Source organism: Falco biarmicus, chromosome 4, assembly GCF_023638135.1.
Source record: "Falco biarmicus isolate bFalBia1 chromosome 4, bFalBia1.pri, whole genome shotgun sequence".
Taxonomy (NCBI): domain Eukaryota; kingdom Metazoa; phylum Chordata; class Aves; order Falconiformes; family Falconidae; genus Falco; species Falco biarmicus.
This window is the reverse complement of record NC_079291.1, coordinates 18,684,155-18,808,330: the sequence shown is the minus strand read 5'-3', so window position 1 is coordinate 18,808,330 and position 124,176 is coordinate 18,684,155. Positions and strand designations below refer to the sequence as shown.

The following is a 124,176-nucleotide window of genomic DNA, read 5'->3' as shown; positions in this document are numbered from 1 at the left end:
CCTTACAGGCATATCCACTGATAAGAAAGCTAATAAGCTTTCTCTTTTCTAGCTACCTGAGAATTAAAATGGAGCAGGCTGAGAGGGAAATACAGAACTACTCGCTTTCACTGGCAAATCACCTGTAAAGAACATGGTAGTTTAAGGCCCTGCTGGGCTGTAATAGGTGGCTGGCGGACAGACTGCAACATGGAAGTGGACGTGTAATGAATTCCTCTGGGCTATGCAGTTGCAACAGTTGACTTCTGCAATCATGTCCCTTAAGACCAGTATCTGGTTTCTAACAGGAGTGTGAAGATGGTTTTATTGACAAATCCTAAAAACGCTTGTAACTGTGTGCAATGTTACTAGCAGTGGTAATCCAGTTGGTGACACATGTCTAAGGAATAATTTCTTGAAATTGTTACATGAAAATGTGATTCATCTGCAAATGTTTTTGCCCTGATTACATATAAATTTTCCCTCTTACGTGTGAGGTGCTTCAAAAGAGACAGGTAAGATAATGTCTTGGTATCTTATTGTTCAAGGAAAATCAAACAGTAAATATGCTGCCGAAACAGCTGCAGGGATAGAAAAGTTTTAGGTAAGCAGTAACTTTCTGGGACAGGACTTGGATGGACACTTCTTTATCCTGTAAAAATGCAGACCGCTGTGTTATATATGGTCTCAGGTCAGACCCCTGATTTGATCTCAGGCGTGGACTATGGTTGTATAGAATAACTTTTTGCTTACAGATTTAGCATTAAGTTTTATTTGGAAATTTTTTTGTGTGCTGTTAATTCTTCCTAGGCAAAGGTTCAATTTAGACTTATTTTTTCAGTAATTTCTTAACCTGTGTTAAACATTATAAAAATTATCCAAACAATGAAATGTCTATAAATTAAAATGTCTATAAATTGTTTTGTTGTGGTATGCTAAAGAAACAGAATTTCAAATATTTGATTTAAAGCAAATTGCTAAAATGGCCATGGGAAATCTAGAAAAAAACATGTACCATCATGATTTGTGTTTTAGAGGAGCATTGTCTTAGTAAAAACTACTATTTCCATTTTGCAAATTCCTTGTCTTTTAGAATTTCAAATAATTCTAAGACGCTACCAAGAAAAATCAAGAGACAAATCAGCATTGCTGCAAAGGAAGATCTCTTTTGGAGAGCAGGGAATAATAGAAAATCTACTAATATAATTGATTTTTAACTTTCAAAAAGCCTTTGACCTTACTGCCCACAAGAGGCTACTGAGGACATCAGTGCTGTGACCAACCTCTGCTTTCATCTGTAGCATTCTTCATCCATGTGACACCCCATTCACATTAAGGGACGTAGCAGTCAGCCCACATGAAAGAGCCTGCAGCCAGTTCCTGCACAGACACTGGTAGGGTAATATATGATAAAGTGACAATCTAAAATAGCATGCATCACTCTAAATGTTTCCTTGTTTACTGTTAGTTGCTTGACTTTCTTCTGAGGTTGTAAGTCCTTTGGAGCAGAGCATTCTCCACAGTGCCTAGCTGCGGACGGAGCAACCAGCGCCCATTGTGCTTTACAGACACCTATGACGTGAGGTCGGTGCATAACTGCCTGCAGAATTGGGGCTGATCTGTGCATTACATCCTGGCACAGCCCATGCTGCCCCACAGTTCTGGGTCCCATAACCATAGAAATAATCAGTCCTTAAGAATCTCTCATAATTTACAGGGGGAACGGAGTAACTTCTCCCCCATCTAGGAACTGCCCAAGTGCAGTCTGAAAAGATGCCTGTTTCATTCTCTAATACTCAAAGTTGAGGCATTGCCTATAAGGGTATCATCCCTTCCACCTCCAGAAAGCAGCGACGGGCTCATCTGGATCAATGGCAATGTAAAATTTACTGTGAGTGGGAAGATCGCTCCTTCCTATAGTCCAAGTTTTTCTCTGACTGTGTCCAGGATTAGAAGCTTAGGAAAGAAAACAAGCAACTAGATGGTAGCCAGGATTCTTCATGCTCAAAGAAAAAGTTATTCTGAAACCTGATACGTTGATGATTTACATTACAGGGCTCTGTCAGATATTTTAACAGTGCTTTATCTTATCTTGTGTAAAGTTTGTGCCAGTATCTCTAATTTCAGCTTAGACAACACAGGGATACAGGCATCTCCTGGCATATACTCAGATAACTAGCACCTGTGCAGGAAGCGTGACATGCTCCAGATACCTCAGATTTATATTCACTTGAAGTGCAGTTGATCTGTGTATGTGTTCTGGCCAGTTATCAGGACAGGCACCATTTGATCTGCACTGTTGCGCATCCAGTGAGGTTGCTAGCTCTCCAGGAATCCCAGATATGAGGCCAAGTTCCTGTTTTTTCTGTTTGAACAAAATGTAGGGAGTGAGGGCAAGAAAGGACACGTATGGAAAGAATTAAGATATATAACTGAATACCCAGCTCTTTATTACAGAAGGGATTGCTCTTCCACCAACCACTTACGGGGCTGTTAGTCTCCCAGTGCCTCCCCAGCTCCTGGGACATGGCGTAAGGAAACGGCAAGAGCAGAGCAAAGCAGCACTGCTAGTTCCAAGCCTTCTTTGCCGTGCTGGGACCACAGCATGTCCCAGCACCACTGCCTTCTTCAGAGGCATCTGAGGCACAAGAGATGGAATTAGGAGTGGGGTTATGGCAGAAGTGTCTGGGTGGGAATAGGGTAGGGAGAGCACAGTGATGAAAATGCTTGGAATTGGCAAGGCAGCTCCTTCCTGCTTGTAACTCTGGTGTAGCCATTACCTCCTGGCAGTATCCCTCCCAGCACTTCTCTCTCCCCGGCTACCGTATACCCTGTGTGTCACTGCTACGCAGGTTGAAAATAGCCACGAAAATAATTCACAGATTGTTGGGAGAGCATGCAAGGCCGAGAAAGTGCCTTCATGAGGGGGAACAAGAAAAACTTTTAAAAACGCCAGTCTAGTGATTATGAAATGTCTAATCATTTTTCAGCCTCTGCTTTATAGCTTTACATATACAGTTTATTATTACTTACAACAGAAATGACCAAATGCTTGCTAAGTGTTATCCAGTCCGTAGAAAAGAAACTATTGCACTTCAGAAGAATTTGTCATTTTTGAGGTTCCAGTCCTACAGGTTTGCAAATGTCACTGCACATGACTGGAGACTTGCAGACTCGTAACTAATAACTACACATGAGCAACCCCAGGAAACTCAATGCATCCACTTGTGCACAAGTATTTACAGAAACAAGATCCAAATGTTCTAGAAATCTATATATTTTGTATATTTATAATCTGTTCGGTCTGAGCCAGTGACATGTCTGTTGTGATGACACATTTATTTTCAAGTGGAAATAAGCTAGTTTAGGTTTTGCTTCCAAATGCTTGCAAGTAGTTTGTTTCCAAGTGCTTCTCTATGCTTGTATTTTTAGGTGTCATCCTCACATCTCTGCTCTGGAAAACATAACTTTGTGAGCCTGAAATGCTGTTCTTGTAGCTGTAAGATTTTATAATAGCATTATATTTATCTCTGTCCATTAAAAACCTCAGGGTTATTTAAAGAAAGTTTTTACAAGTTCTTGAATATCATAAGGAGAGTCTTGAGTCTCAGTTTAAAGTCTTGAATGCTTATTGCTCGTATACATGGAGCTTTACACTGTGTTCTGAGAATCTGTAGTAACATCTCATTTACAATAGCAAGATAAAGTAAAATAACCTAGGAGTTTTATTTTGCCTGTAGTTCTTGATGCCGTGACTTTTGATTGTTCTAAACATTGCGGAGGGTGATTTCAGCCTATATGTTACATAAGCATAGGGACTGAACATAGCTAAAATTTAATTTGAGCCATGCCATGAAGTAGTTGCAGGAGGAGGAAGGTCCCAATTTCCTCCTAGTGACACTTCAAAGAGAAGTCTTGGTCGTGTAAATCTGGATGCTCCAGTTCCAGCAAGGGTAGGAATCATATGTGTGCATATAATCAGCCTGCTGCCTACCGAGTATGTAGAGCTTTCCCAGCAGCATGGTGGGTTACACGGCTCCTCCAAAACCTGAGGAGGATCGTGGGACTTCATTCATCATTTGTAAAAACCATGTTCTATAAGCTGTCGTGAGGTTCATCATGCAGAGTCAGTCGCTCTGGTCAGTCTTGTTCCCTACAGTCATTTTGTAACAATGTAGGGCTGTTTTTATATTTACACACAGTCTGCTGTCTCAGTATGTGTTCATGAGTACCTTTTGGACTGCTCAGCCAGCTACTTGTGCAAATATGCCAGGTATTTTTTTCAATTTGCTGACGCAGACATCGTTCTTGCTGAGCCTTATATGGTTCTTAACCAACACTTCATTTTCCTTTAAGGATTAAAACAGCCTTTTGCGAAAAGGGAGCTTCTTGACACCCATCCAGGATCTAGGTGTTCCTGTAATACAAACTGTCTTTAAAAGGAGTATTTCATCCACTTCCATTCCATTTCCTTTCTTGCATCTTTCATTATAGTTGTATGAACTTGAAGTGTACTTCATTAGTTTGTTTTAATGAGAGTCTGTGGCAAGACATGGGCTTCCTGCAAGATTCCATGGTCTTAGTGCATGCAAGCCCTCAAGCCACGTAACACACAGGGTATTGCATGTCAGGCTCCATTTCAAACACCTGCATCATCACGCAACCTACAGACAGCTCTTAAACACAATTAAATATCCTGAATAATTCCTGAGTCAGACTCCCGTCCCCTTATTTTGCCAGGTTGCTCTGTCAACATCATGTTGGTGTCCAGGGTGTTTCTCTGACTTTCTACAAAGTGATCAGTATTCAGCAAACACCGTCTTAAGGTGTCGAAAGGGGAACAGGACAGCCACAGACATCAGGGAGTTTCATCTCATTCTTCGGTGGAAATGTGATTATGATTTTCTTTTAGACCTACACAGCAGTGGAGACGTGGGAACGGAGCCCTTGCATGTCAACTGTGAGATGCGATGCCATCTCATGCTTGGGAAAATATATGGCACATGCTTAGGGGTGCTTATATATGCAGCTACCTAACCAGATGTCAAAGCAATGAGTAATAAGGAGAGTCAGCAAGCTACTAATCAGCTATTAATTGTGTGCTTCAGTAATTAGCTTCTGCTGAAAACCAGTTTTCCACGGGCCACAATTTTAAGATGGAAATAGAGAGCGAGTTAAATGACAAACATATAAACATGCTGTGGTTAACCTTGCCAGTCAGTAGATGGCTGTATTGCTTCTAGCCATCTTCAGGGAACAAAGCTGTGTTTCCATAGGCAAGGAGGAGAGCGCCCTTCCCCAGGGATATAAGGACAGTGCATGCAGACTTTTTCACTTTATTGTTTTAAAATGGTTCAATTTGCACACAATATTGTTCTTCTGTTTAATTTTATGTAATTGTTTGTGAGTTGCAGAAAATCTTTTTAATGCTCTGGTTGAGCAGTCTATCTGTTGCTGTTTTATACAACTTAGCCAAAGTAATTATCATCAGTTCTTGACATCACCTTAATTTCACAGCAACAGGTTGCAAAATCACAAATAAGCCACTATGGAGGAACTGGGTATTTCCACTGTCTAACGTGGGCTGTGAGCTTCCGCAGCTGTGTTGTGGGCTCGGATCTGGTGCTTATTCATGGTTCTTGTTCCTTCTCACCTGGTGGCCTAGCAATAGTATGTGTGAATGGTCTCCTGTCAGTTGAAAACATTCCGGCACTCACATCACCAAAAATTACAATTGCTTCATTGATTAGCCTCAGCAATGAGAATGAATAAGCACAGAGTTTGAGCTACTCTTTCCTTCCAAAAAAACCAGTCACACCAAATTGGAATTGCAGGAGACTGCCAGGGCATCAGGAGGAAGCTTGCAGTGTTAAACTCGCTCTATTCTGCAGATAAAAACAACGTTTCAGTTACCCAGAAAATCTATTAATGAGTTTTCTCATGCATTAAATGACCACACAAAACCCTTCTCCCCTCTGCCCTAAAAACACAAGCCAATATGATGCCAGAAGAGCTCAGTGGTGGAGGAATTTGCAACAGACACAAGGAGATTGTATTGGCTGCAACAGACAGAAATGAGAAAAAAGAGACAAATTATTCTTTGGCAGTTGTGGGCAAGTACATGAAAATAAGCAGCTGATGTAAAAAGCTCAGGGACAAAAAAACCAAACACTTTGAGATGCAGGTGTATTTATGTTCAAGAGGTGGTGATAATTAACGGAGTTCTTGGAGTGCTGTCATGGCACAAGGAAAGCAGCCTGTAGGCAGGATCCGCAGTCCCCTGAAAGCACTGGAAGTGTTTTAATGGGTTTCAATAGCCCATAGAGCAATGGAGCTGCCAAATGTCATGCCTTTCACTCAGGCTAGCGGGTACCTTCTCACGCTAGCCAGGCTCTCAGCTGGGTTCTCAGGCACTCAGGCTGGTGGTGAGAAAATGTGGCAGTCGTTTGGTTTGCACTTCTGCCTTGGGGCCCCCGTGGCTCTCCCTGAGGCATGGAATCATGTACTGTGTAACTGGGTTATGCCTCTAAGCAATGGACCTGATCCAGGCTGAGGGAACTGGGGTGAAGGTTCCCAAGCTGACATAGCTGCAACAAGTGATGGCAGGATCCCCTCCAACATTTTATTCCATAGGTAAAGTAACTTCTACCTGTAGAAATTCCAAGAGTCTGAGCATCCGCTGCTTTCCTTACCCAGCAATGTCTTACTCATCTTTCTGCCACTGGAATCATCTGCATCTGATGTCTCTCTGCATCCCTACCGATGGTACTGTCAGCCTTGGTGACCACCTCTGCCCATCCCATAGCACTCTCCAGCACTGCACTACCCCACACCTCTGCTCTGCCATGGCTTAGAGTAACATGTGTTGCTTGCTAGTCTGAAAATCATTTGCAAGCATGAGCAAAATTGCACACAGGGAGTGGGGCACCTTTCAGAAGCATTGTTTCAATCCCGGTCTGGGAAAACATGATGAGGAGAATAATAATAACAAAATCAAAGAAATAGCAGTAGCTGAGGCACGTCAAATGTTTCAGCTCATGAAAAATGCCTACAGTCAAGGAATGACTGCACAGCATGTGGAAATGAATGACCAAGGTCTGGAACAAGGTAGGATTTATATTGCCATAGGTTTCCTACGGGATGGCAAAAAGCAACAAACAACTTGAAACAGCAGGGGAATTTACCTAGAAAATGCTGCCTTACAGAGCAAATGAGAACATGGAACGTTAAAAATTCACACTCAGTGAGGGGTCAAGAGAGATATTTAACCTTTCTTGGACTACACATGTATGAAAAGCTGTGTTAGATGGTTACAAGCTTTAATCAGATGGTTAAAAGCTTTGCAGAAAGCTAACCCATTTTGCTGTTTAAGATGTTCTGAGACTTCCATGGAGACTTATATGATGCCACTTCTATATAGTGACCTAGATTTTAAAAACAGTTGGGAAGCAGACGTCTGGAAACCTGCTGTGAATTTTAACATTTCCCATACAAAGATCAAGTGTAAACTTGCAGTTTAATTTCACTTAGGAAAGACTAAAATGCTTTTAGGTCTTCTCAGTTACACAATTAGGATCATCTTGTTTGGGAGACGACCATGACATGGCAACAGAGCCATCCTTTCCCAGCCAGATTCCTGTCTTAAAGGACATTCAGGTAAGCACTGGTGTAAAGTCATTGCTATCTAATAACCGTGTAGTCATGTGCATGCCATATCTTACTATGCTTATTAATAAATGGGGGTCAGAGTCACAAAATTCCCCGGTACCATTAGTGCCTGCCGGCTGAGTTATCACAGTGACTGGCAAATGAAGCGGTGAAGAGAATGAATTACTTTGCCAAGATGAAGCACTCGGAATAAAACAGACATGTAATGATCAGGATGAAGCGATTCGGAGAACGGCTTCCCTTCTTCTCAGATGAACAGGCTTCAGTCAGCAGGTTTGTCTGCCCAGCTATATTCTCTGGAACTCACTCAACCATCCAAAGCATGGACTATGTGAAGTGGCATTTCTAGAGTTCAGCAGGCAGGCTGCCAAAAGAATCTCCTCTATTCCTATTTTAACATGAATTTCTATGAGTTGGGAAAACAGAATTAAGCAGTTGTATGAAAGGGAATCACTGGCAGAAAATATTTGGCGGGGGGGTGGGGGCGGGGGGGGGGAAGGAAACTGAAATGTCTCCTTTTGGCTTTTAAATAGGAAAAATATCCCAGAGCCTCATAGGCTCAGGGATCCAAAGGTCAGTAGAAACAATAAGTAGTAAGCCTTAAAAAAATAAATAATCTAGTAGGGGGAAAAAAAGGGAAATTTGTAAAAATAAGCAAAAGCAAGTTAAAGGGTAATTAGTGAGATAAATAATACTGATTTCCAAAAAAATACTTCAGCTGACAGGAAAGGGACACAAATATGTTTTTAGTGGAATCCTCCCAAAGATAACTAAAAATTGGTCCATGGGAGCCTAATTGGCTCGATTGTCACATCTATTTAAATAGGAGTTCTGAGATTATGAAAACACTTGTGTGACACTGCTGAAAGTGCTCATTAAAATAAAGCAGGCATTTCTGCAGGCTGTGAAGAAGACTTTCCTAGGAAAAGGTTTGATTAGAGTTTGTTCTTGAAAACCTCTCTGCACAGCTTTTGGAGACCAGTGTACACATGGAACCAGAGGAAAGTAGAATTAACTGTGCACTTTTCTCCCACGATTTCATCAAAACCTTAGTGAATCACAGTCTCTTTATAAAATCAATGCTCATTCTAATCCCTTGCAATTCTTGCAAGTGCAATCTCTGTTACACAAACACGGATGACTCCAGACTCAAAAATTATGTCTTGAGAAATAGCAACTAGATCATGTTTCACCAGGACAAATAAAGACCAGAAAAGATAAAATACTATAAAAGTAAGTTATCCATTTTAGCAGACATCAGATATAATCTGTGTTGTGGTAGTAACACTGAATGAAGTCAGGACTAATCTTAAAGTGATTATTGTTGTGCAGAATGATACAATAGCAGACGTGTGCTGTGAATCAGAATGTACCAGATGCTTGTTCAGATGAATCTTTGCAAACAAGAAGTCTAGTGAAATAAAATTTACAGCTTCAGCTTCTCAGAAGAACATGCTTTGAACTACTGCCCATAAATATTTGGTTGTTACTCTTGCGACTCTTCATATTTCCCGGCTGCAGTCCTGTTAGTATGAGATGATGTTCCTCCAGTCTATTGAAGTCCAGCATCAGGGGGGACCTCCACCTCTTTTATGCTGGCCCAATGGCAGAACACCATGGTTTTGGATGAGGCAAGCATCAAGGGCAGTTGAGTGGCAACTGGAAGGACCAGGTGGAAACCCCTGGCAAAGAGAGGCCTGCAGCAGTGCAGCAGACACACAGAGCCTGAGCAAAAGGCAAGCAAAAGCTAGGGGTGGACAGAAGACCAGTGCTGCCACACCTGATGCTTTAGCATCGCCTAGAGTAACATCCAGTAATCTTCATTTAACTGTTTTTTTCTTACAACTACAACACATTGCACTTTTGCCAAAGCCTCAAACTACACTTTTGCAGTGGAGTATTTAAACCTCACAGAAGCCGAGGTGGTACTGCTGGCAGCAGAATGGGGTTTGTACCTGATTTTTTTTAAACTGCAAATTTAACTAAACTTTTGTTGGTGTGTATATTGTAATTTCCAAAACTGACTAGTTATTGCCTATCATATATTCTAAGTAACTCAGGTGGTAAATATGTATAGCCACTTAAGCATCTCATAGCTTGCAAAGTTGTCTTCCCAACAATTTATAGTTCATGCCCTCCACAAACATAAGAAGAGTCAATCCCCAGAAGTTAAACGAACTACATCCTCTGTGAATATACCAGCCCCCAGCCATCTGCAGAAGGCCTGAGAAAATAGAGCGAGTAGTATAACCCAGAAGGTCAATAAACTGATTCTTTCAGACCTGCACTGTTTTGGAGCTGGAGATAAAAGCCAGGATGAGGCTGTTTCTCTGTCTGTAGCTGCACATTCATAAACTGCCTAAAGACAATTCAGGGGTATGTAAAGTCTTCAGCTTTTTGCACTTATTTGATATTTCCTAATTACAATTCCCCTCAGTAACAGGCTGATTGAAATCCCTATGATCCCTGTTGTAGTTGTTTTGCAGGCTTCCTTTATCTACATAAACATTTCCTGTTCTGCTTTCTCATCCTCCCCCAGTGTCCCATAACGGCTTCCTATCATCATTTTTTTACCATTTCTTTCACTTGAGTCCAAATTGTTTTTCGCTGGTGACAGCTCTGTCTGTGCTGTGGTATTTCTTGCTTTAGAAATGTGTCACAGCTTCTCACCAAGTGAAGAGGTTTTCTGTGTGCTGCTAAATGCTTTAGATAAAATGTGTAGCATGATGTTTTAAAATTCTTGACTGCATCTTAATTTGACTAGAGTTGGGTGCATCTAGTTCATCATAATGTTATGATGGCACCACTCTCTTCTGCATGCTCATGACATACAGAGGGTTTTTGTTGCACAACAGATCCTCTCAAAACTAAAATTAACTCTCTTTAACCACTACTTTTTCCCAGAAAACTCCTACGATAGTCCAACCCTCTTGCAGGAGCCAGTCCAACAGTACGAGTTCTACATCCTACCCTTTTGTAATCTGTTTCTGGAATTTGTTTTTACAGCTAGGTAGGTTATTATTTGTAGAACACCATAGGTGTGCTTTTGATACCATTTAGGTGCTGTAATTCTCTGCACTTTATATTTTACGGCTATAATGGTTTACTATGGAGCTTGCAGTCTTACTGAGAAAGTTGCAAACCACACTGCAAAAACCAAGGGAAAGACGGAGGGTGTGCAGCACCAGTATGGAAGTTTGTTCATTAATGTCAAGTCAAAGTCAAGCCAAAAGAGAGGAATCTTAAGGAGGATCTTAAGTCTTTGCTATGTGGAATAAGGGAGTCAGTGCATCCTGAGGAAGGCCTGGGAAGTCTGAGCGATGTTTGTCCTCACCCTCACTGTTGTGCTCTGACCCAAAAACTTGCTTCCAGTGACTGCTTCACCCATTCATCTCTGCTCCCTCTCCCTACTGGCCTTAAATCATATTAATCACTTTTACAGCCTTTGCTTCATATTGTCTTCCTTTCTAGCCATAAAATTTATGAGTGTCCCCCAGCTACCACCGTTGGCTCTGTCCTCCTGACCAGCTCCCCCAGCCTCTTGTTTTTTCTGTGCCTTCCATTTTGGTTATCATAGTCATGTGCAGTTAGTCTGCAGCCCATTTTGCTGCCAGTCACCTAAACCTCACCCTCACTGCAGCCCAGGGGATTCTCCCAGTAACACTTCAAGGTGCTTTGGGCTCTCTTTGGTGCTTTTCATTGCAAAAATGTACAAGCCTGGTCTTTTTCCCTTCCCTGAAGGCCTTTCATGAAATACTAGTTTGCATCCTTCTCTGCAATGGTGATGGATTCCACCCTATACACCTGCAGGCACTTCTGTTGGTGGATCTCAGTTCTCAAGTAAGAGTGTTCATCATTAACTCATGTGCATTCCTGTCATAATTGCCATTATTGTGTGTGTTCACCAAATACAAGGCACAGTTTTCTGCGTCACTTTACTAAAACGGGCTGGTTTTACTTCAGATGGGAGAGATGGGATGTGGCTGGTTTTTAGCATGCTGCCTGTCACTTAAGAGGAAGATGTTGTAAAGATGACTTCATCTAGCTCTGAGGATTGTTTTGGTCCATCATCACCTGGAATATCTCTCCTATAGCTGTTGTTTTTGCAGGAATTAGTGGATGTAATATAGTTAAAGTAGTAGATGAGGGAGGTTATTTAGCAGGCAATATATCACTGCTTCTGTTGAATGAAAGCTTAGAATGTAGAGCAGACTGTTTCAGTTGGAAGGGACCTACAATGATCATCTAGTCCAAGTGCCTGACCAATTCAGGGCAGACCAAAAGTTCAAGCATGGTTTTAAGGGCGTTGTCCAAATGCCTCTTAAACACTGACAGGCATGGGACATTGGCCACCTCTCCAGGAAGCCTGTCCCAGGGTCTGACCACCCTCATGCCAAGTCCAAACCTCCCCTGGCAGACGCAGCTTTGAGCTGCTCCCACACGCCCTGGCACTGGGTTCCAGGGAGCAGAGCTCAGCTCATCCCTCTCCACCTCCTCAGGCAGCTGTAGAGAGCAGCGAGGTCGCCCCTCAGCCTCCTTCCCTCCAAACTAGACAAACCCCGTGTCCTCAGCTGCCCCTCAGCCACCACGCCTCCCAGCCCCTTCACCAGCTTGGTTGCCCTCCTCTGGATGCAGCCAAGGACCTTCACAGCCTTTTTAAGTGGTGGGGCCCAGAAGTGCACACAGTGCTCCAGGTGAGGCCACCCCAGCGCTAAATACAGCGGGATAATCACCCCTTTTGGCCGGCTGGTTGTGCTGTGTTTGGTGCACCCCAGGGTGGGGTTTGCCCCCTTGGCTGTCCGGGCACACTGCTGGCTGCTGCTGAGCCTCCTGGAAACCAGCACCCCCAGACCCCTTTCTGCGGGGCTGCTCTCCAGCCACTCCTCTCCCAATTTATACTTATGTCTGACGTTATTCCATCCCAGGTACAGAATCCAGCATTTGTTCTTGTTTGATTTCATGCCATTGATGATTGCCCAATGTTCCAATCTATCTAGATACCTCTGCAAGGCCTCCTGTCCCTTGGGAAAGTCAACAGCATCTCCCACTTTAGTATCATCAGCAAACTCGCTAATGGTGCATTTAACTCCAGCATCCAAATAATTGATAAAAAGATTGAACAGAACTGGCCCTAGAACTGAACCCTGAGGACCACTGCTGGTGACTGCTCTCCAGCCAGATGTAGCCTCATTCACTACAACCCTTTGAATTCTGTCCTTCAGCCACTTAAAGATGGAATAAACAATAAGTATCTTGCAATCCCTTTATTTTTTTTTTAAAGTGAGCAATGATCTTCTGCATTTTTTTCTTTATTTTTCTTTGGCAGACGCATTTCTGTGGCAAATGCATGTTCTTCAAACTCTGTTTCCTCAACTGATCCGAGATTCACTTCAGTCATGAAAATTACATCATCCCCTCTCAGCAAGTACCCTTGGAGTGGTAGGGAGGGAAATACAGTCATTAATGGTGTTGAACCCTGTCCCGTGGAAAGCCGAAAAGAGAAAGATCATTGTTCTGGCTTAAATCAGCTACTGAATGTGGAGTCACTAAGCTGCAGGGAAATATGTTCTGACATGTTCCCATTTGCCTTTGCAGCTCTAGAGATGCATAACTGCATGCTGGACTGGTTAATGCTTCTGAGCTTTATGATCAGTTTAGAAGATAAAGCATTCCCACCTTCCATCTCAGAAATAGTCACAGGGATGAGTGCCACAGTCCCAAGAAGCAGGTTGGATTAAGATGGAAGGAGTGTAAGATGGCTTCATGGGTGTTCAAACACTGATAGAATTAAGTAAGAAAGTTCTACCTGAATGCTGATATTCTTGATACTTTCCCATATATAATCTCTCCTTAGCAACTGATGGAAAGAGGAGAAATTCGTGATTTCCTTGAAGTGCTGTACCATCTGTCAGCCCTACTCGTCTTTTCTTCAAACTTATTCTGAGTTAGCTTCTTTTCTTCTGACGTTCACTGTTCCCAGGCTTGGCTATAGTTGGATGATTGTAACGATCAGTACAGATTACAAGATACGTATAACTGTTTATTTTAAAAATCTGAGGTATCTCATAAAGTAACATCCCATTGATGCAAATATTGACAACTAGCTTTCCACGAGGAGATGTGAGGCAAGGAAGATAACCAAGATGACCCTCTCTGATATTTCTGCAGGGAGTGCAAATAGTTTTCATCTTTAGAATGACTCCACTGATCACAGATAGCTTCTGCGGAAAAGCAGCCAGATCTTAAGTTCATTTGTGTCAAAAGCTGCTGATAAACCTTGCAGACTTTTACCAGAGATAAGAGGATCATGTTGCACAATGGCCATAAAACATGCTAAGAAAGGCTTGGATTCCACTGAAAGGTGTGCTTTACTGAACCTGGATTTTTCATATTTTTCTTGAACTCAAAATATACAGTGATTATACAATGCAATAAATATGATTTTTTAATAATTAAAAGTTATTCTTTTATTGAATAACATCTTGATTATGTCGATGGGAAGAAATTATGCAGCTCTTTAAATCCTGTACCCATTTTATTAATTTCAGCTTTGTATATACTTATTTTTTGGCTTTTTAATTTTCTTTTTGCTGTTGGTAGGACTATTTTAGGGGGTTGATTTTTGGACTTCCCCTCTGCAGTCTCTCTTCAACAGAACACTAACCCTCAAGAGGTTAAATGACAAAAAAGGCACATCCTCATACAATCAGGATGCTAAACCCAGCTGAGCAAAGTGAAGCAGAGTGCAGATGCAAGACTGAAATAAAATATACAGCAAACTCAAAAGGGAAAGAATAAAGAAGTTGGTATGGCAAACAGTGAGAAACTAAATAAACACGCTCAAAACACAGCCCACGAGGGAAGTAAACATGCATCAAATATGAGAAAGGACAAGTCAGGCTCAGGCCATCCCTACTCATTGGCAACACATGAAGAGAATCAGCAAACACAAACTGCACAGCTTTCTCTAAAAAGAAAGGCTTGATTTTCACAAATGGAATTTCCTTCTTCCCATGAAGCAGTAGATGGCTTTGTAAAAGTCAATCTCTCAAAAAAGTCAAGGCGAGTACCAGAATGTGGTTTAGTGTTTTGTCTTCCGAGGAAATGTTTATCCACGCTAACTGGGGGTAACTGGAAAGAAATTGTAGTAAATTATCTGTAGAACTTCAAAATTTATCTATGGCATCGTGTTGTGTACTGGCGGTAAAGCAAAAATAACTTAATGTTGGTGGTTCAGGGGGGAAACAGGAACAGTTAATGCAGTGAGTAGCTACTCACAGCATAATTCCCAATACATGGATATTACACGTGCACCTGGGCAAGACATGCTCATGTATACACACATATGTATGTATGTGCGCACCTCCTCCAGGTAGACACTGAGGCAAGAGGCAGAAAGACTGGAGAAGTGAAGGGCTTAAGCACTCTGAGCCCACGTTCACACGTCAGACCTCTGTCCTAAGCCCACCCACACCGAGCCCTTCTTGTCCACTCTGCAAGTCTTGAAAAATCTGATGAAGAGCCCTGGCATGTGGTAAAAAGCTAGTGGTTTACTAAAGCTCTTAGGGGTTGCTCTGCTTTTTAAATCCTTTGTTAAATGTGCTTGCAGCCCGGAATACATCTTTTTTTATGTTTTGCGAATTTAAATTAAAAAAAAATGAACAAAAATTAAAGGGACCTTGCTGGCAAATTTATATTATCTGTGTTGTTATAATTCTGCTAACAAACACAGAGTTTTTCAGAGGAGAGCAGCCAGGGCTCAGGGCTTAGAACAAAAAAGGAGAAATCAGGGAGCAGGAGGCCACATCCTCTGTCACCAGCCCAGCATCTATTACTAAGATTGTCACCCAGAGGCAGCAGTGACATACTGTGAGCTCAGGAAGATCTCATATATCACATAGATGGAACTAACAAAGTTTAAAAAGATGTGTCATTTTAAAGGGTAATGAATAAAGATATATGTGCCTTGTTCCATATTCCAGAAATGAACAGATATTCCCAACAGGGAACTGAATGAACCTATCACTTCACATCACTTTCAATTCTTCTTCCATAATTTTCACAGCCAGAATAACTTAATGGGAAAGCGACACAGGTCACCAACTGTCGCACAAAGCTGAATGTCAGATGGTGAGAAAATCGTCAGTGGCTGTAACGTTATCAAGAGAATCAGAGGCTTGCACTTCCCTGAAGCAAATGCTATCTGCAACCAGCTCGCACAGCATCTGAACTAGGGAACTGCTAATGCAAACAAGGCAAAGCGAAATGAAGTTCAAGTAAAGACCTATTGCCAAGGGGTGGAGAGGTTTAAGCACAACAGACACCTCAGCTTGACAACGTAGATTCTGCAAAGACTCAAACAGAAAGGGGCAATTACTGCCTTATGTTCCAGTTCTAATCTTAAATTATAGGATAGTTTCCTAATGAGGGGGAACATTGCCGGAGACACCTGTGGTGGATGGAAGGGAACACTGCTGTAATTACAGATCCTTGCACATCACTGACAGAAGTTCCCAAACTCCAAGGGGAAACACCTTCATAATGTTTGTTTTTGCAGAATCAAATAACATTCTTAATTTGCAATGGAATGGAAACATTCAAGTATGTGAGCTTTTAAACCAGATGGCAGCCCTATGTGATGCATATTAGGAGCTAGACTAAGTTGGCAGAGATGAGCTAGTGTGCTAGGATCCTAACTCAGACTGGTGGTACAGTAGTGATGGTCAACTAGAGAAATGCAAGATATGGCAGTGGTGACTGAGGGAGAGAAAACAAAGACAACAAGGAGACAAGTCACAGGCAGAGCATCTGATATGGCAAAGTCAGAACAAACTTGTTCCCTTTCAAGATTACTGCTAGCAGCAAGGGCGACGAATGTTTCATTACAACAGTACTTTCATTACATTCATTACTTTGTTATTACACAGAGCATGTTATTGGAAAGACTGAGAAAACCATTCTAGATTTAACAGGGATTTTTTTGCCATTGTGAGCTATACAGTCAGAGACAGTGGTTTACAACATGTGGTCTACAGACTCCAAGGGTTCTGCAGATGACTTCCAAGGGCTGCAGAAGAGGTAACTAAGGAACAAGCTGTTGTCTTGTCCCTATCCAAGGGTCTTCATCTCTCCTGCAAAGTTTTTAGGGATCTACAAGTGAAGAAAGCTCAAAACCACTGCTTTTACACTATTACTAGTACGTGAAAAGAAGTGGATGGTATTTTTCCAATTAGTACTTCCATGGATGACTCAGCTCATAGTAGCATGATACTTAACTATATTTTCAGAGTAGCTCTGCTTCAGCCAGTACACAGTAGAAGAGCTGGTCATGTAATGAGCAACTGTTCAGTGATTTGTGTTCTCCTGGTTGTTTAATGGGGCTTCAGATTTTACTGTGCTGTATTCTTTTATTTCACCCCAAAGGAAGAATTTTTTGTTCCCCAAGATACTTATTTATTTGCATTTAACATTATTGGATCTGAGTACTTTACAAATATTATTTTTTTTTAATAAAACTGAGGTAAGGGGATGAAAAATTGGGGAAAAGATAAATTAATTTTGACATCCAATTTGAGATATTGAAACCTAATCCTTTTAAGCGCCTGACTTTTTTTGTATCCGCAAAAAGCATAGGCCCCATTGACTTTAGCTCTGGCTCTGAACACTCAGCACTTTCTCCCATCAAGCATCACATTGATCACCAGGGAAATGAGGAGCTTCCAGGTAACCAAATGCAAAACTTGCCTGGTGTTCAAGGAGTTCTGGAGCAGTGGGACAGAGTCCAAGGCAGCATTTAAATCCCAGGGGCCATTTAACCGTACCAGATGTTCTCCTTGCCTTCAGCTTTAAGTCCTGTACCTCTGATTGAGCCAGTCCTCACCTCCACCCCATAAACTTCCCACTGAGCCCTAATCTCCTTGCTCAGGAAATCCTAGGCCCTAGCAAATCCAAGATAAGTGGACTGCAGGCATCAGCCACATGCACAGCTTGTTGCCTGGACCAGTGGCGTTACTCTCTCCCTGACTTGGCATCACTGTCCCCACTGCTTTTCTCCCTTTCTCCCGTGCCACCTCAGGCAGGTTCAGCCCCAAGCTCTGCTCGGGGCCATTTCCCAGGCCCCCCAGCCCTGATGCTGCCTTCCCAGCTCCCTTCCAACTTCTGCCTTGCAGTTTGCTTCAGCGTCAGCGTTCTCCTCCCATCTCTGCTGCCAGTTTAAACCTCTCACCCTTCCTCCTGCCACCTCTGGGACCAGTTTCCACCATTCTGGGGGTCCTTCTCCCCAACAGCTTCCCCTTTCCACTGTAATGCCAGCCAGGGGATGCTGGCTGGAAACCAGGCTGTGCCCCCCAGCTCAGTTCGGATATCAGTATCAAGCGTGACCTGCCACAGAGCCTCGTAACAACTGTACGGGGGGAAAAATGATCTTAAGTTTGGACTGGGGTGTGCTCAAGGCAGACAAAATTATCAGGGAAGTTAGCTGCTCAGATTGTAAAGGTTTCTGTTGAACATGTGTGAGCTGCAGACTTTCAAAGCCCTCTCTCTGCCTGAGTTAGCTGTGGCTGGATTTGCTGAAGGAGTGTAAGAGAGAGCCCTTTCAGAAAGACCCCTTCTCCCTCCTCCCCCCACACCTCCTGACTGCAACGGCCAAATCCTCACCCCAAACCCCTTTGCCCTGAGCAAGATACACGTTTTCTTTTATCCTGTGTCTGAAAAGTACAGCTGCGTGTACGTAGGTGTACCTAATACAGCCAGACGGCACTGAACGGCTCTGTTCTAGGAGCTGAATTCCGAGAAGTTACAACCAGCTGGAAACAGGGCTTTGTAATGAGATGTGCAGACATCTGTAATAATACCTGGAGCCACCCCTCACCTACAGTAACTCATTTCATTTGGAGAAATCTGTACAAAAACTGTTTTGGTGAAGCCTACAGCAAACAGGCTTTTGTTTTATCCTCCTCCTCCCCATGTTAATTGTGACAGATACAGCCTGACATCACTGTAATCTGGGAACCAGATAGTTAGGAATTACAGCCACACCAGCACCTAGCTTTCATCTGACTTCTTTTTGCTCTTTGATCTCTCTAGCTGGCTAATTAAGAAGCTTGAGCCAGCACCTTGCTGAAATAGGTTGTGCCTTTTTCCATACCTGTGACCCTCAGAAAAAGCATCCAGTGTACTCATGTTCAGTCAGAAATATATTACTTGTGAGTCTTTCAGCTCTGTTTATTTAGTGACCCTATAAATGTGTGCTGTGTTCTACTATGGACCCACCCACCTCTTTCTGTGTTTCCTATTTTAAGATGAATTAAAGGGGAAAAAAATACAAGCCTTGACATCACGTTTTGCAAAGGAAGCAAATGCACTCCTCCCTAAAGTCTAAATGAATGGCCTTTTAAGGTGACTGCTGAATTAAATTCCTGAATGATGAAATCAACAGGCATGAGAAGGTTCTCACTTCCGAAAAAGAAAAAAGCTGCAGGAAAAAAAAAAAACCCAAAACCACCCAGTAGTGTGCCTGCAATGCTGAGAGCTGAATAGGAGCTGTTTACACTGACTCGGTAAAGACACTTTACTCAGCTTTGGTAGTAATGCAGCTTCACAGGCTAAAGGGAAATGGGGATATACGTATTCTGAGCCTGCTAAGCTTCTCTAATGTATGACATGTGCATTTAGGTGAAGTCCTGAAGTACCTCACTAAGAATAAAGATGATTGAAACCCCAAGCACATCTTTCTGTTTATCATACGTTACTGACATACTCTAAGCAGTACTGCATGCAGCTAACATCAGTCTTTATATATCTAATATGCCTGTAAGGTATACAGCTAAAACCCAGTTTCTGTGGAGACCTAAAATACCCTTAAAACCGAGTAAAAATAATCTCATTAGGGGAATGGGGCATGTCTGGACATTCTCAGGATAGAAGCTCTACCCAAGCACAGCCTGTTGCTCTACCCTTGCAGGGGGAGCTCACGGTGAATCAAACCACCATGACACACAGAAATTAAACAATCTGTCTGTAGTCTTGAAAAAACAAGCCAGAAACCTCCGTGAAAGCAGTAAATTCCCTAGAGCTCAGGAGGTCACTAGTTGTTGATTAACACTACCTAAGCACTTTCCTATCACTTTTCACAGGGATATCACAGAAAAATGAGAACAGAATGGACATGAAGTCTAGTTCCAGGTTTTTTCCTCTGCTTGCATCTGCTACCCCAGTGTGTAACTCCAAAACCTGGGTCTCCACCAGACTTTCTTCCATAATGTCTTCCATTGTTGGGACTTCCCTTGTGGCTGGATTGTCAATAGCAATATAGGCTGTAGGGCAGGAGAGGTACTGTTAGGCATAGTTGGGTTTTATTTATTTGTTATTTCTACATCCATCAGACTTGCTTTAAGTCTTTTAACTTTATCACACAGTGATAAAACACTAATGTCTTATCTTAATTATTGTCAGTGGTGCTACAGGCGATGGTGCTACACAAGAGATAACTGAATGTTAGGGGAACGTGGCTATTTAGACAAGCCTACATCTGCAGGAAGGAAGGGAATGTGACACCTCTGGAAGGATTTAGTTTTAAGATAAATGAAGCAGAAAGCAGTGATTTTCCTTTTTTGAACGTAACTCTTCCTACTATCACAGATTTACAGGTGGTACATTAATCACTTGGACAGTTCAAGAGAGAGCTGAATGATGGTTTGAAGACGTTCCATAGGTTAGTCACTGTAGTGGACTAGAAGGATGTTAGGGCCAGATTATCACAGCAGACGGGAACACCGCAGTCTAAGCTACTTTCTGTGTCATGATCTGGAACTAACCCTGAACTGGATGTGTCAGCAGGAGATGTGACAGTACTACACTCTTTCAACTTCTCCTGTCTTCTTTGCTCTCTATCTGCTAAAAGAGTGAATTCTGAGGTTTGGACCCTACATCTATTTTATCCATAGCAACCGCAACACTTCCCTCAGATTTGCTAAAACACAAGTCTAATTTAGAACAAGGAAGATGGATCTTTCCCCTGAGACTCTACTTCTGAGCTTGACTGAAATTTAGAAGTAAGCATCTTTGTCAGCATCAGGGCTTCCTGGTGGCCCTTCCCATCTTAGAGCCTTCAAACTCTGGTTTAGCAATCCATGACCTTTGCAAGCAATCACTGGGAAAGCGCTGAAGAAAAATTGTTGAGTGATGACTCACTCTACCACAGTGTGATTGCTTTATCATTTTCTAGTGCTGCTGATGGGAAGATATTTTCTATTGTGAGAGGCTTGTTTTCCTGCTCCATAGGAACAATGATCAGTAAGGATTTCCTGAGGAGTAACTTCTCCTTAAGAGTGTGAGATTTCTTGTCTCTTAGCTGCTGGAAGGCTAATTGAATTACCCATCACCCAGTTACTTATTACCTTCCTGTTCCCTCTTGCCTTTTCAACACCTGCTTTAACGCAGAGTGCTCCTCACAGGACACCGGCACTGGGACACAGGGTGTGAGTAATGAAAACCCTTCATCAATCAGCGGTGGAGGAGGAAACGCTTAGGACCGGGCTAGAGCAATCAGGAGACAGCACGGGGGATTGCACATGGAAGGGAGGAATGCTACAGCGTTCAATCCTGGGTCTCCTGGCCTTCGGTGTGAACTCCAGCTTGGAACGGCCACAGCCTATGATGAGGGTCACAGCAGAGGACTTCTTTCTTCTCTGATCAGAAACAGCACTTGGGGCTTCTTAAGAAAGCAAAGGCGCAACAGCAGTCAAGGTTTATCTGCTCGGGCAGGAGGCCCAAAGCCACTACATTCTTCTCCTTTTATTTACAGCCTTCGGCAAGGACCCCTCTCCTCTGATGGTCACAGATCGTAATGTTCCTCTGCAAGCCCAGCTGGCTGTTGGGGGCGGCTTACAGGCAGAGCTGCACCTGCTAGACCAGATGCTAAGGAAAAAGGCACGTTCTGACACATACGGGGAGATTGTCTAATCATGAACGGACTGCATGGCCAAAAGAATTTGTTAGGACCATCCTGTGTGACCTCCTGCATTGCCCATCTGTTGGCTCCTGGTTGGGTGACAGAAAGTTTTTTAAGATTATCTCAAACTGACAGAAATTACTCTGACCCGATGGTGAGTATGGGTAAATATGTGTGTGTGCCTTTAGGCTGGTGGGGTAGAAGAGATGTCAGTCACACTGCATAGCTCGCTATTGTCCCTTTCTCTGCTCCCAGGAGGCTGGGAGAAGCAGCTGTATTGCAGAGATGCCAACCATCAGCAAAATACAGCAATTGTTTTATGAGTTTAATGCTCTTTATCTCCTAATTTATTTACTAGGGGCATGTGTAATGCTCAGTGACAGCCAGTTTGCTGAGGAGAAAAGTCTTAAAAACACCCCTCCATTTGCTAATAACGTGTTATTTCTTACTAAATTCTTATTAAATAAAATGGTTATGTTTTAGCAAATTAAAGATTTATTTAAACAAACAAACAAACAAACAAACAACTGAGAGTGAAGAGTGATGTACCTCCTCAGCTGATGCTGAGAGAAGATCGCAGCAGGTAATGGGAAGCAGGTCAGCCAGGTCCCATCTTCTTTTCCTAATTACTTGCCCCAGCAAGGATGGGGACCCCATTTTCCTGGGATCACAAGGTCCCTGCCCCAAAGGCTCACACGGTGAATGGTCACTTTGTTAAACCGTATCTGAAGTAGTTCAGCCTGATCTCCACGCAAATGTGAGAAAACTGCTGGCTTAATATTTGCTAGCCCAGGTACTGCTCTCTCCTTCGTGTTTACGTACAGGGATCTGTAATGGCCGGGACCTCACGATGAGCACTGCCAATCTCTGTACCAAGTACAATTAATTGCAGGATAGAGGCCAGCTGTGGAGCTGATAAGAGGGATCTAGAAAAGCAACAGAGGCCAGACGGCATTAAATAAATGGTGGTGAGAAAGCCTGCGTTAATAGCTCTAATGTAGCTGTGTTTCCTGAAAAGAGGACAAGAAATTCCCTAGCGTAGGCATACTTCTTGTTGGCCAAAAAGCTTTCTGAATTCCTCAATAATCAGGCAGGAAGTGGTAAAATCTGTCAGACAAAATGACCAATATGTTATTTTTTTTCCAATATCAAAAATACATTTTAGGCCATTACTATTAGAGAAAAACATTTTGTGGCTAATCAGATTTATTTTTTCAGCCACATTAAATTTGCCAGTGATGTACAGCAAATGGAATTTCTGTACATAAAAATGTATTTTAAGATCTTTGTTTCCATCCAGATCAGTACGTTGCATTTTAGGTGTGTTATTCATAAGCAGTCACTGCTCTTTCAAGGATTTTCACAAATAGAAATTATGTTTTAGTATTTTCCCAGTCAAGTAATCGGAGAGAAAAGCAGAATTACAATAACCGCGGGGCTTGTGCTGCCTGTAAACAGCTGGAGTTTTTATCACAAACTGACAGAAAACATATAAGGTAATTCCTGATTTCATTTTGTCAGTTTGTGTGATTACTTTTGTTTAGTTTCCTCCATGTCTGAAGTCAAAGTGTTGAGTTTGTATCACAACAGGTCTACAGTCTTGCACCTAGGTTGTTTTGGCTGGCCATTCTGAGAACCTCCTACCAAGATTTCCTATTGTCTCCATTTTAGAGGAGCTCCGTCTTTTCTCCAGTCAGTGGAAGTTAGTAAGACCCACCCGGTGCTGCTGTGTGAGTTCAGTCAGCAAAGTTTAACACTGCGATTCCTTCCAGCTTCTTTGCTTGTAGATAAAGAGGAAGGAGGATGCTAGCTTAAGAAGTTTTCCCCATTGTGCCCCAGAGGTTAGGCACCCTGCCATATACAGATGTTATCAGAAATGGAATCGTTTTATAAATAAACTGTGAATTAACAGCAGTCTGGATAAATGTATGCTTTGGTTCAAGACCGATGTATTCCATTCTTTGAGAACATTCTCTAAATAAACTGAATGTTTTCATTTTGTACTTTGTTATGATTTATCACATTATGGTTTATTTAAGTCTTTCAATGCTCTCTCTTCCATTTGCTGAACTTTAGATATGGAATTAAAATACCCTTGACTGCACAGTCTTCCCTCTATGTTCGAAGGAGAAGCCATGTAGCTATCACAGTGGATTAAGACACCCTACATTAAAAACCTGTGTCACTTTTGCAACTGTGTGCATTTATGCAACAAGACATCAGTAGCTAATGGGTCCATCTAAGACACTGAGTTGAACAGACACTTTTTTCATAGGCGTGGTAGTTATGAATACTCTGAAAAAGGCTTCTTTGCCAATTGTAGCCCAAGAAAATCAAATACTGTTCTCTTGCAAAAAAATGCTCTGCAAGTATTCAGCCATCTTATTGCATTATATGCCATTACAAAAAACAGTGACTTGTTTATTCATTGGAAGCCACATGCACATACACTAGATCTTTTGAAGGTCCATCAATGCTGCTTTAGCCTGCTTTCTGTCAAAGGCATAGGCTCAACCTAAGAACCTTTCTAAAGGGCTACTTCTCCATTTAACTGCTATGGGCAGCCCTAGCAGTAACAGATCCATAATCATAAAAATTCAATGTTCCCCAATTCTTTTGTATAGAATTCCAACAGCCACCTTTGCTCTCTGGACTCAGCCACAACAGAGTTATGGGGTGAACCACCCATCCGCAGGGAAAGGATTTCTTTTGGGGGACATCCCCCAAAACATCAGGACCCAACTCTTCAATGCATCCAAACCAGCTTTTTTGAGAAGTAGGGTTTTCCAGGAAAGAATATTAATGGTGTTGAGGTATATTCACAATAAACACCTTCAGCTGTTACCAAACATATCAGCTTCCATTTGGTATTTAGTTGTGCCTTAAACCATTTATTTACTGTCTAGTTATGAATCATATAACTATATATTGCTGCCAAGTGGATTCCATTACCATAGGGATATTTGCAGACTTTTTACATAGTTGAGATAAATTCAATAAACTAGAAAAACATCAAGAAATAAATTGATATAAAATGGGAGATCACTGGCTTGCAAACTGGAATGAAATACACTGAATTTTTGGACCAGCTAGTCAACAGAACAGTAACTGCATGAGCTGCATAATAATACACTACAGGTAGAATACTGCTGTGTTTCTTTTTGCAATAAAGTAGTCAAAACACATTTTAAAGAAGGGTAACGCAGCCAAATATTTGCTTCCTGCACAACTGAACCCTCTTTCAATAACATTCAATTATTTAGCTAGATATTTCAAGGAAATAAAGAATACACAGCAACTAGTCTGTAACTGTCATGTCCAATAGACTACTTCTATGACAGTGTCTTTGCTGAAGATGACTAATATCTGAAAGCGGGCATGGGCATTACAAATACTAGTATATTCATAAAACATGAAGTCATGCAAGTAGGCATTCCAGGTATAAGAGAAAAAGTGGTTTTATTTAGTGTATTATATAACAGCAGTGATGCCCTGCACTCTGTAGAGCAGAAGATTAACTATCAAAAAGTACTATCAATGTATAACCAAACAGTCTATGCTTACCATATATTTGACCATGTTTTTTACAGAACATTGAGCATTACATTAGAATTAGGGGGAAAAAATGAAGAGGTGTTGGCAAGGAACTTAGAAACATCCTGAGTAGGAAGAGTTCACACTGCCAGTTAATCCAAGAAGGACACTTAATAACCCCATGATCCAGAAGTTGTTTCATAAAACATATCTATGATATCATGTAAACAACCCCCCACCCCAATTTTTCTACACTAATGCAGATTATGTGGTGTTTTGCATGGAAATGTACATGCTGAAAGGAGTGAACCTGAAGTTTGGCTCTGTAACAAGCACGTAGATTCTTCAAAGACTCTCTAACTTTATGTTATTACAACCATGTAAGAACTTTTCATATCTAGAAGACCAAGGATATGTTTTGGGTTATGCTAATGGATCTACTTTGAAACAAGCTCTTGAAATACTTTTGGCTTATATAGTGGATTCATCATCAAAAGGACCATTATCTTCCATTATGAATCCCAAATGTCTGCATAACCGATTCTTTCAGAAGTGTGTTCTGTTTCTAGTATTGCTCAGTCATCATAGCAAAATCACTAAGTACTGTTCTCCTTATGTAAAAGAGAAGTTCAGGATGATGTAACTCAGAATACAAATACAAATAAGTAATCTGAATTAAGTTTCAGCATTTTCCTTGATCTACATTTCAGTTTGGTTTTTTTTCCACATTATATAATGTACCTATAATTTAGCTCACTGGACTGAACTACAATGTGTTCTGAGTATTTCTATACTGTTACATTCCTATCTCAGCTGTTTGTGGTTTTCCCACAAAACATAGTTTTGAGAATTTTTTTCTGGCAATAGACAGGTTTGACTGCAGGAGATTGTAGAACCCTTAAAACCAATTGCAAAATTCCCGGTCATCGGTGGCAGTAGGCTTCTGTGGGTCGCATGTGTAAACAGACATGAATCATTACACACGGTTTAAGAAGAAAATAGGCTTTGCTTTTTATTTATTGATAACTGTTTAAGATCACCTTTTGTTGCAAGGGACAAGTGAGTAGCTCTATTGGATTAACTGAAGATACATGCATAGGTGTGGTCAGCTTAATGACTGCTGCTAGATAAACTGTCACCACAGCCCAAAACACAGGTACAAATAAGCCATCCTTTGACAAAAGCAGGAGATAAAGCCAAACAGTGAACTGTAAAGATTGTATTAATTGATTCTAGCCTGAGGCTTCAGCAACTGGTTTTAAGCTGGAAGCTAAAGGTCAAAAGCACTTGGAATATCTGAAATTGAAAAGTGCAACTGAATATCTGAAAATTGTATTTCAGAAAGCATAGGGTTGATGTTCTGGTGCTGAGACATCAATAAATTTGTTCATGCAAAACAGCTGGTCAGAAAAAAACGGGAGGGATGTTCTGACTACCTTGGGTGAGTTACATGTGTAGGTGTGGTAGATTAGACAGGTGTGGAGGTTCAAGTCCTCTGCTCTGCGAAGTGCTGAACTCCTGATGGTCCTGATAAGCAACTCATTTTGCTTAATTGATGCATTTAGGTGCGAGATGCAGCCTCAAAGTATGGACCTGGGAGCCAAGAAATGTGTAGTTCAGAAGAATAAGTGCGGTAGTGGACTGGGGACCTGCGTACCCAGAGGGAACAGGGCCCAGGCTGGTTTGACCTGCAGTATGAAGGGAGAGACCCATCGCTTTGGAATGAGTTTGGAGAGGACTCCGGATTGCAGGTAGCCCAGTAACCGTGCCAGAAGCCAGCATCACATTTTCACAGCTAAAGGTAACAGAACAAAGTGATTAAAACGCCAGTATGTAGCACAAATCTGCAACACTTCAGTTGTTCAACATGTGTACCCAAGGCCTGGATATGGCATACTGCTACCTCAAGTCTAACGTCAAGTACTAGACATATGATCACTTCAGTGTTTGCAAGGTCAAAGCCCGATTCAATATTCCTATGATGATGTAGATGTCCTTTAATTGAAAGGGGGCAACTGGAAAACACAAGCTGGACTGCTGGGACCACAGTGGCACAGGGTACACAGTACTTCTTTCCTATCAGAACAATTTGTTTTCATTCTGTAATATTTTACTGTTATTTTATTCTATAATATTTTACTTCTAGAATGGAAAAAAACTGTCTAGCATTTATGCAGGAAATTAATTATAAGCTCATTAATTCATTTTAAGAAAAATTGGTTTTCCTTTGGAAGGCATAACTCCTTTCCTTAAATCAATAAAAAAGTAATAAAATGCCACATTGCATTATACGTCTAAGTATTTTTTTCCCTAATTTAATATGCAAAGTATGACGGTAGTACCTTATGCTATGCAAGGAAGCACTTGCTAATGTAAAAAGGCAGTAAGCCCAGCTCTCCAAAGGCCTCACTCTCACAGCAGTGGCAGCGTGAGCAGACACTTTACGCCCATCGGACTCTGCTCAGACACAATGGTTCATCAGTATATGTTCGGCTACAGCCCTGGTTATTAATGATTACACATCTGGGTATATAGAAAGGATTTACTGAGACCTGCCCAACCCTTGGTGGGGTTTACTTATTAACAAATAAACAAACGGAGAACTGGAATTACAAGACACAGGCTGCACACAATCGCCTTGCTCCCGGTCATCTGAGCAATCGCTGCTACTGCCCGCAAGCGGAGGGGTGGCAGGGTGAGAGGAGGCTTTGCTTAAGACTCCGACTCCCTGGCGTAGGAAACGTATCTTTCAATCTGTCAGCTCACTGGCTTGTATCTGTGAATGGTGTACAAACAACGTATTAGATGGTGCGTTTTTCAAAGAGTTTAACATTACTGGAAATCTGCTGCATTTCCCCAAGCCACAAGTCCTTCACAAGGGTGAAGGAAACTGCCACGAAGGTTATATCTCACCTTACTTAAGGAAGTAATTGTTACTGGTATGAGTACATGACTAAGGGCTGGGCTGCCTTCCTTCTTCTGCTGATCTATATTCCCCGCTACACAACTATAACGGCACAAAGCAACCATTTTCTACCTTAAACAATAAGTGCATGTGTGTGCCTCTCACAAGGATCACATCATTGGGTTGTAATCCATCAAAGCCTCTTTCTTTAGATAATTGAAGTAATGGATGTATACCAGGACGATACAGTAAACACACTACAAAACAAGAGATGCTGTATTTTTCCCATAGCAATTGTTCAATAGAAGCCTGTGTTCATAACTTTCACAGCATTTTATAAGCCTTTGCTGATGAATATAGCTCTTATTTTTGCACAGCACTCTTTTAAACAGCAAATAGCAAGACTTAAAAGGGGGCCAGGAGGTATACATTTTTTGTTGCATCGTTTGCATATTTGTAGAAGAGTGTTGTAGGTGGCAGCCAAAGACAACAGCCGTGATGGCAGCAACAACGATAGTTAGGATAGCTGGTTAGTGTATTGCTCGTGTGAGTTTACAAGGGTTTTCTGTTTCATGACAGCCCTCCCCTGAACAGAGAGAAGTACCATAAATACAGGCCTGATTCTGGAAACCTTTATTAAAAGAAGGGGCCCTACTGGCTCGGTATGTCTCAAAATAGGGAAGGGCTGATGAACAAGGCATCAGGGCCCAATTAGATGTCACACCAGATGCCTCATGCTACTGTTCACTTTTGTACTGCCATTGTGTTAGGCCATTTCTTGTGCTAGTGAACAAAGCAAAATGGCAGCATTTACAAAAAGATCATCCAATGTAAAGGGCAACAGCTGTCAAAGAGGCAACAAAGTACAAGGACAGGAGACATTTCTGGTCAGTATGACAAGCAGTGGTCAAAGAATGGTCAAGATGCTGGCAGGCATTACTGCAAAGCTGAGATTTAAGGATGGGTTTGAAGGAGGACACTGTGATTATTACTCACTGTTGAGCATCCTCAGCCTCCTACCTTGCAAGAGCCAGATTGTTTACAGGAGTGGGAGTTTAGGACTTCATTTGGTGTAATGAAACTAGTTGTTTTGGTAAGGGATTGCTCGGTATGCAAAGATCTGTTACATTTGCACAGCAGCTCAAAAAGATGCTGCATACATTGGACAGACTGAGCAAGCATGATTCAGCCTGGAGATGCACCACGCACCCTACAAACCCCGGAGGTATTGGAGTTGGCATGCAGGAGCAAGCCAACAGGGTACAAGCTCAGTAATTCCACCACATCCCATGCTGGAGCTCATGCTATGTGCAAATTCACCTAGTGAGTCATGTCTGCTTGCATTAAAAAAAAACCAAACAAAAACAAAATAGTCTTCATATGTCTCACTGGCAAGAAGACACTGAAACTGGCTAGGCTGGTTGGGAACCAACCTGGCAGCAACCCTAGCTGACAGATTTTGTAAATAAGGTGAGTGGGGTTTGTTTCTGTATCTTGACAATAGAAGACACCGATGGGTTCTGAGTTACGGCAGGTAGTGTTCTACATTTAAGTTTAAAAAGCTTTTTATTAATTTCACAAGAAGCAATCACAAAATTGTATTTTCTTTCAAAAGAATCAAATAAATAGAATCTAAGGAGTCTTGAAATTTACTTGTTAAGTTCAGTTTTTTAAAGTTTAGTGACGGATTTAGTGAAGTCTTTTCCTTTTGAAGGAAAAACAGCAGATCACTACAGGAATGCAAAAATTTGGATTTATTATATTGTGCACAGAACAAAGTATTCTTCAAACCTCTGGGACCCATTTGCATTTGCTTTATGTCTTCTCAAAATGAACACAATTTTGCAGAATCTTCCTAACCCTGTAAATTACTGTATGAAAAGAGACACCCCCCCCCCCGCTATTCACAACACAGAAAAATAGGACATTAACCTCACATAAAACCCACTGGCTTGCATCTTGCTTCCTCATCAAGCCTGTGCCAGTTTTGCAGTAATTTCAAAGATGCAAGCTCACTTTTGTTTTTTTCAGTGATCAATCCATGAAGTAAAGGCTTCATTCCCTTTTTGAAGATATCCCCATCAGTTACATACTATTTTCTCAACAACACGTATCCGAAAACCAAGATAAATGTTTCTGAGTAATTTGAAGCCCTTACTACAAGACAGAAAACAAGTATTTTTCGTATTGTTTGTTTTCCCACAATGTATTTTTATGGGAAAGCTGCGGGGACTGTGTTTTGTATTCAGTGAACAACTTCTGTGGTGTAAAATGTCTCTTTTTTGGTATTCAAATAACCACGAAAGCAATGTAACTATATCTCATTGCCATGGACATTACCACCTAAACCAACCAGAATGAAAAAAAAAGGTTATTTCTTACCTCACCCATTGTGAAAGACACAGATTTATGAGATAATATTTGGCAGTCCTGTGACCAATGATAATAAAAATCTCTTTCCCTTGGGCATCCAAGAACCACAGTATATTGTAACACTTCCAGTTCTTAAACAGCGCTGAACCACATTGTGCAGAGCTGCATACCTTCCTGAAAAGATGATGCATTTTCCTTGTCATAAAAAACTATTTCTTTACCAAACGCACCCAAAAGAAGAAAATCAGATGTTAGACAAGACAGAATTGGATGGGAATCAATGAGAGACAAGGACAATCTTAGCGTCTTCATTGTTGCTCCTGTCTGCCTTGCTGTGACTCTACCTACAGAAATATGCAATACTGAAAGTTTCCCTTTTGCTGCTGAAATGAAAATTGCTATTTTCATCTTTCTAGTACCGGGGCACGCTCTTAAAATGTACTCTTCATAACAGCAAAACCAAATGATATAATAAACAATAAATTCATATAACGTTGCCTCTTTGCCAAGTACCTTTCCCTAATAGAAAAATACACCATGGCTTATGTGAAAGAAAAGGCAAGGAACAGGCCACACTCGGAAATCCCTAACAGAAAAGAAAGTATGTAAAGTTTCAAATCGCACATCATAAATACAGGTCTCCAGTACTTCAGCTGGGGCATAAAATAACTCAGAGTTTAAAGGGCTCCAAAGATACCTGCCCCAAACATAAAAAGGAAATACTATGTGGAGAGCTGTATTGGAATCGGAAAAGCAAAAGTTGTTGTTCTGCCTCTCTTGGAGGCCATCCTTTTCCAGTGTCAGCAGACCTCCACCCCGGCTGGCAGCAGCATCCCGAGGAGCCTGTTCAGGGTCTCGGGGCCACACTAGACCTGCCCAAGTGGTCGGGCTCCTCAGCGTGGCTCCCAGGGCCTGTGAGCACCCCTTGGGCTTCCTAGAAGGATTTTACCCGGCGCCTGCCAACGATATTTTATTTTTTATTTTTTAAAAGAGTTCTGGTTCATTTGGGGGGCCATGGGCATCCGATTATCACTTGCTGATGGCAAGAAAGGCCAGGCTTCAGGCCCGTTGGCGGGGAAACGAGCGGCTCGGTAGCGCCTTCAACTCCCCACCGCAAAGCCCACACCTGCCAGGCAGGCCACCCAGAGCCCCTGGGGAGGAGGGCCCCGTTCCCTTCGCCCCGGCAGTGCGGGCCGCCGTGCCCCGCAGCGGGGAGAGGCTCCGCCGGTGAGGCAGCGGTTGTGAATGGGACCCAACCGCCTCGCTCGGGGGCGGGCACGCCGGGGCCACGGAGGGACGGGGGGAAAGCCCGGCGCCGAGCCGCCGCGGCGGGGCCCCCTCAGCCATGCGGGAGGGCGGGCGGAGCCAGGAGGCAAAGGGACAGACGCCTGCCCGCCAGCCGCAGTGCTGCAGCCCGAGCGCTTCCCCTGGGATAAGGGCGTCCCGCCTCGCCCCAGCGACCCCAGCCCAAAGGCGGCCCAGGGGCTGCGGGTGGGGTCCCGCACCCGGCCCCTCTCTCCGGCCCCAGATGCCCCTCTCCTGCCGGCCTCTCCCACGCCAACTGCGTGAGCGGACGGGCGAAGGGAGCGTAAGGCTCTGCAGCGCTCACTGCACTCCGCAAGGCGCGTGCGGCGTAGCGGCGCTCCGAGAATAGCTCCGGAGAAAGGAGGGGGCGTTGTGACGGCCTCGCTCAGCCCGGCCGAGCCGGCGGCCATCTTTGTTGCGGGCAAACCCCGGCGGCCGCTGCGGGGATTTCGCGCTCCTGGGCGTGCCCGGTTTCAAAATGGCTGCCGAGCGGTCCCTTTTTTCTCTGACAGGGAGCGGGAGGAAATAACAGATCCCGGGCTGGGAGGAGTAGGGGTACGGACGTGGGGGCCGCGGCGAGTCCCACGCCGAGCCGAGGGGCCGAGCCGGAAGCCGCCGCCGCTGCTGCGTGCTCGGGGAGGCGGGCAGGGAGCGAGCGTGTGCGGGGCGGAGGCGGCGAAGGCGAAAGAGGAGGAGCAGCAGCAGCAGCAGCAGCAGCAGGCGGCGGCGGCGGGGGGAGCGGAGCCGGGCCGAGCCGCTAAATCCGTCCGGCCGCCAGAGCGGGCGCGCGTAGGCGCTGTGCGGAAGGGCCGCGGCCCCTCGGCGGAATCGGCGTAGGGGGCGTTGGAGAATCGCCGCGGCGGCCGCCGGGTTGGCTGGCGGGAGGCGCGCGGGGAGGAGGGGGCGGCCCGCTCGGTGCCGCCGCGGCTGAGGGAGCAGGCGGGGGGACGGCCAGCCAGCCGGAGCCCAGCGTCAGCAGCGGCAGCGACACCACCGCCGCCGGCCAGCGCCATGGGTGAGTCTCCAGCCCGGGGCCGAGGCGCGGGGGGCCCGTGACAGTCCGAGGCGGGAGCCTGCGGCCGCGGGGTCTCCATGATGGGTGGGCTGAGAGGCAGCCCCGGCGGTGGGGGCAGGCAGCGGGTACCGCCGAGACCCCCATTCCGGCGGCGGGGACCGGCTGCCGGGCGGAGCGGCGGCCCCGCCGCGGGGCCCCCATCCCTCTGGCCGTCCCCCGCCTTCCTCCTCCTTATGCGGCTCCAGCCCCCTTCGCCGCCGCCTTCCCCCCCCCCACCAGTCACTTCCTGCCTCGCCGAAATTGTATAATGCCTGCGCGGAGCTGGGGAGCCAGGCGGCGAAAATGCCGGAGATATTTCTTCTCCCTCGCTTTCTCCCCTTCCCCCCCATCCCTGCATCCCTCCTCCCCTTTTCGCCTTTTGCGCCCAAATTTGGGAGGGAGGAATTTGCTGCAGGAATTAAAGCAGCCTTCAAATATGCGGGAGAGGAGCGGGTGGGACTGAAATCACGGCGCCGGGAGGGGGGAGGAGGAGGAGGAGGAGGAAGGGGGCGCCTGTGCGCGGGTGGGTGCGTGTGTGGCAGCGGGCGAGGGCTGAAGGCACGGCGGAGCGCTCTCCCGCCAGCCGCCTACACGCCTCTCTAGCTTTTTTTTTTTTTAAATTTTTTTATATAAATCTTAAAGCGTTTTTGGAGGGCTTTATGCCGCTCGGGTCTGGCTTTTATTTGCCGCCCGCCGGGGCGTGCGTGGGGGCTGTTGGCCGCCTCCGCGGGGCGCCCGGTCTGCGCTCGCTCGCGCTGCCCCTGCCGCCGCCGGGGGCTCGGCCGTTTTTCCAACAAACCAAAAAAAATATTTAAAACTACAATTTATGAACAGCTTCCCCCCCCTCCCCCGGAAATCTGTATGAAATGCTTTATGAGCGGTTTCAGTGTGAGCCCCTCGCTTAGCCAGCCGGTCTTGCAAAATAAATTGGAGGGGTGCTCAGTGTTTCAGCAGGGTGGCTGGGGAAAGGGGCAATCGTGTATGGAGATTTTTTGATGAGCAACTTAAGGAAAAGCAGCTAAACTTATTTTGGCGTGGAGTTGTCGTCTTCGCGCTGAACCAGTTACGTACAAATGTAATTCTGTGAAAGACAACGTTCAAGAATCTTCTGCGTGCAGTTTGTGTGCCGCCTCCTGCAGATGAAAAATCGTTGAACAGAAGACTGTCAGAAGTAGAAGTATCCATTCACTGAATGTTTTTTTCTTGGCCTTTGGAATCTCCCTCTGACTGATAGTGACTTTAGGTTACGTTCAGTGAAAGAAATGCTTCTGTATGGAGAAATATCTATGATCTGAATTAATATCGTAACCAAAAGAAAAGTCAGCTTGTGTGAAAATGCAGGCTTAGCTCCCAAGAAAGAGGAAAGTTAGAGGGGCCACTGCTGTGTGTCCCAGCTAAAAGGTAGACCATAATTCCTTATGCAAGATTTTTTTTGTAGTAGATTTTCACTAAATGATAACTGATTTTTCTGGCTAGAAATTTCACTGCGATATCAAACTAGTATTATTGTAAAGTATTTCTTCTTTATAATTCTGTCTACATATATTTTGAAGTTCTTGCCTGTTAAAACATTAAGAAATTGGGAAAGATGTATTTTGTGTGGTGTTTAACATCTTCCACTTGATACCTGCTTAGTTTGTAATGCTTGTGTGTTGTTTGCTGTGTGAGATTACTAGCATCTTTGGCTGGTGACTTGTGAACGTAAGAGCATTATTTTGTCCTGGCTTTGGGTGAGTCTGTGTGTGTGGGTTGTGGGTTTTTTTTATTATTTTTTTTTTAAGTTCACATGTGAATAACAAAACCTGATAAATAGAGATTTTACTTTGGAAAGCAGGTTGCAAAAAGCCATTGCTTCAAAGGTCAGTTACTGCCCGTCTGTGTTGAAACTTGAATTGAAATGCAAGACCTGTTCTGTGCTACTGTGGGAGAAAGGGTTACTACTTAGTCATTCTGAAATTGAAGCAAAGACACCTAGAACTGTGCGTATCAGTCTGTGTGCTGATAATAACTCACAGCATTTCCTTCAGTTTACCCACAAGGAGAAGCAACTAGTCTGTTAAAATGGTGCTTCAGATGTATACTTAGTATTACAAACAAATGTCTGTGTATATGGATAAAAACTTGATTGTTTACCTTATGCAGAAATAAAGGATCAGAATTGTTTTCTTTATAAGCTAAAATACAATAGACTTTCTTTTTGCATAAAGATGTCTAAATGTGCACAGTAGCCTTCTTCCCCGCCCCCCCCCCCCCCCCCCTTTAACTGGCTAGCAGCTTAGTGGTACTTTCTTCCATGGGTCAGGCTCATACTTTCAGTACTTTAATTTCTTCAGTTCTTGTAGCTCAGTGCTGCTGTGATGGTGTTTTTAATACTGTCTTAAAATACCCATTAAGACAACAAATAGTTACAAAAGACAATGGCCACAGATTCAAACCCTTGTTTTAAACACGGTCAGTGATGGAAAATGTGCCTTGGAGAAGGTGTAGGAGAGAGGTTTCTACTAAGAACTGTAGTGTGATATACTTTTTTTTTTTTGCTTTAATTTATTGCCAGACTCTTCACTTAACCTGTCTAGACCAGAGATGTGTATGTATGAGCCACGTTCTGTTTTCTGTAAGTTAGTGCTTTAGCTCCTGAAATAAGCTAGTTAATTGCATGTGTGTTCTCTGTAATTAGAATGGCACTTAGTCACCATTTAAGTAGTTTAGTTAAGTCTCGTTTAGTAATTCAGATTTGGGGTAGTGTTAAACTGTAGGCGGTCCCAAACTATTCCTTAGGAGTGTTTGAACGTCTGAAACTGATGTTTATAGAATAGATGTCTTGCAGAGGTGGGGATGGTGGTGTAGGTGAGGTAAAGACATCTCTCAAATGTGAGGGCCAGAGACTTGGTTCACTGAAACCAATGACTTCCTGCTCACCTTGCCAGACTGTGTTTCACATTGTCAGGCAAATTGGAGTTTTCTGCAGCCCTGGTTTAATGGTTGCATTGTGATAGCTCTGTAATGTCATTAGGTAGGTCTTTCCTATTAGTTTGTTTTGGGGTTTTCTTTGTTTGTTTTTTAATAGGAAAGAATCAGAGCAACAGTTATTTACATGACTTGTAGTTTTGTTTTTTGCTTTAGTTCAATGCAGCTGTCCTGCAAAACCAGGTCATTTGCTGCATTGCATGAGCATGGCTGTGAAGGTGCTGTAAATTATGACATTCTTTGTGTTACATTTAAAAATCAAAAAGTAACCAGTAGGTTCTTAAGCACTTCAGAAGACAATATGTATCCACTCTTCTTTTGGCAGAGTTTGAGCTAGAGATATGTAAACACGTGCCTGACTAAACCTTGTTCTGATGTACATTCGGACTTCCTTCCCGTGAAAGCCACATAATCTGCTTTTTGTGCATCAGTGCTGTTCCATGCTTCTAAATGTGCCTCACCCGAACAGCTGCATGCCGGCTTCAGCGTGTGGACTGGTAGTGTTGCTGCACAGAGGGGTGAGCTGCCCGGTCGAGCCCTTCTTAACACCACTTAGGAGGAATCTGTTCTTCAGGGGCTCTAGCTCTCATCTTTTTTTCAAATGGCTCTTTGTGTGGCCGTTTTCATGCCAGATTTCTATCATTTAACACAATGATAGTTCAAAATGCATTTGCAAATACTTTTGGAAACAGTATTACAGAACAATAACACTATGGGTGTTACATTCAGAAGCACTTAAGCAACCAAAATAGAACTGAATTATTTCTTGGTAGCACAGAAGATTTAGAAATTTTTTTTGTCAACACTGAAAATCTTACCTCAACATGTATGCTTTTTAATTGTATTTCTCCCCCTCCCTCCCCCCCGCCCCCCGTGTTACGCTTAATAGTTGTGTGCTTTTTGTTTGGTCATTTTGTGACTTTTTGGTAGTGGTTTTTTTTTTGTGATTTTTGTTTTGTTGGGTTGTTTTTTGGTGTTTTTTTTTTTGTTTTTGACCTGAATGGTAAAAAAAAAGAGGTAAAAAAATGGTAAAAAAAAAAAAAAAAAAAAAAAGAGGGAGGATTGATTAAAACATTAGGGAGATTTTCCCCTCCTTTGACGCACTGTACCTTTAGGGGGATCAATATTAAGATACAGCACCTAGTTTTGGTGTCAGCATTTTTAAAATAGAGCTTTTTAAATGGAAAGGTTGCATCATGCTCACAAAGGATGCAAGACCTGAAGAAAGGAAAAAAAACCAAACCAACCCTGACTTGAGATTCATTTTTCGTTTGACCACAAAAAAGACCAAGGAGTGACAGTGGTCTTAGAAGCATGCTCTGAAAGGGGAGAATATAACGTACTAAGCTTTTTCCAGTGCTTTGGGGTAAAACATGATTGGGATGATGACCAGAAAAAGAGAATGCAAACTAGATACATAAGGTGTGTTCTCTAATGTTGGTGGTGTTGAGCCACCAAGTAGCAGTTTATCAAATTCCAATCAAAGTTGTCTTATTATATGCAGAAATCAGTCTATTGTACAGTAATGTTATTGCAAAGAGACCTTTCAGAGAGTCAGCTAAAGTCATTGATGGCAGAATTTCTGTTGTGACATTTGTCTGACAGAGCTTTGTAGGTCATTGTAGTTGATGCTGAGAAGAAATGTAAGATGGCATGAATATTGGTACTGGTGCCAGTGGGTGTCACTGTAGTAAGAGCAGGCAGATTATTAGAAGAATAATGTATGAAATATTATCTCTTTTTATATTTAATGTTAAAAGACAATTACTGTAATGATTCAAGTTGAACTTCAAATAAAATGAAACTTGACCTAGTAAGGTGGTCAAAATGGCCAAGAATGCTAAAGTCAATGTTAACATACAGCTTAAATCAAACCTTTTCCACTGTTGGCCAGTTGGAGTGGTTTAATCTCATTTATGTGTAGTTTTTTCACTGTCTGTAAGAAATTTTGGTATGCCCAGCACTACCCTCTGCTTTCTTTTTTGTTCTTTCTGAAGAACCTTATCATGCACTTTCATAGTTTATGCTGGTATAAACTGGACCGTAATTGAAAAATACTCTATTGATTATGGTTTTTCTCTTTTCCTTTTGTGTTACCTCCAGTGTTCATATACACTGGTATGATTAGATGAGCTTGCTGATGTAATGGAAGTCTTAACGTTATGGTAGTTTTCAGCTGGATATGCAAGCTAATCTGACTTGTTCCCTAGCTGTACATTTACCAGAACTGACACAAGGGAAGCCTAAGCTCACCCCTGATGGTACAGTGGCTGGGTGAATCTGTTGGCCGGCTGCTTGAAAGGAGGCAGTTCTGCTGCTCTCCCCACCTTTTAATCTGTGCCTCTTTGACCCGACAGCGAGTCAGTTCATGGGACTCAACTCATGGGAACTGACTGGTTTTTTTTTCTTCAAGGGTAGTTTTCTTTCTATCAGTTGAGCTCCCTGAAATTTCATGTCATGGGATCACGGAAGTGTTGGCATGAAAAAAGAAATGCAAGTGAGCTCTAGGCAAGCGATGGAATGTCAACCGACCGTTTTGGCAGTAGTACGTGCAGTCTTGGTTTGGTGCCTGGTTTAGACTGGTGTAACATGGCACTGCTGGAAAGAGAAGTGAGCTTCATTTTCTGTTCCCACCCAAACACTGCACCTTAACGTAGGCTGAAAGTTGTGGTAAGTGTGCCCAAGGCAGCAGAGGTACGTGGTAGTTGATCTAGTTGTACAACTTGTTTGTTTCCACTCTACCAGTGGTTAAGAAAGGGAAAGAGGAAAACCCTATCCTGCTGGAGGAGTTAATGGTAGTGGTTAAGAAGGTAGTACTGTCCCCTCTCTGCTGAGCTGGTGACTTACCTGAAGATAAATGGAAGTGGGCAAAGATAAAATTGTTTTAGCTGCTATCATTTACTCCTTGAGCACTGAATGGGTGAGGTGACTGACTTTTTATTACCTGCTGTTGCATCATTACCTGCAACGTTTATGGTAATACTAATATTAGCAGTAGGGCTTTCTTGAGCGATGTGCAAAACTAAAGCCCTGACTGATGATGGCTGCAGAAATCTGGTAGTGCAGAGCGTCTTTGTCGTCCTCACCAGAAGCTGACTGTGATGGTATCTTAAGTAAGTTGAGGTACTGGTTTTTAGCTGATTTCTTGTCAAAAACAAACAGTCAAGAGGCACTGAAAGCTATTCCTGGAGAAATGTAATTTTTCTGGAAGCTTTCTGACAGTGGTGATTTTTCTGGCTGTGCAATCTTACCGATACTCACTGTAGCTTTTTAAAACAAGAATGCAAGACTCAGAATACTCAATGACTCAAAATTAGAGTTCCAAATGCTGGTTTAAATGTAAATGAATGCTTTCAAGTTTGGGAAGGTGAAAATTTCCAAAGGAGAATGAGGCTAAGAAACCCATCTTCTTACTTCTCCCCTGGCCCCTGCTTCTAGAAACAAACACTTCCTAATTGTTAGTAAAGCTATAACAAACCAAGAGATTCGAGATTAAATTAGTTTCCTCTTGGGAGGCTTTGCCAGATGGTGCAAAATCACAGTCTTGAGTAATCTCTTGATGATGGGTAAAGGGGCGCCATCCTGTTGCCTTGTTCTGTGTTCTTTGTTTTTTAGCACTTAGTTGAGGGAGAACTTAAGAGAAAAATAGTCTGCAGACTGCTGCAGTATTAGTTACTGAAGCTCATGGTCATCTCCTACTGTTCAGCTGTGCCAAGCACTGACCTTCACTGCTCTTAATTGCAATTCCATGGACATCTGCAAACCTCTAAGTTTTCAAAGCAGTGGAAGGAACTTGCAGTTTTCTAAGTGACAAACTCAAGCAATGGGGAACAAGACCTTAAAGAGACTGGGGCAAAAACTAGGCAACATAGTTGTTCAGTCCTTTTTCAGGTGTTGTGCAGTTATGGATTGTCAGTAATGGGAATCTCTTCTTTAATCTCTTAAAGGAAAAATATCTTTGTTAGAAGTTCAAAACAATGTTGAAGACTAGATGCTTGGAAGGAGGAGGTGGTATATGGGTAATGAGCTTCTATCCTATAAAAAATTGCCAAGGAAAGCTGGGAGTTTTTCCTTACCAGCAGTTTAAAATTTAATTAGCAAGTTAAGTTAATTTTTGAGCTGTTCGGTATATGTTACTTTTTATGTATTTAGCAGGGCTTCTGTAAAAGGTCTTCAATATTTTTTGTGTTCTGAATCCTTAACCAGCTGAAATTTTTAGCAGGTGAGTTCGAAATTATGTCAGTATTTTATGCAGACCAAGTTAAGTTATTTGAGTGTTAATACCTTAATAGTGAAGGGATACTGACATCTTGTTTGCCCAGACATATGCGAGAGTTGATTTTGGAGAAGGCTTTGAAAGTGGTGAAGGCACAGCTTCTCCAAAGAAATATTTGATGGATGGCCTTTAGCTTGGTCACTGAGTGAATTTCACTGGGTCCTAGCTTTGTGTCTGGCTTCTTGCCTAGCAATGTGCCTGCAAGGCATCCAATATCCCTGTAGGTAAAGGTGACTCTTCCTTGGTATGTTCAATTCTTTGTTGCTGTGTGTAGCAGCAGTTATCCTGGGTTTCCTGTTCTTTTGAATTGTGTTTCTGGTTGTGAATCTTGGCCATCAAGTACTCCATGTGGCAGCTGGGTATAGAGGGGATTTAACTCCCACTGTAAAATTTATTAGTGCTAACTATGTAGGTTAGCTGCTCTGCTGATATACATGTTGGACCAGGTAATGCATGCTCTTCACAGCCAGCCTTGTTACTAATGCCAAAAACAAAAGTACTTGGGGAGTTGAGAAACCAACAGGTTTGGTGTTATCAAGCTGCTGCTTCAGTCTTCGCAGTCTTCAGTTCTGTCATCCAGGGCAATTAGACCACTGGTGTTGTGAATGCTCTCCAGTGGGTTGCCGTCCACTTGGAAAGATGTATGCAGTAAATGCTGAGTTAAAAATCAATTCCTTGATGTGGAATAAATTAAGTCAAAACTTAGGGTTTCTAACTGCCAACTTACACTACAGATGGTAATTAAACCAATTATATGTTGTAATAGTCTTCATATTACACCTGGATGATACATTTTATTATCAGTGTGGACCATTCTTTTGTATCAGTTGCCATTGCAACCCGCAGGGAAACAATCTTAAGTTTTACTTAGGATCTTCCTTACATGGTAATTATAATGAGAGCTATCTTTCTGTGGTATCTATCTAGCTTAAAAATAAAGAGAACTAAAACCAATGCAGCCAGGCAGCTGTGTTTCAAAACATCTAAGTTTAACACATGAAGAGGTTTTTGTTAGTTGGCATTATTCTTTAAAATAGCACCTGTGTGTCTTTTTGTTTTTTTTTTTTTTTTTTTTTTTTTAAATTTTCTTTGCCCTATTTGAGTTCTTTATATTATTGGTACAGACCTCCTCAGACAATATAGAAATAGTTAAAAAGTAAAATCCTCTAAGTATTAGTAATTTAATAAAATCTTTAAGGACCTCTCCTGGTAGTGTTTGATGAACCTTATAGTAGGAATATTGAAATGTAAAAATACGTGTGATTTCAGAGTATCCTGAAAATTCAGTTTATAATTAAAAATCTGACTTCTGCCTTTTGGTTCATTAAAATGTGCTGCCATGGGGGAAAATGAACACTGTGGAAAATTATACCTAACCAGCTTCAAGTATAAAAAATACAGTATCTTAACTTTGAACTACTACTATGCTTTTTACATAAAAATTAAATGATTAGTTGGTAACAGCTTCTTAATGATGAGATAGTCTAAAGAGATATTTGAATTTTTCTGAAGAAATTGCTTGTCTGAGACAAAAGAATCAGTGCTTTCAGAAGTGCTTGGGGTTTCACTGTTCTGGGGCGGTACAGCACAAAAATACAATAAACCTTAAAGGAAAGGTGACAGGGATGTGTCTTAAAATTTTAGCTCAAAATGGCTTTCTTAGTGAAACCTACAGGGCTTCTGAAGGCTCCTGTAAGCCAGAGCTTGAGCTGTTAAGCATAGAAGCTACTATGGGAATGAATATAAGAGCCTATACGGAAAATCAGATGGTTTCCATGTGGGAATGAGTTGCATCCACTATACAGAAGTTTATAGTAAAAGCTCTTCACCCTAGTTACTTTAAATGAGAATTCCTTATGTTAACACAAGCACCAGAGTTGCAATACTGTAATTTCTCTCATGATTTTAAGGGGAACACACTTCAGGAGTGTGTTGAACACACTTGAGTGTTTCTGAATGAGTGATTCACCTCTCATTAGCATTTCTGCACTACATGTTCAGGAAATCTTACTAGATCTGATTGTAGCCCTTTAGGCTAGAAATATAACAATACTATTTCTTGTATTGCCATCCTTACAGCTGCTTGATGAGGAGAATGGGATCTACTACTGGGGAGTTCACTTCTGTCACTATTCAACATGTAGAACAGAAGGGAGTGCAGAGTGCACACCTGAAAATGCCTTTTGCAGGGTCCCTTGGCTGAAATACTGCCAGCTGGACTGCAGCAATCTGCTCTTCCTGAAAAATTCACTCCTGTGCTTGGGCAGATGGAAGATGCCCTTGCTGTTGCTGCTGCTTCACCCAGAGATGTGGGGTGGGAGAGGGAGGGAATCAGTTTCTCTTTGGGGTTGGATTTTCTTGTTTTTAACTAGGTCTAAACATATAAACCATGACTTATCACCACCTACTGAGTTTTTGTGTTAACTGACCAATCATTATGCAAATTTTGAAGGAAAATGCAATCTTCAGGTGAACCTGAAGAACTGAAAAATGCTCAACAGTAACTTTTTTTTTTAGATTAAAAGGAAATGGCAAAGGAACTAAATGATATATTACAGCGTGATACTTACTGTGTTTTGTTGCTTCTTTCTACTACGTTTTCAGTCCTAAGACTCTTGAAACAGTCTCCAGGTTGAGGCGCTAACCTACTTTGTGGAGAATTTGTGTTTCCTTCAAAGTGACTCTTTTCAAACTCATGGTTTAGTTGACTTTGTAGGAGATTATAGTGTGAGATAAAACTACCTGAATGTTCCCACCATTTAAAAAAAAATCTTTTATTTACATCTCTTTGTGAAACTTCCACAAACTAAATAGACAAAGAGACATGTTAAATACTGAGTACAGATACTTTTTTTGTTTGTTTTGCACCCACCCCCCCCGCCCCACCCTCACCCTGGATGTTTTGTATCCAGGAATCTTTCCCAGCTTTTTTCAAAATATTTTTCCTTTGCATCTTTAATCTTCAACTCTGAGCTCAGTGTTTGTATTGGAATAAACATTCAACCATAGCAAAACCGAGGAGGAGGAGTTAGAAAGGTTGAAAGTGACAGACACACCAAGTGATATGTGGTTGATGCTTGATCTGCTGCTGTTCCTGACACCTTTTCCCTGGCTGCTGTTTTGGTGACCTCTTTCTATAAGCCTTCCTATCTCATGTGCCATTTCTTGCTGTAGTCCTTTTGACCCCTACTTTATGGAGTGGAAGATAATTGGTCACTTAACTGCTAAATGTGATTTCGAGTTGGTAATTTGTTAGGTGCAAGTTGCTATGTGATGGTGGTTTCTGGAGGCAGACCAAGGCTTTTTTAAAAGCCAGAGTAAAGGGGAAAATGCACAGAAAGAACAAGAAGCTTTAAAATTCTATTCCTGTGCTTTTAAATTGTAAAAGCATGTATATTAAAAGATGAACTTTTACATAAAAACTGTCAGTATGTATGGCTGGCCTCAATGTTGTGTAGAGGCATCATGAGTAGAACTTGTAATATTGTATGTTTTAGTTATGCAGTCCTGCTTTTGTAGTTTGACACCCCCGTCCTTCTCTCCCCCATCTATCTATAATGAGTTTTGTTTTTCTAAATAGTTAACTGACTTCATTTTCTTGTAGTTGTCTGCGTTCTTGCACTTGCTTGGCTGCTGTAAGAACTGCAACACTGGCTGTGTTGGCTGTAGCTGCTGCAGTCTGTGCACGGTTTACTCAGGCATGCCCTTGTATACTGTAGGTTGGCTCTGAAGGCTAGCAAATTTATTTTTAACAAGCAAGTTAAGGTTTACTAGTGTGTGTGCTGCATCCCCTTTGGTTTTCTTCAGAGTTTTTTGCCTTCCTTCTGGATGTGCTGCCTGTAGCTCAACAGACGGACTGTGCTGTCTACTCTTTCTGATCTTTACAGTACAGGATCTTTCTTGCAGAATCAGTTTGCTTTTAGACATCACATGTGTTTCAGCACTGTCTTTTAATAAACCAGATGATAGTGTCTGGCACAGGAAAAGAGAGAGTCTAAAGCTCACTCTTCACCTATACTCACACGCTATGCCCAGTGAGATTTTGAGGAACAGTTGAAAGTGCATTCACTGGGTCAGTGATTGAAGTTACTGATTATCAACTTAATCAGCTTGTTCCTAGAGATGGAAAGAGACGCTAATTTCTTAATGGTGGTTATGCATCCAAATAACTATTTGGTTTTTTGATCCTTTGAGAATAGTTTTGGTTTTTTTCTAGTGTAGGCAAGACCCTAAGTTCACATTTGGAAGCCAAATTTTCTTATTTTAAAAGAAGGCTTTTATTAGCTTTGTGCTGTCTGCAGTTGATGCCTATTTGAGGCAATAAAAGTGCCGATTTCCTTTCCATCAGTACTAGACTTCTACCATGCAGATTATAGCAGACATTACTGACCTGGCAGATGTTTTTACTGTACTTTGAATAGTGAAAGGACAAACATACTTGTAGATGTTCAGCATCTTTAAGACATTTAACTCTACAGCTAGAGCTGATGAGTTTCCCCCTTTTTATGTTATTTTTCATACTTTTTAAATAGTTGGGTTTTTTTTAATATGGATTACATATATCTTAATTTTTTTGGGAAAAAAAATTAAGTTAAGCTACCATCTGTATTAACAAGTGCTCAGGGCTTGTGAAAGCATTACTGTGCTAAGTACTGCTACTTAAAACTCCTGTTTTAAAAATGTGGTAACAAAACCTGACAGTTGCAAGACTTGAGCAGTTGCTGACTGCCTCTGGGATGTGGTAGGACAAGACGGGGATGTGTGTTAGCTGTATGTTTTATGTATTGCCTCCATGTTGGCAGTTGGAAAAAATACACTTTGTTAAACTGTAGAAAGCTTTTAAGGATTTTGAAGATGTTGATAGGGTGAATCCCTAGGCCTTTGTGCAGGTTTTGGAGGCTTATGGACACTGATTTGGAGATTTTAACAACTATCACTGTTAGAGAAAAATAAAAAGTTACCATGTCAGGTATATTGGAGAAATGTATACTTACACAGTGTTTCATAAACTAGTCTTTCTATGTAAAACTAGAAACTCTTATTAAACTGATCTTACTCATGGCATGATGGTACGAAATTGTGTGGAAATACTCTGGCTAAAGAGTATACAGAAACTGGCTAAAAGGTTTAAAAAGATGGTTTTAACTTTATTGAAATCAGTCTTAGACCAGGTGTGAATTCTTATGTTTTGGCAGCTTTGACATCATTTCAAACTAAACTTTATGTAAAGGAAACTTGCCCTCTGTCTAGATATTTTACAAGAACAAATTGACTCCACAGCAAATGAAATTTGTAGAAAAAATATATTCAGAATGTGCTTCTTGTTTCAAATGTGTGAAATAAGTGAAAAATTATCACCTTCTGTTTTCATTGTTGATGTCTATCACATGCCTAATGCAATGGGTATTTCTGTCCTTTCTAGGATTGTTTTATGTTGCTTATAGTTGTGGTCAGATTTCAACAATTCCTGGGTTTTCTATGATGCTTCTGGAGACTTCTTAAAATAATGGTTCCTAGGATGTCACTAGGGAAAGAGTATTGCATTTCTTTCTCTTAGAATAAGTTTGACTGAGAAGCTCCAAAGACAACTTTGATTGGAAAGGACAGAAACTCTCCTCATGTAAAACTGCTTTTCTGTTTTGTCTTTTTTTTTTTTTTTTTTCTCCTCTCCAGCTGTCTTTGTGTTAATATTTGCTGCTAGTTTGGCTAGATCATAAATCCTTTGAAGAGTTTTCATAACGTCATGTAACAGACTGCTGGTTACTACCAGTGCACCGTTTATAGTGTGAGCTGAGCTCTCAAGTTGGACAGAATCATTCAGGTTGGAAAAGACCATTGACATCAAGTCCAACCATTAATCCAGCAGCACTGCTAAGTCCACCACTAAACCATGTCCCTAAGTACCACATCTATGTCCTTTAAATGCCTCCAGGGATGATGACTCAACCACCTCCCTGGGCAGCCTGGTTCAATGCTTGACAACCCTTTTGGTGAAGAAATTTTTCCTAATACCCAGTCCAGACCTCCCCTGGCACAACTTGAGGTCATTTTCTCTTGTCCTGTCGCTTGTTACTTGGGAGAAGAGACCGAATGACCACCCCCCCCACCCCCCGGCCTACAGCCTCCCCTCAGGTAGTTGTAGAGAGCAATAGGGTCCCCCCTGAAGGTTCATGTTCTCCAGGCTAAAAAAACCCAGTTCCCTCAGCTGCTCCTCATCAGACTTGTGCTCCAGACCTTTCAGCTTTGTCACCCTTCTTTAGACATGCTCCAGCAGCTCAATGCTGTCTTATAGAGCGAGAGGTATATAGTAGAGGTAAACAATGGCTTTAGCTCACCTTGGATTTGCATCCCCTCTTGATCAGAGGGATAAGGTATGCTGTTTTGTCAGGTAATGGACCTTATGCCAGAGACTCTAATCTTTTGGCCCAGATGGTGGCATCTGAAGAATGGCTTTAGATTTATCATTCCTGGACCCATTCAGCACAGAATAAAGGAGAGATGTGAATTATGGTGCCTGGGTAATAAGAAAGATGATAGAAAACAAGGAAAAGAGGATTTTTTGGTTGTCAGTGTTCTTCCTTAAAGCCCCTTGAAAAGCTGCCGATGGTGCCTCCTTTCTCTCTTTTCACTGATTTGCACGGTTGGAGCAGCATGCTGCTGGCTGTTATTCCATTGGTTTGGTTGATGGATCTAAAAGCACCAGCTCTGCAGCTGGTTTGTATGGGCTTTGACATTTTGCTTGGGGGAGACCTACATTAAAGTAACGTTGAGTGCACAGAGTGGACGCATCAGAAGTTTAGCTAAGGCCAAATTTATATTTCTTTGTATGAGTTGCCTTCATTTGTGCCAAGTTAGAACAGAGATGATGGACAACTACAAGGACTTAAAAACGTTAGAAGACTTGATATAAAATGATAGCTGAAGTGCAGCAGAGGTGAACGTGAAATGATACATATACATGCAGACTGCTTTCTCGCTGTAGGCTCAGCGATAAGCTGTGAATGTCTGTTAAAGCTCAGGAGCAAGGTCTTGAGCCTGCATGCAGTTCACAGTATCGTTAGCTCAGTACTCGGAAGTAGTCAAAAAAGCCAATTGCGTGTTGAGAATCAGTACAAGAAATACCACATGATCAGACTGTGGATCTGTGACTGTTTTGTATCTTGGGAACTGTATACAGCTCTAATTCTGGCCTCTACAGAAGAGTACAGAGCTAGAACACTGTTAAGGAAGAGCAGCACAGATGATCAGAAGCACGAAACTGCTTCTTCTTGACGAAGTATGCTAGATTATTAAGGCTGTTTTCCAGCACAGGTAGCACTGTGCAGCAATTAAGCTAAGAGGTGGTGATTTTCAAATTATAAAGTTCTCCCTTTAACAACATACAGGTAATCAGAGGGAGTCCCTGCTACAGGGGCTTTTGTGGATGCTCTGTTTACATGAGGCTAAAAAGAGTGTATGAGTACATGAAAAAGTAATCAGTCAAATGCTGTTTAAGTGGGAAGATAGCCCCATATTAACAAATGCTTGAGAGGCAGCTTTTTGGTGGCTACAGAGGTGTTTAGTAAAATACTGCTGTCTGTTTACTCAGTTCTTTGTGCTACCTTAGGTATATGGTTTTTGGCTACTGTTGAAGGCAGGATATTGGGTCTGACCTGTGTGGCTGTTCTCACTGGAATATGGCTTTAAAGCAGCACTGTTTAATAATACTGCTTTTGTCTAGGGAACCAGGCCCTCCTGTGCACTTGGTGAACTGATGTCTGTGCTTGACAATGCTACCTTGTTTCAAAGTTGAAAGTAGTGATGTGCAACATGATAAATTATAGTAATATAGTGCTTAATATGGTTGATATCAAAACCTTTAGGCGTTTATACTGCTGTATTAATCTATAATATTGGTTGTATTCAGCCTGTACAGCTTGCTCCAGTTCTGCTGCATGTGCATCTGTCCTCCTCCCAAAGCTACATGGAACAACTTGTGCCACCTTTCTGCAGGGTGCAGAGAGGGACTGGAGCTCCTTGGCAGTGCTTTGCTTTTTTTGTCCTCTCAGAGCGCAGCAGCGAAGTACCCAACATACTACATTTTTGTGGCTCTGGACACTGATAGAATATGAGGGAGACTGTAAAAACAGAATGCTCATATCTCATTAGCTAGAAACTGCCACTTGGAACAATGTACATTTTCTGAATATAGGCTCTGATAGATGTTAGGGGGCAGAAGTATTATTGACTGCTGGCCTAGAACTTGGTATTAAGATTTCCCCCCTTCTATTTTGTATTGGTGTTTTGAAATACTCAAGCATGGGAAGATGCTTAGTGAAAAAAGTAAATTTGAAGGGCCTCTGTGATATGAGTTTGTGGTTATAAAGTATTTCAAGTGCCACATTGGAGAATGAGCATAGGTCTCTTGTCATCCACAGAGTCAGGTGATGCTGAACAGACATCACATTAACTTGTGCCCCCTAATTTATTCTTTATTTTCTGACTGTTCAACTGTTCAGTTATGCCAAAATTTGCAGCAGTGCTCTAATGGTCAGTATTGCAAATGAAGTGAATTGATGCTATTCACTGAAATGTATAAAGTAAGATGGAAATAGAAAATCCTGAGACCCATTTACAATGATGGTGCCTTTGATCTTTGTACCTTTTCTACTCTAAAATAAAAATACTGTGCAGTAGTGTGGTGAAATGAGATTATATGTTCTGGTGAACACCTCTGAAGAAAACAAATACCCTTGAACCTATTACAGGTTCAGATAGTATATGGTAAACAAAAAGCACACTGAGTAACTAGGGTAAAAAGAACTATTAAATAATTACCTGTATTCATCATTAAATGGCATGGAAGTCATGTATAGTATTATCGTGAAATTAAGCTGTCATATGTATAAAACTAAGGTTACATAAAACACTATATACTAAGCATACTAGGTGGAAGGTATTGTGAGTAACCTTGGTCAAATGTAAGTAACTTTTGGTTTTTTTCCTTTTTCTTCTCTCCTCATGCTGTTCGTGTTTCTCTTTCTGGATTGCTGCTGCACTTGTGTGGACTTGTTGCTGCAATGGTTCAAATTCATCATTATACTGGACTACTTCTGGATGTATTCTATTGATACCTTCAATGCTGGAAATGGTGGAAACGTGTTGTTTACAAAGTAGCTGTAAGTATTACTGTGATACAGATGTATTACAGCTATTGTGGAAATAGAAGAAGAATTAGGGTTTTAGTAGGTGAACTGAAACTGAGTTTAGATAGCAGCTGGTTGACAATCAGGAATGGATAAAAGGGGAAGCTATTGTAAGTATTAAAATCATGAGATCTCACCTGGCACAACCATCAATATAGTGGAAGTCAATGCTTTAGCAAAAAAAAAAAAAGTAACTTCTTTTAAAAGCCCTGGCAGGAATATATGAAATTCAATTCCTAGTTTATTTTGGTCTGTTTAGAGGTAGCAAGTTATGAACAAATGCAGCCGCTTAAAAATCAGTATTTTGAAAGCTTCAATTTTAATTGGTGCTGGTACACCAGCATTCTGAATCTGGCATCTGACTTAAGCTTTTTAAAAGGTTCTTTGCTGTGGAGTATAAATGCTGACATTAAATAGAGCGTTAAAACCAAGTGTGACACTTCATACATCTTTCTGGTTCATAGCATTTGTATTTAATTATCTGAAAGTTGGTGTAAATGCTATAGACTGACAGAGCAAACAACCCCAAAATTGTCATCAATTTTTGTTTAGCATTTCATACTCAGTGTTTTTAAAGTTCTTAGTAGTAAAACTATTCTAAATGTGGAGCTTAAAATGAAGGGGAAAGGAAATAAAAATAATTTAAAACAAGATTTAAATGTAAACCATTTTTTTTAAGCAAGAGAAGTGTTACCTAGATTTAATGAGGGGGTGAACTTTTCTGGTAAGCATGACATACATTAAAAGGTATGTAGGCTTTAAAAGATGCATGTAGATGCAAAGTAGAACTATAAGGAGTGTCTGACTATGATTAAATATTTTACATCTGGTAGGATGAATAACAATTTTATATCCTTCATAGTTATTAAGGACCTGCACTGTTAAGGAGCTTTTTAATATCTTAAAGAGCACTCACTTGCATGTCATACAGTATCTCTGAAGCATTGGCTCTTGCTCAGCGTTTTAGACTGTAATAGATTGTAGCTGTAGTAACTGATTTTTTTTTTTTTTTTTTTTAAAATTTCATTAAACCTTTCAGATGAAACTATTGTGGCACCAAGGCTTAATTGAAAAAAAAAAAAAGGCATCTTAAAAAAAGTTTCTTGATGACACAAGGCAAACATTCCTACATTTAGAGAAGTAGTAACATTTGTTGCATTTTGTGTATTTGAACTTGAAACTATAGCACCTATCTTTAGCTGGCTATCGTTACATGTACCTTTTTCATTCTGTATGAAAGCTTGGAAGGAGAATTAATGCAGTGTGTTATCACTAAATGAGAGCTGATGCTAATTTCCAGTAGTATTAGATCTGTCATTTGCAATGTAGTCCTGTTAAGTCTGGACTTTTCAAACTTACATTTGATGATGGTACTGGTATAATATGTCTTTGTAGTGGTGTAGCATTGCTTGTTTGCCAAATGAAGAAATCAGTTGTGACTTAAAACAGTCCATTAATTGTCTAGTGCTGTTGGATTGCAAAGAAGCTAGTTCTTCTTGCATTTAATGCTTTAAAAGTGGTAGTGTTTTTTATATCCTTACAATGAATGTTTGCTTTAATAAAAAAAAAAAAAGAAATTATAGGAGCTGTTACTGTATATAAGTTTATTCTGTCAATTTTAGAAAAATGATCCAAATAAGCATGAGTCCACTGCATACCGAACTGAAATTAACCATACTTTATTCCATACAGAGAAGTTCTGAGGCAGTAGTGCCTCTAGTAGAACAGGGTGAGGGTGTTTTTTGTTTTAATTTTTTTATTTTTTTAAATTATTTTTTAGAATTCTTCTATCCTTTTGAAGATAGTCTTAGGGAGGGGAATTTAAACCTGTAGGCAGCACTTCAGCTCTCTGGATGTACGTAATGCTCTTAAGCTCTGAAATTGAGGTAGTATCAAAACATATCCTCTCAACCATGGATGGACATAAAGCCTAAAGGCTGAAATCATTGCTCCATGAAAAACAGTACCTTGTGTAGCTTTAAATAGATGGTTGTCTCCAACAGTATTTTCTGATTCTCTAAAAGAAATGAACTATCTTGTGTCATAAGACAATCCTCAGGCCTGGTGTGATATCAAACACATTTCTTGGATTCTACTGGAAGACTGGTTTAAAAGTAGCATGGCTGATCTGTGGAGGATCACTGGATCTAGTACAGTAAGGAATAGGCATTTTAGGCACCTTCAACACTTTCATTGATGTGGTGAGAAGAACATCTAACATCCAGAATTCTCCTCCCTTTTCATAGTAGGCAATATTTTTAATAACTTCCTCGCAGTACAAGGCAACTGAAGTTTGGCCTTTATGGACAGTTTGTTGGAAAGCATGCTGCATTAGTGTAGATCTAGATTTAACAATGAAGGCCTCCAATGTGTGACCCAGAAGTAGAGGGGTTCAAGTTAGTCCCTGTCATATTGGGGCAGTACCACCACAACTCTCAGGAGTATAGGAAAGCTACACTTCCACTGCTTGCCTGCATTGTTTCAAATGGGCATCAGAACAAAGTTGATTATGTTTTAATCCGTTTGTGCTTGTACACTCTTGGGCTTGCACAGTCACAGTGTGGTAGTTGTAGCTGCTCAAAATACTGTTAACGTGGCTAATTTTCTGTGCCAGGTAATAAAAAAATAATAATCTTAGTTATTGCTTCAGTTCGTTGCACTGTCTTTGATGTAGACAGCTTAGGTTGTTGAGAGGTTGGGCATATAGCACCTTTCTACAAATGTGAAAATGAAGTGAACATTTGAATAACTAAAAAAAAATAGAAGCTAAGAAGTGACAGGCTTTTAACTTTTTTTTTCTAAATATCTCTTTCCTTTAGCAACAGAAGAACCTTGAAGGATATGTGGGGTTTGCAAATCTTCCAAATCAAGTTTACCGAAAGTCTGTGAAGAGAGGATTTGAATTCACACTCATGGTAGTAGGTAAGTTTCTTTCTTTGTTTTGAATGGTGATCATTAGAAGTATATTGATGTAATTCTTGAAGTTGATGATGATGATGATCTCATGAGAAAACATGGATCTTCTCCCTTTAGACTGGTAAATCTAGAGTGTTTAAAAAGAACGTATTGTCTGATATGCAAATAGATGAAGAGAATAAAGAATGAGAACTGTATAGTTCATACAGTGTAAGAAAAAGGTTTGGTGTGGATCTAGTAAAAATGTGACTTGCAAATACGTAATAGAAGTAATTTGAACTTGGATTTTCATTTGAATAAAAAAATTGAACTGCTTTTACAGTTAAGTGCAACATGGCAAACTGGGATCCAAAAGTAAAGTTGGAATCTTTCCTTGCACATAACCAGGCAGCAGGATCCTGTATATCCTGCACTTCTGTGGCCACAAAACTGTGCTACAAAATCAAAGCTTTAATTTAAACAAACCTTTCTCGTTTGTATGGTTGCAGAGAAAACCAAATGTAAACACTATGTTCCCTATGGACTACAGAGAATGGGAAATTGTAGTTGGTATGGATGAATAATGCCATGCAGAGTAGGTCATTAAGGCTTCAGTGATGACCCAAATTGTAATCTGTCCTTCTAGGACATCAGATTTCCTTTATTCTCCTTCTTTTGAGTACTTGTATGATAACAGACAGTTACTAAAGTTGGGTACATTTGTGTGTAACGGATATTTGTATAGTAGATATGTGACCCAGTTTTGACACGCTAATGGTTAAAATATTAAGTGTTTTATAATAGCCAGCTGTCTTTGACGCCTACCTTTATCTTTTGTAATTTGGCTAGTTTGATAACGCTTTGATGTTTTGTCAGCAATACAATGGATACGTTGTGTGGTCATGAACGTGTAGCATGTAACAATAGTACTATTGGTGGAGTTAGAAATCAAGGTCAAATTGCTGAAAAATCATTGTAGATCACTTGCAATTTTCTTTTGATTACAAAGTGAGTTAGAATTTTAAAATTTAAGGGTGGCTTTTTTCTTTTGGAACTTGATTACATGTTCCTTTTTAATCTAGCATCCAAGTATATAATTTGTTATTTGGTACAAAACAGTTTAGCCTTAAATAAAATTTGGTGTTCTGCGATCTGCAGGAAAAAGGGAGGCGATAGGGAGGTAATAGTCTTCATGAAGTATTATTCCAGAACGGAGTATAATTTGTACTTCTGAGTTTCATTCTTGCAAAAAGCAGGTCACTTAAAGCACACATAGTAGATGTAGTGATGGATTAGAAAGTGGAGAAAGCATGTAAAATTACCTTGGTGTAATTGCACTTAGAAGAACTGCAGAAATTGTGACCATCGAGAAGAGAAGTTGGCCCAAAACCAGATTGAAAATGAGATGTTGATCAGAAAATTTTGTTACTAGTATTACTTTTAATATTTTGGTACTTGAGCAGTAAAACTTACTTGCATGCACATTTGTGCCATTAACTGTAAGTTTACTGGGGGAATTGACAGTAGTTTTCTAAATTAAAAATGCATCTAATTCTTTCCCTCCAACCCCTACTTCAGAAGTGGCTCCATTTCAGCCATTTGGGCAGTGCTCTGTTCTATAATTTGCTCTTTGAGTTAGGATTTAATAAGATTATTTGAGACTTAGAATGCTAGCGAAGTCTTTTCTGTAAATATAGTTGCTCATTTCCAGGTGTTCTGGTGTTTACATTACATGTAACTAAAGGGTGAAGTTTTTATGAACTACACATACATAAATATAAAAAGATTATGTTAAAAATATCCTTTTTATATTTAATGTTTAAGACTCATTAAAAAGTTAACTTTAATAGGAACTGGGGTTAGTCTATAATATTTAGCTGTAATAAGCATTTCAGTGTTTCTATTTAATTAACTGTATTTCTGTTTTAAGTTGTATTGTTTCTTCTGGTAGCACTTATAAACTTTTCTTAAAAAACTGAAGACTGAGAGAGCCTTTTGTTTTCCTTATTGATCAGTTGTCATTGGACATTGATTTGTCTTTAAAATTTTCATGGGACAATGAATTTCATATTAATCATATTCTAAAAGGCTAATGAGTAGTTTGTCACGCTGCTTTTGAAATGGCTTGTTTTGTAGAATAAAAACTAAGTGCCTCCTCTGAGGGTAAGACATGAAGTAGGCAGAAATATGCATTAAAGTGAGCTTCATTCTTGATGCTTTCAAAAGATGACATTTAAATAGTAGTTTAAAGCAAGTAATACTACATCTGAAACATTAAAGCTTAACAGTGGGAAAAAATGTCAAGTTTTCCTCTGTAGGCTGCTTCCTTCTAATCTTGTGTAATCTTTTCAAGTACAAGATAGTTGTTGAAACATGTGAGAACCCGACATAAATATTTGGTCTGTTTTGAAATCCAGAGTATTCTCTGTATTTCTCTGCTGTGTAGTTGAGGAAATACCTGCTTAAGTCAGATGCTTAAGAAAAGAAAACTTTCAGAATTAATACTACCATGGTTAGTAACTCGGTTAAAGAAAATCTTAATTGTGAAATTGTAGTTATGTCTGTTTATTAATATAATTACACTTGCTTAAGTAGTGGGTGTGTGTTTTTTGTTTTAGTGTAATGAGGTATGGAACAAACACAGTTGCTTTTCAGTGTGTCTTTTTTTCTAAATACTGAAACAGGAAATCCCTCTTTTGTTCTTGTATTGAAATTGTGCTGGTAAAATGTGGTTTGAACCAACAAGTTTTAAATTCTTTTCTCCTATAGGCTTTATGTACTTAATTATTTTGGGATGGCTTTTCCTAGAGCTGTATACTTTAAGGTGTTTGAGTTTCATGAGCCTTAGTAGGGTTTGGACTCTTAAATATTATTTACTTTTTTTTTTTTTTTTTTAAATAAAATAGTGTGATTTGCAAAGTGCCGAACACTTACAGTCAAGTGACTTTCCAGGGGACCTTGCTACATAGTTCCTATTTCTTGATTAACTGTTCGGTAGCTTTGACTGCAGAAGCTGTTTTGAAACTTCTCCTGTAGTAAATTGTTTGTTTTCTAATTGATGCTTTAGCCTTGTAGTTCACCTTTAGAGTACAATTTAAAGGAAAATGTCATGCAGTATTGTCATAGTGTTTCATTTGTAATTATATGCACACTCAAATGTTTTGGTTTAAACATGGCTTTTTGGTTTGGATGGAAAGGGCTGTATTTTACAAGACTTGAAGTTATGTTAAAGAAAAAGCACACTCTGATTTTAAAATGCTTTTATTATTCACTGAAGAGAACGTGGACTGTTTTAATACTGGTATCTTCTGGCGGCAGATCGTGTTCTGATTGGAATGACACATTTCACTTTCTGGGGCAGTTTGTTTATCAAGCCAACCAGTGGTACCAAGAGCCTCAGATGCTCACAGCTACTTGTTCTTTGCTAGTCTGATATCCTCCCCCCTAATTTTAAACCCAGGAACAAAATTCTTAAGCACCTGGCAGGATAGGAAGAATAATTAAGTGAAAAATAACCTGTGGATGGGCAGTATAATTTAGTAGGAGCTCTTCAGGGGTGTTCTCAGTTCTTGTTGACCTGCTGTGATTTGAAATTCTTGTAATTGAGGTTTCTGTAGTGTCCTTGCTACCGCAGTATCCGGGTATGTGTTTGGCCTTTGGTGTGACCTTCATATTTGGCTTCTTAGGATCAGTGAAGTAAAAAAACTACTGGAGGGAAAAAAAAGTTAGTTTTGACCTTTCCAGTCAGTTCTTAGCTTCCCTGTGCTGTATTGTTGCATTATCAGTTCTGGAGCTTTTTCTTGTGTATACAGTCAAGGCTGTATGCTGGCATATTTTAGGGGGGGGAAAAAAAAAAAAGCAAGCATATTATGGAAAAGAACTAGCAAAGCCTATTTTTCTTGAGTGAGCCCTGCTCCTTTTCCCTGGTAACTTCACTTCTTCAAAATACCTCAGTTTTTCCAATTCTGTCATGGTCTGAAAACTGTCATGTGTTTTGTGCGACAACCTTGGCTGCAGTCCATTTCCAGGCTGCCTGCCTGGCTGGCACTGTGGTGCCAGGGAGCTAGGGCCAGGCTAGGCAGCGCTCTTCCAGTTCCCAGGGTGCTCTTTCCATAAAGAACAGTAGCAGTCTGGGATCAGCTGTTGGGTGGCAGATTACTCCCTTAGGAAACTAGACCTGAAAAAATAAAATAAAGATTTTAACTTGCAGATGTTCTGTTGACAGGATTATCAGGTTTCAGTGAAGGACAGAAATAGGAAAGGTACTTTGAAGAATTTTGCAATGTTAAAAAAAATTAAATAAATTACTGCCTTTCCTGTACTGGTTCTGCGGATACATGTTCCAGCGGTGATGTCTACAGAGTGTTAAAATTGATAGCTTAATACTTGCATGTACCTGATGAGGATGCCAAAGCAAAATATGTTGAATTTAGGAGAATTGGCAGAGATAAAAATGAAAGAAATAGAAAACTGGTGGAACTCTGAATGGAGCCAGGGTATTCCTAGAGATGATGCATTCCTCTGGAGTAGTCTCTGTTCATGGAGTAACGCCTCACCAATAGCGTATCACTCCTTTTTGTACAAAAAAGTTGATAAAGGTTTTTTGAGAAGGCAGTCTAGATGAACTCTGAAGACCTTTCTGTGGAAAGGAAGTGAGTATCTCTTCAAGATGTGAAAGTTCAGTGATCTGGCAGTGAGTTTACTCGCCAGCAATGCATGATTTTCTACTGAGTTACTTTCGGGTCAGAGCTTGAAGCATAAATTCATGTGACTACTTAGTTTCAATTAAAAGGTCTTCTCTCTTACTTCTTTGTTGGTTGTATGAGTGTTGTTCCCCGCCCCCCTTTCTTTTGTAATGCAGTGAAATACTTTGCAGCCTGCTTGCTCTTCTTGTCTCCTTTGTGGTACTTTCCTGTGCCTTTTTCTAGTGCTGGGGAAAGAAACCTGCAGGAGGTCTGAAACCTGAAGGAGGAAGAGAACCTTTTTTACAGTGTATTATTGCGGAAACTGAAGTGTCTGGGAAAGTCAGTTTATGTACCTATTTGAGCTTATCTAGAAACCATTGCTCTTCAAATACTTTCACAAGTTGCTCATAAGTCTAGTGATTTTTAATCACCCAATATGAAGAAACAAATTTTTTAATCTTAATTTTTGTTAAGCTGGTTTTAAACGTTACCCTTGCTGTGCAGTAGCTCAGACTTGTACTGAATGACGCTTAAAGACTCCAGTGGTGGCCAGAACTGAAGCTGGTATTTAAAATGATTGCTCTTTAATTCTCAATTATTTTTATTCCACCCTTCCACCCCCACCCCCCCTACAACATTTATTGGAATTGTAGTGCTTACTGGACAACTTCTAAAGAGCCTTTGGGTTTTTATTTTCTTTATTAAATGCAGAGCTTCTTGAGTAGATAACATGAAAACCAACTTCAGTATGGTATCTCTTCCTAGATGCTTGCTGTCATACAAATCTTGAATTCTGACAACTAACCTTGATTACTAAGTCGTCTTATATTAAAATATTGTTTTGAAGAATTAGGGAAAGGTTTTGTAAAGCTTTAGTGGTTGTATTTAAACTGAACTTTTTCTTGTGTGGCAGCATTTTGGTCAGAGCCTAATTTCTTTATTAAAATTCTTTGTTTCCTGACAAAGGTTTTTGAGAGAAGAAACTTCTCCTGAAGTGTGTGGATGTGAACCCATAATTTGGCAAAAATCTGCCTGTAGCCTAATTGGCTTTTATTTCTTTAAACAAGTGTTGATTGTTGGAAATGTGTTGTGGTTTTTTTTTTTTTATTTCATATATAATTTCCTCATCAGTCTCATAAAAAAACCTGTATTTTTACTTCTATCTGTATTTAAAATGGTGTCTCTAATAGATAAATTTAGGGAATATAATGGAAACAATCTAATGAGATACTGTGTTCTTTCTGGTGTTTTGTTTTGTTTGTTTTTTTAAGCTTTGTGGAGTTTTTCAGTACTTTCCTACATAATTAATCCTGTCATGGTATTACTTCAGGCTAGTTGTAACTTTTGCTGTGTTTCTCACTATGTAAATATTTTTGCTCTGGGTGGTTTTTCTTATCCTATCTTACCAGTTTTTCATTTTATTTCTAAATCAAAATGTCCTTGCTGATTTTACACATCTGAATATGTACACACATATACACAAACACACAGTTACTCTGTTGGTATTTCATACATTACGGTATGCTTGTTCATTGTGGTGAGGTCAGCATGAGAACCTGGTCCTTGCCCTGTTGGTGATGTGTTTGTAGATTGCAGTTTAACTGAAATGAATGAATCTCATTTTTTATATTAGAGTAAGAATAATTAGTCACGGCAGGATATTCTAGTTACGCTTTTGTAGATGTTCACATGCAATGATGTTTAATATGTGAACATAAACACATCTTACAGAAGGTACCTAAGTGATGGATACTTCTTAAATCAGTTATCAGATGGCAGCACTCACTTTGATTCTACCCTCAAAAGTCAACAGATTGTCCTGAGCTGTCATGGTGCATTGTTAAGGTGTGAGCTGAATGTTGCACATCTTGTAAGTAATGACCTGTTACAAGTACACTGCTACAGTTTCCAGTTCCTTAGCCCTGGATAATCAGGTGCCAGTTTACTGTAGGACTGGTTTTGGGCCATCTTTGCTATGAGCATGGAGCGAGATTCAAAGTAGAAGTCAGGTTTTTGTGTAGATAAATATGCTGTATGAGTTGAAAACAGCTGCTTTCTTCCTGTTGGCTGAAAATGTTAGACTTGCCTGCTGTATCAAGAAATGTGAACAGTTTCATGAATGAATAGGTTAATGTTGTAACCAAAGTGATATTCTTGGATGGAGTATTTGTGGTCTAAATATCCAATTGTAGTAAAGCCACTGTGACCCATTAAACCTGATTCTTCTGATTCACTATGCGTGTTTTTCCCTCTGGCTGATTTTGCAGTAGTCAGTTCAGATCTTCACTGTGAATCTATTTGAAGCTGTTACATTTTGTTCCTTTTCCCAGTGTCTTTATGTAGTGTGGCTATTGCATACAACTCTCATTTTGGGTTTTGGCTGTTTTTCCGTTGGGGTTTTTGGATGTTTTTATGTTGGGCACATTTACTGACAAACTAGACTTTATAACGTACTCTTGTCTAGAATTTCTTTTACTAAAGAGAATGAACATCTTCTAAGATTATTTTCTCACTTCTGTTCTGGTGTGGCAGTCTGGGATTTTTTTTTTTACAGTAATTTACCATAATATAATACTTCAGGCATAGAATATTTAGACTTACCAGTAGTTGGAGTGAGGCTGCTGAAGTTATTTCATCAAATGAGTTTCTCTGAGTTTTGTCAGCCTTCTTTCATCCCAATTTTTCGGTGTGAGTAGTTTTGTTACACATGCCGAAAGCACAAATGTAACAAATCTTACACCCTACCTTGGAACAGTGCTAAGTTTCTGTCAGTGTTGATATCAGCTTTATTAAGTGTGTAATGATGCCATTCAATGTAGTTCCTTCCCTCTAAGCTTGGTGTGGAAGTTTTTTTTGAGGGTTCTGACCTCCTAATTTCACAACCAGTTCTGTCTGTCTATCACTGAAGTTTTGACTTCCGTCATTGAGGCTTTAAGCCAGAAATTACACTGACATCTTATAACCAAAACTACAGGTGTGTCAAAGCTAATGCAAAGTGCATCACTGATACTTCTGTTGATGAAACTTCTGCTGTGAAGGCTAAACAAATGTTTTTCAGGAGGTAGATGATTCTCCAGAAGGGCAGAAATGGGCTGTGATTTAAGGGAATTAAACTCTTGGCCTTCTGCAGAATGAGCAGCAGTGCATCAGAAGGACACAAATGTGTGATGGATAAGGACAGCAAGTATCAGTTTTAACAGCATCTGGCTCTGGTATTTTACTGTTTGGGATGTGTGAAGTGGTGCTGCTTTTCACATAAGGTGACAGCTTGCTTATTTAGAAAGAATCTGAAGCATTCTCAGTGACATCTCTAACTGCAAACAGCAATGCTTTTTGAAATAGCAGTTTTGCAGTTTGAAGTCATTGTTAAATTTTGAATTTATGAGCTAATTCTTAATCTTGTTTCATTTTCTGTTGCTAAGTTGGTGAAAAAATTGTGATTCAGTGGTCTGAAAGCAGTTGTGGGATGTCTGTGAAGCACTTTGCAGTACAGGCTTCTGAGCATTGTGTTAAAATGAACAACTGTGAAACAAACCACTGCTGAAAAATACAATTGTCACATAAGCAGTGGGTGGCACCTGATAAATGGCATGGTGCAACAAAGGGGATTCATTGCACACATGCATTGATTATTATTACTGCCTTGATTCACATTGCCCATGTCGTCTGTCTTTCAAGATAGAAATGCTATACTTTGTTTTCAAAAGCATGGTAAGGGACCGCATGTTTTAGAAGCAAGGGACATTGACCTTCAGTTTGTACCAGTGTTTTGGAACTTGCCGTCCTTGATTTATTCTCATAGACCTGTATTTTTTTTTTTACCTTAAATATTACTTACCAGTGAGATAACAAAATGTTATGTTGTTCTACCGTGACGGAAATGCCAGTTATCAAGGCTCTGGTTGTTGCCAGTCAGACCAACAGTTCACAAAATCAAAGCATTTTAAACTATTGCACCTAACGTAAGTGGATTTGTGTTCTTTTGGAATAATCTGTTTCTTTTGTTACAAATGAGATGTTCTCAGGAATATTCTGAAGTTGTCTCATGAAAGATCTGAAGGCTCACCTGTGATACAGTATTCTGGTAAAGAGCTAGTTGGATCTTTCATTTGTAAATATCTCTGCAAACTCGGTCATGTAAATCTGCAAAACATTTACTTTGTATCTATATTAAACTGTGATCCATTAATTTGCCTTCACATATACATGAATTTTCTAATGAGGAGATACTATTCTGTCCCACACTGCAGAGTTAAAAGGGAGCTCTAGGTTTTCTGAGACTAAACTTCTTATGTTTTATCGTGAAAGTCAGCAATTCTCTTTTACGATCTGTTCTTCCTTGGTTTAAGCTATGAGAAAGTTTATTGTCAGTTTCCAGTTATTTTTGCTTTACTGCTTTCCTTATTAGCTATTTACATCTGCCATTGGTGAAGGGGGGTTGGTTTGTTTTCTTTTTTTCACCCCAGAAAATACTTTAAGTGACAAGTGGCACACTCTGTCAGAGGCCTTTGAGCAATTAATGTAATACCCTGAAGTAAAAATACCCTTATCTTCACATAGGATGGCACAGGTAAACAACAGAAGGAGCTCTTTAAAAGACCTAAAGACAAGCTTGACTCTGAACATCAGTTGTCTTGGGTAACATGTGATGGTGTTTTGCTTAGTGACCTGTGGAGAGGTTAGCAAGATAAAATAGTCTTCCAGTTTTACTTGTAATTATTTTTAGGGGGATTTCCCTTCTGAACTTTTTATGGTTTGGTCACCAGAATTCTAATCTTGTATCTCCAGACTTCTGGCAAAAGACTCACGGAACGTAGAACCCTTTGAGATGCTTGCACAGGTTTGTGCTAACCATTCTTCTGTGCTCCCAGCAACAGAACTGAAGTTGTGGAAAGAAATTAGATCATCTCTTTGCAGACATTTAGTGTACGGCCACTCCTTGCTCTGAAAATGCCAAAGGCAATTTGGTTAGTATGAGTCTTTTTGATGCAGAAAGAAATAGTGTTAAACAAAATCTGAACTCCCTTGTTTCCATGTACTCTTGAAGCTTGTGTGAGGGAACGTTAGGGGTTGTGTGAGGGGTTAGCCTGAGCAGGACAAGTGAAGCCTCTTGTCCCACATGCCGAGTATTTGTGGCCCTACTACTTTTTTTGTGTCCTACAGCACTACTATTTGTAGCCCGTTGATTGACTTTAGTGAAACCTTAGTGAAGTCAGACCTTGAAGAGTGCAATCTTGCCTGCTACACCAAATCCCCTCCTGTAAGGAGAATACTGACTGTGTCAATAAAAATAGCATTTTACGTTCACTTATTCTGTAAAATTGTGCTGGAATGTCTCCATTTTTATTCTTTTATGGTCTAGGGTGCTTTCAGTATATAAAATTATTTGAATTACTATTTCAAAGGTACATTTTGTCTCCTGCTTCCTGAATAACTGAAGCTAAAAATCAAAACCAATTACTACTGCAGGGAAATGTCTTCTACCAGTGATTTTGCAGAATCAATACCTGCTTCTGCTACAAAAGAGGTGGAGCTTAATCCAATAATGCATATTACTTTTTAATTCACTTAACAGGCTAACACAGTCTAGTGGTTGGAAGACTAAATCCATGTACATTTCTTACGAGGAAATAAACACTATTTCTGAAATGCAGTTCTTGCTCTTTTTAAGCACGTGACATTTCAGTCCTTTTAGCTGCTGTAATTATCAAACATTTTTAGTGACTGAATGAAAAGAAATGAGTTGAGACTTGGATGATTAAGTCAGATTTTAGCCTTAAGTATTCCTTGAATTGAAACAATTTGGCTTGAATTTTCACAGCTATTTCAGTCTATACAACAAATAACAGGATGTGATTTTTATGCGCTGTTAAACTATGGTTTGAACTGGGGGCAATGTCCAAATTTTTATTTGACTCTGAATTTATCTAGTTTGGTTGATTTTATGTCAAATGGCAAGCATTCAGATAACGGAATAAAATAAAACTGACTCAGAGGAAGTATTTTATGAACATTGCAGATACTTGGACTGTGTGAGGTTCTACTCAAAAAACAGCTGCTGTTTTAAGTAACAACAAAAGCATTTATTCCACAACTAATTGCAAAGCATTTTGGTACAGCTTTCTAATTGGAAAGAAGTTGAGACCTACAAGTTCAAAATGTCAACGGTACTATGTGATCAACAGACAACCTTCTAGGGAGTGTGTGTGTGTATATATATATATAATCTTCTTGTCCCTCAGTTTTGGAACTCTTCTGAAGTTTCCTATCTTGTCTTTTTGCTAAAAAACTGATTTTCTTTTGGGGCACAGTGTAGAATGCTGTAATTGTATTTTCTAATGCCTATTAAATTGTGTTGTGTAGTTGACTGAGACCAGGCAAGGATACAGACAGCAGGATAAGTAGAAAATACAGGAAGTTTGGAGGATCGGCATAATGACAATAGCTCAAATTATGTCATGGTATTAATTTGTGGAAAGCAGGTAAGGATGGGTGAAGAGGTCTCCAGTTGCACGCCTTCCTGCAATTTCTTGATTGTGCATCTGTAGAGCTCTTTGAAAAGGCTTCAGAGTAGCCTTCCTGCTAATAAATGTTAAGCAGTTTCTTGTTCAGGGTTTGTGAGTAGCTGAGGTTGGTGCCTTTGGTTTTTGAGAAATTTTGAGTTTAATAGCATCAGGGCCTGACTGTAGATGATGCTTGCTTTCTTGTTTACTATTTGCAACTTCTCACAAGCACATGTCATTAGAAGGTCAAAATAAAGATCTCTATCAAGTAGCACCATAAACTTTGGGACATTAAATGGTATTTCAAGGAAGTTCACTGCTTGCTCGCATGCCTTTTTTACAGTATCATGCTATTTTTAGTTTATAACACTTTATAAACTGTTATTTATAATAACAGTTTAACAGTTCAGGTTAGATGAAATCTCCAAGTCATCTGGTCCACCCCTGTTCGAAGCACTTCCATGTGCTTTTTCTTGGGCATCTGCTTTTGTCTTCTGTCAGGAGGAGGATACTGAGTTGAATGAAATAAGCTAGGTCCCATTTTGAAGTCACAGTTGATAACCTGTTTGAGTGTTTCAGGAAGGTGCAGGTATGCAGCATTTAGTCAGACCCAAGGTTTTAGGTTCTGTACATAGCTTTTATTGCAAAGGCTTATTGAATTCTTTTTAAATGTTAGGGAGCAGTTATGTTCATGCTGAAAGAGCAGTTGTGCTTCAGGCAAGATTTTTCTTATTTTTCCATGTCCTTGGGGACATACCTGATAGTGCAGTTTTCTGAAAGGTCTTTTATATGTTAGCTATGGCTACGTAATATCTGGGGAAGCAGTGTAGGTTTTAACTGGAGGAAGGCAAGGAAAAGCAATAATCTGTGTTTGTGTACAATGTCAGTTCATTTTTCCTATAGGTTATTTTATTGCTGTACATCACTGTTTGGAAAGCAGAGGGTCAAATCCAGCAGGACTGTCCTGCTGATGTTCACTGCACAGTTGTTTTTTGATACTGTAGGTTTGGTAGAGCATATTGCATGCATGTGCCTTATTGAGTAAATTATTGTATACAGTGGTCTGATATCTGTTGCATTCTTGAACTCCTGATGAAACATAGGATCTTCAGTCTGGTTATTAAAATAAATATATAAAAAATGTTTCTGTCAAATCAGTTTGTGACGTTAACTTGATAATCCAGGTGTTTGCAGAGATAGACAATATCATAATCTAGAGATCATTGTGCTGCATATGAGTCTTTACCATTCAGCTTTCTCATTTTACCATTTAGGTGGTTTCATTTGCCCTCAAAAACTACCAAAATGCTTTTATATCATTTCAACCAGAAGGAGAGTTCAGGAAGATGGAAGACATTGTTGAGAGTTTGAGAGGACTCTGAAATCTTTGTGAATCCAGTACCCTTTAGAATTAGTCTCTGGCTAAATTTGTGCTTTGCAGTTGCTAATCAGGTGAAGTTAGGCCATTTTCAGTTTCTCATTAACCAGACACTGTGAATATTTTATTAAAAGGTAGGTTTTTAACCAAGATTAAATAGGGTTGCCTCATATAGAAGCTAGTGTTCAATTAAATTGCATATGACTGTTCTTATTTGAATGACACGAATTTGAATATGCAGTGTGAAAATCTTTGATGTATGTCTTTTTTTTGAATAAACTGTTATAGAAAAGATCATACAATTAGTTAGTAAAACTGTAATTGATTACCTTATTCCTTTAGCATTTTAAAACTGATATGTTACTGCATCATTTTTTTGTGCCATTAGAAGGCAGGACAAGAAAGGCTTCCCTGTTACTAGTAAGTAAGATGAGCTGATGGAAGATGCAGACAATTTTTTTTTTTCTGCTTGTTCTGGTAAGGTTATGTTTATCAACATTGTTTTTTTAGCAGTTTCCTTAACTGACTGCTGCTCTTAGCTTTTTTTTTTTTTTTAAAAAAAAATAAAAATCAATGTAATGAATGTTGAATGTGATTAATACATAAATAATTTTTTATTACAATGAAATAATAGTAATCGAAAAGCCCAACAGCCATGCTTCACTAAAGATGTTGTGTTCTTTACCTGTTTGCATGTTTCCAATTGATCTAATTTAGATACATCTTTCTAAGGTGTTAGGCTATCTTTGGCTTGCCAAATGCAAAAATAAGCACTAAGGTTAGGGCTCTAGCCTCAGTAAAGATGAATCTTTACTGACTGCATTTTGAGGTTTTGGGGAGGTATTTCATAACTTGTTCTTATGTGCTGTTCATATTCATATTTTATGGAATGCTTCTCTTGAAGTCATCTTCTCTTCTGAGGTAAGTGGTTAAAGGCTTAATCTGCATTTTTGTCTGTATCCTTGTCTGTAAAACTTAAAATTCTTCAGAACCACCTTCCCTATCTAATAAAGTGATGGTATTTTTTTGGGTTTGTTTTTTATTTTGTAGGTTTTTAATAAGGAGGAGAAAGCTGCTTGCTAATTGTCCTGTTACTGAGAACTAGACCTTTGCAGTTATACTAGAGGTGTCAGTACTTCCTAGAAAAAGCGTCACACCTTACAAACTTTGTTTTCATCAGGTAGACACATTGTTCTAACAACACCCACTGTCAATGTACTTTAGATGAAGCTCGAGGCTGGCCTGTATTGGGTAAGAATTTGAAAGCCTCTAGTACTTTTAATGCTACAGAAGAGATAGAAGATTTAACTGACACAGAAATGTTGCAGACTGTGGTATCTTTTAGAGTGGTAGGTGTATATGCCAGATCTATGTTGGCAGTAATTACTGTATATTTTCTTTTCTGAGAATTTCCCCATGAAGTTTCTATCTTTTTAAAATACCTGTTTTTCATATAAGATATTTCTGGTTCACATGCTAATACTGACAGTATTGTTTGAGTGACATGAACGCCTCAGTGTTACCTATTTATTATGAAGAGGTATAAATATGCAGCTTCTCTTACTTGTAATGAACTGCAGTCTCAATTTGCTGTGTAAGATTCCCCCCTGCCCCCCTTGGCTTTTAATAGAAAGCCTCTTCATAGCTGAAGTTTTATGGTAGGTTTTGTTACATATAGAGCAAAAGGATTTAAAACCTCAGATGGGTTTTCTTGATACAGTGAGAAGCTTTTAAATGAGGTGTCTTTTTAGAAAAACAAACGAGAAATAAACAACTGAGAAATTCGTACTTTTCAGCACAGATGACTAAGATAACTAAAAAGGCTATCTTTGTTTCTGTGGATGATCGCTTAGGATTTTTTAGTTAAATTGTGCCACGATTATGTTTATGCTTCTGAGAATGGAAGATCAAGGGCAACATCTTACATGCCTTTCTACATGTTTTGTTCAAGCTGCTGTGTCATAGTAGTACTGGTGAGTATATTTAGCATCCTTTCATGACCAGTAAATTGTAGAGATCTCTTTTCTGATATTTCTGGCTAGAGATATTTTTTGTTGATGTATTTCGGACCTTTTCCAGAAGGCTCTTTTATTACTTACTGTTCAAAACCATCTTTGGCTGTTTCCACATATTCTAACAAAAATGACTGCGTATGTCAAAACATATGTATAGCTTCAGCGTTACCTGCTTCTGGAAGCAAGCAAAAGCTGTGGTTCTTGAAGCTATTCTGGGAGAAAGTGAGGACTTGATAGGCTGGGTGCAAAGGTGGGAAAGTATGGAAAGGGAATGTGAAAGCAGAAGTCAAAGGAAACTTCTTGTATTGCTGCTTAGCCTTGAGATGTAAATTTTTATTTGCAAAAGTAATTAGTAATTGAATTCTCATGGATAAAAAGGTGGAAAAATGCAACTGGGGGAGATACTTCTCATACATGCTGCCCTCTCAGTTCAAATCCAACGGTTCTGATTTGGCAGTGGGTGCTGCTCAAGGAGTGAAAACCACGTTGCTGGCTGGTGATAGAGTAGGCAGGGACAGCAGAGAGCTGTGGTTCATGGTGAAGTTTCCTTTGTCAGATCTGCTAACAAATGTGAATTTCTGTTCAGCCTCTTGCAGTATGCTACGAGAGTGTCAGACGGCACCCCACTACCCACAAGGATTTCTCTTAACTCAAACCTGCAGAATACCACAGCTTTTTGTCATCTTTCTTTGAGGTGACTGAAGTCTTTGTGAACAAGGGTAAGAAGACACACTGGAATTGCACAGTTGAGTGAGGTAGAGGTGGTAAACTGTGTTTCCCTGAAAGGTTAGGGTAAATCAGTTGCTACTTAACAGAGTTTATTACAAAGCAGATGTGTTAGAGAAGGCTTGTTTGGCTGTCTTGAGTTGTGTGGGTACTGTGCCTGGGACAGTGTGCATAAGCACTGTTCAGAATGAATGCAGTTGCTGATGTTGCACTTAAAACTTTTTGGAATTGGTTTGAATGTTGTATCATGGGGCTTTTCTTCTTCATACCTCTTTCATCAGAAGCTTTTTTGCTGGTTACATGTGAGCTCATTGGGTGTTTCCTCTTGAAGGCTTAAATGTGTTTTTGTCCTGCCCTTTCTGTCATCAAAGTATCACTCAATACATTTGGTAATCCATTTGGTAATCCTCTTTCTTCATTCCCCTCCCTCCCCCCCGACTTAAATGATTCATGTCTAACAGAGACAGGCACCTTAAAGGTTAAGTGCAGGATTGGCTGGTGCATGGATGTGGTGGTCTGTTTGTTCATGGTCCAAAACATGTCATGGATCTGTTGACTACTGCCGTTCTGAAGGGTTTTCTCACTTTTTGCCTTGCAGCTTGTTGAGAAGCTGGGTCAGTTTACTGGCTTCAAAGAAGGGTGTTTGGCATTACACTTTAATCTGAAGTCTCCATCTAGAATTATAGGTCATAGTTATGTCAGCTACAGCCAGAATAGCAGATCATACTGTTTTTAATTTGAGTCCAGTATGGCTGAAAAGAATGCAAAGGAATACACAGGAGGTATTCAGTATGGGAATATGGATTTTATATTTTTTTGATAAACAAAACCTGCATATAGAAAGTATGGTTCTGTGGTTTTGGCTAGGTTTTTTTTTTTGAGAGTCTGCAAAGTAGCAAAGAAAACTTTGAACACACACATATGTAAGTTCCCAACAAAGTAAAGTTTCGCTAAAATGCAGGACAAATTTACCTTTTTTTAATTTGCATATTTATGTTGTTGTGTAACGCTGTTTTTGAAAGGTGGTGTGGAGTATTTTGTTTTGTTTGTTTTTTACTGTATCTGTAATGTTCCCTGTTGGGCACATTTGAGTTTATGCATAGTGATGACTTGTACCATGGTGATAATTTAACTACTCAAGCTTGTCAAAACTACTCTAGCCTGCCTTTCAGAACAGGCTTCTTAGTATCTTGGTTGTAAGCCTGCTAATTAGTAGTTAGCACTGGTCATAAATCAAAACTAAGCACTGTTTGTATATGCTGTGAACAGGATGAATTAATAGAGCTTTCTGTCTTATATGCATGTTTTCCTTGGCAGTTTTTGTTTGAGGGTTTATGAAATATAGTAGTTTAATGTTGATCCTTCTCAGTTAAATGCACTGAAGTTCTGAAATAGTATTTTATCTATGCTTTGGGCCCAGTAGTGCTTTTGGAAAGAAATGAGTGAAAAAGATAAGGACAACTTTAAAGCTGCAGTGGTGTGGGTTTTTTTGGTTTTTTTTCAGTACTGATTTGTTTTGTATAAGCTTGTATGCAATGAGTTCTCAAATGTCTTCACGTTTTTATGAAGTCTTATGAGATCTGGTGCATAATAACATGTTCCAGGTAGGAGTAGGCTTGCTACATACTGTGCTGTGCTTCATGTTTGGAACTGTGAGGACAGAGATTGCATTGTTTTCTCCCCTGTTATCCAAAGGTGCTAAATTAATTTTCTTATAAGACATTCATATATACTTGCCAAAATACTACTCAAAATAATCTAACCATGTTCTGTAGCTGTGGCATGTAGCTGTCTGAATCAGTGGACTAATGTTAGAGCTGTAAATAAAAAGTATTCAGTGGGTTGTGAAATCTCAGAGATTAGGAATGTGGTTGCAAAAATTGCATGGTTTTTTACACAGGCTATTTCAGGCTTGTTTTCTTGAGTGGTATTCCTGAATAGAAGGTTAAGAGAGCTAATTTTTAGTCACTCTTTGATAGTGGAGTCAACGGGTTGTTCCCGATAATTATATTTCATTTCCAGGGCACCAGTGTTACAGTTTTCAGCTTTGGCTCTGGAAGGGCACTATTCTGCTTAGATCCTGCTGCCTTGCTTGGCAAACCACCACCATGTTTTGGTGGGGTCATCAAAAGTGGCTCTTGACTCAGTGGGGGCTGCCTTAGGTAGCGTGAGGGGATGAGGACTAGAAAGTGCTGTTCTGTAGGTGAAACAATGCTTCTGCACCTGAAGGGAAAAGGAGGACACAGGCCAACAGCAAGGCTTTGTGTAAGGAAGCTGGTGTCCAAATGCATTAATACAGATGTATATGAAATATAGGGAAAAAACGGTTTAGGGCGTGTTCCTCTTTTGCTTGAATAAAAGCTTACTTCCTCACTGCCATCCCTGGGTGTGGGAAGACAGACCCTTAAGTTTTGAGGAAAGGGAAAAAGGGAGGTTTGTTTCCTTTCTGGATTGAATATGAATTATACCCATATAATTGGATAGTTTATCTAGCAAAAAGCTTTCCAATAACTAAGGCCAGCAGTGATCACATGAAAGAGCCCCTTGAGACTGGGGAAGTATTCTGCATTCACATTTTAAAATCAGTGCTTTTATAGTCTTAACTCCAGATTGTAGATGTCTGTGTAAAGTAGTGGTGCTGTTTTTTCCCCATACCTTTTGTCTGGCACCAGAGCACTTGTTCTTCCTTATGGGTGGAAGACATAGTACTCATGCTGCCAGTTGTGAGATCCCTTGTACTCCATCATCTGACTAGATGACACTGGGACCCCTTGAATTTCAGAAGGTGCTGAAGACTAGGAATGTCCTGTAACTATATAGATGCTGTTTCTGCAATATTTTTGTAGGATTGTTGGACTTTCTCTCCCTGGGGGACAATATAAACAAGACTTTCCTATTCTACAGTTGGTGTTAGTTAGGTGACTGGTTAGCACAAGTCTACTGGCTGTCAGGCTCACTTGTGTTTCTGATGTGGTGAAATGGTGTGCTAGATGATTGTATCTAATGAAGTTCTAGCTCTGACCTTAATTCCATTTTTGAAGTGAATCTCGCAGTTGTTCCTATTTACTGGGCTTTCATTCACATCATAGGGCAGTCTGGCAGAATGTGAACTCTATTTCTTTCAGAAAACACTAGTAAATCACAAGATTCTGTCAAGGATTACATCTAATACGGCCCATTTGCTACTTAGCATTCAGTCAGTCTGCCTTGAGGCTTTCGCTGAGGATGCTTTTCAGGAAGAGAGGCAAGAGGGCTGAAAGAGGAACCTGCACTGCCTGCCTGGTAGGAAGTGGTGGCTACTGGTGTCTAGAAACCCAAATTTGGTTTTGTCAGTTATGGAGCATCTTATACATTAATAATACATAACATTTATAATTTTTTTTGTGAGTGTATACTTGCAATTAAGCCAATATTAACTGTTTACAAATCAAGACTATTTTTCTGAGCATAGCTGTTCCAGTAAAAGCGTAAATGTGGCCTTAGGTGTAGTCAAGTCTTAGTTCCTGTAGTACAGTTTTTTCTGTAAATTTTGCTGTGTTTGGCTTTTCTTGTATGTAGGAAGTATTTCATGTTTTCTGTGAAGTGACGCTGATTTCTTTAAAAGGAGAAAAAAAAAGCAGCAAGGTGTCTAGTAGCGAGTTTTAGAAGTCTGAGGTTTTTTGTGTGTAGAAACTCTGAGAATCCATAAAAGCACATGACATATTTAATGTGCAGGCTGTAAGCTGTAACAAATATTTCAAGTTACATCGAATTAGCCAGAGTAGTTCTGACTGCTTTTTATTGATAGGTTGCTTTGTCAACTGTTGCAAACTTGTCAGTGGTAAAAGCTTCAAGCTTGTTCATCTCAGTCCCATAAATGTTGAGGTGTTTGGCACAGACAGGTAGCACTTGAGAATCTGCAGTGGGCTTGCAGTGTTTGCTTTTCCTAATGAGGAAATTAGCAGATAGTTCTGTTTTCTCTTTGATTAATTTTGGGTTTTTAATGATATTTCTCCCTCTCCTGCTGTTTGTTCCCATTTGTGACGTTTTAAGATGGTCTCTTAAGCATGAAGCAGCATGCAGGAACACAGATACGATGTGTCTGTACTGGAACTGAGGGGCTTCCAAACATTTGCTGAGTAAAGGCCAATACTTGTAATGATCTTTAAGATTAGGAAATTGATCCTAGCAGCAAAAATAAACCAGTGAAAAACTCTAAAATCTAGTCAGTGATAAAGATGTGACCAGGTTTTTTTGTGCTTCTATACAAATGCTGTGAAATCAATGTAGCTCTGAGCAAATCTGGCCTGATTTGAAAACAAATTTAATGCTAAAGAGTATCTTGTACCTGCAATCAGAGGCACTATAGCTCAAACTGGCCTTTTGGTTTCTTCCTGTGCTGCAGACATTACTGTTGTCTGATCACTTTAAAGATCTTAATGTACTCTCTATGGGCTATTTATGTTAAAATAAATTATAGCTTAAAAACTACTTTGGGACTGGAAGAAGCCATCCAGCACACCTTGTAGTCTCCCTCACTCATGCTAATTAGCCCTTTTAATCATTGCAATGAAGACTTCCAGACTAACAAAACCATGCTACCCCCCTGCACCCCCTCCACAAACAAACAAAACCCCCCAAAACTCGGCGTATGTTTTTTGCTGAAATACCTTCAGTAGGCCTGGTACAAGGATTTCAGGAGTGGCTAGTTGAAATACTTCATTATTTAAGAAGTGTTTCAACTTAAATCTCTATTTCATATGCTTTAAATGGCTCCTTTCAGAATCATAGCTAGGTATGTTTTAGGAAGAAAAATGACCCAGAAATATGCAGACTTTATGTCTAGTCCTTCAGGGTTATTTTAAGCAGCAGAAATGACACAGCTTATGGTTGTGATGGGGAGAGCAGAAGCCCTTAGATCTAAGAGACAAGAATATACATTTTATATTCTTTTTGCAGGGGGCTAGAGGCAGGAGGGTGCTCCTTTTCCAGTAATTAGGATGTTAGCTAATAAAGAAGGTATAAATATTTTTTTTAACTTAACATGTATAGTTGAGCAAAAAGTAGAGTGTCCTGATACGAGATTGCAGTGCTGCATCCCCAGTTGAGGGAGTGGAGGATGTTATGAAACATACCACTCTGGTGGTAAAAGTAGCCAGTTATGTCCAATTATGAGTGAGTAAGTCTGTTGGTCATTTCAGTACCTGAATTATCTCTGGAGCAATTTAGGCCTATAATTTAAATGAAGCATTATTAGAGATGAACGGGGAGTAAAAAAAATCTTCATGGAAATTTGGAAGGAAAGATGATGTTTTGCAGGGGTGGTAGTGATAACCTTGATCTTTATTTTAGTGTAGATGAATTTGCATGAAACTGCAAAAAGCAGTTAACCTGAAACATGTAATGTGAAGAGGGAGTTTGTTGTAGTTGTTTATGTTTATTTTTGGAAGCAATATTCTTGGGAGAGCAGAGGGCTTATTGATGTGCTCTGTAACACAGCTCAGTGCAGCAGAGATTTTTGCTGAAGTCTGAATCTTGCCTAAAAACATTTTCCACAGCTTTCTGATTGATTTTGCTGTAGGACTATTTCACTCCAGCATAATTGGATGCTGGGGTGATTAGTACTGCTCTGCTGGTATGATACTCTGTTTAGGGTCCTGTCCTTGCTTTCTCTCTGATTAGGCTGTGTGACTTAAGTGCCCCACTGTTGAGAAGTGTTGTTCAGAAGCAGTGTAGATTTGGGCTGCCAACATAGAGCAACTGTTTTCAGATATAGCTGGCAGTTTATTTTCAATTTTATTCAAACTTCCTTGTACATTTCAAAGACTTTCTAACCTTCTCTTCTCCCAGTTCCCCTCATTCGAACCCCAGGTTTTCTGTTGATTCTGGTGTATGCTTGCATGCTGGTCTACCTTTTGATGAGTATTGATTTTTGATATGTCTTACAGTGCGACATAACTACTGAATCTGCTGGCTTCATGCTTTTCATTCCCTATCATTTAGGCTGTTTGATTTAGTCCTTCATTTTTGTGATTGTGACTTGGCTGTTGTCTTGCCTCTACTTCTGAGAACAGAGTTTCTGATAGCACTGTGGATATTCAATTACAAAAACTTGCCCTGTTTTTTTTTTATCATAGTAAGTTTGAACAGTAACTGATTATTGAAACTATAAAAGTGCCCATTTCATCACCCCACTCCACCGGCTTCTTTTACAAGCATGTTGTACTCACAATGACCTATTTTAACCATAACATTTGGAAACAGATAGGAAGAATCCAGACTTGCATCTTCCTTTTTAAAAATATTAGAATCAATGCAGATTTCTTGGCAGTCACTGCCTTACCCATGGTTCTGTTTTGCAGTTCTTTACCTCATTTGGCTGCTTTTTTTTTCTTTTTTTTCATATCAATACCAGTGGATTACTTCGATATGGCTCTTTTTCCACTGACCAGTCTGATGTGGCAAACTGTCTTTTTCTAGTCCTCCTTTGATCATTTTAGTGTTGGTAGATCTGTAATGTGGCCAGCATAAAGTTACCACTGGAAAATAATGAGAGCTGCTGTCTTCCAAGACTGCCGATTCCTTTGAGAGGTGTCCCTTCGGAACATGGCAAGGACAATTCGCATCACAGATGTTAATGGATAAAACACTGTACAGAAAACCACTTCAAGTGGCACTGGAGTTGCTATTAGACTTATTTATTTCAAGGTTTGTGTTTTTTCTCATTTTTTTCTAGCTTTTCAGTAATTACAGACATTAAAAAAACCTGTAAAATTTAAATTAGTATTTTAATTTCAGCGTTTTGCGCTTGTGAGCTTCTTTTCCCAAATCAGGTTATGGTGACTTCTAGGAAAATAAGATTTGAGTACTTTTTGTTGGGGGCCAGGGGGGAACTATCCAAAAACTTGAAGGGCTTTCTTGCTTAATGAAAAACAGAACAAAGCAAAGGGAAAAAAAATTAAACTGTGCATTCCATATGTGGTCAGCCTCTTTTTGACTAGTTTTTCCTGCAGAGCTTTTTTTTTTTTTTCACTGAGTCATCTCTTTTTTATTATTATTTTTTCTTTTTTATTTCAATGGATGCTGGAATTCCGTTTTCACACTGTTTCTTAATATAGTGGGCAACCTTTTGAAGATGCTTTGATGGGAAAGTTTGGTTGATGTAGAGGGTGTCAGTTGCATAAGTAAGAGAATAGAAATGATTCTCCATCATTTTTAAGTCCTTGAAGAGGCATACTGGCCTCAGTGGCATTTTTGAAGTGTGGTTGTGGTTTAATTAGGAAAAACTGTGATCCAACAATAGCAGCTGTTCCTCTAGGCTGAAGTTCAGATTTTAACCTGGTCTGTCTGTGCTGCTGCTGAAAGAACTAATAGCACTCAGCCCAAATTGGATTAGTGTGCAAATCCAGCTGGAGAGTTCTCTGGGAGCTGCAAGGAAGGTTAGTCTTCAGTCTGTTTGCAGCATGGCAAAAGAAGAATCTTGTGTCAGTACAAAGAAGGGTGGCAAGGAGGCTGGGATTTAATTTTTTTTTTTTTACTTTGTTTTTTGGTGGCAGTACTAGTTGATATGACAGTGATTAGGCATTTATTTCAGAAACTTGTCAAAATGAGTCTCGGTTGCATTGAAATAATGCTTGCTTTTGGCTAAAAATCTTGTGTTGTAATTGCCAATTATACTGTGGTGCTTGTAATGAAGGATCTATGTTTGTCTGAGATACTTCTCCTTAAAGAAATTTAGGATTTCTATAGTTGGAAGAGCAGCTTATCCTGTGGATACCTTTGTACTAAATGAAGCTATGCACGAGTCAGTCTTGTAGGATGCGGTTGAAAAATACTCCTATGTAAATGTTTAAAAGTTGTATTTAGTGGATTTTGTATGTGTCTGATGTTGAGATCTCAGGGAAGAGCACAACCTGTAGCACTGCACAGCTGAAGTCATGCATCAGATCAGCTGATGTTAATAGACGCGTAACTCTGGAAACATGCTTTTGAGTTGACACTTTTTTGAAACAGTAGTTGTTGTAGCTTCCCCTGTGGTGTAGGATGAAGGCAAGTCTTTCTTCCTCATTTTAAAAAGAACAACTTAAAGTTTTATAAATGACACATTGTTTAGCACACATACAGTCTTGGCTTTAAGCTAGTTGTTTAGGATGTACCTTTCAAACAAAATATTTGTGGCGTATGGAAACAGTATTTGTATGTATTTTCAAATGATTGCCCAAGTTTTTATTACATGGTGAGCTTTTGCATATGTTAAACTGTAAATAAATAACGTGTTAATCAGATGTGTCTTCTTTGGACTTCCATGCATCACTAAAGCTTTTCTTAATTTTTTGTAAAGTCTCATTAGCAGAATTACTATTTCAGTATCAACAAGTCTATGATATATCACTTTCAACAACAAACTTGAATAGGAATCTGACAGTTACTCAAGGACATGAGTGGGACTTTTTTTTGCTGTGGGAGAGCAACATGAGACTTTTTGAACACAGATTTTGAAGTTCATATGAAGTGAAAATCTACAGTACTGCAAAGGTGGTATCCTCTTATTCTAACATATGGAATATAGGAATTACTACAATTTTTTATGTGCTTCTAGCCCTACAAAAGCAAGTAAATTTAAAATCCACAGTGAAACTCAGAGCCTTAGAGCAGCAAAAATATTGAAATAGGAGATGAGGGAAGATTTGGTGATATTTTGTATTAAAAAGGCTCATTTAAAGGGATACCATTACACTGTAATACAGGAAAAATTGCAAGATTTCTTTGTTTTGTTAGGTTGTGGAGGCATACACTGCTGGAATGGATACAAAGTTGCTAATTTAGAGGAAACTGACTATAGGCAAGTATTTATTCACCACTTTTCTGCTGCATCAGTGCCAGGCATAGCAGAAACCAATAGCTGACAGCTCAGCAGATGTTGAGAGAGAAAGAGAGGATGTCAGATTTTCATTAACTTACCAAGTCAGTGGTTGGTTGTTTTTTGTTTGGGGGTTTTTTTCATTGCATTTGACTGAATGATTTAAGAATTTGTGATAATATAAAACTTCTCTAAAATATTTTTCTTTTGGCTGAACTCACTGAATATCATCCTCACCTTCTGTGAAAGGCAAGCCTGTGACTTACCTGATTCTATGTCCTTGGCTCTGGGCTGTGTCCTCCCTAGCTGGCAGGAATTCCAGGAGGAGTTCTGGTCCACCTCCAGTGTCTGTCCTTCACTCTTAGCCGCTGCAAAACAAACAAGCACACTAGACAGGTCTTAGGATATCACCTTATCATTGGACCTATCTGTTTTCCTTTCAGCTTTGTAAATGTATGCTTCTGCTGTTGGCTACAAAAGTGGCTCAGTTTTCCTCTAAGTAATTATTTGGAAACTGAATAGTGGTGGCAGCAATTTGGAAGCAATGGCTTAGCACCTAAGCAAAACAGTTCTCACTGTATTAAGAAGGGTGTAGTTTTTACAACATGGGCTTATTCCAACCTACATCAGCCTTTGTTAAAGAAGAAATACCCATTTTTACCACTACAGCAGAAACTTTCTTCTAAAGAAAAGCATGTAACCACCCCCAAGTAATTGAGGTATCAGATTTGTGTATTTTGCCAAGGTTGCTTTGAAGTAGCAGCAGTACATCCAGTAGAGCACATCTCTGCAATCCTTTTGCTCCTGGACTAACACTAGACCAAATATTGAAAAGCAGAATTATCCTAACCTGCAAATGGTGTTGCCCTAACTTTTCCTTCCTTATTGACCCCAAAAGAATATCTCTGGGCTAAATTTGCAGAATTCTGTCAAGCTATCTGTGCCTTTCTCTTGCCACTTGTGGCAGTTAAGTGTCCTGTACTAATAACATAGTTTCTCTTGTGCTGCCTGCAATAGCAAGTGCTTCCAAAGACATTACGAAAGCATCAAGAGACAAGGTATAGGGTATTGAAAGAAATTTTGACTGGCACTAGAAACTAGTTCAGTCCTCAGACAGATTTTTTTTTTTTTTTTTTTGTGGATTGGCTTAATAGCGCAGAATGTCCCACCTGCACTTATTTCCAGTTGTTTTTATTGTGTTTGTGTGAATTTTCAAGGGAAGAGCTGATGCAGTGTTGAGTAAGTCAATAATTTTCTTCATTGTCCTTTGGAAATTTTCTGTGATATTTGTACCTTAAATGTATCAGTTGGGTGGCTTATTTGAGTAACACCATAACTAATGTGCTTCACCTCTCTCTCCTTTTGCTGGAGTTGATCTGTAACACTGCTTGTTCTTAAGTAGAATGCAAGTAATGTAAGCTATACTGTCCGTAAGGTGTTGACCCTGTGTCTGTACCAAGTATTTCAGTCTTAAAGACAAACTAAACCCAATCACTATTTTATAAGTTTCTCACCAGCCTGTAGATAGCTGTGTGGGTTTTATTTCTGCCCAAGTAATGAAAGATCCTACTGTGACTAATTAATCTGTGATCTGTTTATTAATATACCTTTCATTCTTGAGTTGGCAAATGTTAAAAATTTTGTACTGGAAATGCTGTACCATTAGTTGTCAATAGTAATGTATAGATGGCAAATTTCAGGTTTGTATCATGTCTTTGTATTTTTTTTTTAATTCCCCAATTATATGAATTTTAAAAAAATAAATAACTCTGGAGACATATACAGTGGCAAAAGTAAAGTCCAGCTTTGCAGCTTTCTCTAGATACATAATTTTTCCAGACCAAGCAGTCGTGGTCTCAGATATATGCTTTGTCAGCCGTAAAGAGAGTATCCTTCTTAAGCATCTTTCACAACTGTGTTTTGTTCTTCTTGCTTTCATTTTGAAGCAATATGGGTGTTTTCTTCTTTTGTGAAGGCTATTTATTTTGGCTTTGTGAACGCCTGTGAAAATTCAAGGTATATGCTGGTTATGAGGTTGTCCTGGAACTCTGCAGTTTGTCATTTCCAATTGAATCCCTTAACCTAGTTATTTCACAGACAGCTTGTGCATTTAGGTTTCCTGTGTAGGTTAGTTTTGACAACTTCTTGTTGCTTGTAATGTTTCTGAAACTGCATTGCAGTATGACTACTGCTTGATCAGACATAGGAGTTTTCCATAGAAAACAGTGAAGTAAGCTTTGGCAAGCCTGGGCTGCAGCTGCTAACTGCGTACTTGTAATTCCATGCGAGCTTGGATGCTGAAGCCCAGGTTGTCACATTTCAGCTGTTGTTGATACTAGATATGGGTGGACTAATGCCATGGGATTTTTTTTTTTGTTGTAATTCTGCAGTCATGTTGAAGGACTAAAATCACAAGTTTCTATTCATTTTTGGTTCCTTGGTTTTACTACACTAGAACTTCTTGTAAACTGTTGACAACTTGCTTCCTTTGCCTCATGTTTAAGTAACATATCCTATTTTAAATGGCTACTTTGCAGACATGCTACTTATCAGGAGCAAAGCCTATGTACATAATTAGAGCAGATGTGACGTCCTTCATGAAGCGCCACATATTCTTTGACTTCTGAAATGTTGTTGGTGGTTTTGTTGCACTGAAGAGGTCTATTTCTAAATAGAGATTTTTACATTTACCATCCCCTCTCTTTGGAAACTTGTAGTCTTGATTTACCTCATCTGTCTGGTGTCATCTTTCCCTCATTTTCCCATCCTCAAGCTCCTAGTGCCCTGGTTTGCTGCATCGCTTTTGCCTCACCATGAATTTTAGTGCAAGTGGTGGGTTTGGAGTAGGGGACCATTTATTTTGGCAGCAGTAAAAATCTCGCCTGTGAAGCCATTGTTTCATGGCCATTTTAACCTGTCTGTTGTAAAAAGCTAGAACTGTTTCTGCTTTGAGGGGAAATAATAATACTTGAAAAATGCTATCTAGAATCTGTTGCAATATTCTTTTGAAGTACTTCTCTGCTTTTAATGGCTTTTCTGAATCATTGAAATGCCATCTGTGACAAGAGCAATATACCAAAAGTCTGTCCTCAGTTTTTGCACTTAAAATTTAAATTTTGCTCTAAGAAAGTTGATGAGATTGTCCTACTGTATCTTGAATGCTCAAATTTTGTTGCTGTTGATGCAGTTGCTGATAGGCAAAAGTGAATTTATTGCTGGTAGATTTCCCCATTACTTTGTTTTGCTAGGATCAGCTTTGTGGCTGTAACAGATGTTACTTCCATAATTTATGCTCCAAATTCATGTTGTGAAATGGTGGAGCTTTGGCTTTCTTTCCTTTTATAAACTTCTATAAAATACAAAGCTGAGCTTTTTGCAAGATTTCACATGATACCATCCTACGTGGAGCTGAAATACGTGGGAGCAGCTGTGCAGCATGATACTGCTCCTAGCCATCCTCCGGACGGGTTTAGTTTGGATTTTCTTGTCCATTTCTCGATATGTTGATTTGTATTTTGTAGAGCACTGAACACAGGAACTAGCCTTTACAAAAGCTTCTAAAATCAGACTTAAAATTAAAAGCATCTTGTAGTCTTCATTTTTTGTGGTCATCTAAAATGACATGTCAGAGCATAATTTCCCCTTAGTGAGAGGACGATTCCATCATACCGTTCGGTATAGTTCAGGCTCTTTGATTATTCATGTAGCTTCACTTCTGTATAAAAGTAAAATCATCTGTGTTACAGTGCCATCAAAGCTGTTGCACATTTGCATAAAGCTGCAGGTGCTGTCATGCAGGTAAACTGAATTGTACAAGGATGAAAGATGAAATGCATTATTTTTTTTTGTCTTTTGACAAGCTTTTTACCCCTCTTTGAATCACTAGCATCAAACTGATGGGATTATATTTTAGGCAAGATCTGTCACAATAATCAGAATTTATAAAATGGAAAAAAAATCCATGAAAAAAGCCTCACCTGCTAAAAATAAAATATGCTTTGATTTAAATAGTCTGTATATGTTAGTTGTGGAGAAGTACATAATTTTTCTTTTGAATTTTATCCCTGTGTAACAACTCTTTGGAGCTATCAGATGCACTAAAAATCTCTGCCCCCTCACATCAAAGAAGAAAAGTATTGCTGGATATCTTTGTTCTGATAAAGCAGTAAAGCCACTGCAGATTGTGTCCGTTTGTATCAAGTAACTCTTAACTGCAGGCTTCCTTCTAGAATGCAGTGGAAGCTTTTAAAATAAATTGTGCTATTTGTAGAAAACTCATTTACCCTGGGTTGTTAGGTGTTGGTGGCTTGTCTCTAATAAGCTACAAGCCCCATTGGGATGAGTTACCTTCCCTTGTCCACTAGAGCTGTTGGCATTAATGCACCTTCTGAATCTGCAGTTGCTACAGTTCTCAGTTAATGGATACAGCGATGGAGACTGGGTCATCTTCTTGGTGACAAGACATGAAGCATACTTCTTCGAGCATTTTAACTGAAGTCTTGGTTTATGATGCTGTGAATTGCCAAAAGCATTTTCCTTGCAGATTCTGAGGCAGTCTTGTAGTCCCACCTGGAGTCTGGGAAAGCAACTTGAAATGCCTAAGTACAGATAGCATGTGTGGTCACATTCCCAGCGGTGCAGTTGATTGTCACAGGGTGTAAGCATGAAATACTGTTTGACTGGTAGATAGCCAAGTAATTGTTAGTGAAGAATAGAGGAACTTCAGGTGACTTCTGCATGAGTAAATTCTTTCGTATTTAATGAAGAGGTAGGAAATAGAATGTGCAGAGCACACTGACACTGTTCAGTATCAGTTAGTGATCTTGATCACTTGACATGTTTAATGAACTCTCGTATGGGGTCATAAATCTAAGAATGTAAGTAATATTTTTAAGTTCAGGGCCTGGATTTTAGAAAACAAGATCCTAAAAACACGATAGAAAACTGATCCTGGATTTTCAGAGTGATGTGGTAGCTAGAAGATGTAGTGTGGTGTATTATCAAGTGATGTATTATATGAATGAGAAAATAGCAGTCTCCAAAAAGAGTTAAATATCAGATTGGAAACTGAGTTGGAGTGGACTGCTTGTACATTTCTGTTGTAGGTGTTTGCGTAAGAATGGTTGAGGCTCAAAAGTTGGAGTAGGTTGGAAATGTACCACTTTCTCAATGTGTCACAACAGTGAATGGTGAAAAAAGCAGTATCATTAAGGTTTAAGGATAACAGTTAATGTCTATTATCACAGGGAGGAGATGCTTGCAATTTAAGTTTCTTTGCAGTAATAAAGTTGTAATGAGCTGATGGTGGATAGAAGTTGAAGTGAAAGAAAACCCCATATACTGAACACTTGCAATTTAGCTGCGAATAGATTTTTCTAACTGATTATCACAGATCAGGATTTCTGGTTCCTTTACAGAGAGTGGTTTGGAAATGAAGGTGAAAGATTTATGTAGCTCGGTTGAGAACAACCCGAGTTACTTTATTTTTCACTTCTGGAGCACTGCTTTCCCCCCAGTCCCATAGATTGCGTTTCATTGTTCCGTTTTTTGAAATTGTTAATTGTCCATACTTATCTGCACTAATATTATTCTGGAGACTATTTACCGTGGTTGTTGTTAGTCTGTTCTGACCCCAAAAAACTATGTTCAAGATAAAACCCAAAAAGCTGAATGTGTTGAATGTGTTGGTGTGGGGTTTTTTTCTTTCTTTCTTTCCCTTCTCATGTTACAGCTGGTCTCATCTGTGTGGAGAAAAAGGGAAGTACCTGATCAGTGTTTTGTTCACAGAAGAAGAAATTATGCTATCCAAGGTTAATTTTAAGTGATATGCGTTGGGCCATCTGTATAAAGATGCTAATTTTTGACAGGTTAACACAAGTGTAAAAGAAAAGCTCCAATATTTGTACAGCCATTTAGAAATTCATAGGCTTGAGAAGAGTTGGAACTTCTGCTAGTCCTGTAAGGGCTGACAAAAAATTCTGTGCTTTGCAAGACTGACAGGAGTGTGTTAGTAAAGTACATGCTTATTTCTACCAGGAGTGGCCAGCTCCATTATTTTAATGTGATTACAGAGGGAAAATAGCTTGACAAAACGTTGAAATTTTGAAACACTAATTTTCTGATAAACGTGAGACACAAAATAATGAAGAAAAAGAACAGTGTAATTGTCCAGAAGAACCTGAAGCATATATGAAACATTAAGTGGGAGAGTGAGGGCAAGGTAAAAGCAGTAGCTGGATATCAAAAAAGATTAAACTCTTGGATTCAGGGTTACCCTGCAAAGTTAAAGCGTTTTTTAATTTTCTTTTGGAAACAAAACATTTCATGCTGAAAACAGAAGACACAAGGTATTTCTAAAAATTACTCTGTTAGGCAGTTAGATCCAACTGCATCATGGCACATTGAATGATTGGAAGTTATTACTGCTGAAATGGTTCTGTTACATTGTATTCTTATGCCACTTTTATGTAACGGTGAGAGGGCAAAATCCCATCAGAAATGCTTAATGAGTGTGGGAAGATGCATTTTATATGGATGTTTGGGTGGGGTTTTTTTATGTTAAGGCAAAGTAAATTCCACTTGTTTTCCCTGTTCTCTTGTGTTTTGTTTTGCTGTATTCATAGTCCATTGCATCCTTGAAAGCTGCATTCCCGGCCTTTCCAGTAGGGAATCCTTTCAGGTGAATTTGGGTGGAGCAAGGTTCTACATGGGAAGAGCAGAGGGTTTTGTTTGGGGGTGTGTGTTTAGGTTTTTTTTCTTACCATACTGTTAGCTAAGGTCAGAATATTTTATTGTGTCCAAAAAGGCTGCTAGAACTGTTCAAATACACTTGGTTTCTTTTAATTTTGCTTCCCTTGTAGTCAGCAGAGACATTCCTGTTTTATTACAGTGGAAGCAGCATGACTCCCCATAGTACAACATTGAATGTTTCGGTACAGGTTTTACCTACAGTTTCAGTGTAACTGTTTTATTTGATATTATAGCCTTTTACTACCGTTATAGGTGTTGACTGTTACATGGTCTAAGGCACAACTGCATCCAGGATTGATGTATTGATGCAAACTCTTACATGTGATACCGCAATCACTGGTAGCATTTTAGCAGTTCAAACTGTTAAAAATCAATACTGGCTGATGAAAGTTGCTGACTTTAGTGTTATCTAGGGGTATGTAAGAGGCTGGGCACCTTTGGGAACAAGGTGGTGCATAAATACCCTTAGCATACTTGTCTTTTTCACTAATTTCAGCTCAAAACTGCCTTCCCATCCTTGCTGCTGTAAGGGAGGGGGAAACAAACCTCAAACCTCTCAGAGTGTAATGCTTCAGCAGTTCAGGAACTACTTGGTATGGAGTGCCACAGCTGCAGGAACCATCTAGGGCAAGCTGCTGGTTTTCCATCACATTCTTTCAAAGCTGAAAATCTTATTTCCATATGTTGAATTTCAATGGCAACTTGACAAGCACTGTGATTTTTCAGGAGAAGTGGTTATTCAGAGTGTTTTCCACTTCAAATTCTGTAGCACATCCAGACCAGCAATAACCCTAATAGAAGGGAGGAGAAGGGATAACCCTTTTTTGTATATTGAATTAGAATCTGACACACAAATCTTTCTTCAATAGTGCAGTAGAGAGCCTTTTCCAAGATTATGTTCACCTAAAGAAGTGATGTTTGCTGAAAGGCTATGAATTGTACTTTGCAAAATTGGACCCCTCCTTTCAAGGCATCCCGTAGATGGATGAAACGCTATTCCGTTTAACTGGAATGATATGTGCATCTTGGGCAGAGTTGTGAGATGGAGGTTAAACTTGAAACTAGCTGCCGCTATGAGGCTGGAAAGCTGTGAAGCTTCTTTCTGCTGCAGACCTGGTAGGGACCCTAAAGGTCTTGCAAGTGCAGATGATGTGTCCCCCTTACAGTGCCTAGAAGTGTCTGGTTGTATTTACCACATAGTTCTGAAAGGTCTAGTGCAGCAGACCACAGAAATAGTCAAAACCTGCGGTGGTAGTGATGAAATGCTTGTCAGCAAGCCTGTCCCCTCTGGCTCACAGGTAGTTGTTGTGTTTGGGTTAGTGTTCCCAGCACCGCTATTATGGGGTTATAACTTGAGCATCTCCTTGTTCTTTGGCTGCTGTAGCCAGAGCCTGCTTGCAGCAGGGGCCAGCTCATCTGTTGGACAGGGTGGGGTTTGAAGAACAAGCGCTACTAATAACTTAGCCAGCCTGCAGGAGCTCTGGTTGCAATGTTTCATCAGCTGCTAATCCGTTTACAGTATAGCTAATCAGATTGCTCTGTTCCGTGCTGCAGAGACCTTGTGCTGTGCCATTGTAATTGAGATGGCTGATGTGTATAAGCTAGCTTGTGTATGAAATCGAGCTGGCTATTACAGGCAAGACAAGGTCTTGTCTGCTGAGGTTTGTAACTGCTTTGTTTTGTAGCTCTCTACTACTTGCATTAACTCAGGGCACTTCAGTTTTGAAGCTTTCTGAGTTTAGTCTTTAAATCAACCATTATTTGTTGGGAATGGAGGGATTAGCAGGTTAGGCTTTTTCTTTTCAAAGTGCGGGGGCAGTGCAGCTCATTCTACTCCCTTAGTGAAACTATATAGTTTGCACCCAAATTTGTTAGCTTAAGAGCAAATTCCTGCATGACTGTTTAGGTCAATGACTACCAGCACTGCATATGAAAACTTAAACAGAAAACATCATTTTCATATGCTTATTTTCCTTGGTTCTTGTTGCCAGTGTGAATTGCTGTGTTGAAGTAGATTCTTTACAGTAGAAAAATAAGCAACTTTTTTTTTTAAATACTGTAATAAGTAGTTGATCTGAAATTCTTGCTCCTGTCTCTGTAGAGATGTAAATGGGGGGTAAGCTTTGCTGTGGGGACTTGTAACTGTATTTGCTTGGATTGTTGTGGCAGTAGTGCCTCCAGATTCTTTAGCAAGGCTGGTTTATTATTGCTGATGAACAAATTGGTTTTGTTTGTTGGTTTGTTTTTTAATCTCCCTCCCCTGCCCCAACAACAGGATTCCCAGGCAAACCACAGTTCTGAAACTTCATTTTAGCTCTTGTAGCTTTAGTAGTGAGACTGAATTAATTTTCACTTTTTTCCCCCACCCCCGGCCTCACCCCCTTTCTTTTTTCCCCTCCTTGATGATAAGACTCTCAAATAATACTTGAAATAAAGGAGATATTGTGACACCAAAGCAGGCTAAGCTAGGAAGTTATACCAGGAAGATAGCTTGTTTATAAAATTTAACGTGGGGTGATATCATCTTTGTGTTGTAACAGGAGCAATGGAGAAGAGCTAAATGCACTCAATCCTTAATGTGATCAGAAAAATGAACATCTATAGAATCCAACAGTGACAGTTGGATTTGCATGGTTTTCCTTGAAATTCAAAAACATGACAGGTTCTCAAAGCCTTAGAGCGGAGTGCATGTTTTCAGGTACTACATTTGAAAAGTATTTGAAATATAGATCTAAATGTTTATACCTGCTGTGATACTCCTGGTTTTACTGACACTGTTTTGTTTTCTTCCAGGTGAATCTGGACTGGGAAAATCAACATTAATCAACTCATTATTCTTAACAGAATTGTATTCCCCAGAGTATCCAGGTCCTTCACACAGAATTAAAAAGACTGTACAGGTATGTCTGGGAAAAAACTGCACCTTGAATGAAGTAACTTACAATCTAGTAATGCAAGGTGATCCAGTTGTCACATAAGCACCTGTATTTCCAGTAAGTTTAGCAGTTATGTGAAGCACCAAGAAAGGCTCAATGTGTCTTTCAGTGTACCTTAGCAATACAAAACTTCCAGGTTCTGAAACTGGTAGTCTGTTGAAGTGTGGGAACCTTGAAGTCAAGTACTTTGCATGCTGCCTGTATTTTAGAAACCTTATATGGCTGCAGTTCTCTTTGGAAATGGGATGTTTTATTATCAGTAAAAATACTGAGTGTATCTGTAGAAATATACAGATGTGCACTAACCCCCTTGACTGCTTAAGGCAGACATTTAGAAACTGTGTTAAAAGATTTGACGTAAGTGTAAGGACATAAGGTATGAAAGTATCCACCAGTCTTCTGCAGCCTGTATCCTTTGTCGTGCATTTTCTAATTATAAGTTGTTATTCTGAAACCTGTCAGGGGCTAGGGTGAACCTGGCTGACTTTTAAGTACTAGACTCCGTGCTTAGGCAAAAAAGATGTTCCTGCAAGTACATGATACAACAGAATTATTTAGTCAGGCTGGAAAACTGAAGTTGATCCATTCATTTTGTGTAATAATTTGCTACTGATCAGTTATATGTTTCTCTCAAGAAAAGGAGCATGCTTTTTGTATTATTAAAAATGTTATTAGGAAAAAAGAAATTTCCTAATAGGAAACACCTTCCACACCTAATAGGAAGAAATAAATAAATAATGTTGTGGGTAGCATAGGAAATAATTATATTTCAGTGGGCTGTTTTCTGCCTCCACAGCTGAGCAGCTGAATAAGGATGCATAAGCTCTGTTCATCTCTGCTGATGCACGTTAGACACTTGTTTAAGATTTTCATGAATATAGCTTGTAATAATCTAACTTTGTACAGATGAGGACCGGGGGTGCTCAGCATTGCTTCTGTTGTCCAGCCCAATTCTTCCAGCTGCAAAATGACAGCCTCAGACCACCTCAGCTGTGGCTGAAGTGATTTTGCAATTACAGAGTGGTCATAAGCGTTGTGTTGAGTTAGGAGGGTATGCGAGGTGCTAAACAGAAGCTGTAAAATCAAATGTTTTATTCAATGAAATCAAATAACTGCTCCAGTGCTATGATCCACTGACCTTACTGGTTTGTGGGGCTTTTGGTTTGTGTTTTTTAGAGGGGTTTAGGGTAAGGCTTTTTTAATCTAATCTCAAAACATTGAATAATTACCATTGGGCCAGGAAAACGTTATGCTCATACTAAGAAGGTTAAATGATGTTGCTTGTCAGCTCAGCATCAGTCTTGAATACTAATACAAAATGCATTTGCTGTGGAATATCAATCCTTTAATTTGGAAGAAAGCTTTTGAACATTCTGAGCTTATTTCTCTAAGCTTTGGTCATGTCTATTAAGCTGTTTTATTGGTTTAATATAAAAGCATAGCAACTCTGACAAAATGACTTAAAACTTGCTAGCAGGGGCATTGGACCGTTATTTGAATTAGAAAGGTGGAATTTATGTACCTGTTTCAAAGAGATGTTAAGTGGGATGGAAAAGGTGTGCAAATAGTTAAGCTCTGGTATAATATGAATAATATGAAATAATCAGTGCCTGTTGGAAAACTAGGTAGGAGGATGACCTGTTTTTTATTGGAAGAGAGATGTAGTGTGATTCCATTCATTACTGTTCATTATACATTGGTTTAGCGGAAGCTAAACTAATTCAGGTTATGTTCATTGAATTATAGTTTAAATAACTTAATGATGTGTTGGATTCCCTGTCATTGGAAGACTTAATTTTATTTTTTAGATTGGGAAAAGTGGGAAGAATTTACATACAGACTAACAAAAACAATAACAAGACATCTTTCAAAGATAACTCAGTGCTGCCCTGTCTAAAGGTGGATCAGTGTAAGAAAAATTGAACTAAAACTGTGCACATAGCTTCTGGAATCAGAGTTAACTACTTTCATCTGTTAGGTGGCAAGGTTAGATGATCTGTTCATGCTGACCTTTTGAATTCTTCAGAGGTGATTTGATTTTTATTGATCTACTGGTTGAAGACAACCCCCATATTTTTTGTTAAGCTTCACTTAATTTTTTTTTCTTTTTTTCTTTTTAAGGTGTAGGGTAGGGGGTCAGGGCTTGAACAGAGCCCTGGCTGAAAAGCCATTGCATTTTTTCCTACATCCACTGTGTGGGCTAAAGCCTGAGGGTGGACAAGAGCTAGCCAAAACTACTTTCAGTACTGGGGTCTGTCATGACTCAGAAAATAATATGATTTGAATAAAATACATTTCAAGACCACCTTCCACTAAGAAATTACTGCTTACTCTTATCTGAGAGGTTTTTTGTTTGTGTATACTTGTAGTGCAATGTTGCTTTGCTTTCAGTTACTTGTGCTGAATGAAAAATCGGTAAGCATGGCATTTTAAGAAGGAAACTGAAACTGTCTTATTTAATTGTCAGTGTCTAAGTCAGGATAAAACTGTTTCCCCCTACAACCTTGAAAATCTAGTGGGTTTAATAAAAACATAAAATGTGTATGTTGTGGAGGTGATTCCAGTCAAGCATTAAATCAAAGAACCAACAGTGGGAGCTGCTATTTGGATCCACATGGGATTTGTACTCTTTGCCAGTGTAAATCTGTCTAAGCTGAGGATGCCAAAGGTTTTGTAGAGTAGAGATGAGACAAGCCACCAGAGCATTCTAAAGTCTTGGTGGTGGTAATCACCTGTTTCTATGTGGTGAGAATAACTTACTGATCAGAAACTGTGTAAGATCTCGCATAGATAAATACAAACTGGTTTGGGCTTGAAAACAATTGCAGTTTCAAGTTGTTTTGTGAGGCAGGTCCTTTGTATTAATTTAATGGAAAACAGAAAAACGGTTAGTAGTAAGTGATTTGATGTCAGATGAATTTAAAGGAAACTTCTTCAGAAATGATGGGGTATGAAATATATTTTCTCTGAACATTATTTGACTATCTTAAATAGAGTATGGTAAGAGCTTGTTTAATCCATTAGAAGTAGTCAAGCTGTAACAAGCATCATGTTGTGAATGCTGTGTTGTAACTGCCAAGGAGATCAGTGTGACCCAGTTGACTGGAGTGCATGGGAAAATGGCTGTTTGGAGGAGACTTTTATTAAAACGTTTTAAATTCCAGGACTCGAACTAATGTTTTCTATTAATCCCTTGGGAATACTTGTAAATCAGATGATAGGATGCAGTTGGATTCTTAACTATGAATGACACTATTTTACAGTAATTTTTCTGGATCTTTTCCAGATGTTGCTGCCTTCTGTGCCTTTGACCATGTATGGACACATCTATTTAGGCTAGAAAAATGCAACTTTACAGAGGCCTTACGGCAGGTTCTTCACCTACTATCTCTTACCAATAGTCTCTACCACTTACAATATACGGTGGATATCATCTGATTGTCCACAACACAAGCATAGGATATTTAATTTGATCAACTAATGTTTCTTGTTCCGTAGGATTTTGAAAACCCTGCTCTGATAGCAAGATACTTACATGAATTTATGGAAAGTAAGAATAAATTTAAATCCTCACCACCCAGTAAGGTATTAGCACTGTCTGCAGAGATTCAGTTACTGCAGGCAAAAGTTACTGCACCTTTGTCAGAAGGTGGCTTCACAAATTCGCCACATTTAAATTTTACAAGCATACAGAATCAGGAAAAATGTTTGGCGTGGCATTTCTGAGTATCTCCTGACCTTCCTTTTCCTTTGTTATAAACACATGTTCAAGATAATGGTTTATTAATTGCTGCTTTTGTAAAAGCATTCCACTGTGAGTACTTAATAATTTAAAGATTCTCCTTGGGAATTTTTGTGCTGGAGAATAAAGCTGATACCTTGTAAGCACTTGGCAAGAGTACAGCTCGTAACATTACCATCTCTAATATTTTGAAAGCGTTAGGAGTTTCTTAACACTTGCAAAGAGCTCAGTTATAGGAGGGCATTGTAGTTACTATATGCAAGAAAGCAAAAAGAATACAAGGCATCAGAAGTTAATCTGTGTGCTAAAACTTGACAGTAGTAAACTCTTGGCTGAGTAGACTGTGTGACTGGGTTTTACTGTCGTGCGTTGTGGCATTCAATAAAATTTCTCTGTAGAACCCTTGAGGGGTAAAAAATTACATTCATCACAATTAAGTTTTTAAAGCACTGCATGTATTCCTAGGTTCTCAAGGTTTTGGACTGGATGCTTTCAGAAAGATAGGAGTTACACAGTTAATGAAAAGGCAGCCTGGTGGTGTCTCAGGCTGTGTGTGTACTGGGGCTTTTTTTTTCTTTTTCTTTTTTTTTTTTTTTTTTTTTTAACCTTCCTAACCTTTGCAGTAAGCCTGCTCAAGTAGGGGTTTGAATTGGGTGGCCTGGAAGTCCACCCCAACCCCAGGCCACCCCAACCTGGATTCTTGTGAGACTAGCATCTAGGTAAACCAGTGTTGGGGCTGGGGACTCTTTGTTTTATGAAGCTGCTTTACTGATTTTGTATTTGTGTTTTTGTTATGTGAAGAACCAGCTCGTGACAATTGCATGCTCTGGACAGCGATAGTGTAGCTGAGTTAGGTTTTTGACACCTAGCAGTAAAAAGGATTGATCTGGCTCAGATAGGATCCCCAGTGCTGAGCAGATAAAAATAATATCCTGCATACTCGGAGATTAAATGTGGAGCTTTCTTTGCAGTTAGTTACTGCTTTCTGTGGTTTTGTGTATTCTTTTCCTGAATTGGAATCAGTGTTTTGCTTGTGCAAGAGGTATTTAGTTTGACTTTGTGTAGAGTGTTAATTTATCTTGTAGATTGACATTGCATCACGTAACCAGTGATTGCAAAGTGTTTGTAACAATGTTCAGGTGTGGCTGTGAGAGTGTCTGTTTCACCTATATAACTAGGGATGTGCAAGTGCTTGAGCTGCGTTGATACAATCTCAGATCTTGAGCTGGTCAAGAGACCATCCAGATAGGATTTACTTTCAGAGTAGAAACTTTGATAACTCTTCACTGAATGTTCTTGTGGGTGTTCGCCTGGTTATATTTAACTTTCTTTTTTCCCTCCAGTTAGGGTTCAGGAGACTTAAGAAATGTTAAGCAATGTGCAACCAGGTGGCATCAACGTCTGCCAACTCGTGTGTGGCTCTGAATAAATGGCTTCCGTTGTTCATTTCTTGAATCCATATCTTGAAAACAGCATCACTAGTGATTTAATAGATATTGTCTTAATATCAGGGGAAAACTGTTTAAATGTGTGAGCAGTTGGCAAGAGCCAACGTGCTCACGTGAGTTTGTAATTTGTAATTTCTTGCTACTGTGGATCACACTGATACGACAGTGCTGTACAGCACTTTCTTAAGCAGATACACTTGACGTTGGCATTGCCAATAATTAAGGAGGTATTGGCAGAAAGAAAGGGGTAGCAGTCAGTTTGCTGTTCAGCCTAAGTTGTCTGTGTCATGACGTGTTTAATCTGTTTGATAACATGCTCACTGCAAGCTGACTGAGCTGTGCTGCCGATGGGTGGTCACAACTTGAGGCACGCATTCCCACGCCCAGATCTCACATCGTGCCTTGTGCTGATGCAGTTGCCTTCTGAGCCAGGTTTCCATCAGTGACCTGAGCTAACAGGAACAAATCCATTACGGTCACATGAGGTCTAGCTCAGCAGATTGCAGCTAGATTATATTACTTTCCAATATCAATCTGTTTGTAACAGGAAACCATCACTTTCTATGATTCCTTTCCCAAGCATTATACTAGCTGAAGAATAAATGTATTCTTAAAAACACATTAACAGGACTAGAAATGTAGTATCTAAGATGCTTGGGGGGAGGTTTAGTTTTGAAAATTGTCATTTTCTTTGAAGTGACAAAGTTTACTCCAAAGTATAATGCCTGCTGTATCAGAATGTCTGGATATCTCAGAATGTAAGTATTTTTAATATATATATTTTTATTTTTTATATTGGCATTAGTATTGTTGGTTAGGGTTTCTCCTGTTGACAGGAGTTAAGATATTAAGGTATCCTATTTACTTAGATGGGTTCTTTTATCACTTTATTTAAATTATGACTCTTCTCTTTAATGATTTTCAATTTATAGAGACTTTATAAGCAAAACATGGATGCAGTATTCGTCTGAAACAGAAAAGTTAGTAATTCTTTGTAAGAGGACTTATTCATGGATTGCTTTTCCCGGTGTTTATGATGAGTGACAAAATTGCTAAAAATTTAATCTTGCCTTATTCATTTTTCAGGTTGAGCAGTCAAAAGTTTTAATCAAGGAGGGTGGTGTTCAGTTACTACTTACAATAGTTGACACACCAGGATTTGGCGATGCTGTGGATAATAGTAATTGGTAAGACATTCTTTCAGTTAGCTTAAAACCTTAACTACTGTAGTTCCAAGTACCTTTATAGCTCCATTGAAATGCTGTCAGCTTTTCCCTTTAAAGTAAATGGAGCATTTGGCTCTTTATCCAGTTTGTGCAGTGTGCAGAACCACCTTCTGTACTGTCACAAGATGTGACCAGTAAAGCGAATTCCTTTGGCTACTGTTCTTAAGTGTTCTATTTAATGCTATTATAATGAAGGTAATTATGTTTGAAAGGGTTTTTCAGTGAATTTACAGATTGTATCTCCAGAGCTATGTAACTTGGATGTATGTTGAGGAGCTGGTCACTTAAAATGTGCTGTGTTGGAATGTCTTAATTAAAAAAAAAAAAAAAAAGAAAAAAAAAAGGGCAAGCCATGGGGAAATAGTATACATCTATTTCTTAGCAAAGACGGACTTTTTTACGTAAATGATATAACTTACAGGTTTTTATTCATGTAACCTCTGCAGTTGGCAGCCAGTTATCGACTACATTGACAGTAAATTTGAGGACTACCTGAATGCAGAATCTCGAGTGAACAGACGTCAGATGCCAGATAATAGAGTGCAGTGTTGTTTATACTTCATTGCTCCTTCAGGACATGGGTTCGTATTAGTGTATATTGTATTTTCTTTCTCTGTCTTTTATCTTGGATAAACATCCAAATTTGGCACTCTTAGTTATATAAAGTTCCAAATAGAATTTTCTTAATGGCCTGTAGGCCATCCTTAATTTCAAAGATGAGCTTGCTTTGGCTTGTCAAACATCAGCAAGCCAGACAAGCATAAATTAGAATACGAGAAAACATGATTGCACATCAATTATCTGACAAGGAAAATAGTACTAGAACAATTAAAATTACAGAGGTGTTCGCAAGTGCCATGTATGTTTGTGATCTATATCTTTTGTTCAGATCAGGAGGAGAAACTGGTTCACACTTGAAGCAACAGGATTTTTCCTTTCCATTCTTCCTCCTTCCCTTTGACTTTAATGATAAATTGAAGATGGGAAGTTTCCTGCACGCTTTAATTCACCTGGGGTGTAATCTTTTGTCTAGTGATAATTCCAATATAGGCATTATGGTTTTTTTTTTTCAATTATTATGCAATCTTCCACCCCTGCTTAGTTTTTAACTTGATCAGACTTCTATCTAGTGGTAGAGAGAGAGAACTGCATTTCCAGGGTGTATTAGATGCAGGTTGATTGTGTCTGAAATTGATAAGATGTTAAGCAACCATTGTCTAGCTGATCAAATTTGTCAGACTCTTAAGTTATACCTTCAAAACCAGAAGGAAGAGAAGTAGCCTATGCTACTGTATGTGTCAAAAGTAGTAAAACTTGAAGAGAGCGATGAAGGAATTTTGAGGAATATTCCTCAGGCAGTGAAAAATGCCAGCTATTATGCTCAGTTTCTGTAGCTAGTGTTGGAATGGTTCTAATCATTTTGAGCTAGACAGAGATGTTCCAAATTTGGAAAGGAGTACTGAGGGGTGGAGAAGAGTTGTTCTTCTAGACTTGCCTTAATGAAACATCTTTTGTTGTTGTTCAACATGCATGTTTGTAATGTCAGTTTTGCTCAGCATGCATGTCAATTTTTAAATGCAAACGCTTTAAATCCTTGGCATACACTGTTTTACTAGTGTACAAAATCAAAATATTATCTAAATAAAGGGAAGATGATCAGTTCTTTGTGTTAGTCAATCTTTTTTGAGCTTTTTCAAAAAAACCTTTGTCTTCCCTTCACACTTCTCTCTTACCCATTTAAAGTTTCTAAACTAGTGGGAGGTGCAAATTGTAAGGAAAAATAAAGGTAATACTTCAGTTAAATTAAGTTTTGGTCACTAAATTTGTGAGGCTAAAAAGCTGGAAAAATTTGTTCCTTGCACGGGTATTTCATGTTATTCTTGTGGGGGCCTGTAAAGTTGAGCTGGGTTTGCATAATGTTTTTCAGTTACTGGAGTAAATGCTTGGAATTGTCATCTAATTAAAGGAAATTAATGAAGCACAGAAAAAATGGGTGCTGCTGTTAGCATTCATTTCTTCTTAAGATCCTGTCTTCTCTGAAGGGGCATTGCTTGCTTCCTACCTGTTTTTTGTAGTGGTGCAGTCTTCAGTCATGTTTCCAACAGCACATGCAACCCATTGAGTAATGCACTCTTTGCTTTTAATGCATGATTGTGTTTACATTGAATTAAAGCCATTTGTAGGTGTACTTACTTCATTTGTCCTTATAACTTCATACATTCACAAAAGCCTACTTTTTGCAATCTATAAAGAAGAAAATTATGCAAGTTAGGTCCTTCAATTTAACGCATCCCATTGTTTTTAGCTGGTATCCACATAAACATCTGAATCGATAAGTTAGTTGGTATGGGGGTGGTTACGGGGAGAGAGTGAAGGGGCTGGAGGAGCCTTCCAGGTAAGGGAATGGGGTGATAATGTGCAGCCTTTCTGCAACGCTAGGCTCCTCATGTAAAGGCTTCCTGCTTCAGTCTACACTGTCAGCTGAAGACCTTGAGGTGAGCACTGTCGTCATTCTGAACGTTCTGCTTTGGCAACTGCCCGGCAGCTGGTGTTGCCCTGGGTAGCTTTTTGGAGTGAGGAGAGGGAAAGCGTATTGAGATGGATAGATAGTTAAACCAGTGCTCTTAATCTAGATGTGCATTAATGTTATTTACTTAACAGAAACATGTTGAGAAGCTGAGAAATTCAGTGACAGGTAGAAATGTTAAAGTGTATATTCTTTAACACTTTATTTATTCTTTTACATATAGTTTGGAAAAGAAGCTAAATTTGAGTACCAACTGAATCTGTTTTTAATGTTCCTAATCCTAATTTCTTTTATATGAAGAGAAATAATCTTGAGTCCTTTAAATGACTCCTTTAAGCCTGACTAAACGCTGAAATTCTGAAGCATTAATGCATCACGGCCTCTGTGGCTTTACTTTATCAAGCAGGAAATATTGACCACTTTGATCCACGTCAATGGTTTTATATACCCATATGGTGGGTGGTTTAGTTTTTATGTCAGTCACCCACTTTCATAATGTTTTTATTGTTATACGTAGCGATTTACAGATTAGATATTTCTACTTCATTTGTACATAGGCCACAGAGTTTATATACTAGATTGCTAAAGACAGTAAAAACCCCAAAACCTCAGAGCCCACTTTCAGGAAGAAGCATAGAAATAAACATTACTTCCAGAAACTGAAACTGCATATGTGAACAGAGCATCATTCACAACTGTAAGCTCTTACCAGCCAGGCTTTAAGTGGGACTGTCTTCCAGCTAATGACACAAGCTTTACTACCTTCATAGGAGAGTTCTTATTACTTGCTTAAATGAGTGTAATTTCAGCTAGCAGTGGTCTCATGACTTCTAGCAATATTAATTTACGACTTACCCTCTGGGCTTGCACAGTTCTGGGGGATTTCCTAGAGCAGTCGCAGGTAGCCTTCTGAATTTCATTCAAGCATCTGTCGCTCACAAATCAGTGTCTTAAGGGTAGTTGTCAGGACAAATCTCAAATCATTTGTACATTCTTGTTTAATTAATATAAATTGCGAAGCTCTAATGCTGTCTTTCAGACTTAAGCCTTTGGATATAGAGTTTATGAAGCGCCTGCATGAAAAAGTGAATATCATTCCACTTATTGCCAAAGCAGACACACTTACACCTGAGGAATGCCAACAGTTTAAAAAACAGGTGAGCTGAAAGATTAATATTTACAACATGGGGTAATTTAGTAAGTAGGCCCCTATGGAAATGGTGAGATTTAACTTCTTGCATATGAAGTTTAAACCCTGAAGCAACAACTTGAGACAGCAAAGCTAAGTAATTTATATATCTAGATTTAATTATATTTCTTGGTGAAATAATCTTGTTTCTATCCTCAGGGGGAGAGGTTTCAAGTCTAGTATGTTTCTTGGCAGGTGAAATAATTCACTGCTGAGATAAAAATCAGTCAGGGAGGAAGGGAGCTTTCAAGATTTAGGTGCCAAACAGAAGTTGTGTGCTTGAAAAGATTTAAAAAAAAAAAAAGCTATTTAACAGTATCACAGTAGTATTGATTGTATTGTGGTATTCACTTTTGTGTTGATGCGCTATATTTATTAAAGATGCCTCAGGTATTAGATCAGAATCAGTATGCCTGTTGCTCAGTCTTGGGCTGCGGTAATGTATTTTAAAGACGGTGATACAATGCTAACATTGATACAACTGATAAAATTTCTTTTGTAGAAAAAATTTGGTATTACTGTCTCCAAGTGGTTTATGTTTTATTTCAACTACATGAACAGAGTAGAACATTTAGGCTTTGTTGTATTGTATGAGGAGGATAAGGAGGACCCAGAAAAGGACAAGACAAGGCATGAAGTTTGTTTTATTGAACTGTGTTCAGTCCTAGCTTAGAAGAATACAGGGTCTGAAAAGAAGTTGGTATTAAGAGATGTTGTGTGCAATACTCTTGATCTAAGACTGAAAATGGAAGGACATTTTCTTCCTTGGAGGAGCTTAAGCAAGGTGCTGTAGTCCTGAAGTCTGTTTTGGTTGCATTTTAGGAGGCCTTTTTATGTAAAGAAGGGAGAAAATGGTAGAACGCAGAATATTTCTTAATATATAAGCAGCTTTATCAGTGAGTTGGTGTTAAATAGGGGAGACTTTCCCAAATGAAAATAAGTCCTTATGTGAATTGGGAACTTACATTCTTATAAGAGTGCAAACCCATGAACCAGAAATATTCCCCAAGGCTCTGCAGTGTAGCTGTTGGCTTAATGGTCTAATACTTTTCCGTTTTAAAATTCTGGAAAACTAATCAGCTTGTTTTTGAAAATAGCCTTCAGGCAAATCAAGCACCAAAACAGCACAGTCTCATTTTTGATGACGCTGTCAGTTATTCTTAAGTTTTCATTAGTGCTTGCAAATACTTTTCAACACAGCTAACTGCTAGAGTCAGTCCATCAGTCACAAGCTCTATTAAAATGGGCAGGTGATTCTGCTTGAAGCAACTGATGCTCAGGTGAGCTAGAAATGGAAAAGAATAGGAGTGACAGCAGTAGCTATTGTGAGAACTCCAAGGGCTGAAGCATGTCTGCAGTTATCTATTCAAATTTTTTTTTTTAAGGGACTCAGTTACACAACTAGCTAGGGAATTTAAGCTGTATTGTATTAGGTTTTCTGTGTGCAGGTAGAATTCCCATTAGTGTAAATGTCTGTTTGCCCTGCTGCAGGAAACTGATGTTCATTTTTGCTGTATTGATGGATAGTGTTCTGTTAGCTGTGGGGCTCTGGCTCTGATCCTGTCTTCTCCTGGTTAAGGAGAGGTAGTCATGCCAATAAATCCCTTGGGGTCACCTGATGGTGTTAAACATGTGCAAGTTTTGTGATATAACTCAGTCACCTTAATATGCAAGGGTCTTTCATATCAAACAAAAGGAGGGAGAATCAGATTGCAGCAAGAAATAGGGTTACTGCAAAGTATGAATTCCTCAAACAAATAACATTTTTGTTTTTAGATAATGAAAGAAATCCAAGAACACAAAATTAAAATATATGAATTTCCAGAAACAGATGATGAAGAAGAAAATAAGATTGTTAAAAAGATAAAGGTAAATAATTCTTTTTGGAAAAACTGCTTACTGGAGGGGGGTGTGGTAGAACGGTAAAAGCTTTTTGTCATTACTGAAGAGCCCACCAAAATGTTTAGAAGATAAAAATCAGATATAAACCTGTTCTAAGAGTCACTGCTCCTCAGCAGAGGCAATGAATGACACTCTTGGATGACTTAAGTCCTTTAATGGCTAAACTTCAGAATGAGAGCACTAGATCACATGTTCATTTAATAAACTCTTAAGACCACTTTCTTTTTATTTCATCCCTATTTGACTTTTCTCCACCTACCACATTTTGTTTGATTCTGAGCTTTGAAGGAGGCAAGAGCTGTCTTTCAGGCAGAGGTGTGCAGTGGCACAGTGTGTCTGTATTACAGTTAATAGCTGTCTGACTAATTGATATACTGAAACCTTAATAGAGACAAATGACTAAAGAAAATCAAAAGGACTGTCAGGCTGTTGAAAGGCTTTTTCTTTGTTTACTTGTGGTTTTGGTTTGTTCTTTTATGTTGGAGTCCATCTTGTATATGTTTCTTGAGCCTTGCTTCTGTTTGTTCAGTATCTTTAACAGCCTATAAAGGCTTTCAAATTTTTTTGTTACTGTGGAAGTCACCTAGGATAGATAAACACAAATAGCACAAATGTAAGATATTCTGGGGCTAAGCCTAAAGGAGAAGAGCAGGATAAAAGCAAGGACAAAAGTCCAAAATACTTATCTTTGTACACTGTTCCTTTCAGCAGCGTGATGCTGCTCTTGGCCTCTTTGTTGCTTGTTACACTGAAGAGATTTTTGGTTCAGCTGAAAACAAGAATTTCAAGTAGTTCTTTGCCAAACCTTTGAAAAACTGGGTACAAGACCCAGTCAAAGTAACAGGCCTTGTAGCCAGTGAGGATATGAATTGGTAAATAATTACTGTGCAGTTGAGTAAATAGGAAATGGTTTGCCTGCTGCCTAGTTTACTAAATAACAGTAATGTCTGTTTCTTAACTAGATTTACAGAATACAACAGTGTAAGGAATTTGAGAGATGTATATGTGTATATTTGTCATTTCACTAGGCAGAGGTCAGTAAACATAATTATTGCACTTCGGGTAAGCTGTGTTATAGTGCCAAACTAGCTTACATCAAGTTTATACATAGGCATGCTTTCAGTATCTTTTGGCAATAGAAATTTTGATTTTTTTAAAGTAATACTTTATCTTGTAGGACCGTTTACCTCTTGCTGTGGTAGGTAGTAATACGATCATTGAAGTCAATGGCAAGAGAGTTAGAGGAAGGCAGTACCCGTGGGGTGTTGCAGAAGGTAAGGCTTTCTCATGATTTTTTTTGTTATCTATTTCAAACTTACTAGACATTAGTCTGTATTTGAAATGTTTGATGTGCTTAATTTCAATGTGCTTTGGTCTGGAAATTATTGAATATACATTTATTGTTGTGACAGACTTGGAACAAGGTAAAGGTTCAGCAACATGTAACTTTGCAAACAGATTCCTGTTAAAGCCTCAGTGGGGAATTGTAAAACCTGTAGTAACTTAACTGCAGTTAACAATGAGACTTAAATTACAACAGTTTGTTAGCATTCTTATTTTAATTTTCTTCATGCAAAACCTACATATTTTTTGATTCCTCTTTCTAAAGTATTCGCATTATAAATGTTAATTTGATCAGCTTGACTATTTAAAGTGTCTGGAAGAATTTGTTTTTTTCCCCAAACATCTGAGTCTTAATTGCTGGAGTGTAGCAACAGGAAGGTACCTGGTAATTAATTGAATACTTCTGATAGTTGTTTTTTTTCCATGTTTGGTGGTGTGGGTTTGCTTAAATTATTATTACTCATTTTAAATTTACTTTCCACTGTTAGAGAAGCTTGAAGATAACTGTATGTTCTGCAGGCAGCCATTGCCTGTGCTTTAATACTATTCACTTATTTCAAAATGGCACATGGCATACCTTGCACCATGCTGTATAGTGAAACTCACTATTAAACTGGTTTTGCATGATCATTGAACTTTTTCCTTACAGTGTGCATGTATTGAATAAAGGGAAGATTTTTTTTTTTCTTGCTATTTCTGCCTTCCAAGAACAAGGGACTGTACATCTGATGCAGTGTAAAATAGACCCAAAAAAATCCAACCAACAGGCAGAGTATGGACCAATACTTTAGAGAGAAATGCTGTAGCACTTTGAAGTGCATGTCTGGCAGGAAATGAGGTTTGGCAGAAAGTAAAAACCAGCTGCACCAGAGAGGATCCAGCTTTATTTAAGGCTATTGCATTAGCATTTGGAGATGTACAAAATGCTGCTGCTTTTCTTCATTTTAAAACAAACTTTGTGTTTTACACTCATTGATTGTATAATTTTTGGAAGGGAAGAACTAGCCTAACGAAAAGGAGCCTCTTTAAATGGCTTTGAGTCTGCCAGCTAAGGACAGAATAGTCAGAGATGATACTTTTTTGAGAGTATGACTTCATGTACTATCTTGAACAGCACCACTTAACAGTTTGTGTAAAACCATGGGATAAAATAATGCAGGAGTGCAGATACAAGCTGAACACACAGGGAGAATATGTGCTTCATTTTTCTGTAGGATTCACTGAACCTGGGTTATTTTAATTCCTTCATCCTGTTTTCCTTCTTCTTTCCCACAAAAACGTCCATCTCTGCTTCAGGGGCATATTGGAACCTGTCTTGTGCCTTTCTTTTGCGTGTGCCAAGAGCTTTGTGTGTTGCCTTCTCTGTCTGCATGCCAGAGAGTTCAGGGATGTACATTTTTCTCCAGTGTTAATTCATTATGTATTGGGAAATGCCACTCAGTACCAGCCTCTTCTACAGTAATGGGATGATAGGCACAGTGGAGTGGGTGACATCTAATGACAGCTGTCAATGTGCTCTTTTGGCCTGTAGGCCTATGCATCAAATAAGATATACAGCCTTCCTTTGCTTAGGTAATAAAGGACTAAATCCACATAAAAATTAAGACTCTTGGCAACTCATTTGGTGGGGCAGGGAGAAATAGATTGCCTTGTCTGTCTTCTAAAGGTTTCGGATAGACCTGTATTTAGACTGAGGTCTTTGGTTAGTGCCTGATCCTTATACAACTGTGCTGGCAGGGCTTCCAAAGGACCATACAGTTACTTAAACTGGCAAAACTGTGCTTCTGTTGCAGTAGCTTTTTTGCTGTATGGAGTACGGTTTGTCATATGGCTTAGGGTAGCACAGGAACTCTGCTGGTAGGATATATTGATGTATTGCTAATGCTGTCCTACTGTTAATACGCGTACTGTTTGAGTAAGGAAAGGCGGGAAGTGATCTGTTGTTGGAATGAATGTAGGAGTTGGGTGACATCTAAAAGCCTTACCTCTATGTAGGGCACGTATTTTGGTTGGCATCTCAACAAAAATTTACCTCTTTGCAGTTGAAAATGGTGAACACTGTGATTTCACAATTCTGAGGAACATGTTGATAAGGTAAGTAACCTGTGGGGGTAACATGAAGTTTTCTGGTATGTCCAGGAGATTGGAAGTCGTATATTGGGGGATAAAGGATTTGAGCTAGTGAGTTGATATTAATCCCTATATTTTTAATTGTGAACAATATCTTACACTTAGTGATATCTTGTTTAACCACATATTTAGCAAGCGGTGGTGGTGATATTTTTTTAAATAGTTCTCTGCTTTCTGATTACTTGTTCTTGAAAATTGTGATTAAACCATAGGAACCAGAGTTCTTTGTTAGTGCTGATGTGTACGTAGTTGTAGGTATTTTTTTAAAAACAAAAGTCAGTGCTGCAGTTGTCTAGAGCAAGACTGCTTGTGCTTCGTTGTGTTAGGCACTGAGTCCTATACTTAACAGCAGTTCAGTAAGTGACATCTGCTATAACAAGTCTTAGTTTGATCATTAAGCTTTGCTTTTCTCCAGGCTGACAATGGAAAATTATTATGGGAAATGAGTGCTTGTAACTTAGTCTTGAACTTTACATTTAGCTTTTGCAGACTTAAAAGATAGGAACTAGGAAGTTTTGTTTGTTTGTTTCTTGCCTGATGTGCTTTGGCAGACCTACTCCAGTAGTAATACACACTTTTCATATCTGTTCTCCAAATTTGCAAGTTTATCCACAGAAGTCAAATTTTCCAAAGATGAGTCCTGTAAATTAAGGTCTAGAATGATGCAAACTTGAGAGAGTTCATTGCAGAATAACCTGGTATTTCTGTGACTTTGCTGTCTTGACAGCTGTAATTTATGTGGAAGAAAGAAACATTGTGGGGAGTGGGACATTAATGAAGGGATATAATTATAAAATTAAGTAAATCTGCAAAATTACCATGGACTGATTTTTCAGGTAGTATTTTGTATTTGTGCACTAAGCTGATAAATTGCAATTATTGACAGAACTCATATGCAGGACCTGAAGGATGTCACTAATAACGTACATTATGAGAACTACAGAAGCAGAAAACTGGCAGCTGTTACATACAACGGTGTTGACAACAACAAAAATAAAGGGCAGCTAACAAAGTAAGTTCTTGTTAAGGTTGTATTGTGCTTTAGTCTTTTTGCTCTGGTTTTTGTTTCATTGGTTTTGTGTATGTGTGGTGGGGTTTCTGGCTTTGTTTTTTTTCTGTGGGGAGTGGTTTTGTTTTTATTTATCCTCCCATCAGTTGCCTCTTCACTGTAGTTCTGGTCTTTACACTGTATACCTCTTGTTTACTTCTGATTTTTTTTCTATTTCAGTAATGTTTACATTAGTTTAACTGAACATATTAAATAACTGGGTTTTAGTAAGAGTTCTCTTCAGGACTGAATCTAACATTTACTATTTTTGTTTGAGTTTTATTTCACTGGCACTTATTGCAAAGTTTTTGTGCATCAGTGTTTCTATTTTGGTTTATATACTTTCGGGATTGTTGGTTCTTTTGGCGTGAATGCTCAATACTTTGTGTCAGGGACGTTTTTGAGAAGAAAGGATTAAAATTTTTTTGGAAATTTTGAAAATCCATATCTGCTGCTGTCATCTTTGAAACGCTGCCCTGGCTACTTCTACGGTTGCTTATCATGGCAGGGAAATTATTGCAACGTCTTTATCTTCTGTGAGAGGAGAGTTGCAGTGAAGGAGGGTTTTTGTCTTTTGTTGCAGTTGGTTTGTTGTTTTTTTAACCCTCATATATCATTTTAATTACCTCTGACAGCAAGTTGTTTGCCAGCCTCATGAAGTTACTGGAAGATTTAAAAGTAGGCTCTACTTTATTCTGCATTGTATAATGCTGTTTGAGAATAGCCTCACTCTTAAGTATTTTTCTCCTGTATCAACAATAATTACTGATTAAATAATTAATAATTAGTGATACTATTTCTTTTATTTGTACTAGATTTAAATACAATTTTCTCAACCAAAATATAGGGTACTATTCTGTTCAACTAATGACCTGCCAAATTGCAGCTGTTCTTCCTGAAAAACATCTCTGAAACTAGATGGAAATATCTGCTATTCCCATCCATTTGACAGCTACAAAGCCATTTTTCATTAAAGGAGCGTCTATTCTGTGCTACCTTAATGCTTTGAAAGTGGCCGTGAGGGAATGATTTAAGCGGACATGACTTGGTTCCGTCTAGTGTGAGCCTACACGAGATGTTGACAAAAAATACAATAGTATATGTCAGTTATATCAACTCTTCGAATGTGTATGTAAATTTAGGTAAGGTTTTAGTGAGGTCAAGTCTTAAAAAGGGTAGTTTTCCAATACGTGTATCCATAACAGAGTGGTTCCTTCTTCTTACTGTCATGTTTGTTGTCGTCATATTGTCCCTGAGTCGCGTCTCGAGGGTTCTGAATGCTTACAGCAAGTATGAGAAACATTTCTCAAGCCACACTGTTCCTTGTAACGGTACAGTGTTAATGGGAGGGAGAGGAGGAATCATAAGAACTAAAATTACTAGATGAGGTAGTTGCTGTGGAAAAATTGGGGATTGGGGGGGATGTAAGGTAGTTCCCATGTTTGAGAACAAAACAGTGTAAGTGGGCACGTCAGAGAAGAAAATTACTTGAGTGCAAGATCTGGAGCTAACTTTCTCTTTGCTGAGGTGATAGTGTATTATTAGTAGCACAGAAAAGAAAATTCTGCATTTCCTCCAGGACTTCTGACTTGCTATTGCTATACTGTTTACTGTATTATTATTTGCTGTTACTGTACTGAAAAGTGAAACTTTTCCATGGATATCAAATGAAGTTGTTTAGTTCTTATTTTTTTGTGTTGTTTAATACTATGTTTTTATACCTTTCCAAACCTTAGTATGTTTTCCTTAGATTTTGAAAAAAATCTGAATTTTAGTGATAACACTTTCACTATCTTTTGGTTTGTGCTGTTTGTGTTAGCTTGCACCTACAATCTTGGTCTGTTACTTAATCCCCGGTTAAGGACTGGTTATGCTGAATTTTTCTGTAAAAGAATAAACCAGTGATTTTTTTATATCTATTTTTTTATTCCCATATTGCAATCATAACAAGATGCATTTCTGTATAAATGTATCTATTAGAATGTTTCAAAACTCTTTTTGTGTCCTTCATTTGCCCTTCTCAGTCAGTTGCTGATAGCTTTGCTGAGATTTTCTTTTTAGCTAGAATTTACGCTAAGAGGGTCTGGAATTCCTGTGCTTTCTGAAGCAATGCTTATTTTTGCATCTCCTGCCATCTCGGATCACTATGTTGTCCCATCTGAATATTTCTAGGCAAACGTGCCTTTTGGAACAATTTTCTCTATAAGAAATGTCTCTCAGAACACTGCAGTACTGCATCTTGGAGGAGAATAAATACAACTGGTGCTTTTAGCCATCAGGTTTTCTTTTGTTCGAGAGAAGAATTGTTAAATGATTGCAGTTTGTTTGATTCAGCCATTTGAAAGATAGCAAAATCTATTGCAAACTTGTAAGAAATATTTTGAACCTTTCCTTAGTTTGTTCCTTCAAACACAGGGTGACTTTAAGTACAATTCTTAAATGCATATATTGGTTATGAAGCAGCTGATGCTATTCTTGTCTTGTTACCTTATCCAAATGTTGAGTTGCAGCATTGTTTTTTAAGCTTTAACATGCTTTTTTGGCTTCAGTGTGTTCTCATTGTGTTGAATCTAGCATAGTTGAAGCAGCATAGAAAGAATTTTCCTAATAACGAAGTGGCTTCCTGGGAATTAATTGAAAGGGGGACGAACAGATATTAACAGTTTATCCATGCATCCCCTTAGGAGATTTATGCTTGCCTGCTTGCCTTTTGAAAGAAGCGTCTGTGTCTCAAATGGAGCAATATTTGACTTGTCCTCTGGAAATCTGATTCTTTCACAAGAGGCAGATCCTGTATCTCCATATGAGAATGGAGACGTGCTCTGATGCTGTCTGGTGGTATTGCAAGCATACTGTTAAGCACGGACACAACCTCTGGCTCTGGAAACTACTTCGCTGCTGTTATCTAAGATGGGAGGTTAGACATAAGAGACGTACATGCAGCGGTTTTTGCGCTTCTCCAAAAGTATCTCCTACTGGCAGCTGTTGGAGACTGGACTGACTTTTTGCACCTTTAAAACAGCTGTATTTTTATGATCTTCGCAGATCTTTGTTTTTCATACTGTTAACATGCAAATGTGAAAGAAAAACGGAAGTATGTGCTACAAGTTTTACTAATGCTGGGCAGATGAAGTGAAGCAATTTCTTCTGTGCAGTTGATAATTTTCTCTGATTTGTCTCCTTTGATTTGGTGAAACTCTAAATGACTGTTCTACAAGTAACTCGTTGACCGAAGAGCAATCCAAAGCATGTATTTTCGGTGATTATGTAGCCTTTTTGTATTTTAGGTTTAGCGTCTGATTTCTTCAAATTTTCAACATCATCCCAGCCATTAGAAAAATCAAATGGCAAGGGTAGTCTTCACATATATGGATAACTTGTCTCTTCAAACTCTGTGGTAATTGTAATTTCACACGTGTGTACTGTGTGACGTGTGAGAAAATTGGCATTCGCTCTGAAATTTAAAATTTTTAATGTGAAAAATCTTTTCCATTTGCTGTATGAAGCTGCTATCTTCAGTCAGTTTAAAAGTAAAACCTTACTTTATTGAAAGTCGTATCGTATGCTGTAAAATGAGCCTTATCCATCTACTGCTCTGTCCAATAACCTGTCTGTCACCCGGTAACAAAATACACAACTCACAGGTCGTTCTAATCACTTAGCTTAGACAGCTTCTAACTCCCTTTCCCTGTATTCTTAGAGAATTGTGTGGAGCGGTTCTAATTGTTATTAAGCCCACCTTAATCTGTGGTGAGACTGAATCTGAGCATCTTGTTTTCAGCCTTCCCCCGCCCCCGCTCCTGGCGTTAGTGAAGTACCAACGCCAGGCACGGCCGGGTTGAGCATCGCGCTCCGGGGCGGTGACATTGCAGCAAGCCTTCTGCAGAGCTGAGCTCAGCCCCGGCGGGACCTCTGCTGGCCACGGACGTCAAGTGCTCTTTTTGTAGCACAAGAACATGCCTGGGGGTTTCATACAATGTCCTTTGCTAGGTGACAATTTTTAAATGAACACAGAAGCCTCGATATGGCATTGGTATCCGAAAATTTGTTTAGAGCAAGCGGTTGTTCATGTGACTAAAATATTTAAAAATCACTTTAAGAGCATGCATATTCTAGGGAAGGTATTCCTGAAAGTGTCTGCACATCAAACCTGCCTTAATATTGACATGGTATAGTGATTTACTAACTGAATTTCACATAAATATAACAAGCTTTAAGTCTTTCCTTTTACTGTGAAAAATTTGCTTTTGGGGGAGCACATAATTAGCTTTAGGAATCTATTAATAATGATTTTACTTTTTTAATTATTGCTTTTTGATTTTGTGGTTTTATTTAAGCATGCTAAGCTAAGCCTCTGTATTTTTTGTTTTTTAGATTTGACACAGTTGAAGGCATGTAAGTGGTCATTTAAATTTTTCCAAAAAACTTAAAGACAAAAATTTTATAAAAACAAAAAAGAGTTTCACTGTTTAATGTTTCAAATTTAAAAGTTTCCTGTCATCCCGTTCTTAGCATTGGTTTTTTCCCTAGCAGTTTTTTTTGTTGTTGTTGTTTTAAAGCTGTGCTAGTGTAAACTGTAGGAATTTAGAAATACTTTCAGTGACAGATATATCTGTAAAAAACCCATTCTCTTTTAGAAACTTTTTGGCTAAGCCTCAAACAAATTTGGTCAAACTTCAAGCAGAAGTGCATAAATTGGGAAATCCCCCCAGTTTCTATCCATAGGTTCATCATTATCTGTAGATTTACAGCACTTCATTGGATTGGGAAATTAGTTACTTTAATCTTTTTCCATGGTTTTATCTTATTACTGGCTCGCAGAGGTTCCACGTTGCACATATCTAGAATAATTTTTTATTTTTGCCAATTAACTTTGAGGGCTGTTTTAACATACATCCTACTATTAAATGTGTTATGTCTTCGGTGGTCTTCCTTCAGCTCTCTTTTTGTTCAAGTCCCTTGTATAGTTGTATCCTGAATTACAAGATGATGTGTTTTTACCCACGTCACATACTGATGACCTAACAAAACCAGTTGTGACCTCGGTTGTAAAGCTCTGGGCTGTAAATGCTTGCTTGTTAGTTTATCAGATTTTCTGTGCAGACTGATTTTTACCACTGAATGAATATACAGCTGCAATACAGCTGGCGTGACATCCCCATTAGATTATTAGTTTGTCAACAGAAGGACAGTTCTGGTCCCTTTTCAACTCTGTAGAAACTGCAGCAATAATTCCTCACTATTCAGATCTACTTCCTAGGTTAATTTTTGAAGAGCAGATACATTTGAGAACTTGTACACTTTTAACAACAAGAAAATAGTCTTGTTTTGACAGCTGGTTAGTTTCCACAAGTACTGCTACTCACCTCTTCCTTCATTTTTCTTCTTATTTTAGTGTATTAGTGTACTTTCACCTGGGTTTAACCATTATTTATGTTCCTTGACAAAAGTTGCTAAAGGGCTAAAGTAAACATTAGACTGAGGGTCAGTTTCAGTTCCATATATTATACAGCATTTTACTTACCTGTCCAAGCTTTGCAACTATTCGTTCAGATTCAATTTAATTCTTTTTTTAAAATGGAAATGCCTTTTTTTTCTTCCTCCTCCTTGCCCCCCACCAGTTGTCACCCTTAAAATACTGGTGTTTGAGGAAAAAGTCCATATGGTCTTGAGTTGATGTGACATCAGTTACTCTCACTGTATGGTTAGTTGGTGAAAATGGGCAAGCAGGAAGGGTAAAATGAGCCATTAACAGTCAAACCAGATCTTAACTATGTTTGATATCTCTGTTCCTTTAAGAATGAGTAGCAAATGCTGAATCAAAATAGGCATTGCTAATTGTCTCAACCATCACTGAAAGTTAGTCATTCTTTTCTCCTTTTAGAATTTGCATTATTTGAATCAGAACAGAACAGGGGTGTTTTAGGGTCTTTTATTATTATTTGTTTGGTTGGTTGTTTTGTTTTTTTAAAATGAAAACAAAATTACTTTTGATAGGGCTTAGGCTTGCTACCTCTACAATTTGCTGGTCTGAGTGACTTTTTGCTGACATTGCCGTAGATACCCTCTGCTGGTTGACCATAACAGTTCCAGATATATTCAATTCTTCATTGTTAACAACATGATAGTTAAAGCTTTGTCATTTTAAGCCATACATACTCAAAACCTAAAAAGGAGGCCAGTGATTTGTTTTGATTACGTTGTTGAACAGTAGAAAAATCTTAATGACTCTATGTAGCAATCATCACTAGATAAAAATCATCCTGTTTTATCAGATATTTAGTGTGAAACTTGCTATTTAAAATCTGTATCGCCATAACATAGATAGCAGGCTTATACAGCTTTGAAAATTCAGAACCCAGAAAAGGAATAACCGTGAAGTATATTTTAAAAAAAATAACTAACTTATAAAAATAATGTACATTAAGTTTATCAATAGCTTTCTAAAGGAAAGTCTTCCAACTAACACTTCCGTGCAGTACTGATATTCAGTTCCTGAATCTGTTTTTTGCAAAGTTGCTATCTCTTCAAAAGCATGACCACAGTGTTCAACACAGTTGTAATGTTAACTTACTCTTTGGACTCACTTTAAACAGTGAAGATTTAGAGGAAATGGGACACTTTTTCTACGGTGCTCTTAAAATTTTTATTATGTCCATTGATTTTTGTATATATTTGAAAGGAAAGGAAAGATGCCTGAAGATCACTTGGAAGATGCTAACTTTTTTTTTTTGGTAACTTTTGGTTTCCTGTCTTCCCACTACCAGGTTCTCCTAAAGATATAAATTCAAGAGTTCTGTTACCCTAAACGTAATGTAAATCAATTGTGGGGGAGGAAAATATATTGTATAAAGTGTCTTTTGGAGGAAAGCTTAACTAAACAGTTAATATAATAATGCAAATTGAATTTAAGCTAGCAGTGCACACAGCAATGTTATTTATCTTAATGCTTCAGCATTTTTATCTTGTTTTTTACAGATGCCCTAATGTAACAGACAGGAAAAAAAGTTCTAACTAGCTAACTTCTTTTTCTGGATTTATGGCAGGAGCCCGTTGGCACAGATGGAGGAGGAAAGGAGGGAGCATGTAGCCAAAATGAAAAAAATGGAAATGGAAATGGAACAGGTGTTTGAGATGAAAGTCAAAGAAAAAGTTCAGAAACTGAAGGACTCCGAGGCTGAGGTAATCGAAGTGTCTTAAACGCCAATATGCTTGAGGCTGAACAAGTGTAGAGATGGTTCCTTTTGCCAAGACTTTGCAACATAACCTCTGTCTATAATTTGATTCCATAGTTAGATTTTACGTTTAAGGACAACACGGTTATTCTTTCTCAGCTTGTTGTCTTTGCTGAAATGGTGTACGCCCAAACTTAAAACATAATTTTAATGTTCTCATGCATTTTCATTTTATTTTCACAGTATGTTAGAATACTCCTTAACTTTCTTACCCTCTTTTTCTCCCTCTTCTTTGGAATATTTTATGCATGTTTTCTTCCATGTGCGTTAAAAACTTCTGCAGACTTTAATGGTTTACACAAGCTAATGTAGTAATGATAATTTGCTTTGCGTATTAAAAAATCATTTTACAAGTTAGATACAATGTCTGTAAGAAACCATCTAAATGAGAATTACAAGACTAAGGAAGAGACAGGGATATGTTGTCAGCATTTTGATGTCATTTGAATGTACATAAATTTAATTTGTCATCTCCAGGTTAAGTCCTCACAGTGAAACTGTTTTTATGGCCTTCAAGCAACTAGAGTGATCTTTCTAAGAGACTATTGTAAAATTATATTTAACTGGAAAATTAATTTTAAATTTTGAAAAGGCAGCTTCCCATAAGAAGCCTAATAGAGAAGTTCAAAACTGTCAAAGTTCCTGAAGGAAAGTTTGGCTCCAGATCTGAGGGAAAGTGAGGGAACTTGGAAGGATGGTTGAAATGTTGAAATGCTTGGCAGCCTGGGCATTATAAGGAGGCAAGACATACTGGATCAGAGGAAAAAAAAAAGTATCAATCCAGACTTTTTTCTTTTGAAGAAACATATAGATAAGGGCATAAATGCTAATATACACCATTCAGCAATTTGAGGGTTTTAAAGCTAAGCATTTTATCTGGATCACTGTGTTTAATTAGTCACTGGATTTATCCTTCCTCATTTTCTCTCTCTCATCTTTTTGAACCCATTTATATTTCTGGCCTTCACACTCTACTTGTAATATGAAAACCAAACAGAAACCTATCTTGTTTTGCATGTAATACTTCATGACTTTTTGACTGAGCGCATCCTGTGATGCTAGTTTTTAAATGTTCATGCAGTGCTTTTTTTTTTTCTTCACCATTCATGACTTCAAACTTCTGTTGTATTTCTCTAAATGTAGAAAAGTAGACAATAAGCACTGCTGAGTATAAAGCATTTAAAAAAAAAATCTGTAAAAGGAAATATGTTTTGAAGGGTTTGCGTAAGACAGGAATTTGCAAGAGAGTAAAGAAAGAGGGAGTTTTGTTTAACCCAATTCAGAAACATGTTACACCGCACAAAAGGAATCACTTAGTGGTTCGCACATACACACAGATCCATTCTCACATACAACATATTTGATTGTCATCTGTCCCATCAACTTGCAGAAGAGACTTACACTGTTCTGGCAATGTATTCTTATTAGTATGTTACTTGTATTATTAGTATTCAGTAATACCAATAGTAATTTCTTTAGTGAATAAATTAATCTAGTTAATATTTTTTCAAACAGATCCCTAATATAGTTAATATTATAGGATGAAATCAACGTTTGGGGTTTTTTTCACCTGCACAAAGTCAAAGATGCTAATTTATGCATTACTGATACTCAGATGCTCTGCAATTTGCTTCTTAACATTTGCAGCAAATATTGAATTATTCTTGAATTTCCTTTTGTTTGCCATATGTGGCTGCTTACAGCTCCCTGCTTGTAACTTGGGCAGCATTTGGGGTGTTTTCTGTTAAGTATAAAATGAGGCTGTGGGATTAATACCCTTTTATTTCTGTTATTGGCAGTGCCTATAACCTTAGAGGTTTTGGTCTAAGAGTTACTTTCTCTGAAGAGAAAACATAATCCTCTATTTCCTTGCATTAGTATCGTACTGATGTTTGTTACTACAGCTCCAGAAGTTGCTGTGTTTTCTGCACTTACTGACTGTTCATAACTTTTTCTATAGCTGCAGCGACGCCACGAGCAAATGAAAAAGAATTTGGAGGCACAACACAAAGAATTAGAGGAAAAGCGTCGCCAGTTTGAGGATGAGAAAGCAAACTGGGAAGCTCAACAGCGTATTTTGGAACAACAGAATTCTTCCAGGTAATTTGAAGTCTTGTCCTGGAGTTCAAAGTAAATGTGTGGTAGCTTTCTGCTAAAAGGCAGTTTCTGTGGTAATGACGGTCAGTGCTGGGTGGCCACGATGGAAATGTCACTTAAAAGCCAAGAAAAATCTGGAACTGCTTTGAGTTACAAAGGAACATGTATTAGAAATATTGGGAAGATTATTACTTCTGAAGCAGATTTTAGTCTGCAAAAACACTGTATCCATACATAACTAGTCTAAATACATATCCAAAAAATGTTTGTGTTTGAAAGCTAGATTGCATCAGATTTCTGAAGGATGAAGAGTTGAAGCTTTGAGAATGAAAGTGTTAAGTTTTCCTAGCCCTTGGAAGGGGAAATCTAGTGATAAATGCATTGCTTGACTTCATGTAGTGCAGGTACTGTGTACATAATAAATTTCATATGTTGTACTGCAACCAGTAGAGCTTTTATAAAATGTATATTAAAAGATGTACAGTAGTCATTACTTTAAAAAGATTAGAGCATGTACGCGTTGTTTAACAGCCTTTTTTATATATATCATTTTAGGACCTTGGAAAAGAATAAGAAGAAAGGGAAGATATTTTAAATGCATCTTTTTGACCACCAGTTATGTATTAGTTGCCAATACGCCAGCCTGGACATCAGTGTTTGTTGGATCCGTTTGACCAATTTTGCACCAGTTGTATCCATAGTAATGGATTTAACAGCATGACATATTTTTGTTAATTTTGATGGAGAATGAGATGCCTTGAATTGTCTAGGGTGTTGTGTACTTGGAAAAATAACAGCTCTAAGTACCTTTTTTTTTTCCCCTCTTCCTTTTTTAAAACAGATGTCATTTTAATGCAAAAGAAAACATTTTACTGTTGTACAATCATGTTCTGGTGGTTTGACGGTTTACAGGATATTGAAAAATGCAAGGACTCTAGACTGTTTTTAGTGAGGATAAATTGCCATAATATGATGCAAACAATGCTTCTCTGTTATAATACAGGAATTCCTTTCAGTGCAGCATTATACAATAATGTAATTTAGTCTAACACAGTTGACCCTATTTTTGACACTTCCATTGTTTAAAAGTACACATGGAAAAACAAAAGTTGTAGGCTTACAGTGCACCTAAGCTTTTTATAACAACCCTTTTATGTTTTGGATTCTTTAAATATATGCTATTCTCATTTAGTAACTTCTTTAGCCAGAAGGATCTCATTACTGCTTCATTTTTTGTAATAACATTTAATTTAGATATTTTTCCATATATTGGCCCTCCTAAATAGAATATAGCTTCTTTCATATGGTAGGAACCAGTGAGTAAAACTTTCCTTTAACTCCCTTTTTACATTTTATGGTAAGTAGCAGGAAAAACGCATTTATAGGTCATTTCTAGGCAAAATTGTGGAGTTAACTACCAACCTGTTTCTACCTGTGTGCAGTCTTTCTTTATTTTACTAGAAATGGGAATATGGCCTCAAGAAAAACATCACCATTTTGCATTTAGCTGTATTCATATACTGCATTTCTGTATTTTTGTTTGTATTGTAAAAAGTCACATAATAAACAATGTTGTGATGTAACACGCTGCTGTGTCAGGAATTTTGAAGGAGTTAAACAGCCAAGTTCTTCTCTGGGAAATGTCTGAACTTTCTCTCTTCTGCCGGACTTGATTGACCTGTCTCTTTGATTTATCCGAGTAATTAGTTTAAGGTATAGAAAATAGCTATGCGTTGTGGAGTTGTTAAAAAAAAAATCCGGTTTCAGCCGCTGTGAATTGCGAAACACTGGTCTGTCTGGCCCAGAAGAGGGCACCCCGCATCCGCAGGCGCTGTGCTGCATCCCTTTCCTGCAGCCTCTTTAGGTACTTCTGTTGGGCTTCTGGGCAGGGCTGGGGCTCTTCGTCTTTTTAGCTGTGTCAGTTCTAATAAATGTAACAGTGTACATTGTTAAAAAATTTATGGCGACTTTTTATGTCTACTTGTGGAATGATGAAGAATGTCTCTTTTTTTTTTTTTTTCCCCTGACATGTCCCTTGTCTTACTTTGTAGTACTCCTGCTATCACTCTTTCTGTTCATTTTTCTTTCACGTGAGTTATGTTTATCAGAAATACATTTGTTCAGCTAGCTTCCCGAAGAAATGAAGACATTTTCAGTAGTCTGTATAAAGGCCTCCTTATAATACGTTTCAAATAGACTGGCTATCTATTTTTCAGAGAAGCTACCGATTATCAGTAAGTGGATGTAACTTTCCCTTTCAAGTGAACAGAGTTGTAAATTCTGGTATTTTGATACATCACAGAGGATGTACACTGCCTGCATGTGCCCCTCACCCCCTTGGTAAATTTATTTTGATACTTAATTCTGTAAATTGAAGAATGAAAAGACCAGGCAAGTGTTACCATCTAGGACAGGAGCTGCAGATTCTGTATTGCTTTTCAGACTCGTCAAAACTCAAGATATAATGCCTGTGGACATGCTAGTGCTTTAGCATTCTAGTTCCCTCTGAAATAGAGATTTTATTTATCAGGAAACTTATTTTAATCATGCTTGCCTTCTTTCTCCCCACTCTGAGTCTCAAAGCTCTCACACACTCAGGATAATAGGATACTAGTATAAGCTTGTGTTAGATCTTTTGTATGAGGGCTCATAGATAACTGTAACATAGCATTTGTATTTGAATGAAAATTTAGAGCATATAGAATTCAAATGTTCTGAGTTCTTTTCTGAAATGGAGCATTGTCCTTTTGGGAAGACTTTTATCACCTCTGAACTTGTTTCTTAAATGCTTTGGCTTTTTGTGGTAGGTTTGGGCTGCACCAGAAAAGTAAGAGTCTGCCAAAAATTACAATTCTTTTTCAGACTTTCTACACTCTCTAGCTGGGGAGGGGGTATAAAATAAATAAAAAAATAGAGATTAGTAGGCCTGAACCTGTGCAGCTTGCAACTTCGTAGCTGTGTAGCTAGTAGAAGTCTGTAAGTTAAAGAGGTACTATGATAGAGGCCAGGATTTTTTTTCCTTCCACTGACTAAATCTTGTGTGTTATTTCTATAAAGTCAAAACTCCTTTTACTTGCTAATAAATAGCTACTTAAATTTCTCTGTATTTGTGTCACAACTCAACAGAACATGCAGCAGAGGTTTCGTGGTGTGTGTGCTAGCTGGTCAGAAGCCTGTTGCACCCAGATGTCAGTGGACAGTACTAGACTTGTCTTGTTTTCCTCACGAGGTGCTGTGAAACTTTACCTGCTCTACTGAGGCACAGAATAAGAGGTGTTAAAGAGCAGTTCCATACGTTTGCTGCACGTTTCTGTAACAGTAGTTAGAATAATATAGCCTAGTCTTCAGGCAATCGTGAGTCTTGAAATTTTGCTGCTGTGTTTTAGAATGAAGATCTCAATTCGGTGTAGTGGGTGGTCTGTTAAAGGGGTAGCGAGGAGGAGAAAATAATCCTGGTCCTGTCAGGCATGCCGCTTCAAGCAGCCCTGCTGAAGGGGCAACCAGCATCTACGTTCGTATGGGGCTCTTGGTATATCTACTTCTATATAGAGCTAGATAGGAAAATGCATCTATATTATTATATATGGAAAAGTAAACAAAGACTGCAAACTTGGGACTTCCTTCTGATGTAAAATACATTCCCATATTGAGTTGCTTATGTGGCTGACCACAATTTGGGTTTGGCATCCCAAGTATCTGGATGCAAGTATTACTGCTGCCAGCATGAAATACGGAGTGCCAAGTTTTGATGGAGTGGTGTCGTTCTTCTAGTTTTCACGGTTTTCCTGTTGAACAGTCAGTGACCGGCTGATGCCCCTTCTGGCTCGAGTGGCCATGTGTTGGACCGCTGGAGTTCAGGTGATGCTGCACCACCAGAGTACTCCTCGCGGCCATGCTGCTGAAGCAATACCGAAACCATTCCTCAGCTTGGCATCCCAAGGTGTCAGGCAATTTGCATTTTCCCTTCTAATTTCCAGAGTAAGCATAAAGAAGAGATTCAGAATTGTTTGAGGACTGGTTTTGTCTTCATTGATTCAAGAAACTCCTCAATCTGATTTAAATATAAACGGCTTAAAATATTAATGCTTGTAAAGGTTTCGGTGCGAATAAATCAATAAGGAAATGAAGAACTGGGCTGGATCACCAGCTCATGCTTTGGGAATAAGCGGAAGGTGTGGAGCAAACCAGTATGCAGTGGGTTCAGCTCCCTATTTGTGCCGCATTGTCAAGCTTCTTTTGTCTTTGGGTGGTGAGGGCAGGCTGTGTTAGGTGCCCGGGGTAAGGAGATGCTTTTCCCTGAGGCCTAGCTGCTGGGGTTGCTTTTGCTTACGGTTCTTGGGTTTCCTGCCAGCCTAACCTTAACGTTTACAGCTCTGTCTTAATGCAGTTTACATTTCTCCACTGCCAAGATCTCAGTTTCCTGACTTGACACCACTTAAGGCTCAGCAAGGCAATTATTCCCTTCTCCAGAACCCATGCCTGCTTCATGCCATGTTCTGTTGAGTATCCTGTTCTGCCGGGTGGCTGGCGGGTTTGGTGGCCAGCCATCGCAACAGCCAGCCCCAGACACCGGGATCTGCTGTGTCGCTCCTCCTGAAATGAGCTCCCCGTACCAACACCTCGGGAACGGAGCGCTTCTGAAGCGCTGCGCTGTGGTTTTGACCACCCCTGCCTTCTGTTGCCACATGGTTACTTCTCCCAGGAGCTACTCAGCTGTTGCTCTTGGCAGCTTCTTTTGCTTCTAACTAGTCACGAATGTTCATCTTTAGCAATGCGCGCTATATCCTGGTAAAAATGGCAGAAGTCGTCTTCAGAGGGGGTGAGTGGGATCCCTCCCTTGCGCCTGGATCTAACCACCTGCTGATGCTGGAACAAAGCACTGTCGCTCTCGTCTTGGTTTGCTGATGTCGTTTATTGGCCGTCTCCAGCTACGGACAGCAGCGAGGAAGCACGGTAAGCGGGTCTTTCCCTTCCCGTAGTCAGCAGGATACAGAGCTGTGAGCCTGGAGGGCTTGGTCCGTTCAGCAGGTATCCACAGCTGCCTGGGGCATCCCTGCCTGAGCAGGAGGGCATCTGCAACAATGGGGGGGCAGCCCAGCAACTGCACTGGGAGACCTGCAAGTGGGCTGGGATGCCAGGTAGTGCTGCTGCAGGGGCTGTAGGTGCAAATAATCCCTGTGTGCTGCACCCTGTTTTCTCCTCATGAGCTTTTAGAAGTGGATGTTGGAGGGAACAGATTTTTGAGCCATACCGTGAGAAGAAACTGCTGACTGACATTGGAAAGCAAGTAGAAATCTGTAGTCATTCCCCTCATGGTTGGGAAGGCAGCTCTGGTTTTCTTTCTGTAATATATCACCTCCGTGCTATCGTCTAGAGAGGTCTCTGGGGCAGCCAAGACACTTCGTGCAGCCAGAGCAATTTTTTAATGAAGACTATCATCTTTCAGCTTGCCCTGGGACAGCTAGACCACATAAGTCAAGATAAAACTTGTGGTTTTGCTTTATTAAGGGAGCATTGCTACTCGGGCTCCTCTGATTTCCAGCCCCCACCCCCACCCCTTATTCTGCTAGCAGTAATCTTCATGGAAACCAGTGAAAGGAAATGGAAAAAACAGTCATGTCACAACTTTTTTGTAGTTTATCAAGATTACTGAGAGGTAAGAGGAATCCCTTTTCTGCTCTCGAAAGTTCGTCTGGATACCTGAGAATAACTTCCTTCTCATTTGGGAGCTGCTGAATCACTTCTTGCCAGACTTGACTCATCCATATGGTTCTCACAAGGCAAGCGCAGTGGTGAAGTTGCGAAATCTTTGCTGATTTGAACTTCACTTATGCCTAAGGAGAGGTGGTTAAAATTCAGAAACAATATGATCCCACCCTCTCCTTCCCAGCAAAAGCTGCCCTGGTCTGCGGGCTTTAGCAAAGATTATCTGGAGCAGTGTGAGAGCACCAGCACACCACTGGTTCCTCGCTAAGGGGAAGGCTTGGCTTCATACATGTCAAGTCAGAATTGTGCTGACAGCTTTCAGGATTTCACCTGGCTAGTAAAGGCCTCTGAGAACTTGGGAAAGTCACCTAAATTGTAGTTTTCTTTAGTTTTTCATCAAAAATGGAGGTTCACCTCTCCCTGCAGAAGCAAAAACACCTTTCTTGCAGGAGATGCAGGCAGAGGCACAGGGTTTGGCAAAATGGGTGAAATGGGTTTGGCCAGCTCCCATGGCTGAGTGGCCACCTGGTACAGTGTGAGCTCCTCGCCTTCCCTCTTTGCTGCTGCTTTGGGGGGTCAGAGCCTGCATGGAGCTGATTCAACTCCCAGAAAACTAACCAAGAAAAGAAGTAAGCAGCAGCGTAATTCCATCCTGTCCGGACACCTTACAGAAAGTAACCAGAAGGTAGGTTCAGACGGAATCAGTGTGATTCCCAAGACTTTGCACCTCCATTCCTGTGTGCCAAACCCCGGTGGGGTTTTTCTCCCTTGGCCCTGGTGAACAGATGTAGCACGGTCACTATGCGCTGTCCCTTCCCGGCCACAGCACTGGACTGGCTGCTCAGCCCTGCCCCCAGCTCTGTCCTGCCGTTCCTTCCCCAGCATTATGACTGCATCTGCTGCTGAGGCTTTCTTCCAGGTGGCTGTGATAACAGATCTTTCCCCAGAGGCATTTCACCGGGAGCAACAGCAATCCAACAGCAATCCAACGCTGCTGCTGCCTCGGCTCTGCCTGGAGAGCAACTTGGGCTGGTTTTACCTCCTTTCTCTCTGACTGCCAAGGCACCGTCTGGTGGAAACGTGGGCCTTTTTGTTTAGTCCCGTACAAATGCTCAATTCTTCAACCTCATTCTTTGAATTGCAAATAAAGGTAGCTGTTCACCACCTGTTCTTACCGTTTTAGGCTATGCACTTGTTACAGTTCTTTAAAAATAATTTTAAAAGCGCTTCCTGTCTTGAATTTGCTTTTGGGTGCCCCGGATTTGGCCAGTCACAATCCTCATTGTCCCCGAAGATTTGCACCTTGTCCTAACTGGCACCAGGGAAGAAGTGGCAGCTGGGTACCTCCCTGGGCTCCTCTGAAGGCTTTGCAGGTGACGTTTGCTTGCTGTGGTAGCCCACCTGGTTTGCAAACCCGATTACAGTGAAGAAAGTGCAGAGAAGGAAGTGTTCTGTGGTCTGTCGTGTTTGCCAGCAGTACAGTGCAAGAGGATTTGCTGACACCTGAGCTACAAGCACAGCTGTTAGTCCTGGGAACATGCAGTGCTACCCCCTTCTACGACCTAAACTTTGTGCACATACTCATCTAACATTCTTAATTCGGGAGTTTAGGCAACACCCGCAGGTTTATTGGGCTAGAAAACAGTTCAAACCCCAGAAATGACCCAAACCCCAGGGAACTAACATCTGCCCCTATTTAAGCAGCAGGTGGCAACATCCTCTGCCTGATGAAATTCAGTTTACAGTCTCATGAAGGGTTTATTTTTCCTTTTCTGTACAACAGCAGGAGGAACCTTGGGCTTTTGCAGCCTCTGGCTCTCAGCAGACCTTGCCAGTGCCTTGGAGGGAGAGGCTTCGGGCGTGCAGTGGGGAAGTGTCTTGAATTTAGTGCTACAGTTCCTGTTTCAGGAAGGTGGGTTTTCGCCGTTGGTCAAACGGCTTTCGCTGAGCACAGCCTGAAGTTGTGTGAGGATGTGCAGGAATGCCTCCACTGGTACTGACAAACACTCTCCCTACACGGTGGCTTCAGCCCATTTGGGGAAGATGAAGGAAAAACAAAAGCTTTCCCAGATTACAAGGATGTGCACAGGTGTGCGTTTTAATGGCTTCTCAAACAGGCAATTTAGAAAAACATCTCCGCTTTCCCTTTGCCAGCCTTTCCCTGCAGGGCAGCTTGGTGACCTCCAGGACTTTCTTCCTCCTCCTGCCCTTGTTTCCCCTGTCTCCTGCTTGCCTACCCCATGTCTGTGGCTGCTCCTCCTCCCCTGGCGTCTCCTGCTCCTGCAGCGACTAATGTGCCGGTGGGAAAAGACCCCATGTAGCTGCCTCCTCCCCACCCACCCTGCTCCTCTCCTCCACCTCCCCACTGTCCCCTCCTGCCATTCATCCCATCTTTCCTCTTCCCACTCTGACTGCAAAAGCTCCTTGTGCTGAGCTTTTTGTTGCTCAGTGAGCAAGGGGCCACCAAGGCAAAGCTGCTGGGTAAGGGCCCTGCAGGGTGAGCGGCGCCCAGCCCTCCTGCACTCCTGTTCCTGGCTGTTCCTGGCACGCTCCAGCTCTCCGCCTGCCTTCTCCCGCTGCTGGGCACAGGGGCTGCTCAGCTGCCCTGTCTGAGGCTGGCTCTGGCCCGTGGGGAGAGGTGGCCTGGTGCTGAGCTGGGGCATAGCAGAGCTGTAGTGCCATGAGTTTGGGATGCAGCAGATCACAAGCTGAATGTTCATCCTGGATGATTTTTTTTAAAGTATGACTCCACGTGTCTTGCTCATACTGCCTTTAATGGTGCAGTGAGTTTCTTGTTTAAAGGGTGTTGCTGCTGCTGCTGTTCTGGCTCCCACAGCTAAATCTCAGCATCCTGCTGGAGTCCTCAGGATCTCTCCATCACTCCTCAGGTGTGAGCTGCAAGCAAAACACTTGAAATATGAGTTCAAGCTCTAACTTGAAATATCCTGCCATCCCGCTGGTACCACAGTGGTTACACCTGAGATACTCTGGCTCCACTGGGCATGGCTCTCCAGCTTTATCGCCATCTTTGGGACCACAAACTTGTAGCTGGCCCACACCTGAGAACTCGGGCATCTTTTAACCTCAGCATCTGGAAAAGTTGCTGTGGACCCACCGAGCCGCTTCTGTGTGCTTTGTCCACAGCATCACTCAGCCTCAGACTAGTGGGATGGGGAATGACATTTGGGATTTGCCAGAAGTTTGAAACCTGAAGCTATGGCACTCCTGGCATTGGCAAAGGCCCCAGGGTCCAGACAAAGCAGTTTAATGATATGATTTCTAATTAATCAGAGAGGATGCCGGTTAAATTCTTCTGCGCACTGCCTTTGCCTTACATCTGTTATTCTGAGGCGTACTCAGTTTCGACTGTCCAGCTCTTCCATGCCTGTAGCTAGCAAAAGTGAAATGGTCGTGGGTATGAGGCACAAGGTAGCTGGTGATGTCCAAAAATGCAGTGATTTTAAACAAACAAATAAACTAGCAAAAAAACCCAGCGACACCCTACCCCCAACCAAACCCCTTTCTAACTTCAGTGCATTTCTGCCTGCCACTTCCACATTTCAGATCTGTGAGTAACTGCTTATGGTGAAGAAGATGTGCTGCTGTGTAGAATGGTGGGAAATCTGCATGGTGAGGTTTAGCTCTAATAAAGCAAAGAAAAATATTCCATTGAAAATACACTCCGTAAAAGTCACTTGTTTGGAGCATTGAGGGCCAGAGGTAAGGTCACATATTGTTTTAAATGCAGAGGAACTAACTAAATAAGTCTATTACGGAGAAAGAAGCAGCCAAAAAATGAAGTCAGATCACAAGATTTTGGTACAACAAAAAGGCAATCTCTGTAGCTGTGCAGGTGGTAAATGATAGCCCAGAAGTTCCTGGAAACTGTGGAAGAGAATCATGTGACACTGATTTAAAAGATACTGAATTATTTCTGTCTGTAAAGACAGATGCTCTAGAGTAGAAAGAAATGTCTGAAAGCCCAGGGGATTTCATTTGATATGGGTGAGGAGGCCAGTTTATGAAGTCATGAAGTGGTTGTAAATGGTGAGGATCATTATGGGCATCAGCAATAGGTGTGCTTCCACTTTCTCTTTCATCTTCTGCACTTACCAGGGTCGTCATTCTGGCATGTGATTCATATTACTCTGATCAGTTTTCCATTTGCCTCAAAATCTTCCTTTTAAAATCTGCTCTTACCATTAACATTGGTTTTCCAAAATTCCAGGTTTACCTGTCTTCCCATCTTTACATCTGCAAGGACGAATCCCAGTCATGTGAAGCTAGGGAAATGCGGCTGCGTGGAGAAAGCAGGCAAACAGCCAGCCCCATTTACTTAGAAATTTAATTTTCATGGCCAGAAAAGCTTAACACCTGCTCCTTCCTGGTCAATGATTTCAGTTCCTTTTCTACGTGCTCTTTCTGCGCCGGAATTTGTAATCCATAGTCCTGGCTGTATGTGGGGGTCCCATTTGGTGAAAGCCTCAGGAGTTGGATCAAGTCTGGGTTTCCAGGAGAGAACATGACCCGTACACATCTGCCTGAGCAGCTGGGCTGCATGTGCACCTGAGGGCATGGAGACGGCTGGCCACTCTCGTTGGTCCTAGTGATGGAGACTGGCACGTGTCACATCTGGCCTCAAAAAACACCCAAAGGAACTGTGTGTGACTCAGCGAGGACAAGTGCCAAGTGCTGCAAGTGGGAAGGAGTAACCCCTGAGAGCGGCGCTGGCAAGGGGCTGGCTGGGGAGCAGCTCTGTGGGAAATGCCTGGGGGTGGTGGGACAGGAGCTGAGCACGAGCCCCCAGCGTGCCCTGGCAGTGATAGAGACCAGCAGCTTCCCACCCCTGTGGGCAGGAGCGTGGCCCCGTAGGTCAAGGGAAGGGGTTATCCTCGTCTACTGAGCACTCGTTAGACCACGTGTGGATGCTGCAACCCCCCCAGTATCTGTTGGATGTCAATGAAGGGCAGTGAGTTCAGGGGGCCCCAGGATGGCTGTGCAGGTGCCCAGGAGCCTGTGTGGGCTCCATCCCTGGAGGTTTTGCAGCCCGGCTGGATACAGCCCTGAGCACCCTGCCCTGAGCTTTGAGCAGGAGGGTGGACCGGAGACACCCCCCAGTCCCTTCCCACCTGAATTATTCTGTGCCCCTTGGGTGGCTCCGATGGCAGTGGCAAAGAAAAAACCCTGAACTAAACTGGTCTGACATCCAGAGCCACGTGGAGCAGCCCAGACCAGCTAGAGCATCGCAAGATATCAGGAAGGGACCACTTGACTCGCTGCAGCTGTGCACTTAAAAAAAACAACAACCCCACACGGAAAACCTAATTGCCTTGTAAAGGCATGATGGAAAACCAAGGATTTTTAAAGCTGCTAAAAGTGCTAATCAAGACCAATGCCCTCTATGTCTTTATTTATATGAGCTTATGTAGAGGCACTGTGTGTTTCTGTATGGGATATAAAAAGCTGGCCCTGGTTTTGCAAGGTGAACGGGAATGTCCCTCAGCAGCTGGTATCCCCCCAGCCATGGCCTCATCCCGTGACTAAGCTGGGTTTCCTGAGCTCCTGGGTAGCTCTCAAGCTTTTTCAGATAATTGCCTCATTACTGGCAGTTTCTCCCAGTTTCCTGGGGAAAGTTTGCTTGCGTTCACTGCTGCGATTCCTCCTGTGCTGCTGCAATGCCTTGCAGATGGCTGACGCGGCAGCCACCCCCGGGGAGGGCAATGCCCTTGGGGAATGCCGGGGTTCCAGCTGGGAGAGGGGTGTGTGATGGGTGACCACTGGCTCCCTCCTCTCCAGGCCCCCAAAGCCGCCACCGAGCCCCTTGGCTGCAGGGAGAGCACAGATGCCCAGACCCTCCAGCATCCACCAGCCGCATCTCAGGGTATTTACGTCTCAGCATCTAAGCGGCGCTTGTGCCTAATTCCCGCAGAAAAGCGGCTACGTCGCCAGATGTTACAACTCCACTGACCTAATTCAGGATCCGGGGACCAGCATCTACCATCCCTGCTGCATTTCCCTGTGGCATATGAAGGCACAGGACCTCAAGTAAGATTCCCCCATTGCATACGTAAGTGTTGGTTATATACGATCACTTATCTACCCGAGTTCTGCCCTGGAAAGTGCCTACGTGCAGCAAAGCACCTTTGCAGCCAGTTCACACTCCATCAAGCTGTTTACTTCCTCCATGCTCATCTGAGGGGGTCTCTTCTTTCCAAATCAGGATTTAAGCTGTGGGAGGCTTTGGGCAGCCCCTCCTTGCAGACAGGTGTGCACAGAATTGATTTCCAGGTGCGTTCCGAGAGCCAGATTCAGTGCCAGTTGCTCCCTCACTACATTTTAAGGCATAATCACCCTGCAACCTGGTACCCAGACGATGAACAAAATCTTTTCTTTATTTCCACATCTAGGGCTCAGGAGCAAGCAGAAAAAGCCTGCATGGATTTCAGAAAGAGCCCTTGCATCTTCTGACATCCCAGGGCGGGCTGGAGGCAGGAGCGACCACCTCAGGCTTCTGCCGAGCACCTTGTCCCTGGGCACGGCCGTGCCTGTTGTGCCTGCACAGGGCACCGGCACCTGAATTTGCAGCTGGCAACATCCCTGCTGCAGTGTCAGCTGTGCTCCGGCCCTGGCTGAGCACCAGAGGGTGGGCACACGACTT

The 124,176-nt window shown here is 40.0% G+C and overlaps 1 protein-coding gene across 4 annotated transcripts; it reads left to right on the top strand.

The window, feature by feature from the left end:
* Positions 1–49,151: 49,151 nt before the first annotated feature.
* Positions 49,152–113,395, top strand: SEPTIN7 (septin 7). 4 transcript variants are annotated; one of them, XM_056334952.1, is made up of 14 exons: positions 49,152–49,170; positions 52,017–52,119; positions 85,782–85,888; positions 92,201–92,301; positions 92,787–92,921; positions 95,907–96,024; positions 97,833–97,925; positions 99,136–99,232; positions 101,345–101,396; positions 102,319–102,444; positions 106,855–106,875; positions 109,527–109,662; positions 111,676–111,815; positions 112,368–113,395. In XM_056334952.1, the coding sequence occupies exons 2-14, from the start codon at positions 52,110–52,112 to the stop codon at positions 112,405–112,407; spliced, it is 1,176 nt and encodes a 391-aa protein (XP_056190927.1). In that variant the 5' UTR covers positions 49,152–49,170; positions 52,017–52,109; the 3' UTR covers positions 112,408–113,395. The 4 variants fall into 4 exon arrangements, with proteins under 4 accessions (XP_056190927.1, XP_056190928.1, XP_056190925.1 ...); XM_056334953.1 differs by lacking the exon at positions 106,855–106,875; XM_056334950.1 differs by lacking the exons at positions 49,152–49,170; positions 52,017–52,119 and adding an exon at positions 85,629–85,686.
* Positions 113,396–124,176: the final 10,781 nt, after the last annotated feature.

Bases quoted from the DNA above. Each gene is read 5' to 3' on its own strand.
- SEPTIN7 (XM_056334950.1), top strand. From the start codon at position 85,644: ATGACAGGTTCTCAAAGCCTTAGAGCGGAGTGCATGTTTTCAG. The intron at 85,889-92,200 runs GTATGTCTGGGA...TTCATTTTTCAG, and splicing joins GAATTAAAAAGACTGTACAG to GTTGAGCAGTCAAAAGTTTT. The intron at 97,926-99,135 runs GTAAATAATTCT...TTTATCTTGTAG, and splicing joins AGATTGTTAAAAAGATAAAG to GACCGTTTACCTCTTGCTGT.